The following is a 144,179-nucleotide window of genomic DNA, read 5'->3' on the forward strand; positions in this document are numbered from 1 at the left end:
AGTCTATTCATCAATGCTTGTGCGTTCACTGGACGAGCGCAGTTCTGGTTCCTGAACTTACCAACAGGATGGGACTGTGTTTTGTGTGAAACAAGCTGCTACCCACAGCTTTCTGCCACTCCTGCCAACACATGGCTGGCTGGGGCAATTAATGATGCACAAAACCATTTGAGATTCTCCTGTCTCCAGATGGGTTTGGGCCAGAATTTAAGAGTATTGCTTAAACATGGCTGCAGCCTTATGAGTAGGATGCTGTTATAGTTGTCAAAGCTGAGTTCCAAAGAGTGGACAAAACTTAACTTTTCTGTTTCAAAAGAGTAGAATGAGCTTTCTTCAGCATTTTACCCGTGGTGTCTGATGGGGATGGGGTCGAGTGGACTTGACATTTCCATTTACATCTCTGCAACAGCAATTCTCATACACCTTTTTTTGTCCCTCTTTATAGGATTGCTAACATCGAGTAACTGTTGAGTCTTTCAATTACTGTGTCTCTCTCTGACTCCTCCCTCCCCCTTGCCCTGACCCCGCCCCCTCACCCTACCTCTCCCTTTCCCACTCCCACTCTACCACCCCTCTCTCTGTCATCCTTCCTCTCCCTCACCCTTCCTCTCTCATTCACCCTCCCCGCCCCCTCTCTCAGCCTCCCCCTCTCTCATTCTCCTTGCCTTTAGCCTCTCCCACTCCCTCACCATCTCTCTCACATTCACCTTCACCCTCTCTCTCATGTTCACCCTCCGTCTCACCCTCTCCCTCGCTCGCTCTCTCTCCCTCCCCCTCGGTGCACCTTTAGTTTTAAATTATAACCCCTCAGGATTTTAGATGTTTCTATTCGGTCCACTCTGATTGTTGGGAACTCCAAAGTTCAGACCTAGACCCCCTCAGTTTTCCTCATAAGGCAATCCCTTAATTTCCGGTACTAGTCTAGTAAACCGCAGAGCATCGGGTATAGTGACCAGTACTGTGCACTGTCCTCTGGATGTGGTGTTACCAGTGCCCTGTATAACTAGCAATAACCTCCCCAATCTGACCTTCAATTCCCCTTACAGCTGTGGCTGAATCTTAACCATCTGGGCTTCATGCACTTGGGACATCCAGATCCCACTGCATCTGAGTCTGCGACCTCTCACCAATTCAATCATATGCTTTTTCTACTCTTTTAGTCAAAATGGACAGTTCTACATTTTCCCCACATGATACTCCATTTCCCAGATCTTTGCTCACTCATTTGACCTCTCTCTTGTCCTTTGCAGACTCCTCCTTTCTTCGCGACTCTTCCTTCTGATCTGTCCTCATCAGCTAACTCAGCAATTCCATCTTTCATAGCTTCATGTGAATCATTTCCATCAAGTGCAAAGAGTCGTAGCATCAGCATTAATCCTGATGGTACACCGTTTGCCATGTCCTTCTCCACAGTAAACACTGATGCAAAAGGCTTGTTTAGCATCTTCCCCCATCTCCTGCGGCTCCACACAAAGACCGCCTTGCTAATCTTTGAGGGGCCCTATTCTCTCCCTCGTTATCCTTTTGTCCTTAACGTAGTTGCAAAAACCCTTTGGATTCTCCTTAACCCTATTTGCCAGAGCTCTCTTGTCCCCGTTTTTGCCCTCCTGATTTCCCTCTTAAGTATACTCCTACTGCCTTTATACTCCTTGAAGGATTCATTCGATCTATCCTGTTTCGACTTGGTATATGCTTCTTTCTTTTTCTTAACCAAACCCTCTATTTCTTTCGTCATCCAGCATTCCCTATACCTACCAGCCTTTCTTTTCTCCCTAACGGGAATATACTGTCTCTGGACCCTTGCTATCTCATCCCATTTTCCAGCTGTCCCTTTACCTGCGAACATCTGCCCCCAATCAGCTTTTGAAAGTTCTTGTTTAATACCGTCAAAATTGGCCTTCCTGCAATTTAAACTTTAGCTTCTAGATCTGGTCTATTCTTTTCCATTACTATTTTAAAACTAAAAGGATTCCTTTGGATTCATTTGAAGTAAGCTGTAAAGGCTATTATTGGGACTCAAGATGAATTACTCATTGTAAATGTTGCTTAGTCATTTATCTGCTCAAACCTGAACACAGGTAACTCTCACTATCTGAAAGTAGAGCGTTCCTATGAAACCTTCCGTAAGCCAAAATGGAATAAAGCGCAGCAGCGTTCATTTATATGGGAAAAAATTCACTTTTTTTGGTAAAAGCAAAAAGCCTCTTTGGATTTCTTTCAGTTAACGAAAACAAATTCTAATGCAGGTCTTTCATTAAAGCGAAGTGGGGTAAAGACGTGTGTGCAAGTCCCGCTGTATAAGCACAGACTGCTTCAGTATCTGAGCAGCTGGGAATGACCCAGCATTGGGTCATCAGTAAATATCCCCATTCTAAACCTTTGATGGAAGGAAGGGGATGGGTAAAGCAGCTGAACATGAGGGGACTTCGAAGGCCTGCTCTTGTTCCAATTACAGGATCACTTTAGATATTTGGGGAGCTTAGGGAAGCTGATTAAAATATCTAAAATGTTGCCTTGTATTTAACATCGGGAAATGACAAATGACACTGGAAAATTAAAGCCGATCTGAACCCTGAACCTAATGTCACTCCTTTATTCAGAGGAAGGGAGGCAGAAATCAGGAAGACACAGGCTAGTTAGCTTAACATCTGTCAGAGGGAAAACGTCAGAAACTATTATTAAAGACACTGTAACAGGACACTTGGATAAGTTAGAGGTCATCAGGCAGAACTAACACAATATTCTGTCAAAGACAAATCATGTTTAACTAAATTTGTTTTTGGAGTTCTTTGAAAAGTAATTCCGAGATCATGAGGAGCCAGCAAATTTTAGATTTCCGGAATGCATTTGATAATGAGTCATATCAAATGTTAATGTGGAGAATAAAAGATCATGATGTTCTGGAGGGGGGGAGAGGTTGGGTATGGTCTGGATGGCTGACTAACAGGAAGTAGAATATACCTCTACCATCAGGGAGAAGGTACAGAAGCCTGAACATACGTATCAGCCGGTTTCGAAACAGTTTCTACCCCACTGTTGTTAAAACACTGAATGGACTCTCAAAATCTTAACATTTGCCTGTACCTGTGTTTTTGTTTTTGCTGCTGTTTACCTACTATTTACTATCTATGCTACTTAACTCTGTGATCTGCCTGTATTGCTCACAAGACAAAACTTTTCACTGTGCCTCAGTACACATGACAATAAATTCAATTCACTTTGGTTCAGCTAATCACATCAGCCCTAAGGGGAAGACGTTCAACTACTTTGATTAGAATGTGCTGTGTGTAAGTTGAAGCTGTTTTGATGTACAACTCTTGCAGATCAGAGGAGAATTGAGAAATGTTATCACTCAGAAGGGTGGTGGTAGTCTAGAATTCCCTGCCTGAAAGAGTGTTCTAGTTAGAAATTCTCATCACTGTGATGTAAATGTTGGAGGATTTAGTGAGAGGTTGACCAGGATGGATGGTGGGGAGGGGGCTGGATGGCTGAAAGCCATGGTTCTGGAGTGGGGTTGGTCAGAGCACTCCACTTTCTGAAGCAGATGTCAGTGCGCAAAGAGCTCCATTCAGAGTCGGCAAGGATGTGGTTGAGTGGAACAGTACCCAAATCAACTGTCCAGCTCACTAACCCACAGTGCCGGAAAGGCAGATCAAACTTCACTTATCAGCATAATGCTGGCAGCTACACACCTCGGACCACAACACAGAGCTGCAAAGCATCAAAATGTGATACAAGTCTGCTGATTAAAAATAACCTATGAATGCAGTCAGCTAGGACCAACCCAACAGGGGTGTACCACAACCATTCGTATCCAAACAAGATCACAAGGTCCTGATGCTTGGCTCAACTGTGATATTGATTATCCAAACAAAATATTCCCCGCCCATGTCACTCAGATAATTGAGGTTCCGCATGTCCCAAAATGCTTTACAGACAATAGACTTTTTATTGTTTTGATGTCATTATTCAAAGAGAGTTTCAGCTAAACAGTCTGCTAATGTGCACAATAGCTATTCTCATGCCAGACAAATTATTTCAGTCAATGGTTTTTTTCCATCCAGGTGCAGAATGGGATGTTGGTAAGTCTGGATGTAGTCTCCAGTAGAAACAAAATGCCTTTAACTGTATATCTTCACATCCACTGAAATAATCTATAAAACTACTCACTTGTCAGGTCGGCAGCTCATCACCACTACCTTCTCAAAGGTGACTGGGAATGAGAACAGAACAAAAGGGGCCAGGACAAGGCAGTTTAGCCCTTTAGGCTTGCTCCATCATTCAACCAGATCGTGGTTAGTCTTTAACATCAATTTCCTTCACTATTCCCATATCCGCTGAGCGGCTCTCAGCCTGATCTCCTAATGGCTCCTGTCAGCCCTCAGCTTGGTCTCTCGGCTCCTGTAGGGTCCCAGGCCTGGTCTCTTGGTGACTCCTGTAGGGTCCCAGGCCTGGTGTCTCAGTAACTCCTGTAGGGTCCTGGGCCTGGTCTCTGTGACTCCTGTATGGTCCCGGGCTTGGTCTCTCTGAGGCTCCTGTCAGGTCCCAGGCCTGGTCTCTCGGCTCCTGTCGGGTCCTGGGCCTGGTCTCTCGGTGACTCCTGTAGGGTCCCGGGCCTGGTGTCTCAGTAACTCCTGTAGGGTCCTGGGCCTGGTCTCTCGGTGGCTCCTGTTGGCTCTCAGTGGGTGTCATGGCTCAGTCTGTGAGTGGATCCTGTCCAGGCATGTTCTCGAGGAACCGGGGAGAAAGGAGAGGAGCATTACATAAATGTAGATTGTTTCATAAAGCAATTGCAGCTCCGAGGATACCAGTCTGTCTTGTCTGTAGCTCTGTGAATCTTTTTAGAGAATAATCCAATTCCCTTTTGAAAGAGACAACGAATTTGTCTCTGCCACACTCTCTGACAGTACATTCTGGATCTGAACCATTCAGTAACAAAAAACATTTCCCTCTTTTTTTTTCCACTGGTTCTACGTTCGTCACCTTAATAGTCCTCTGACTCCCTTTTACCAATGGGTATAGTTTCTATTTATTTTCATCAGTTTGAACATCTCTATCGAATTGTCACTGAATGTATTCCCCAAGAAGACCTGCTCCAGCTTCTCCATGTAGTTGAAGCTCTTCCTTTCATCCTTCCTGCTGCTCCTCCCATGCTCACATCTAATTTGCAGTAGAGAGGATTCCTACAGGTTACAGCATTGAGAGAAATCACCTTATTGCACCACACAGCCAGCATTCCATATTCATATTCTACCTTTTGGATATTGAGCATTGATGTTTAGTTGTGCATTATGTTTGAAGATTAATTGTTAAAAGATTTCCAGGGTAAAGGGCAATATTGCTGAATAATGGAATGAAGTTTACTTTGTCCCACTTATCACTAGGCAATCTCCTCTCCCAGAGTATTATCACTGGACTGTTCATCCCGAGAGCCAGGGAAGGTTCTGAGGAGCCAGGTTCTGACCCTGCCATGGCAGATGGTGGAATTTGAATTCAATAAACATCTGGAATTAAGAATCTACTGATGACCATGAAGCTTGTCGATTGTTGGAAATACCCAGCTGCGTCACTAATGTCCTTCCCGGAAGGAAACTGCCATCCTTACCCAGTCTGGCTTCTGTATAACTCCAGACCCACGGCAATGGGGTGGATTGGCTTTTAACTGCCCTCTGGGCAATGAGAGATGGGCAATTAATGCTGGCCAGTGATGCCTTTATCCTGTGAATATTTTTTTAAACCCAGTCCCACAATATGAAGAAAAAAAATCTCACCTAATTTGACAACACTTATTTGAGAGTCGTGTTACAACATGTGAAAGAAATAAATCCATTCACCTGGGTTTTATTGTTTCAGTTGGGTTCACTGCCCAGAGCTTGATGGAGTTTCTCTTTTCAGATGCAGCTTTTTTTTGCTTTTGTGGAAGAACTGACTAACCCGCCTGCCTGTTAAAAGGCTGCAAACAGGAGTAGCCAGTACTCTCCCGCTGCACCGAGTTATCTCATCTCAGCCACTTGCAGTTAGATGGGTAGCATGGTGGCTCAGGGCTGAGGACTGCTACCTCACAGCGCTAGGGACACCGGTTCGATCCCAGCCTCGGGTGACTGTCTGTGTGGAGTTTGCATATTCTCCCAGTGTCTGTGTGGGTTTCCTCCGGCTGCTCCAGTTTCCTCCCACAGTCCAAAGATATGCAGGTCAGGTGGATTGGCCATGCTAAGTTGCCCATAGTGTTAGGTGCATTAGTCAGGGGTAAATGTAGAGTAAAAGGGTAGGGGAGCGGGTCTGGGTGGGTTACTCTTCGGATGCTATGATAACTATTCTCATGACTTACAGACAGGGCAACTAACCAAAGTCCCAACCTGTGATTGATGAAGAAGTGAGATTAGGCTGACCTGAACATTGCTGAATCCTAACCCTCCATCACTTTCATTTAGTTCAAACACAATTCCTTCTCCTCACAAGCTGACCAACCACGAGGGTATTTTCCGAAGTTTCTCTCCACCAGCCCTGTGACTCTGAAGCTCATTCATGCAGCAAGAGGGAACATTGGTCAGGATACTGGGGAGAACTTCCTTGCTTTTCTTTAAGGTAGAGCTGTTGGATATTTAATGTCACCTTTAAGGGATATTAGATCAGTTTAATGTTTTGTCCGAAACAAGACACCCCAAAATTGCAGTCCATCCCAATCTGGAATGCACAGTCAAGACCCTAGTCATGGGTGTGAACTCTGGGACTCCGTAAAGCAGGGGAGTTCCTGCTTTTGGGTTATTTGAGCTGTGTCTGTGAACATCAGCCTCTCTCTCACTGAACAGAGATGTTGATTCTTGAATACAGTGCCTCCAAATCTGTTGGTGGATCAGAGACCTGGCCAAGTGCCTGAATGATGCCATCCCCTATCATCACTCAGAATGTAAGCATGTTTGGAACCAAACAACTCTTTGTGAGAAACAGAAATAGGAATAGACCCTATAAGTCTGCTCCACCATTCAATATTATCATGGCTGATCATCTAACTTAGCACCTGCTCCCACATTCTCCCTATTAATCCTTCTGCCCTAAGATCTCTATCTAATTCCTGCATGAAAACATTCTGCGGCAGAGAATCCCACTCTCTGGGTAAAGAAATTTCTCCTCATCTCAATCCTAAATGGCCTACCCCTTATCCTTACGCTGTGATGCCTGATTCTGGACTCCCTTGTCACCGGGAAGATCCTGTCTGGTCCTGTACGTCTTTATAGGTTTCTATGAGATCCTCCCTCATTCTAACCTCCAGTGAATATAATCCTAACCAATTGAGTCTCTTCATACATGAAGAACACAAGAATCAGGAGCAGGAGTAAGCCATCTGGCCCTTCCTTTGAGCCTGCTCCACCCATTCAGTAAGATGATGGCTGATCTGCTCGTGGCCTCAGCTCCACTTAGCCACCCTCTCACCATAACCCTTAATACCTTCATTGTTCAAAACATTATCTATCTCAGCTTTAAAAGCATTTAATAAGGAAGTCTCAGTCACTTCCCTAGGTAGGGAATTCCACTGATTCAGAACCCTCTGGGTGAAGAAGTTCCTTTTCAGTTCAGTCCTAAATCTGCTCCTCCTAAACTTCAGGCTATGTCCCAGTTTTAGCCCGCAGTGGAAGCATCCTCTCTACTTCTATCTTATCTATTCCCTTTATAATTTTATATGTTTCTATAAGATCCCCCCCTTATTCTTCTGAATTCCAATGAATATAATCCCAGTCTACACAGTCTCTCCTCAAAAGCCAACTCCGGAATCAACCCAGTGAACCTCATCTGCACCCTTTCTAGTGCCAGTACATCCTTTCTCAAGAAAGGAGACCAAAACTGCTGCATGCAACATAACCTCCCTGCTTTTAAACTCAATCCCTGTAACAATGAAGGACAAAATTCCATTTGCCGCCTTAATTACCTGCTGCACCTGCAGACCAACCTTCGGAGAATGTACAAGGACACCCAGGTCCCTCTGCGATGCAGCATGCTGCAATTTCATAGCATTCATGTTATACTCCTTTTTACTGTTATTCCTACCAAAATGGATGAATTCACATTTATTAACCTTGTACTCCATCTGCCAGATCTTTGCCCACTTATTTTTCAAAGTTTCACAGTCCTCTGCACATTTTGCTCTGCCACTCATCTTAGTGTCGACCACAAACTCTGGCACGCTACACGTGGTTCCCAACTTCAAATCAGCTATATAAATTGTGAATAATTGCAAACCCAACACTGATCCCTAAGGCACACCACTAGTCGCCAACCAGAAACGCACTCCCTTATCCCCACTCTTTGCTTCCAGTTAGTCAACCAATCCTCTCTCTATGCTAATACATTACCTATAATGCCTTGCATCCTTATCTTATGCAGTAACTTTTTGTGTGGCATCTTGTCAAATGCCTTTTGGAAATCTAGGTACACCACATCCGCTGGATCCCCATTCTCCACCATGCTCATAATGTCTTCATAGAATTCCAGTAGATTAGTTAAGCATGACCTGCCCTTCATGAACCCATGCTGCATCTGCTCAACAGGACAACATATCCAGATGTCTTACTATTTCTTCCTTGATAATAGATTCAAACATTTTTCCATTATAGAAGTTAAGCTAACTGGTCCATAATTTCCCTTCTTTTGCCTACTCCCTGTTTTGAATAGTAGCATCACATTGGAAAACAGCAAATCTGCTGGAACTGCCCCAGAGTCCAGTGAATTTTGGAAAATTACAAGTGCATTTGCTATTTCTCCCAACACCTCCTTTAGTATCCTGGGATGCATTTCATCTCAGTCAGGAGATTTGTTTACCTTTAGCTCTATTAGTTTGCCCAACACTAGCTCTTCTATAATAATGATTGTTTCCAGGTCCTCACCTACCTTTGTCTCTTTGTCAATCACTGGCATGTTATACATGTCCTCCACTGTGAAGACCAACACAAAATACCTGTTCAATGCCTCGGCCATTTCCTCAGATCCCATTACTAAATCCCCCTTCTCATCCTCTAAAGGACCAATGTTTACTTTCACCACTCTTTTTCATTTTATATAATTATAGAAACCTTTGTTATCTATCTTTAGATTCTGAGCTAGTTTATTCTCGTAATCTATCTTACTTTTCTTTCTAGCTCTTTTTGTGGCTTTCTGCTGACCTTTAGTTTTCCCAACCTTCTAGCTTCCCACTGGTCTTTGCCACTTTGTATGTCTTCTCTTCCAATTTGATAGCCTCCCTTATTTCCTTAGATACCCGTGGCAGACTATCCCTTTTCCTACAGTCCTTTTTCAAGTGTATATATTTTTGCTGAGCACTTTGAAAAATTGCTTTGAAATCCTCCACTGTTCATCAACCGTGACACCATAAAGCTCTTTGCTTCCAGTTTACTCCCTGTCATCCTGTTGTTTAAGCACATGACCCAGGTATTGGATTTTATCTTCACACTCTCCATCTGTATTCGACATCCAACCATACTGTGGTCACTCCTTCCAAGAGGATCCCTAACTATGATATCATTAATTATTCCGGTCTCATTATACAGGACCCGATCTAGGAGAGCTCGCTCCCTTGTCGGTTCCATTACATTGTTTTCTTGAACACTATCACAGATACATTCAATGAACTCCTCCTCAAGACTACCCTGACCGACCTGATTCAAACATAACACGCGTAGCTTAAAATCCCCCATGATAATTGATGTACCATTTTTACAGGCATTAGTTATTTTGTCGCTTATTGCCTGCCCCAATGTGATATTATTATTTGGTGGCCTATAGACTGCACCTATCAGTGACATTTTCTTCTTAGAATTTCTCATTTCCACCCAAATGGACTCAACTTTATTCTCCATAGAACCTACATCACCTCTGACCACCACCCTGATGTTGTCCTTAAATATCAGAGCTACACCACCTCCCCTACTCCCCATCTGAATGGTCTGATACCCCTGGACATTTAACTCCCAGTCATGACCATCCTGCAACAATTTCTCTGTAATAGTTATCAAATCATATTCATTCGCCATGATTTATGCTGTTAACTCATCTACCTTTTGAATGCAACAAACATTCAGGTAAAGTACCTTTATGCTAGTTTTTATATCTTCTTTATGAATTCTAACATCTCCATTAATAATATCTCCTGAGTTATCCTTCCTTATAACTTCTCTTTATAATCTGCCTTGAGTTAAACCCTCCTGCACACATACTAATCTGTTTTCCTTTCTATTTACCATCATACTTCCTTCTCGCCCATTTATTAGTTTATTAGTGACACCCTGTTTATCCTTTTTGCTGGAACATTGGTCCCAGAGTGGTTTAGGTGGAGACTGTCCCATTGGTACAGATCCCCCAGTTCCCAAACTGATGCCAACACCCCATGAAATGGAACCCTTCTTTCCTGCCATCCTCGGAGTCAGTTTGCTGCACACTCACTCTCTCTAGTCAGAATGTCCTTTCTCACATAAGGAGACCAAAACTACACACAATCCTCCAGGTGTGGTCTCACCCAAGGCCTCATTCAACTGCAGCATAACTTCCACGCTCCCAGACTGGAATTCTCTCACTATGAAGGCCAACGTGTCATTTACTTTCTTCACCGCCCGACGCACCTGAAATGCTTACTTTCAGTGACTGGTGTATAAGGTCAGTCTGGTCTCAATGCACCTCCCCCTTTTCCAATCGGTCTTCCTGCTATGAAATACGTTATTAATTTAGATATACCACTAGTATCAAGATAATATTCTGAATCAATGTAAGGATTGCAAAGATGGAGATGGAACATTCATTTAAATATAAGTTATGTTTATTGTTGCATGTATTACAGCAGAGTTACAGGTTAAAAACAAAATGAGTACTGTTTCCAATGTGTGTAATTTCAAAGCTCTGTAAAACAGAAAATAAATTTCACTCTTTGTCAATGCTCCAACAGCTTCATGATTTGAAGAATTCTATCATTTTTTTTCCCAATTATATTCATGACATCACCAGCTGATTAACCTTTGATGATATCAGAACTCCACACAATTAAGAAGCTTTTTCCAAGCAAATAACATGCATTATCAAAACACATACAGACCTCCCAACTCTTCCCAGATCCTTATAACCTTTTCTTACTGAAACTGTTCTTTACTTGAATCTCTCGTTTAGATTTTTACCAAAAATACCCTCATGTTTATCTGGTCAGATATTTCTTGATGTAAAGTCAATCCATCTGATGATGCAACAGTCAGATCACAGGTTTGGCTTGGTCTCAGGAAGATGATTCACAAATGTGTGCCTCCTCTCCCCTCCTGCCCCCCCTCCCCCCCCCCCCCCCCCCCCCCCCCCCAATAAAAGATATGAAAGAGTTGACATGTCTGCAGGGAAATAGGTAAAGCAATCTTTTGTAGGAGAGTACAACTTGGAGAAGTAAACCATGCATGAACTGTGTGCTTTGAACCCATTAAACAGGTCAATAAATTGACTTCTAGTATAATAATCACTTCATCCCCAGCCTACCTCAGCTACTTACATTTATATAGCACCTTGAATGTGGACACATATCCCAAGGCACTTTGCAGGAGCAAGGAAAGTGAATGCTGAGCTAAAGGAGCAGTTACTGTATTACGAAGATGGGAGTTATTCTAGATCTTCCAATTGTCGACCTAGGGTGAGTTAGAGAGCGGTTTTGTTTTTTTTACAATCAGGGTAGGGGGAACTAGACCTTGTCCATACTGGCGAGTACAAGTCAGCAATCTCATCATTGAGATTTGGCTGTGAAAATTGCAAGGTAATGGCAGAGAGCACCTTGGGGGATAGAAACAGTGGAACAGTGTGGAGAAAATAAAATCAATTCAATAAAGGCCTGACCTCAGAATGCTCTGAAACACTTCACAACCAAAGAAGTGCTGATGAAGTGCAAACAGTTGCCACACTGTAGGGACTCTGTTCTGTTCTACTGTTGTAATGTCAGAAGTCTAGCAGTTAAAACAGCAATGTGATAACAGTCAGATCATCAGATATTGGTTGAAGGAGCAAATATTGACCTGGATACCAGGCACACTTTAGCTCCTCTCCAAAACAGAACCATGAGATTGTTTTACTCCATGTTTACAGTGGACAATTAACAGCTGACCTGATGACAGACTGAACCTTGGTTTAAGCTCTGTCAATGCAGCACTCCCTGTATTCAGCATAAAGCACTGTGAGCAGGGCCTGGGTCCACCAGCCTCTGAATCTGGGCAAGACTGATAGCTTGGGCCTTTTTGGAGTGTGCTGTGTAGGGGAATGAGAAAGCCAAGGGAGGTGTGCAGATCCCTGGGGAGAAAAATGGAATGAATGTAATCAAAGTGAGAGTTCAGGGAGATGATTCAAATGAAAAGAGAAAACACTGGAGAAACACAGTAGGTCTAGCAGCATCTGCGGAGAGTGAGACAAGAGTCAATGTTGAGTCCAATGTCACTTCTTCAGATATTAACTGTTTCACTCCCCACAGATGCTGCCAGCCAGATTGTTTCTCCAGTATTTTCTCTTATTACTTCAGATTTCCAGCATCTGCAGTAATTTGCTTTAATTTGAGAAGATTCCAACCTTCTGTTCACAAGGCTGAACTAATCAAAGCAGTATTATTAAATGGGCATGAAAGGTGTATGTGACAGAGAGAAATGGGAGATTGATGAATTTGTTGTCTAGCTTACAGCTGGACCTCCTAATATTGAAAAAAGCAAACTGATTACATAAAGTTTCCCAATGACATAAGATATGGTACAAACTCATGCAAATCATATACTGCCAGGTATGCTATACTGAGATAGCAATTCTAAATTTGGACCTTTATATCTGACCTTAGATTAGGAAGGGTAGTGGTCGTGTCAGGATCCTGTTGTAGTCTGATGACATTCAGGTTTAGAGGCAATGGCCTCCCCAAGATCCTACAGCTTGTCAACATACACTTGTCTGCTCAAGAACAGCCACTTGGACAAGGGAACATGAGGGAAAGTGGGGAGAAACTGCCTGTTCCTGTGACACCTTTGCAATCCCCTGGCCCCTCTGCAATGCCCCAGCACAAAGCAGAACCTTCAGTAGCGAGTCTGAGAAAACAGGGAAAAGAAACAAAAACGGACAAGGCAGTTATCCACAGGATGTGCCACGTTGAGAACAGAACGTTCACCAGTCCAGCCTATTTAACCAAGTGTTCAGTCTTCACTGGAACTGAACTCCTCAAAGTCAGACAGGCCAACTACTTCGGGAAGCATGTAGGCACGGCGGCAAGCACGCTCAGAACGTTTTCGGGGAGTCTGACCCCCCCAGTCCTCCACCACCTGTCTTGGGAGGGTCAGGACACAGCAGGACATCCCAGAATTGGCACACTCAATATCTGGAGCTTGCTCCCAGCAGTGTTCTGTCACGTTGTATATGTGGACGTAGTCAGTGCGTGTGTAACGGTCGTGTGACCTCCCGCCCAGAATGTAGATTCTGTCATCCAAGACAGCCACGCCTGGTTCCCCATGACCAAAGGGCATTTCGGAAACTGTTGACCACTGGTCTCGCTCAGGGCTGTAACAGGAAACCTTTACAAACACAACAGGAAGAAAAGCATTGAAAGGGTGGTAGCAGTGTGAATAAGCAGGGCACAAACTAATAGGGTAACACTTTATCAACCACTACACAAGATACAAATGCAATTTCAAAGCAGCAATGATGCCTGGTTTCTGAGAATGGCTGGTGGTTTCAGGCAGGCTAATTGCCACAACAAAACCCAAGGCGAGTCCTGTCACAATTCACCAACAAGAACTTGAATTGATGTGGTGCCTTTAATACAGTCAAATGCCAAGAGGCACTTCACAGGCATGTTAGCAAATAAAATTTGTGGAGTATTAGGAGAAGTAGTAGAAAGGTAGGTTTTGAGGTGAGCAAGGATGTAGAGTAATGGACAAATGTAGTGAGGGAATTTGTGTTCAAGTCCCTGTGCAGTTAAAAATGGAACTGCCAATAGGTGCAGCAGTTAAAATGAAGAAGGTCCAAGAGGGCAGCAATAGGGGCCTTTCGTCATCTGTGACTTCCAGCGGAGTGCTGAGGCGTCACCATTTTGAACCTCTCTCTGCTAACGGTGTCAGATTCACATGGTGAGTGCCAGTCCTTCTCATCTATAGCATCAAGCTGATGAGGTGATGAGGAGGTTGAAACCCAAAAGCAGCAGCTCACTCAAAGCTTACCTGCATGACATCCTGCCTATACCCATTGGCATTGTTGCTGCCACCGAGGAGGTACAGCTGGCCTTGGACTGCAGCCATTCCATGCCAAGCCCTTTCCACAGGGGCACTGGCCTTCATTTCCCACTGGTTTGCCTCTGGATCGTAGCAGTGCAGCTCCTTCAAGTAACTTCTTCCACTTCTTCCACAGGCTATGTATATCTTGCCTGCATGCACTGCTCCTGCGTGTGCATACACCTAATCGAGTCCCAGAGGAATATCAAATCATTATGCAAGATTATTGATCCTTCAACAGTTTAGCACAAGAGCACTCAGAATACCAATCTCACAAGAAAAAGGAACAATGCATCACTAAACAGTACTTGCTGCAGCATCCCATCCTGTCCTGGTTTTTCTCTCCTCTGAACCAACATAACTCCTTCAAGGACTAACACCCCTTTGCCAGTTCTCTGACTAAATTCCCGGGTAACAAGTTGCCAACTGATTTGTTGTCCTCCCAAGTGTTAACCTTTACGATATATTGCAAGGTGATACCCTCCTTTGCAAAGTTAATAAAAGCAATTCCCTGAACTAAACAAAAGCATTTTTTTTTAAAATGCTAAAATAATTTGACTCCGGTAAGTCACATATTGCACTAACCGCTTCCATTTTTGAGTATTTATAGTATCTGTAAATAAATTCATTAGTTTTATCCTGAACAACAGGTGAGGGGAATCAGTGTTAACAGCAAAAGGGCCATTAGATTGCCATGAGTTGACTATTCGCAATGGACAGCTCCCATGTTTAAATGTGTATAGTACTGCAAATGTTTGACCGTTGAACATAATATGATCAAATAACACCGCTGAACATCAGCATCAAACCAGACATCTTACGTTCTAGTAACATGCCTAGCTCTGAGCCAGAACTCTCACCTGCTCCAGAAATGTGTCATTACACATCACATCTAATTGAATCAAATAACTAAAATTATTCATCTATCTTGTGTTGGACCAAAGGCTCTGTTTCCATGCTGTATATCTCTATAGCCCACCTGATTAACTGCCACGGCTCTGTGTATCATTCTGGAACTTCATGCAGGATCAAGCCCTTTCATAACCCACAAAAACTCTATCAGAGATTTCAGGAAAAAACTATGAAATCTTGGACTTTTTTGTTTGAATTTGAAAGTTTATGAATTTTGTTTAGTTTGGATATTACAGCACAGCTTCTTACTGTGTCTTTCCATTTTACTGTAACTGTTTTGTTAGTAAATAAATCCTTCATTAATGTTAACCTGAACAGGTGGTTAGCACTGCTGCCTCACAGCGCCAGAGACCCGGGTTCAATTCCCGCCTCAGGCGACTGACTGTGTGGAGTTTGCACATTCTCCCCGTGTCTGCGTGGGTTTCCTCCGGGTGCTCCGGTTTCCTCCCACAGTCCAAAAATGTGCAGGTCAGATGAATTGGCCAGGCTAAAATTGCCTGTAGTGTTAGGTGAAGGGATAAATGTAGGAGAATGGATCTGGGTGGGTAGTGGGCCAAATATGACAGTAATCATACTTCATAGGGGAATGTGGCATCATCCCATGCTGAATTTAGGGAGAGAAGATGGTATTGTGGTAATGTACCTGACCTGGTAATCTAAAGGTGCAGGCTATTTATCTGGGGATGGGAATTTAAATCACAACACTAAAGGAATTTGAATGAATCAATCTGGAAACATAAAAACGTTCATCTCAGTACACTAATTGTTGTACAAACCTGTTTTGTTCATGAATATCGTTTAAGGAAAGAAATCTGTCAGCTTTACCTGGTCTGGCTTCAATATCATTCCAGATCCACAGTAACACAGAGTCTTAAAACGTCCTTTGAAATGGCTAAGAAATTCAATTAGTTCAAGGATGGACAACCACTGCTTGCCTTTTCAGCAGCGCTCCGATCTCATGAACCCTTTGGCACGGCGTATCCGTTCACAGGGGACTCGGTATGATTATGCAAAATGGGCTCTTGGTGATGGCTAACCTATCACAAGATGAACTAAATGGAAGTGTGAAAATTACCAAGCTACAAATACAGTGGTTATGCCCAGGTGACTCTTTGTTCATCTTTGGCTTTCCTTATATTATGAAAAGTCAAAATGATCCACAGCTCTGTCACCTCAGTGCGTCAGGTCCATTCTAAGAGTTGAAATGGGAAGTGGAGTTTCTTAGGTAAAAACAATGACTACAGATGCTGAAGCCAGACGCCAACTCGAGGACACCTCTTCCTACCACCCCTTCCAACCTCATAGTCTGGGAACCCCGCACTGCCCGGTTCTACCTCCTTCCCAAGATCCACAAGCCTGACCACCCTGGCCGACCCATTGTCTCAGCATGCTCCTGCCCCACTGAACTCATCTCTACCTACCTCGACACTGTCCTATCCCCTTTGTCCAGAAACTCCCCACATACGTTCGAGACACCACCCACGCCCTCCAACTCTTCCAAGACTTCCGTTTCCCCGGCCCCCAACGCCTCATCTTCACCATGGATATCCAATCCCTCTACACCTCCATCCGCCATGACCAGGGCCTCCAAGCCCTCCATTTTTTCCTCTCCAGACGTCCCCAACAGTACCCTTCCACCAACACTCTCATTCGTTTGGCCGAACTGGTCCTCACCCGGAACAATTTCTCCTTCGAATCCTCCCACATCCTCCAGACCAAAGGGGTAGCCATGGGCACACGTATGGGCCCCAGCTATGCCTGTCTCTTTGTTGGCTACGTAGAGCAGTTGATCTTCCGTAATTACACCGGCACCACTCCCCACCTCTTCCTCCGCTACATTGATGACTGCATTGGCGCCACCTCGTGCTCCCGCGAGGAGGTTGAGCAATTCATCAACTTCACCAACACATTTCACCCTGACCTTAAATTTACCTGGACCATCTCTGACACCTCCCTCCCCTTCCTGGACCTCTCCATCTCCATTAATGACGACTGACTTGACACCGACATTTTTTACAAACCCACCGACTCCCACAACTACCTGGATTACACCTCTTCCCACCCTACCTCCTGCAAAAATGCCATCCCGTATTCCCAATTTCTCCGCCTCCGCCGTATCTGCTCCCAGGAGGACCAGTTCCACCATAGGACACACCAGATGGCCTCCTTCTTTAGAGACCGCAATTTCCCTTCCCACGTGGTTAAAGATGCCCTCCAACGCATCTCGTCTACATCCCGCACCTCCGCCCTCAGACCGCACCCCTCCAACCATAACAAGGATAGAACGCCCCTGGTGCTCACCTTCCACCCTACAAACCTTCGCATAAACCAAATCATCCGCCAACATTTCCGCCACCTCCAAACAGACCCCACCACCAGGGATATATTTCCCTCCCCACCCCTTTTCGCCTTTCGCAAAGACTGTTCCCTCTGTGACTACCTGGTCAGGTCAACACCCCCCAACAACCCACCCTCCCATTCTGGCACTTTCCCCTGCCACCGCAGGAATTGCAAAACCTGCGCCCACACCTCCTCCCTCACCTCCATCCAAGGCCCTAAAGGAGCCTTCCACATCCATCAAAGTTTTACTTGCACATCCACTAATATCATTTATTGTATCCGTTGCTCCCGATGTGGTCTCCTCTACATTGGGGAGACTGGATGCCTCCTCGTGGAGCGCTTTAGGGAACATCTCCGGGACACCCGCACCAATCAACCACACCGCCCCGTGGCCCAACATTTCAACTCCCCCTCCCACTCTGCCGAGGACATGGAGGTCCTGGGCCTCCTTCACTGCTGCTCCCTCACCACCAGACGCCTGGAAGAAGAACGCCTCATCTTCCACCTCGGAACACTTCAACCCCAGGGCATCAATGTGGACTTCAACAGTTGCCTCATTTCCCCTTCCTCCACCTCACCCTAGTTCCAAACTTCCAGTTCAGCACTGTCCCCGTGACTTGTCTGACCTGCCTATCTTCTTTTCCACCTATCCACTCCACCCTCTCCTCCTTGACCTATCACCTTCATCTCCTCCCCCACTCACCCATTGTACTCTATGCTACTCTCTCCCCACCCCCACCCTCCTCTAGCTTATCTCTCCACCCTTCAGGCTCTCTGCCTTTATTCCTGATGAAGGGCTTTTGCCCGAAACGTCGATTTTACTGCTCCTTGGATGCTGCCTGAACTGCTGTGCTTTTCCAGCACCACTAATCCAGGAAGTGGTGTTTCTTGTCAGGGGAACAAACAACAGATTCAGAGATCATGACACAGCAGGAACTGGCCACTCGGCTCACAGAATCTTTCAAAAAGCAGTCCAATTATTCCCACTCGTTCTGCATATCCATATGACTCTGCATTCCTACATGTATTTAATTTCCTTTTGAATATTACCATATAGCCACTACTCTGTCTAGCAATGCATTCCAAATCCTAGTCACTGCACACACCATTTTCACTTTTAATAATTTAACCTCAGGTTCTTTTAACAATTATGGTTCATCTCTAACTTCTTAAAATTGATCCAATGTACTTTGGAAACGGTTTACTTTCATGACTTTAAACATTTCTTTTCTTATAAGACCATAAGACATAGGAGTGGAAGTAAGGCCATTCGGCCCATTGAGTCCACTCTGCCATTCAATCATAACAGCGCTCCGTGGCAATGAATTCCACAGGCCCACTACTCTCTGGCTGAAGAAATGTCTCCTCATTTCTGTTCTAAATTGACCCCCTCTAATTCTAAAGCTGTGCCCACGGGTCCTAGTCTTCCCGCCTATAGGAAACAAATTCCCAGCGTCCACCCTTTCGAGGAGAAAGTGAGGACTGTAGATGCTGGAGATCAGAGCTGAAAATGTGGTGCTGGAAAAGCGCAGCAGGTCAGGCAGCATCCAAGGAGCAGGAGAATCGACGTTTCGGGCATCAGCCCTTCTTCAGGCTCATGCCCGAAACATTGATTCTCCTGCTCCTTGGATGATGCCTGACCTGCTGCGCTTTTCCAGCACCACATTTTCAGCTCCACCCTTTCTAAGCCATGCATCTCCTCTATGGAGAGCAATCCTAGCTTCTCCAGTCTTGTAGGATTCTGTTATTTTTCAATAATTAATCATTTTGACTTGTTTAAGCAAGTGAGGAATTACATTTTATTTTGTTGGATTACAGTTCATTGTAAAACCTGGTCTATAAGGAAAATAATTATATGGCTCAAATCAAAAGTAACGTTAAGATGTTATGGCTGGTTGTGATTAAAGCTAATGTAAGTTTAGGCTGACAACTAATCAGAACACTTGAGATGAAATGCTTTTACTCGGGACACAGCTGTATTTTAAGTTGGTTTTGTTTGGCAAGTTGAAGTACGTAACAGGCCTATGTATATTTGTTACTATGAGATGACACTACATCATCTTACACAGTTACAGGATTGATAAACCTATGGTATTAATCATCTAAAGAGGGATATGCTGCTACCAAAGGAATGAGCTTACAAATTGATTGCCAAGTCAAAGAGTGCAGCAAGGAACATTCAGAGGTGATGTCCTAACATTAAGAAACCAATCAGGAATTAGGCAGACACTATCTAACAATTCAAGGTTGATCATGAACTATGCATGCATTATAAGCCAATTTGACTTCAGGATGTCAAATTGATGTTGAAGGGGGGTGTAGTGACTAGCAGGGGTTAATTATTGCTGTTTCTTAGTGGTTCGGCGCACAAGAAAGGAAGCCTGAAGGCAGACAGAGAACTACAGTCACCAGAAGACAACAAGAGACTCAGGCCCAGTCAACCCATGTCACAAAATGGTATCCTGAAGTAGATTAACTGGAAACCATCATTTTTTAAATTAAGTACTATTTATCACTTGCTGTGATAAACTTCATAAATTCTGTAAAACATGTCTAAGTATGTTTATACAAAACATAACTATGGATAATGGGGATCTGAAACAAAAACAACATTGGTAGAAAAACCAGGTCAGGCAGCACCTGTGAGGAGAAAACAGTTAATGTTTTGAGTCCCATGCCTCTTCATCAGAATTGATAACAGCTGGGAGAAAGGGGCATTTACTGGGGAGGTGGGGTTAGCAGATCGATCCAGACAGAGCCAGCCAGCCAGAGAGAGATATATGAAAAGGATAGGCAGACAGGGGATAGCTGATAGCTTGTGCTGACCTTCATGGGAGTGCCGCAGCAAGCCTGAGATACAGATGCCTCTGTGGGAACAGGGGAGTATGTTCAAGTGAGTGGCAATTGGAAGCTCAGTGTCATTTTTACAGACGAATGTAGGTGTTCTGCAAAGTCTACATTTTGTCTCCCCAACGTAGAGGGAGCACATTATGAGCAGTGAATACAGTAGACTAGATTGAATGATGAAGTATAGGCAACCATCACCTTAGACAGGAAAGCAGAAACTGGTAAACAGGTAAGTGTTCCACTTTTTGTGGTCGCAGGGGAAGGTGCGAAGGGGCTGGGGGAATGTTTTGGGAGTGAGGGAGGAGTGGACCAGGGTGTCCAGAAGGGAATGGTCCCTGCAGAATATTGATAAGGAATATTAGGAAAATGTGTCTGGTGGTGACATCCCGCTAGGGGTGACGGAAATGGCAACGTCTGGTCCTTTGGAGGTGGATGCTGTTGGGGTGTTAAATGAAAACAAAGGGGACCCTATCGTGATTGTGGGGGGGGAAGAGAAAGGGTGAGGGCTGAAGTCCTGGAGATGGATTGGACAAGGTTAAAGGCCCCGTCGATCACAGTAGTGGGGAGGAAAAAAGTAGACATTTCTGAGGCTCCTCTTGTGGAAGGGAGCATCATCTAAACAGGTGTGACAAAGATGGAGATAACTGGGAGAAGGCGATGGGAGTCCTGACAGGAAGCCAGGTCTGAGAATGTATAGTCGAGATGACTGTGGGAGGCGGTGGGTTTGTAATGGATGTACAAATATATGTGGATCTGGAATGGGTTTTATAACCACTCAGGGCCAGTAAACTTTTAGACCGCTTTCTCAAACTCAGTCTAATAATTGTAATTTGCTCAGGTGTTACCTTTACAGATACAGTGAACCGACATGTTCTCTCCAACTGACTGTGATTCCTCATCCCTGGAACTATTTCAGTAAATCTCAAAGCATATCTGTGCATCCTAAAGTGTGGTGCAGTGCCCAAAACTGGTCAGTACTTCAACTGCAGCCAAGGAGGTTTTTAGACAGGTTTAACAGATCTTCCTGCCTTTTGTAGTCCCTGCTTCTATTTACAAAGCCAAGGATCCTACATGTTTCATTCACTTGTACATAAACATCTCTGCACCTCCCACAGTTTCATGCTTTGTTACAATTGTATGTTGAAAGGTATGATATAAAGATACTTGTTGTTCTACCATTTAGTTGATATTGTCTCTTATCCTTTCTACTAAGACATATTATCTCACACTTCTGTGTTGAAAGCACAAGTGATTCTTAGAATTCTCATCAAATATAAACAGCCCTGGAGGTCAGTCAGATGGAGAACTTTCAATCCACAGTACATAACCCTAATAACTGTTTGCTATACACCTCCTCCTGGCCTGCTCCTGCACATCCCCTCCCATCGGTGCTTGTGATGCCCTGCACTGCTGGGTGACCAGAAGAACAACAGTCTGTCCCACTTTACAAAGAATGGAGGGTGAATGGTGGACAGAAAGATAATGGTGATTTCACCTTGAACTGACCAGATGTGAAGCTGCAAACACTTGTCAGAGTGCAATGACACGTACCTCTTTTTCCAGTGGTGCCACGTATTCCCAACTATTTAAGCGGGGGTCATAACGCTCCACCACGTTTAACTCCTGGTGATAGTCTCGGCCTCCTATGGCGTACAGGTACTCGCCGACCACACACACACAATGGTCAGCATGTGGCTGCTGCAGTGACTGGATCCGAGTCCACCTATTGTGCCGTGGGTCATACCTTCAAACACGAGATAAAGTCATCAAATTCTCAGTGCACTAAATTCTCACCACAGTGGCCAACTCCTCACACTCCACTTCAACAACAGGAAAGCCACAAAGTAGCAGCCGACAACACCACCCCATCCCAAGGTAAACAGCACACTCCTTCAAAATCACTTGATTAATGCAGAAATCAACACGTAGCACAGAAATACTTGGAAAAGACACGTGAAGAACGACATCAAGGGAGAAATACATTTTTGAATTTGGTGCTGATGCTAAAAATACAAAAAAGGACACAATTCCTTTCCTGAAAACTCAACTAATGCTGGAGTATTAATATACTATACCATTATATAACACAAGGAAATTCCAATCGCCTGCTTCCTTATCTGGGAAGCCTCATCTTGCACAGTCTGGACAGGCACACAGAAGAATGAATGTTTCCCATTGGTTCAACGAAAGGAATATCATGACATTAGATTAAAATCAGCCACATATTTGAGCCACAATACAGCATGAGAGGGGTCACTGCACACAGACCCTGCTCCCCGTGATACAGGAGAGAGGGGAGTGGGGTCACTGTACACAGACCCTGCTCCCCGTGATACAGGAGAGAGGGGAGAGGGGTCACTGTACACAGACCCTGCTCCCCGTGATACAGGAGAGAGGGGAGAGGGGTCACTGTACACAGACCCTGCTCCCCGTGATACAGGAGAGAGGGGTCACTGTACACAGACCCTGATCCCCGTGATACAGGAGAGAGTGGAGAGGGGTCACTGTACACAGACCCTGCTCCCCGTGATACAGGAGAGAGGGGAGAGGGGTCACTGTACACAGACCCTGCTCCCCGTGATACAGGAGAGAGGGGAGAGGGGTCACTGTACACAGACCCTGCTCCCCGTGATACAGGAGAGAGGGGAGTGGGGTCACTGTACACAGACCCTGATCCCCGTGATACAGGAGAGAGGGGAGAGGGGTCACTGTACACAGACCCTGCTCCCCGTGATACAGGAGAGAGGGGAGAGGGGTCACTGTACACAGACCCTGCTCCCCGTGATACAGGAGAGAGGGGAGAGGGGTCACTGTACACAGACCCTGATCCCCGTGATACAGGAGAGAGGGGAGAGGGGTCACTGTACACAGACCCTGATCCCCGTGATACAGGAGAGAGGGGAGAGGGGTCACTGTACACAGACCCTGATCCCCGTGATACAGGAGAGAGGGGAGAGGGGTCACTGTACACAGACCCTGATCCCCGTGATACAGGAGAGAGGGGAGAGGGGTCACTGTACACAGACCCTGATCCCCGTGATACAGGAGAGAGGGGAGAGGGGTCACTGTACACAGACCCTGAACCCCGTGATACAGGAGAGAGGGGTCACTGTACACAGACCCTGATCCCCGTGATACAGGAGAGAGGGGTCACTGTACACAGACCCTGATCCCCGTGATACAGGAGAGAGGGGAGAGGGGTCACTGTACACAGACCCTGATCCCCGTGATACAGGAGAGAGGGGAGAGGGGTCACTGTACACAGACCCTGATCCCCGTGATACAGGAGAGAGGGGAGAGGGGTCACTGTACACAGACCCTGATCCCCGTGATACAGGAGAGAGGGGAGTGGGGTCACTGTACACAGACCCTGATCCCCGTGATACAGGAGAGAGGGGAGAGGGGTCACTGTACACAGACCCTGCTCCCCGTGATACAGGAGAGAGGGGAGAGGGGTCACTGTGCACAGACCCTGATCCCCGTGATACAGGAGAGAGGGGAGAGGGGTCACTGTACACAGACCCTGATCCCCGTGATACAGGAGAGAGGGGTCACTGTACACAGACCCTGATCCCCGTGATACAGGAGAGAGGGGAGAGGGGTCACTGTACACAGACCCTGATCCCCGTGATACAGGAGAGAGGGGAGAGGGGTCACTGTACACAGACCCTGATCCCCGTGATACAGGAGAGAGGGGAGAGGGGTCACCGTACACAGACCCTGCTCCCTGTGATACAGGAGAGAGGGGAGAGGGGTCACTGTACACAGACTCTGATCCCCGTGATACAGGAGAGAGGGGAGAGGGGTCACTGTACACAGACCCTGATCCCCGTGATACAGGAGAGAGGGGAGAGGGGTCACTGTACACAGACCCTGATCCCCGTGATACAGGAGAGAGGGGAGAGGGGTCACCGTACACAGACCCTGCTCCCCGTGATACAGGAGAGAGGGGTCACTGTACACAGACCCTGATCCCCGTGATACAGGAGAGAGGGGAGAGGGGTCACTGTACACAGACCCTGATCCCCGTGATACAGGAGAGAGGGGAGAGGGGTCACTGTACATAGACCCTGATCCCCGTGATACAGGAGAGAGGGGTCACTGTACACAGACCCTGCTCCCCGTGATACAGGAGAGAGGGGTCACTGTACACAGACCCTGCTCCCCGTGATACAGGAGAGAGGGGAGTGGGGTCACTGTACACAGACCCTGCTCCCCGTGATACAGGAGAGAGGGGAGAGGGGTCACCGTACACAGACCCTGCTCCCCGTGATACAGGAGAGAGGGGTCACTGTACACAGACCCTGCTCCCCGTGATACAGGAGAGAGGGGTCACTGTACACAGACCCTGCTCCCCGTGATACAGGAGAGAGGGGCGTGGGGTCACTGTACACAGACCCTGCTCCCCGTGATACAGGAGAGAGGGGAGAGGGGTCACTGTACACAGACCCTGATCCCCGTGATACAGGAGAGAGGGGAGTGGGGTCACTGTACACAGACCCTGATCCCCGTGATACAGGAGAGAGGGGAGAGGGGTCACTGTACACAGACCCTGATCCCCGTGATACAGGAGAGAGGGGAGCGGGGTCACCGTACACAGACCCTGATCCCCGTGATACAGGAGAGAGGGGAGAGGGGTCACTGTACACAGACCCTGATCCCCGTGATACAGGAGAGAGGGGAGAGGGTTCACTGTACACAGACCCTGCTCCCCGTGATACAGGAGAGAGGGGTCACTGTACACAGACCCTGATCCCCGTGATACAGGAGAGAGGGGAGTGGGGTCACTGTACACAGACCCTGATCCCCGTGATACAGGAGAGAGGGGAGTGGGGTCACTGTACACAGACCCTGATCCCCGTGATACAGGAGAGAGGGGAGAGGGGTCACTGTACACAGACCCTGATCCCTGTGATACAGGAGAGAGGGGAGAGGGGTCACTGTACACAGACCCTGATCCCCGTGATACAGGAGAGAGGGGAGTGGGGTCACTGTACACAGACCCTGATCCCCGTGATACAGGAGAGAGGGGAGAGGGGTCACCGTACACAGACCCTGATCCCCGTGATACAGGAGAGAGGGGAGTGGGGTCACTGTACACAGACCCTGCTCCCCGTGATACAGGAGAGAGGGGTCACTGTACACAGACCCTGCTCCCCGTGATACAGGAGAGAGGGGAGAGGGGTCACTGTACACAGACCCTGATCCCCGTGATACAGGAGAGAGGGGAGAGGGGTCACTGTACACAGACCCTGCTCCCCGTGATACAGGAGAGAGGGGTCACTGTACACAGACCCTGATCCCCGTGATACAGGAGAGAGGGGAGAGGGGTCACTGTACACAGACCCTGCTCCCCGTGATACAGGAGAGAGGGGAGAGGGGTCACTGTACACAGACCCTGATCCCCGTGATACAGGAGAGAGGGGAGAGGGGTCACTGTACACAGACCCTGATCCCCGTGATACAGGAGAGAGGGGAGAGGGGTCACTGTACACAGACCCTGATCCCCGTGATACAGGAGAAAGGGGTCACTGTACACAGACCCTGATCCCCGTGATACAGGAGAGAGGGGTCACTGTACACAGACCCTGATCCCCGTGATACAGGAGAGAGGGGAGAGGGGTCACTGTACACAGACCCTGCTCCCCGTGATACAGGAGAGAGGGGAGAGGGATCACTGTACACAGACCCTGATCCCCGTGATACAGGAGAGAGGGGTCACTGTACACAGACCCTGATCCCCGTGATACAGGAGAGAGGGGTCACTGTACACAGACCCTGCTCCCCGTGATACAGGAGAGAGGGGAGAGGGGTCACTGTACACAGACCCTGCTCCCCGTGCTACAGGAGAGAGGGGAGAGGGGTCACTGTACACAGACCCTGCTCCCCGTGATACAGGAGAGAGGGGTCACTGTACACAGACCCTGATCCCCGTTATACAGGAGAGAGGGGAGAGGGGTCACTGTACACAGACCCTGATCCCCGTGATACAGGAGAGAGGGGTCACTGTACACAGACCCTGATCCCCGTGATACAGGAGAGAGTGGAGAGGGGTCACTGTACATAGACCCTGATCCCCGTGATACAGGAGAGAGGGGTCACCGTACACAGACCCTGCTCCCCGTGATACAGGAGAGAGGGGAGAGGGGTCACTGTACACAGACCCTGATCCCCGTGATACAGGAGAGAGGGGAGAGGGGTCACTGTACACAGACCCTGATCCCCGTGATACAGGAGAGAGGGGAGAGGGGTCACTGTACACAGACCCTGATCCCCGTGATACCGGAGAGAGGGGAGAGGGGTCACTGTACACAGACCCTGATCCCCGTGATACAGGAGAGAGGGGTCACTGTACACAGACCCTGATCCCCGTGATACAGGAGAGAGGGGTCACTGTACACAGACCCTGATCCCCGTGATACAGGAGAGAGGGGAGAGGGGTCACTGTACACAGACCCTGCTCCCCGTGATACAGGAGAGAGGGGAGAGGGGTCACTGTACACAGACCCTGATCCCCGTGATACAGGAGAGAGGGGAGAGGGGTCACTGTACAAAGACCCTGATCCCCGTGATACAGGAGAGAGGGGAGAGGGGTGACTGTACACAGACCCTGATCCCCGTGATACAGGAGAGAGGGGTCACTGTACACAGACCCTGCTCCCCGTGATACAGGAGAGAGGGGTAACTGTACACAGACCCTGATCCCCGTGATACAGGAGAGAGGGGTAACTGTACACAGACCCTGATCCCCGTGATACAGGAGAGAGGGGAGAGGGGTCACTGTACACAGACCCTGCTCCCCGTGATACAGGAGAGAGGGGAGAGGGGTCACTGTACACAGACCCTGCTCCCCGTGATACAGGAGAGAGGGGAGAGGGGTCACTGTACACAGACCCTGATCCCCGTGATACAGGAGAGAGGGGTAACTGTACACAGACCCTGATCCCCGTGATACAGGAGAGAGGGGTCACTGTACACAGACCCTGATCCCCGTGATACAGGAGAGAGGGGTCACTGTACACAGACCCTGCTCCCCGTGATACAGGAGAGAGGGGAGAGGGGTCACTGTACACAGACCCTGATCCCCGTGATACAGGAGAGAGGGGTAACTGTACACAGACCCTGATCCCCGTGATACAGGAGAGAGGGGAGAGGGGTCACTGTACACAGACCCTGCTCCCCGTGATACAGGAGAGAGGGGAGAGGGGTCACTGTACACAGACCCTGATCCCCGTGATACAGGAGAGAGGGGTCACTGTACACAGACCCTGCTCCCCGTGATACAGGAGAGAGGGGAGAGGGGTCACTGTACACAGACCCTGATCCCCGTGATACAGGAGAGAGGGGAGAGGGGTCACTGTACACAGACCCTACTCCCCGTGATACAGGAGAGAGGGGTCACTGTACACAGACCCTGATCCCCGTGATACAGGAGAGAGGGGTCACTGTACACAGACCCTGATCCCCGTGATACAGGAGAGAGGGGTCACTGTACACAGACCCTGCTCCCCGTGATACAGGAGAGAGGGGAGTGGGGTCACTGTACACAGACCCTGATCCCCGTGATACAGGAGAGAGGGGAGAGGGGTCACTGTACACAGACCCTGATCCCCGTGATACAGGAGAGAGGGGTCACTGTACACAGACCCTGCTCCCCGTGATACAGGAGAGAGGGGTCACTGTACACATACCCTGATCCCCGTGATACAGGAGAGAGGGGAGAGGGGTCACTGTACACAGACCCTGATCCCCGTGATACAGGAGAGAGGGGTCACTGTACACAGACCCTGCTCCCTGTGATACAGGAGAGAGGGGAGAGCGGTCACTGTACACAGACCCTGATCCCCGTGATACAGGAGAGAGGGGTCACCGTACACAGACCCTGATCCCCGTGATACAGGAGAGAGGGGAGAGGGGTCACTGTACACAGACCCTGATCCCCGTGATACAGGAGAGAGGGGAGAGGGGTCACTGTACACAGACTCTGATCCCCGTGATACAGGAGAGAGGGGTCACTGTACACAGACCCTGATCCCCGTGATACAGGAGAGAGGGGAGAGCGGTCACTGTACACAGACCCTGATCCCCGTGATACAGGAGAGAGGGGTCACTGTACACAGACCCTGATCCCCGTGATACAGGAGAGAGGGGAGAGGGGTCACTGTACACAGACCCTGATCCCCGTGATACAGGAGAGAGGGGTCACTGTACACAGACCCTGATCCCCGTGATACAGGAGAGAGGGGAGAGGGGTCACTGTACACAGACCCTGCTCCCCGTGATACAGGAGAGAGGGGAGAAGGGTCACTGTACACAGACCCTGCTCCCCGTGATACAGGAGAGAGGGGAGAGGGGTCACTGTACACAGACCCTGCTCCCCGTGATACAGGAGAGAGGGGAGTGGGGTCACTGTACACAGACCCTGATCCCCGTGATACAGGAGAGAGGGGAGAGGGGTCACTGTACACAGACCCTGCTCCCAGTGATACAGGAGAGAGGGGAGAGGGGTCACTGTACACAGACCCTGATCCCCGTGATACAGGAGAGAGGGGAGAGGGGTCACTGTACACAGACCCTGCTCCCCATGATACAGGAGAGAGGGGAGAGGGGTCACTGTACACAGACCCTGCTCCCCGTCATACAGGAGAGAGGGGAGAGGGGTCACTGTACACAGACCCTGCTCCCCGTGATACAGGAGAGAGGGGAGTGGGGTCACTGTACACAGACCCTGCTCCCCGTGATACAGGAGAGAGGGGAGAGGGGTCACTGTACACAGACCCTGCTCCCCGTGATACAGGAGAGAGGGGAGAGGGGTCACTGTACACAGACCCTGATCCCCGTGATACAGGAGAGAGGAGAGAGGGGTCACTGTACACAGACCCTGATCCCCGTGATACAGGAGAGAGGGGAGAGGGGTCACTGTACACAGACCCTGATCCCCGTGATACAGGAGAGAGGAGAGAGGGGTCACTGTACACAGACCCTGATCCCCGTGATACAGGAGAGAGGGGAGAGGGGTCACTGTACACAGACCCTGATCCCCGTGATACAGGAGAGAGGGGAGAGGGGTCACTGTACACAGACCCTGCTCCCCGTGATACAGGAGAGAGGGGAGAGGGGTCACTGTACACAGACCCTGATCCCCGTGATACAGGAGAGAGGGGAGAGGGGTCACTGTACACAGACCCTGATCCCCGTGATACAGGAGAGAGGGGTCACTGTACACAGACCCTGATCCCCGTGATACAGGAGAGAGGAAGTAGGCTCTTTTCTTCCTCTTTATTTTTTGGAGTGTTTCTTACATTTCCAAATAAGCCAACAAATAGCAGATGAGGATAACTGATGGAGATAGTTACAAAAATAAGAATAGATTTATGCAAGTACAGTTATGTCTGTTGTCTCTGGACCTGGAAGTTGGTGGGGATAAGGCTAGATTGATGCCCCTCACCAATGTCCTCCAGTCTGTCCAGGTTATAAGTTGGGAGGTAACGTTCTGAAGCAGTGAACCTTCACATTTAACCTGAGGTAATGACACTGATTAGTTTCACCAGCCCCTTCCCTGAGTGTGTCTTTTCTGAGGAGGGGAGTGGAATTCGAGGAAGTAAGCGCACAGAGGTTACTAACCTTCCTTGTGACACATGGTCTTGGAGCAGAAGGAGACCATGCAGTCCATTTAATATGGTCATGCTGATCTGTCAAATTTCTGTCTTTTACTTTCCCACATCGTCCCGGTAACCTTTAATTGCCGTGCCTCACAAGAATCTATGTATGTCGGCCTTAAAAATATTCAATAACACCCCACCTCCACTAGCTGCTGAGGCAGAGAGTGTCAAAGTCACACGTCTCCCAGGGAACGAAAATCGACATTATTATTGCCACAGAATGGTGAGTAATTATATTTTATAGGCTTAATTCTTTTATCCCTCAGTTTATCCTGTGAAATATAAACTGAGAAAGGTAAAAATGGCATACCTCCAGCAGCTCACCTCTGCTCTGTACCCGGATGTGTTGTTGTCTCCACCCACCAGATAAGCAAAGTTATTTAAAACAGCGATGCCCTGGTTTGACATCTTTGGCATCTGTGCCTGAGTCAGAGTTCGCCATTCCTGGGTCAATGGGTTCAGAAACTTAACCTCATCGCTCAAGTCTTCGTCCTGGGAGGAGTACATGCCTCCAAATCCTACCACACAATGGAACTCTGACCTCAGTTGTGTCTGAGGGGTCTGCAGTACAGGCTGCAGGATTTCGTTCTGATGGTAAGCCAGGGCATCTGCCAAGACCTCCTTGAGGGGACAGGGACTCAGCCGGTTGTACAGTTTCTGGAAGGTGTGCTGCTCAATCAGTGCAAAACGGACCATCTCCAGGAGCTTTGGTGGGTCATGCAGAGAGACCTGGTCCTTGTCAATCTCCTCCTGGCTGTAGTGGTAAAGTAAAGCAGCCTCATAGACCTCATTCTCGGAGTTGGCATGCAGCTTATCACTGCTCAGCAGGCTCTGCACCTTGGCTAGGGGCAGCCGGCGATAGGTCACAGTCTTGCTGATGTTCAGAAAGTTCTGGAGGATGTACAAATCAATCTTGTTGCTCAGCTGGGTCAGACTATAATGCTCAGCCAGCCTGTACAGCTCAATAATGTTATCATCATCGATCCAAGACACGAGGAAGTCACAGCAGAAATCGATTACTTCGGGAATCTGAAACAAAGAGAGCATCAGCACTCAGTCCTGTGTGAAAACCCATCCCAGGAGCCTCTTCACAACTGTGGGGAGATGGTGGCGCAATGCTAATATCACTGGACTAAGAACTGAGGCCCAGGCAAGCCCTACAGGGACGCATTTTCAAACCCCACCACAGAGCTTATGGAAGCTAAAACTAAGTAATAAAATCGGAAACTGAAAACTAATCTCAGAAATGGTGACCTCATGACTACCATAAACTGTTACAAAATCTCATCTAGCTCACTAGTGCGTTTAAAGGAAGGAAATCTGCCATCCTTACTTGGTTGTGACTCCAGACTCACTGCAATGTGATTGACTCTTAACTGGAATAGAGGTCTATAGCACAGAAAAAGACCATCAAGTCTGCGCTGGTCATAAACAACTACCTAACTATTCTCACCCCATTTTCCAGCACTTGGCCCATATCCTGGTATGCCTCAGCGTCACCAGTGCACATCTAAATACGTCTTCAATGCTAAGAGGCTTTCCACCTCCTCCACCCTTCCAGGCAGTGAGTTCCTGATTCCCACCACCCTCTGGGTGAAAAGGTCTTTCCTCTGCTCAAAACCTCCTGCCAGACCTTCAAACTATGCCCTCTCGTTATTGATCCCTCCACCAAGGGGAAAGGTTCCTTTGTGTCTACCCTCTATACTACTCTATAACTTTATACATGGAGGGCAGATCTTACGAAGAAAGGTTGAGGGAGCTAGGGCTTTTCTCATTGGCGTGAGGAAGGATGAGAGGTGACTTGTTAGAGGAGTACAAGATGATGGGAGATACCCAGAGAGAATGGATTGACAGAGACTTTTTCCCAGGATGGAAACGTCCATCAAGAGGGGCATAATTTTAAGGTGATTGGAGGAAGGTTTAGGGGTGATGTCAGAGGTAGGTTCTTTACTCTGAGAAAAGTGTGGAAATGATAATAGAGTGAGATACATTAGGGACATTTAAGCCACACTTCGATCAGCACATAGATGATCGTAAAATGAGGGGTTTGCAGGTTAGGTTGATCTTAGAGTAGGATAAAAGGTCGGCACAACATTGAGGGCCGAAGGGCCTGCACTGTACTGTACTGGTCTATGTTCATTCTCTTCTGCTCTAAGGAAAACCACCCCGGTCTGTTCAATCTCTCTCCATAACTAAAACTCTCCAGCCCAAGCAACATCCTGACTAATCTCCTCTGTACCTTCTTCAGTTCTGTCACATCCTTCCCAAACTGTGGATTCCAGAACTGCATACAATACTCTTGCTGTGACCTAACCAAAGTTGAATAGAGTCATAGAGATGTACAGCATGGAAACAGCTTCGGCCCAACCCATCCATGCCAACCAGATATCCCAACCCAATCTAGTCCCACCTGCCAGCACCCAGCCCATATCCCTCCAAACCCTTCCTATTCATTTACCCATCCAAATGCCTCTTAAATGTTGTAATTGTACCAGCCTCCACCACATCCTCTGGCAGCTCATTCCATACACGTACCACCCTCTGTGTGAAAATGTTGCCCCTTAGGTCTCTTTTATATCTTTCCCCTCTCACCCTAAACCTATGCCCTCTAGTTCTGGACTCCCCGACCCCAGGGAAAAGACTTTGTCTATTTATCCTATCCATGCCCCTCATAATTTTGTAAACCTCTATAAGGTCACCCCTCAGCCTCCGACGATCCAGGGAAAACAGCCCCAGCCTGTTCAGCCACTCCATGTAGCTCAGATCCTCCAACCCTGGCAACATCCTTGTAAATCTTTTCTGAACCCTTTTAAGTTTCACAACATCTTTCTGATAGGAAGGAGACCAGAATTGCATGCAATATTCCAACGGTGGCCTAACCAATGTCCTGTACAGCCACAACATGCCCTCCCAACTCCTGTACGCAATACTCCGACCAATAAAGGAAAGCATACCAAACGCCTTCTTCACTATCCTATCTACCTGCGACTCCACTTTCAAGGAGCTATGAACCTGCACTCCAAGGTCTCTTTGTTCAGCAACACCCCCTAGGACCTTACCATTAAGTGTATATGTCCTGTTAAGATTTGCTTTCCGAAAATGCAGCACCTCACATTTATCTGAATTAAGCTTTATCTGCCACTTCTCAGCCCATTGGCCCATCTGGTCCAGATCCTGTTGTAATCTGAGGTAACCCTCTTCGCTGTCCACTCCACCTCCAATTTTGGTATCATCTGCAAACTTACTAACTGTACCTCTTATGCTCACATCCAAATCATTTATGTAAATGACAAAAAGTAGAGGACCCAGCACCAATCCTTGTGGCACTCCACTGGTCACAAGTCTCCCAATCTGAAAAACAACCCTTCACCACCACCCTCTGTCTTCTACCTTTGAGCCAGTTCTGTATCCAAATGGCTAGTTCTCCCTGTATTCCATGAGATCTAACCTTGCTAATCAGTCTCCCATGGGGAACCTTGTCGAACACCTTACTGAAGTCCATATAGATCACATCTACTGCTCTGCCCTCATCAATCCTCTTTGTTACTTCTTCAAAAATCTCAATCAAGTTTGTGAGACATGATTTCCCACACACAAAGCCATGTTGACTATCCCTAATCAGTCCTTGCCTTTCCAAACACATGTACATCCTGTCCTTCAGGATTCCCTCCAACAACTTGCCGACCACTGAGGTCAGGCTCACCAGTCTATAGTTCCCTGGCTTGTCTTTACCGCCCTTCTTAAACAGTGGCACCACGTTTGCCAGCCTCCAGTCTTCCGGCACCTCACCTATGACTATCGATGATACAAATATACCTCAAAAAAAAGGGAGCAGCTCCTACAGCCAGAAATGTTTCCCTTCCTCCATCTTGGATTACCCAGAATCCTCTAGTTCTGGCATAACCTCCCTGCTCTTAAACATCTTCTGAAAGGTTCTGGCAATGTTCTCCCCTCTGAAATGGCCTGGCCAGCCACACAGTGAAAAGGAGAGCTGGGCTTTGCCAGTGATGCTCACATCCCATGACATAAGATAGTCTTTTGAGAACCCAGAAGTAATCACAGTCTGAATAGAATTGTGATTTGAGCTCATGAAAACATACACATGCAGTGAACAGTCCCCAACTCACACCTTGTACAGCAACAGAACAACGGCAAGTTAAAAGTGAGCTACGGGTGTGCTTCCTGAAAGCCAATTCACCAACAGAGGGCCATTAGGCTGGGATCAGATTATCAGAACCTGCTCATTACACTCGGATGGTCTTTATAGCTTTGAGGGAGTCGAACAATGGAACAGCACAACAACTCTGCCTGTGAATTAATTCCTACAATAACTCGGTTTGTGTGTATTTCATGCTAAGGAAATTATTAGACATGTTCAAAAACGGCAGGGTTAAAAAGCCACGGGAGGAGGAATGATTGAGTGGCTCTTTCAAAAAGCTGGCACAAGCAGGATGTACCAAAATGCTTGTTTTGCTGTATCATTCTATGCCTTTCCCTCATTAGTTTCTGGCTCACTCTCACTAGTACCTTAACCAGATGACTATCCTTCACATTAGGAGCACAGCAGTGAGCACTGGTAAACTCAAATGGGTCTTGAGCTGGCATTCACACTCATTCTTTCTGGCAGGTGTCACTGGATAGGGATTAGGTATATGACCCTTTACCAGAGATTCACCACTCCTACTCCAGGGATATTAATGCCAACTGTAAGACACAGACCGAGATCAATAGGATTCTTGACCAGGTCCAATTGATCTCCAAGTGGAGTGCATTAGCAGGCAACAATTCACTGAATCATTGTAAAACTGCAGTTATCAACACTCTCATAAATAAACAGCAAGAGAAAGTACATTTGTTTATGGAACACAGGAAACATAGCAACCAGTTTGCACATATTAACTTTAATGTGATAGTAACCAAATAAAAGGTTGTAATTCCAGACCCACTAGGGTCTTGGGGTGGCATGGTGGCTCAGTGGTTAGCACTACTGCCTCATAACACCAGGGACCCAGGTTCGATTCCAGCCTCAGGCGACTCTCTGTGTGGAGTTTGCACATTCTCCCTGTGGCTGCGTAGGTTTCCTCCGGGTGCTCTAGTTTCCTCCCACAATCCAAAGATGTGCAGGTCAGGTGAATTGGCCAAGCTAAATTACCCATAGTGTTAGGTGCATTCGTCAAAGGGAAATGGGTCTGGGTGGGTTACTCTTCGGAGGGTCGGTGTGGGCTTGTTGAGCCAAAGGGCCTGTTCCCATACTGTAGGGAATCTAATCTAATCTAATCTCCAAGATGCGCCACCATCACAATAGGTAGTGCTCAGGCTCCTGAGCCTGTCCACTCCAGGAGCCTGCCATCCTTCTCCTTGTCTCCTTTCTCATTGTTTTTCTTTATTTGTTTCGTGCCTCTCCTGAGGTGGTGGGGAAGCCAGAGCAGTGTCAGCAAGTCGTTGGCTGTGGCAGTGATTCCTGACTGTGTGGTATGCCTGAAGCATGGCCTCTTGGTGACGTCGTTGTTGCTGTTCCCCGAGCAGAAGCCCTGGAGCTGCATTTGGAGACCCGTTCTACAGAAGATTAACTTTACTGAAGGAACTTCTTTTTGTAAATCAAAATGGCAGAGGATTCACTGTATCTTTCTAGATATATGCAGAAGTAAATAAATACATTTTAGTCATGTGGGTTCAGGAAAAACATTGGCTAGGCCAAGAGATAACTAACCTTGCTCTTCTACAAAACTGTACCTTGGAATTTTTTAAGCCTATCAGACAGCATTTGGGGCTAAGGTTTAACGATATATTTGAAAAGACAGCTCCTCCAAAATGCAAAAATTTCTCTTTACATGATATTACATAATCAGTCAAGATTATTGTGCTGAAATTCTGGATTGGGATTAAAACCCACAATATTCTGACTCACAGCTGAGGCTCAAGGCTGAACAAGACATGACACAGAAACACAGGAGAACAGGAGCAGGCCATTCGATCCTTCCAGCCTGTTCTGCCACTCAGTATGACCATGGCTGAACATCAATCTAATCTCCACCCTCTCCACCATATCCCTGTAGCTACAAGAGCTACATCTAACTCCCTCTTCAAAACACAACGTTTTGGCCTGAATTACTTTCTGTGATAGTGAATTCCACAGATCCTCCATTGTGGGTGAAGACATTTCTCTTCATTTCAGTCGTAAAGGTTTTCCTCCTTATCCTTTAAGCTATGACCCCGAGTTCTGGACTCCCCCGCCATCAGGAGCATCCTTCCTGTATCTAACCTGTCTGGTCCTGTTAGAATTGTATAGGTTTCTGTGATATCCCCTCATTCTTCTGAACTCCACTGAATACAATCCGACCTGACTCAATCTCTCCCCAGCCATCAGGAATCATTCTGGTAAAGCTTCACTGGACTCCTTCTATAACAAGAACGTCCTTTCTCAAACAGGAGACCAAAACTGCACACAAAACTCCAGGTGTGGCCTCACCATTGCTCTGTATACTTAAAGGAAGACATTCCTGTTTCTTACTCGACTCCTCTCATTATGAAGTATTCGTTCGTTGCTCGAATCCTCTCATTATGAAGGCCAACGTATAGTTTGCCTCGATCCTGCCTGCTGCACCTGCGTGCTTACTGCTAGCTGTATGTGCATGAAGACACCTAGGTCTCACTGAACATCCCCTCTCTCAATTTACAAGCAGCCACTTAATATTCTGCCTTGCTATTGGTTACCAAAGTGGATAACTTCACACTCACCCACATTATACTGCATGTGGTACCTAATAGTCAGAAACCAAGTATGACAATAAAAACCTAATTCAATTCATTTGCCCGCTCTCTCAGCCTGTCCAAACCAAGCAGCAACATCTCTGCATCCTCCTAACAGCTCACCCTTCCTACCCTGCTTTGTGCCATTACAAACTCTGAGATATTACATTTCGTTCCCTCATCTAAATCATTAATGTATGTTGTGAATAGCTGGGGCCCCAGCACTGAGCCCTGCGGTGCCCACTAGTCACTGTCTGTCATCAGAAAAAGACCCATTTATCCCTCCCTTTGCTTCTTGTCCGCTCACCAAATTTCTATCCACCTCGATAAACTACCCCCAATCCCATAATGTTGCACATCAATCTCTTACGTGGGACTTTGTCGAAAGCCTTTTGAAAGTTCAAATAAACCATGTCCACTGGCTCCCCCTGATCAATTCTGCTACTGGATTGAATTGAATTGGATTTTACTGTCATGTCTACTCAAGTACAGAAATACAGGAAAAGAGTGAAAAGTGCACAAAGTCACCATTCTCAAGCACTATTTTAGGTATAAAAACCCCAATTTTTTTTAAAAAGCCAACTTATATGTAAAATAGTTACATCCTTGAAGAATTGCAGTAGATTTGTCAAGCATGATTTTCCTTTTGCTAATCCATACCAACTTTGTCTGATTCTATCACTTTTTTTAAGTGGTCTGTTATGAAATCCTTGATATTGAATTCGAGCATCTTCCCCACTACCGACATTAGACTCAGTGGTCTCTAATTCCCGGTTTTCTCTCTCTACCTGCCTTTTTTAAATAGTGGGGTTACATTAGATACCTTCCTATCAGTAGGAACTGTCCTGGAGCCTAAGGAATCTTGGAAGATGACCACCAATGTGACCACTATTTTTAGGGCCACTTCCTTAAGTACTCTAGATATAAAATAGGTTAGCAGACCCGGGGGATTTATCAGCCTTCAATCCTATTTATCTAGGATTTTTCCAACACCACTAAGTCTGATTTGTTTCAGTTCCTGTTTCTCACTAAACCCTGTGTTCCCCGTCACTCTGGTACATTATTCGTGTCTTCCTTTGTGAAGACAGAAGCAAAGTGTGAATTTACTTTGTCAGCTATTTCTTTGTTCCCATTAGAAATTCCCCTGTTTCTGACTATTAGGTACCACATTAGTTTTCATCAATCTTTTTTCTGTTTCATACCTATAGAAACCTTTTACAGTTAGTTCTATGTTCTCTGCAGGCTTACTCTATTTTCCAATTTTACTCTATTTTATAAAATCCTTTTTTTCCTTTCTTAACTAATCCCTTGGTCTACCTTGGCTGACTTCTAAACAGTTCCTAATCCTCAGGTTTAATAGAGTCATAGAGCCAGACAGCATGGAAACACCCTTTGGCCCAATTTGTCCATGCCAACCAGGTTTCCTAAACTGAACGAGTCTTATTTGCCCGCGTTTGGCCCGTATCCCTCGAAACTTTTCCTATTTATGTACCTGTCCAAATGTCTTTGCAATGCTGCAATTGTACCTGGATCTTTCACTTGCTCTGGTAACTCATTCCATACATGCACTGCCCTCTGTGCGATCAAGTTGGCCCTCAGACCCTTTTTAAATCTTTCTTCTCTCACTTAAACCTATGCCCTCTAGTTTTGGACTCCCCGACCCGGAGATAAGACTTTTGCTATTCACCTTCTCTATGTCCCTCATGATTTCATAAACCCCTCAGCTTTTCTCTGCATCTAATACAATCTCTCACTTCCCTCGTTAAGTCATGGTACGGCACCGTGCTTTTTGCACTCTTGTGCCTGACAGCAATAAACAATTTTTGGAGTGCACCCATTCGTTCTTTTAATGTTTGCCATTGCTTAATCACTGTCCTTCCTTCCAGTAACATTTCCTAATCCATCACAGGCAACCTGCACCTCACAGCATCATAGTTCCTCTTAATAAGGTTCAGGATCCACAGAATCAACTACCTCATTCTCCATCTTGATGAAGAATTCTATCATAATATGGTCACTCATCCCCAAGGGGTCTCTCACAACTACATTACCAACTATTCCTTTCTCACTGCAACACACCCAGTCTAGGCTGGCCTGTTCTTGATCTGGAAAATCATCCCATTTGCTGAATACATTAGTTAAAGAAATGCACCCCCAATGAATTGGGGTCAAAGTCCCACTCCAGACACTTCAGCACATAACTGAGCAATACATTTCAGTCATTCCTTTCTCTGAAGTCATTCATAGTATGTGGGTTTTGTTGGCGAGCCCAGGGTTAGTTGTGCAATCCTCACTGCCTTTGAGAATTTGCTAGTGAAGGCACCTTTTTGCAGGGGCTAATCACACCCACAGTGCTGTTAGCTGAGGGAGCTGCACTACATCCAACCAGCAATAATAAAAGGACAATGATATTATTCCAAGCCAGAATGGGGCAAGTATTGAGAGGCAAACTTAAAAGTTGTGTTCCCACACGCTTGCTGAACTTGTACTTCTAGACGGTGAAGATGAAAGTTGCTGTCGGAGGAGCCTAGGCAAGCAGCATCTTGTAGCTGGTACATCCTGCTGCCACCATATGGCAGTAGTGAAGGGACTGAAGGTGAAGGTGGTGTTGGAGTGAAAATTAATCAGGCTACTTTATTCTGGACTGGAAAGGGGGGGGATGCCATGTCAATATGTCTTTGGAACTGCAATCATCCAGATAAGTACAAATTATTCCACCATACTCGTTAACTATTCTTTGTAAATCATGCACAGACTTTGAGGAGTAAGTAGGCAAGTTCCTTGCTGCAGGATTGCTAGCGTTTGGCCTGCTTCTATAAACACATTGTTTGTTTGTGTGGTCCAGTTACGTTTCTGGTCAATGGGGGGGTAATGCCCCACCCCCCCAGGATGACGATGGTGAGGGATTCAGCAGTGGTAATGTTATCAAATGTAAGGAGAGAAGATTAGACTCTCTATTTTTGCTGTTTATCATTGCCTGACATTTTTGTAAGACAAATATTACTTGCCAATCCAATTATCAGGCCAAGTCTGAATGTTGAACAGATCCTGCTGACATTGATAGAAACTGCTTCTGTAACGGAAGAGTACCAGATGCTACTGAGACAAAATCAAAACCATCTGTGGACAGAAAGCAGGGTTAACGTTTCAGGTCCAGTGACCATTCTTCAGAAGTGTCTGTACTGTCAGACCTGCTAAGGCCTTCCCAGCAATTTCTGCTTTTGTTCTTGATTTCCTGCATCTGCAGTTCTTTGTGTTTTTTTCTTTAAATGCTACTGACCATTGTGCAAACATCAGCAAACACTTCTATTTCTCATCCTATGATGAGGGAAAGTCACTGATGAAGTAACTGGTTGATCCTAGGACACTATCCAAGGGCACTCGCCTAAGGAACTCCTGCAGCGATGTGCTTTGCTTGTAATGACTAGCCTCCAACAACTGCAACCATCTTCTTTTGTGCTGGCTATATCTCCAACAAGTGGAGATGTTTGCCCCGATCCCACTGACTTTAATCTTCTAAAGTTCCTTGATGTGACAATTAATCAAACACTGCCTTTATATCCCATCTCACATCTGAAATTCAGCTTTTTTGTCTATGGTTGTAATGAAGATCAGAACTATACGATCCTGGCAGAATCCAAACTGAGCATCAATGTGCAGATTAGCAGGTTACTATTGCACAAATATTGCTTGATAGCACTGTTTACAAGCCCTTCCAACTTTTTGCTCAAATAGAGAGTACACAGCTGTGGCAGTTAAGTGGCTGGACTGAATGTGTCCTGCTCTTTGTGGATAGGACATACCTAGACAAACATCCACATTGGTGGCTAGGTGCCAGTGTTGTAGCTACGCTGGAATAGCGTGGCTAGAGGTATGCCTAGGCCAGGACTAAACGTTGTGAGTATATTGGGCCTATATACCCTTTGTTATATCCAGTGTCTTCAGCCTTTTCATGATATTGCAATGAGTGAGTCAAAATGGCTGAATACTGGCATCCATGTTGTCGGAGATTTGAGGACGACGCTGAGATGGATCATCCATTCTGCATCCCTGGCTGAAAATGGTTGTAAATGCTTCAGTCTGATCTGTTGTAAGGACATGTTGGGCTTCCCCATTATGGAGGATGGGGATATTTGAAGATGTTCTTCCTATGGGTGTGAAGTACATGCCATCTTTCTGATGTGACACTGAACCATGTTCTCTCTTTTGCCCCGGCCAATTTTTATTCCTCAAGCAATATCAGATTATCTGGTCATTATAATATCCTTATTCCTAGGAACTTTTGAATTTGGCTACCATGTTTTCCATATTACAACAATGACCAAACTTCAAATTCCTTCATTAGCTGTAAAGCACATCAGAATATCCTGTGGCCATGAAAGATGCTATATAAATGTAAGTCAATCTTTTAGCCCTGATGTGACAGTTCAAACATAGTGGCGGGTTTCAATTATAAGGAAAGGCTGGATAGACTGGGACTGCTTTCATTTTTCATTGGAGCATAGGAGGTTGAGGGGTGACCTTATAGAGGTTTATAAAATCACGAGGGGCATGGAGAAGATGGTGAATAGCAGGTGTCTTTTCGTTAGGATGGGGGATTTCAAGACTAGGGGACACATTTGTAAGGCATGAGGAGAACAACTTAAAAAAGATATGAGGAGCAACTTTTTCACAGAGAGTGGTTTGAGTATGGAATGAAGTTCTAGAGGAAGTGGTATATGTGAGTACAGTTACCATGTTTAAAAGACATTTGGATAAGTACACAAATAAGAAGTGTTTGGAGGGATATGGGCCAAACACAGGTAGGTGAGTCTAGTTCAGTTTGGGATTATGATCGGCCTGGACTGGTTGGACTGAATGGTCAGTTTCCATGCTTTATGACTCTATAACAAAGAAATAGAAACACATTACATCTTGGTATAACAGTATAATACCTTTCTAGCATCGAATCTATTTTAAAATAACTTTACTTAATTTAGACACAAAATCTAACATTGATAAATCATTGTGTTTTGTCTTTGCATTACTGAAAGAACGAGAGGTGATCTCACTCCAACCCACAAAATACTTAAAGGATAGACAGGGTAACTACCTGATAAGATACTTCCCCAGTTGGGGAGTCTAGAACCTGGGGCACCATTTAAAAATAAGGGGATGCCACTTAGGCTGGAGATGATGAGAATTCTGTTTACTCAGAGTGCTGTGAAACTTTGGAATTTTCTATTCAAGGCGGCTGTGGAAGTTCAATCTTTGAGAGTACTTAAAATCGAAGTTGATAAATTTGTAATTACCAGTGGGACAGTTGGGAACAGTGTGAGTAAAAGGCAGTGAAGTGTTTGGTCAGTGAATGGTGGGGCATGCTCATGGCCTACTTCTGATCCAATTTAACACTGAATTACATCTTTAACTACAATGATTCACAAAACTGTCACAAGAAAAAGTGATATGAACCAGAAAAGGAGATATTAGGATAGGAGTATTAGGCCTTAAAGGAGAATTAAGAGGTTTAGGGTGGGAATTTCAGAGCTCAGAATTCAGGTAGCTGAAAGTAGAATGACCAACAGTGGGGCGAAGGAAGGCTAACAGGTTGTTGGGTCGGAGAAGACTACAAAGACATGGAGAAATCTGAACACAAAAGTGTTTGAACTGGACTATTGGTAGCTTGGAACCCATTGTAGGACAGTAAGTAGAAAGATGACAGGTGAATGGAACTGGGAGTGAATTAGGCAACAAAAGTTTAGCTGAGTGCAGTTTTAAAGGGGATGGAAGATGGCAGGCAGTCTAGGAGAATATTGGAATAATTAATTCAGAGTAACAAAGTGATGGATGAATATTTCAGCAATAGCTGGGCTGAGGTCCAGGTGGAGACAAGCAATGTTACAGCAAAAATAAACTTTGTGATGCAGCAGGTGTGGGGTTGAAGCTTAGCTCAGTCAGATTGCAGTACCCCTTTCAGTAACCTGATGTGTACATCCAATGCCTTCTACTGAGAACTGGTTGGTTCCAGTGAATGACAAGAAGAGTTAATATTCCTGGTTATCTGATTAGTCCATGCTGCACCACTATCATGCCCTATGTGAAACATACAGAGTTTACATCAAAGATTTGACAAAGTTAAAATAACTACTCTGAGTGTTACTAAAGTAACAGTATGCTAATGATCAACTTATACAAGTTCTGAGCTGACCAGTCCTGATCCCTAGAAAGCTCTGCTCAGCAGATGACACCTTCAAGGAGATGCTCTTTAATGTTTTCCAGAAGAAACAGCACAGGAAACCAACTAGCCATTTCAATTATACACACACCTGAGGTGCTCATAATGTCAAAGGCTGACATCTACAGCTTGGTCCTGTAAATTGTTTCACTATAAAGTTCAATTAATCCAGTAATTCAAACTCAGATGCCGCATTATTTTTGTACCTAAATGCTCTGTGAACTGTGGATGCTCTTTCAGTGCATTTTTGTATTTACAAAGTGGCTTCATACCATCTAGTGGCAGAAGCTGAATATTGCAAAAAAAAATGTAACATCTAGCTACAGGTTAAATTGTTGCTGGCAATTGACTGGAACAAGATGATAAAAAGATTTAAAGTTCAATCACAGCACTTGGCCATTTGACCCACTGAAGCCTCTGAGACAAGAATTCTCCCATCTAAATCATCCCTCTAGAATGTTAACTCTTTCTTCATATCTCATTCACCTGTACCCTAACCCTACAATGAAGCTCGTCATTTCTGTACCCTTATCCATTCATTGTAACTGCCTAATACTGTATTGCTTTATTTGGGAATTAATTTTTCATGGGATGTGGGCATCACTGAAAAGATCACCACTTATTGCTTGTTCCTAACAGCACTTGAGAAAATGCTGATGAGACCATCTTCCTAAAGCACTACAGTTTGTGTGGTGTCGGGACACCCACAGCGCTGTGAAGGTGAGAATTTTGATCCAGTGACAGTGAAGGAATGGTGATGTAGTTCCAAGTCAGGATGTTATGTGAGTTGGATGGGGAGTTGCAGGTGGTGGTGTGGCCGTGCTTCTGCTGTCCTCTTCCTTCTGAGTGGGGTCATGGGTTTGGAAGGTGGCGTCAAAGGATTACAGCGAGTCCCTGCAGTGCGTCTGTAGATGGTACACACTGATGCCACTATGCAGTGATGATGGTGGGAATGAGTGTTTGAAATGGTGAATGTAGGTGGCACAGTGTCTCAGTGGTTAGCACAGCTGCCTATAGCACCAGGGACCCAGGTTCGCTTCCACCCTCAGGCATCCGTTTGTGCGGAGTTTGCACGTTTTCACCATGTCAGCATGGGTTTCCTCCAGGTACTCCAGTTTCCATAGTGTCCAGGGATGTGCTGGTTAGACACACTAGCCATGGAAAATGCAGGGTTACAGGGATAGTGTAATGGGTTGGGTCAGGGTGCTATCTCATACAGAAACAAATGGTATGGTTTAATCTGAGGGTAAGGGGAGAGGTTGAGAAGGCGGAGTGGGAATTGAACTCACACTGGGTGGGTTATTTTAGATCTCCAGCATTCACAGTTCTTTACTTTATCAGTTTTTGAATTGCCTGGTGCTACTTCTAGTATCTGCTAAGGTTGGTCCAATGATTTGGTAACACTAGTGTGGGAGACTACAGATTGTGATGGACTACAGTGCTGCTGCAGATAGCCTATAAAACCTCATGCTTGTACATTTGTATGCTGCCAGCTCTGTTCTGAACCTATCCCAATTTACAAAGTAGTGTCCCACAACAAACTGAAGAGCACCTCCAATGTGAAGAGAGGATTTCACCAACATATCTCTAACAGGTGGACTGGGGAGGATGGGGTTAAGCAGGCTTTTCCTACCTATTGCAGGCTCAATCTGGTAGGTACATCCTTTAAAGTTTGACAACCTCGGTCATTAGGGGTACTACCAAGCCATTTTTGGTGATTAACATTAAGTCTCCAGCCAGTGTACATTCTTTGTCCTTGCTACCTTCAGTATTTGTTGCAAGTAACATTCAAATGGGGGACTGCTGATTCATCAAAGAGAGATAGGGTAGATGGTTGGTGATAATCAGCAGGTTTCCCTGTCCATATTTCACTTGGTGTCATCGAATTCATGAGGTGTAGATCAATGTTGAAGACTCCCTCATTCACTAGCTGAAGACTGCAGGCCACTGTGCTAACACCTTTGGCTGGTCTGTCCCATCAATGAGAAAGGATATGTCATGAGGCTATTGGAAGAGTCTAGGACATTGTCTAAAAGGTATGACTCATCTGTATCAATATGGCATGGAACTGCCTGATCAATCTACAGCTCTCTCAATATCTGTCCAAGCCCCAGTTTTCGTGAAATAGTTTTGGTAGGGTCAACTGTTAGGTGTAGGAGAATGGGTCTGGGTGGGTTGCTCTTTGGAGGGTCGGTGTGGACTTGTTAGGCCAAAGGGCCTGCTTCCACACTGTAAGTAATCTAATCTAAAAAAAAAACTGGGAGGGTATGGCTTTATTGTGTCTGGCACCTAGAAAATGCAGAGTGGTCTGTTCACTTTTATGCTTATTATTCTCTTGTTGTGGTTTAATACATCTGTGTGGTTTGTTAAGTCATTTGATTTGTGAAAACCTGGGGAGTAAGGCAAGGCAGACGAGCAGCCCAATATGATAGCTGCAAATCTGAACCTTAAGAATGTGCATGGACAGAGGCAAATGACAACATGTTGGTAGGTAGTTTTAGATCAGCACCCACAGGCAAATAATAACCTTTGTTGTTGGTACCTCAAGGATTCAATTCACTTACTTCAGCTCTTCAGAGGAGATATTTAAACTTGGAAGGAATGTATGGCAAAAGGTAGTTCCAGGATGTAGGTTTGCTGGCTGAGCTAGATGATTCATTTCCAGACATTTCGTCACCCTACAGATAACATCTTCAGTGGGCCTCCAGGTGAAGCACTGCTGATAATTCCTGCTATTTGTATGTTTGGGTTTCTTATATTTAGAAAGCAGGATTTATCAGCAGTGCTTTGCCCAGAGGCCCACTGAAGATGTTTCCTAGTAGGTGACGAAATGTCTGGAAATGAACCTTCCAGCTCAGCGAGCAAACCTACATCCAAGAACCTCAACCTGAGCCTCAAATCTTCTCAAAACTCACTAAGGTAATTCCGTGATAGCTTGAAATCCAGAAATGGTTCCAGTTATTCTCTTTACATTTGGTAACAGGAACTGCTGCTTTGTGTTAACTGTAAAGATTCACCCACTACATGAGTCCATCATTACAGATTCCAGATGGATAGAATCATATTCAGTTCCTGAATGCTAGTCTCCCAAGTCAATATTGGAGTTTTAATTCATATGCTCAGGCCTATGCTTCGACATTATAGCTCAATTACCTGCAGCTGACAAGCAGCCACCAGCACGTCCTGTACATTATTCAGGTTCAGCTCCATCTCAGAAGTGTAGATGAAGTCCAAGATTTTGCACATAGCCATATAGGTTATATCATGTAAAAATATCTCCTTCTCCTGCATCTCCCGCAGCCCACCAGCAAACATCCCCCTGTGAACAGGACAGATACTGATCAGTCTTCAGACAGTAAAATTAAGGTGCAGACCAAGTTTATAGAAGCACTTCTCCACTACCTGGAGAAAAAAAATAATTGTCTTCACCGACATGTTATAGACAATTTTCCAAAAAAAATGGATTGGTCATTCCCAGGGAAATCACTGTGCATGGCAGCCTTCCCAGGAATGAGTCAAGCAACAGTGATTACGGGAAGTGTCATTCAATGTTCAACAACATGAATTTTGACTAAATCATCAGTCTCAAAGTTAAATCAGAGCTGTCTGACCCAGGAAACTCTGGATAGATACAAGGGACAATCCAGTAGTATCCCAACTCATTCATCCAAGAAGAATCAGTCCATCACAGCATCCGCAACCTCCCATCACAGCATCCACAACTTCCTGTCAAGTCATATAGCAACTTTCATCACATCATCCGGACCTTCAGTCATGGAGTGCAGGGCCTCAGCCGCGCTGCCCAGGGCCTCACACATAACATACATTCCATAAAGATCTCAGAGAAAGATGTACCAGATATTAGAGCGGGAGAAAGTGAGGACTGCAGATACTGGAGATGAAAGAGTGTGGTGATGGAAAAGCACAGCCAGTCAGGCAGCATCCAAGAAGCAGGAGTCGACGTTTCAAGCATCAGCTCTTCGTCAGGAATTCTGATGAACAACTTATGTTGGAAACATCGACTCTCCTGCTCCTCAGATGCTGCCTGACTGGCTGTGCTTTTCCAGCACCAGACTCTTCAACCTAGATGTTAGAGTGTAAACTTAAAACTTCCAGCTCATTAAATGCCCTAACAGTTTTGTCTGATCGAACAAAGACAGTATGGAGACCACTGTCTGTGTTACTTTGGGAAAATCTCTTTACTGTGAGCAAGTGTGATGTCTTTGGTTCGAAGAGAAAGATTGCATTTCTATCATGACGTGGAGGTGCCAGTGTTGGACTGGGGTGGACAAAGTTAAAAATCACACAACACCAGGTAAGAGTCCAACAGGTTTACAATGGAAGCACTAGCTTTCAGAGTGCTGGTGGTCATGTCCTCAACCACCTGATGAAGGAGCAGTGCTCAGAAAGCTAGTGCTTCCAAATAAACCTGTCAGATAATAACCTGGTGTTGTGTGATTTTTGAACATTTCTATCATGGCAGTCATGATCTCAGGATTCTTTACAGAACCCAAAGGTTTTTAAGCCAATTAAACACATCTGAAGAGTAGTCACTGTTGTAACGTAAGAAATGCAGTGTAGCCAAATTGTGCACAGCAATATTTCATAAACTGGAATGTGGAATAGACCAAATGATCTATTTTTGTGATGATAATTGAGAAGTAAATTTTGGACAGGATACCAGAGATAACTTTTCTGCTCACCTTTGAAATAGTGCCACTGCATCTTTTACAACCACCCAGAACACAAAATATTTGTTCTTGTGCCGAGGACTGTTCTGGAGATTTTCTCAAGGGTTTCTTTTGGTTTTTACAGATTCTTTTTTTCATTCTTACTCACGCATTTATTGGATTGTCACAGAGTACAATACCTTCTGTAATCATGCTGATGTTTTGGGTAATTGGACTCAGAAGGAGAATTAGAAGAATTTATCAATATCTCCAATAATTACTAAACATAAGGCTGCAACACACAAGGAAAGCATTAATTTATATTGGCACAGGACAACATGCACAAGTTAGCAACAGTTTTTGTTTCAACTAACTGTCACACATTTCTACATATAAAAAGCCAACACACTAAGCACACTTTTCACAGACAGGTGAAATCATAGCCAATTTGTTTCCAACACATATGCACAAAGCCTGAAAATTTTAACCACCACATTTCCCTGTATGGCAGCTCCTGAAAATATGTAGCCTTAAATGAGAGATTCAACAATGCTTTGCATGGAATTAACTACCTCACTGCTTTCAGGTTTTCCTGACCCCTAATTAACTGAGCATTCCTTTGTTGACAGGCTTAAAACTGTTCACCCCTTTTGTAACCCCCAACTCCTCCCATTGCAACTTCCCTCTCCTCACCCATCTTGGAGCCTCCCCATCTCCCCACATCATTCCTCAGCCTATCCTTTGCCCCACCCTCTTGCAACTACTTTCCTCAACCATCTTGCAACTTCTCTCATTCCACAGCTTATAGCCTCACCTTCTCCCTCATCCCCCTTTCAACCTTTTTCCCTTCACCATGCCTTGCAGTCTCTTTGCTTATCCCTACTACCCCAAGCATCCTCTTTCTTTGCCTGACCCCCATGCAGACTCGTTGTTCCATCCACCCCTTTGCAGCCTCTATCTTCCGCCCAAACCGCTTACAGCCTTTTTCTCCTCCACAGCCATTATCCTAGTGCCATATCGACCGAACTCCAGATACATGCACCTGCCTTCCTTCACCTTCCAGCTTTTGCATTCTTGGTGAAAGAGCTTCCTGTCCTCAAACACCCCCAGCATCAGATCACCCAGGCTCTGGGCACCGCTGTCATCAGCATGGACTGCATGATGGTGGTGGCTCAGTGGTTAGCACTGCTGCCTCACAGCGCCAGGGACCCGGGTTCGATTCCAGCCTTGGGCGATTATCTGTGTGGAGTTTGCACATTCTCCCCGTGTCTGTGTGGGTTTCTTCTGGGTGTTCTGGTTTCCTCCCACAGTCCAAAGATGTGCAGCTTAGGTAAATTGCCCGTAGTGTCCAGGGATGTGTAGGTTAGGTGTAGTAGTCAGGGGTAAATGTAGAGTAAAAGGGTATGGGAATGGATCTGGCTAGGTTACTCTTCAGAGGGTTGGTGTGGAGTAGTTGTGTCTAATGATTCTGTAGGGATTCTATGATTCTGTGATAACCCACTGCTCAATCTCAGATGTCCTGGTCTCCGCATATCCTGGCAAAATTATTTTGCAGTGGTTCACTCGCTCAATCTCCTTCCTTTCTTTTTTTGCTTGCTGCTCCTCCAAAACAGGTTGTTCCCCTCCCACACTTATTACTCATTGTCTTATAGCTAACCTGGCAGCTCCTCAGAGATTCTGGCCATTCTACTTAGGGGAATCACCTTCCTCTGACTGGTCATCCAGTAATGTTGGGGATCTTGTGGGGTGAGTTTGTCTGTCACCCATGTATTTTGAGCCCTTGCGTCTACCCGATAGGGCAGAAGGTGCCTTGGTTTAATGTCCCATCCCAAAAGAATGGCCATTTCCAACAGCACAGCACCTCCTCAGTACTGTCCTGGGTTATGTGATCTTGTAAATGAGGTTCGGACATCAACCCAAAACTCAGGGGATGTAAGTATAGGGCCAACCATCCTATCTTCAGAGGCATGATGTTACGCCATACAGAAATACAGAAGATGCTTGTTTATAAGATAAAATATTTGGGACATCTGTCAGAACAAAATAACAATGCATATCATTAAAATAGCATTGCAAGTTGATGAGAGATGGTATCCTGCACATACAAGATGAAACTGATTAAAAGTTTTATGATCTGGCAAAACTTCCATTATAGGAGTCAAACTGAAGGTGGCAAGAGCATCACAAATCACACAGCTTGTGGCAGAACAAGCAGCAGCACAGACGACAGTGTAGATAAAAGTTTACAGTCAAACTATGGCTGAGGTGTAGTCAGGATGACATTCAGTTGATGTTCACATGATTTTAGACAAAGACTTTAAATCAAGTATCACCAGTCAAGACACACAGAGAATAAATGAATGGGAAACAATGTTTTTTCTTACCACACTATGATTTGACAGAACAATAAGTATAAAATTGCACAACCACAAATACAATTCTAAACATATACACATATTTTGTGCCTGAAATATACAGAGACACACTCAAGTACATGCATATATAAATCGCAAAATACATTCACTCACCCCAATACATGCATAAACATAAACATGCACAAGCCCTTAAAACTGTGTGTAAACTTATCCAAAGGCATATATATACAGCAGCTATCAGACACCAGCCACCGCCAAATACATACTCCCAAAATTAGACAAATACACCATCAAACCATAAGATATAGGAACAGAATTCAGCCATTCGGCCCATTGAGTCTGCTCCACCATGCAATCATGGCTGTTATGTTTCTCAACCTCATTCTCTTGCCTTCTCTCAAAAGTATTAGACTTGGCTTCTGTTGTTATGAACCCAAGGACATTGCCACTTCCCCACCCAGACACAACACACAAACACACACATACACATATGTGCATGACCTCCAGGCGACAAACAAAGTACATATTCAGCTGAACAAGCACACAGTCCCAAACATATACAAATACCCCTCACACTCACATGCTTTCACACAACACCCCAAAACACATCCAACAAACATATACAATCCCAAACATACAATCGCAATCTCAAAAGTACACGTACTCCCTAAAATACATGATACTCCCAAGCATCGAAGCACACAACCTCAAAACGCACACAAACCCAAAATGCACACATGCACTCCCAAATACATCGAAATATTCCCACATAACCCTCACGACAAAGCATTCCCCTTACAACACACATCAACATATCTCTGCCAACACACGAGATAAGTACAATACCTAAAATAGTCACATGATGCTGCCAGGAGTATGCGGTGAGCCTCAATGGACTTCCCCTCTACAATTAGGGTGACATCAAATAAACTTGCACTGTTCCGAAGTGCAACTAGTCCATCCAGCAGAGACTGGGAATGCGCTGAGCTGTGATAAGTCTGGCTGACTTTTTTCTGACTTTGCTGTTTGTCCTTGTGCTCTTCTGCCATGGTCATGCGAATGCTGCCAATGTTGCCCAGATTTCAGCAAAGTGTTTTGCCAATAGGCAGTTTTCCCACAAGGACTCTTCTGAAAAATATTGAAAATTTTCCAAAGTTATTCAGCAAGCAAGAGACTAGGTTTGTTTTGTTGGAATGTCACAAATAAAATTCTGCATGAATTAGTTGATCATAGCTAGGAAGATTGGTTAGCCTTGGGATAGCAAGGATGGAGAATAAGCACTAAGCAGAGTTCCCACAGCTAGCCTTTATTGTTTGACCCTGCTGGAAAAGAGCACTTGTAGCCATTCATTAAAGACTTTATTAAATATGCTCTAAAATTTATTTCTGTGATCAGATACAATCGGCTCACACATGTCGTATAACTGCATGAGTGAGCTTTTGCGAAACATTACCACAAGAGAAGAAGGGAGAAATTCAGGGCACAAAGGAAAGAAAAAGGGTATAATGATGAGATCAGTGAAAGTTAGGGAGTAATTCCATTCCCTTGTCAATGATTCGATTTCCCTCTCGCTATCTTCATGGGCTAACCCAGGCATTTTGAAACTTAGACTTGAGTATAGAGGCACAATTTCAAAATCTGTCTATTGCACAAAACTTGGAAACACTGTGGGGAAAACTCATGTAGAACTTCAAAAGAAGGTAGATATGCTGATGGGTTGGGTGGGCAAGTAACGGATGAAATTTCATGCGGAGAAGTTATCTTATTTTGACAGGCAAAATGGAGAAGACACATCTTAAAAAAAATCAAGGGTACAATTCAAAACTGGTACAGGAGCAGAGAGACCGGAGGATGTTAGTAGTGGTGTACTGCAAGGATCTGTTTTGGAGCCACTGCTGTTTGTCATTTTAAAACTGACCTGGATGAGGGCGTAGAAGGATGGGTTAATAACTTTGCAGATGACACTAAAGTCAGTGGAGTTGTGGATAGTATGGAAGGATGTTGCATTCTACAGAGGGACACAGATAAGCTGCAGAGCTGGGCTGAGAAGTGGCAAATGGAGTTTAATGCAGAAAAGTGAGAGGTGATTCACTTTGGAAGGAGTAACAGGAATACAGAGTATTAGGCTAATAGTAAGATTCTTGGTAATGTGGATGAGCAGAGAGATCTCTGTGTCCACGTGCATAGATCCCCAAAGGGTGCCACCCAAGTTGATAGAGGAGATTTACCAGGATGTTGCCTGGTATGGAGAGAAGATCAAAGGAGAAAAGACTGAGGAACTTGAGGCTGTTTTCGTTAGAAAGAAAGTTAAGAGGTGGTTTAATACAGACATACAAGATGATCAGAGGATTAGACAGGGTGGACATTGAGACCCTTTTTCCTCAGATGGTGATGGCTAGCACGAGGGGACATAGCTTTTAATTGAGGGGTGATAGATATAGGACAGACGTCAGAGGTAGTTTCTTTACTCAGAGAGTAGTAAGCGCATGGAAAGCCCTGCTTGCACCAGGAGTAGACTTAAGGCCATTTAAATAGTCATTGGATAAATATATGGCTGATAATGGAATTGTGTACGTTAGTGGGCTTCAGATTGGTTTCACAGGTCAGTGCAACATCGAAGGCTGAAAGGCGTGTACTGCGCTGTCATGTTCTATGTATCCCCCCTCTAAGGACCCCTTCTCCCGCCTCCAACCTGCCTCTTACACTTGGTCACTACCCGCCAGCCTTGTACCCACCACAGACCCCTTCAGTGCTGACTGCCAACGTGACATCAGCTGCCTCAATTTTCCACCTGCCTCTCCAACTCCAACCTCACCCGCCCCAAATGTGCAGCACTCCACTCACTCCGCAACACCATCAAACCCAAAGGCAGGAGAATGGACCTCGATGTTGCAAAGACCAAATGCCAACTCTCTGACACCATGTCCTACCTCCCTCTTGCCTGCGACCCCACCACGACCCATCAGGCCAAAATCGAACTCACTGTCTGTGCCCTCACTACTTCTGGTGATCTCCCCTCCACTACCTCCAAACTCATAGTCCCCCAGCCTAGATTCTGCCTGGTTCTACCTGGTCTCCAAGATCCCCAACTACCCTGGCCAATCTATTGTCTTGGCATGCTCCTGTCCCACTGAACTCATTTCATCCTACCTCGACTCTATCCTCTTCCCCCTTGGTTCAGGCACTTCCCACCAACACATGCGATACCAACCATTTCCTCAATCTTTTCAGGAACTTCCAGTATGAAGATAGACCCCAGTACTTTATCTTCACAGTGGACGTGCAGTCCTTATACACGTCAATACCCAACAAGGATGGCCTCCAGCCCCTCCGCTTCTTCCTCTCCAATAGCCCCCTCCAGTCCCCCTCCACCAATACCCTGCTCTGCCTTGTCGATCTGGTCATCACCCTCAATAGTCTTTCTTTTAACTTCGCCCATTTCCTCCAAATCAAGGGAGTGGCCATGGGCACCCGGGTGGGCCCCAGATATGCCTACCTCTTTATTAGCTACATCGAACAGTCCCTCTTCAGTACCTACACAGGCACTGTACCCCAAATCTTCTGCCGTTACATCGATAATTGCATCGGTGCAGCGTCCTGCATCCAGGCTGAACTGGAAGCATTCATCGACTTCACCCATAACTTCTACCCACCCTCAAATTCACTTGGTCCATCTCAGACACCTCCCTCCCCTTTCTTGACCTCTCCATTTCCATCTGTGGTGACAGTCTCCAGATGGACATTTACTACAAACCTACAGACCGCCATAACTACCTGGACTACACCTTCTCCCACTCTGTATCCTGCAAGAACTCAATCCTGTTCTCCCAACTGCTCCATCTCGGCTGCATCTGCTCAATCAGGGAAACATTCCACTCCCAAGCATTCTAGAAGTCCACCTATTTCAAACAACATGCTTTTCCCCCCTCTGCCATCCTGACAGCCCTCAGCGCACCACCTCCATTCCCCGTTCCACTGCTCTAAATCAGCACCATTCCAAACACAATAACGACAGAGTCTCCCTTGTCCTTAGCTACCACCCCACCATCTCCACATCCAATGGATCATCCTTAAACACTTCCGCCAACTCCAACTAGAGCCCACCACTAAGAACATCTTCCCCTCCCCACCCTCTGTGCCTTCCACAAGAACCATTCCTTTCAACAGTCCTTGGTTTGCTCCACTCTCCCCACCGATCCCTCCGAACCCCCAGGTCCCTTCCCTTGCAACCGGAAAAGATGCAAAACCTGCCGAGTACACCATCCACCTCACCTCCATCCAGGGCCCCACACTGTCCTTCCAGGTGAGGCAGAGGTTCACCTGCTTTTCTTCCAACTGAGTTTACTGCATCAGGTGCACCCAATGTGGTCTTCTCTACATCGGGAGACTGAACACAAACTTAGAGAACGGCTCACCGAGCATCTCAGCCGGGCCCGCAGGGGCCGACCAGACTCCCAGTCACCGCCCATTTCAATTCCCTTTCCGACATGACCATCCTTGGCCACCTCCATTGCCACAACGAACCAAACCACAAATTAGAGGAACAATATCTCATCTTCCGCCTGGGCAGCCTACAGCCTGGAGGACCCAACACTCAGATCTCCAATTTCAAATAACCTCCTTCCCCATCCCCCTGACTCCCTTCCCAGCTCCCCCCTCTCCCCTCCACCAACTGGATTCATTCCTCCCACTGACCAACCAAGTGGCACCCTTTACCTGTCTTCACCTATCCCCACCTCACCACCCTGCCCCCACCAGCCCCTTTATCTGCAGCTCCCCCCATACTCACCCCCAGTCCTGAAGAAGGGTTGCACCCAAAACATTGACTTCTCCACCTCCTGATGCTGCCTGGCTTGCTGTGTTCTTCCAACCTCCTGCTTGTCTATCACATGTACAATAAGCTGAATTCTGATTTTGATTCTTATAATTACAAAGAACCCTGGTTGATGTTAAATTTGCCCAACCTTACTAATACTCCCAAATTACTTTGATTACAAGAAAAGAGAGGAGGCATATGACAGATATAAATATCTGGGTTTGAGTGAATCCTTTGAGGAGTCATAGGGCAATAGGGGTATACTCAAGAGGGAAACAGGAGGACAAAAAGGGACATGGGATATCTTTGGCAAATAGGGTTAGGAAGAATCCAAAGAGATTCTACAAATACATTAAGGGCAAAAAATAACTAGGGTGAGAGTCGGGCCCCTTAAAAATCAACAAGGTCATTTGTGTGTGGAACAGCATGGGCAAAATACTAAACGAGTATTTCACGTCACTATTTACTGTGGAGAAGAATATGGAGGTGAGAGAACTTGGAGAAATAAATAATGATATCTTGAAAAAGTGGTGCTGGGCGTCTTAAAATGCATAAAGGCAGATAAATCCCCAGGATCTGATCAAGTATATCCCAGAATTTGGAGGGAAGGTAGGGAAGTGATTGCTCTTTGCTGAGATATTTACATCATCAATAGCCACAAGTGAGGTCCCAGAAGACTGGGAGGGTGGCTAATGTAGTGTCATTATTTAAGAAGGTAGAAAGTAAAAGCAGGGAACTATAGACCGGTGAGTGTGACGTCAGTGGTGGGTAAGTTGTTGGAGGGAATTCTGAGGACAGGATGTACATGTATTTGGAAAGGCAAGGACTGATTAGGGACATTCAACATTGTTTTGTGTGTTGGAAGTCATGTCTCACTAATCTAATTTAGTATTTTTGAAGAAGTGACAAAGAAGAAAAGATTCACAAGGATGTCGCCAGGATTGAGCTATAAGAAGAGGTTGAATAGGCTGGGGCTATTTTCCCTGGAGCGTCAGAGACCGAGGGGTGACCTTATAGAAGTTTATAAAACCATGAGGGGCCTAGATAGGATAAATAGACAAAGTCTTTCCTCTGGGGTGGGGGAGTCCAGAAATAGAGGGCATGAGTTTAGGGTGAGAGGGGAAAGATATGAAAGAGACTGAAGAGGCAAATTTTTCATTCAGAAGGTGGTACGTATATGGAATGAGCTGCCAGAGGAAGTGGTGGAGGCCAGTACAATTGCAACATTTAAGAGTCATCTGGATGGCTATATAAATAGGAAGGGTTTCGAGGGATATGAGCCAGGTGCTGACAGGTGGGACTTGGGTTGGGATACCTGGTCAGCATGGACAAGTTGGACCAAAGGGTCTGTTTCTGTGCTGTACATCTCTATTACTCTATGACGCTATAAGACTGATGAAGGCAGAGAGGTGGACATTGTCTATGTAGACTTCAGTAAGGGATTTGACAAGATTCCGCATGATGGACTGGTTAGCAAGGTTAGATCACATGGGATACAGGGAGAGCTAGCCACCTGGATACAGAACTGGCTCGCGGGTAGAAGACAGAGGGTGGTGGGGGGGTTATTTTTCAGAATGGAGGCCTGTGACCAGTGGAGTGCCATAAGGATCAGTGCTGGGTCCACTATTTTTCATTAGTTATATAAATGATTTGGGTGTGAATATAGGGGGAATGGTTAGTAAGTTTGCAGATGACACAAAAATTGGACAGTGAAGAAGGTTAGCTCAAAGTACAGCAGGACCTATCAGATGGGCGAATGAGTCAAGGAGTGGCAATTGGATTTTTGTTTCGATAAACGTGAGGTGTTGCATTTTGGTAGGGCAAATCATACACTTAGTGGTCAGGTCTGGGGAGTTGCCAAATGAGATCTTGGAATGCAGGTTCATAGTTCCTTGAAAGTGGAGTGACAGGTAGTCAGGATAGTGAAGAAGGCATGTGGTATGCTTGCCTTTATTGGTCAGTATCGAGGAGGAAGTGAGGACTGCAGATGCTGGAGATCAGAGCTGAAAATGTGTTGCTGGAAAAGCGCAGCAGGTCAGGCAGCATCCAAGGAGCAGGAGAATCGACGTTTCGGGCATGAGCCCTTCTTCAGGAATTCCTGAAGAAGGGCTCATGCCCGAAACGTCGATTCTCCTGATCTTTGGATGCTGCCTGACCTGCTGCGCTTTTCCAGCAACACATTTTCAGCTCTTCATTGGTCAGTGCATTGAGTGAAGTTGGGCTATCATGCTGTGACTGTACAGGACATTGGCTAGGCCACATTTGGAATACTGCACTCTATTCTGGTTGCCTTGCAAAAGGAAAAATGTTGTTCAACTTGAAAGGGTGCCCAAAAGATTTACAATGATGTTGCCAGGGTTGGAGGGTTTGAGCTCTTGGGAGAGACTGAATATGCTAGGGCTATATTCCCTGAAACGTCAGAGGCTGAAGGGTGACCTCACAGAAATTTATAAAATCATGAGGGGCATGGAGAAGGGAGAATAGCCAAGGTCTTTTCCCCAGGATAGGGAAGTCCAAAACTGGAGGGCTTGGGTTTAAGGTGAGAGGGGAAAGATATAAAAGAGACCCGGGGGCAACGTTTTCACGCAGAGGATGGTGCATGTATGGACTGAACTGCCAGAAATGGTAGAGGCTGGTACAGTTACAACATTTAAAAGGCATCTGGATGGGTACATGAATAGGAAGGGTTTAGAGGGATATGGGCCAAATGCTGGCAGGTGGGACTAGATTAATTTAGGATATCTGGTCAGCATGGACCAGGGGACTGGATAAGCATTTGAAGGGGAAAAGCATGGGGATAAAGCAGTGTTTGGGACTAATTAACTCTCTCAAAGATCTAGGACAAAAACACAACGGATCAATTGGTCTCCCTGTGCTATCTCATACAAAATTAACATTCAAAAACTATAAACTGCAAAAAGGTGCTGAGATATGCAGACTGAAGATAGAAGGACAAGCACTTACTTCTATCCAGTGGGTACAATGATTCTGGAAATGCACTATTGTTGTGAATTTCACTTTACAATACAGTGCAACACAACCGTCACCCTCAGAGTACAGGAAGAACCATGCAGAAACAAATTTATCTGTAGAAAAGTTCCGAACAGTCCGAATGACAGTTTCACTTTCACTCTCCTTTCATACGTATTAAACAAAATAATGCCATTGGATTGATAATAGTTTTAAATTGGACCGAAGAGTCTGTTTCTGTGCTGCACAACTCGACACTTTACTGCACCATGTGATTCAGCACAACACCTTGGAATACACTGAGTCGTCACCATCGGTCAGCTGTAACTTTGGATCGTACTTAACCATACCCTGGATGTTAAAGATACTTCCTTTAAAATGTAATATCTACTACAGTTTTCGTATGAGGTTTCACTTCATCATGAGGTCTAACTATACTAGTGAAAAATCCATTGACACAGGAAACTACACTCCAGCAAACAATTTTTAAATCACTATCCTGTCTTTTCTTCAGACTATTAACTCCTCATGAATTTTATGGCCCCAGTCACCTGCTGCCTTTCCTCCCCTACCTTACCAAACCTGTATGAGCCCGCTCGACCATGAGGGGACACCATAGAAAGTACAGGAACACATGATCATAAGATCAGTCAAAGCCCAAGATTCACAAGGTTGCTTCTGAAACTGAGACTTCACAAGTTACTAAGTGAAACTGGAGTTCTGAGGAAGGGTCACCCAACCCATAACGTTAAATCTGATTTCTTTCCACAGATGCTGCCAGGTCTGCTGAGCTTTTCCAGCAATTTCTACTTTTGTTTCTGATTTACAGCTTCTGCGATTCTTTTGGTTCTTATTTAATAAGTTACTAAGCGAGTTGTTATGATCTGGAATTTAATGCCTAAAGGGATAGTGAAAGCAGGTTCAATAGTAACTTTCAAAAAAGGACTGGATAAGCACTTGAAGGGGAAAAGCATGGGGATAAAGCAGTGTTTGGGACTCTCACAAAGTTCTGGAGCGAAAACACAATGGATCAGTTGGTCTCCCTGTGATATTTCATTCAAAATTAACATTCAAAAACTATAAACTGCAAAAAAGGTGCTGAGATATGCAGACTGAAGATAGAAGGACAAGTACTTACTTCTATCCAGTGGGTACAATGATTCTGGAAATGCACTATTGTTGTGAATTTCACTTTACAATACAGTGCAACACAACCGTCACCCTCAGAGTACAGGAAGAACCATGCAGAAACAAATTTATCTGTAGAAAAGTTCCGAACAGTCCGAATTGTAATGAGCTCCAAATCACAGTTTCACTTTCACTCTCCTTTCATACGTATTAAACAAAATAATGCCATTGGATTGATAATGGTTTTAGATTTCAAGAGTCAGTGGCCAATCTTTGCAAATCACACTTAAAAGGGGAGGTTGCCTAACTTCAACAAAATAATTTTAAACTGAAATATGTATATAAACTCTCTTCACAGGTTATTGCAAAGTTGTTGTGGTTCTGTTCGCCGAGCTGGGAATTTGTCTTGCAAACGTTTCGTCCCCTGTCTAGGTGACATCCTCGGTGCTTGGGAGCCTCCTGTGAAGCGCTTCTGTGCTGTTTCCTCCGGCATTTATAGTGGCCTGTCTCTGCCGCTTCCGGTTGTCAGTTCCAGCTGTCCACTGTAGTGGCCGGTATATTGGGTCCAGGTCGATGTGTTTGTTGATAGAGTCTGTGGATGAGTGCCATGCCTCTAGGAATTCCCTGGCTGTTCTCTGTTTGGCTTGCCCTATAATGGCAGTGTTGTCCCAGTCGAATTCATGTTGCTTGTCGTCTGTGTGTGTGGCTACTAAGGATAGCTGGTCGTGTCGTTTCGTGGCTAGTTGGTGTTCGTGTATACGGATCGTTAACTGTCTTCCTGTTTGTCCGATGTAGTGTTTTGTGCAGTCCTTGCATGGGATTTTGTATACTACATTAGTTTTGCTCATGTTGGGTATCGGGTCCTTCGTTCTGGTGAGTTGTTGTCTGAGCGTGGCTGTTGGTTTGTGTGCTGTTATGAGACCTAGTGGTCACAGTAGTCTGGCTGTCAGTTCAGAAATGCTCCTGATGTATGGTAGTGTGGCTAGTCCTTTGGGTTGCGGCATGTCCTCATTCCGTTGTCTCTCCCTTAGGCATCTGTTGATGAAATTGCGAGGGTATCCGTTTTTGGCGAATACTTTGTATAGGTGTCCCTCTTCCTCTTTTTGTAGTTCTGGTGTGCTGCAGTGTGTTGTGGCCCTTTTGAATAGTGTCCTGATGCAACTTCGTTTGTGTGTGTTGGGGTGGTTGCTTTCATAGTTTAGGACTTGGTCTGTGTGTGTGGCTTTCATGTAAACCTTTGTGGTAAATTCTCCGTTCGGTGTTCTCTGTACCATCACGTCTAGGAATGGGAGTTGGTTGTCCTTTTCTTCCTCTCTAGTGAATCGGATTCCTGTGAGTGTGACGTTGATGATCTGGTGTGTGTTCTGACAACCGGAAGCGGCAGAGACAGGCCACTATAAATGCCGGAGGAAACAGCACAGAAGCGCTTCACAGGAGGCTCCCAAGCACTGAGGATGTCACCTAGACAGGGGACGAAACGTTTGCAAGACAAATTCCCAGCTCGGCGAACAGAACCACAACAACGAGCACCCGAGCTACAAATCTTCTACCAAACTTTGTTATTGGAAAGTATTAAGTCTAAATGAAATTTTTCAATCTATTACTGCCTAATGTTGGATTAGCTTAACTCAACAACTATTACAGTAGAAACAAAACATAGCCTTAGTGGAGTGTTAGATATTTGCCTCAAAGTTAGAGGCAAAGTTGCATAAATTCAACCCCAGAGAGTTGAGTACATAGATAGTACTGTATACTGCTAGAGGTTTGAGTTGTCAGATTAAAATTTGAACCAAGGTCCCATCAACCTTCTTAGCTATAGGTAAAAGATCCTACAGCCCAATGTGTAGAAGATCTGGCAGTCCTCCCTGGTATCCTGCTCAATATCTATCTGTTTTCCAACATCACCCAAACAGATCATCCAGGTATGCAAACAGCTGCTGCATTCTGACAGAATAACAATTACTAGACTTTAAAAGTATTTTACTAGCTGGGATGTGTTGTGGGATATCTTGCATTTATGAAACTTCCCTTATTAATGTAGATTTTTCCTTCAGCCAGGCTGTCTGAGAGCAATTGGAAAATCAGTTAAAGTGAAACAAATAAAATAGGTGCATTCAGTATTACTATAACTCTAACCCTCTTAGCAAACCTTCTTGGTGCCTCCATTTGAAGAGGGGATTATGTTGGAAATAACATACCAATAGATGTCAGCTGGCTCTGTACTCAAACGTTCCTCTAATACTAGATGCAAATTCAGGACAGAATACCCAATAAACCGTAGCACTCCTGCTTCTACAGTTTTCATTTATCAGCTTGGGTTGAAGAACAAAGAGAGGACACGAGCAGCCTTTAGCAAATAGAATAAAGGAGAACCCTAAAGCTTTCTATAGGTATGTGAGGAATAAAAGGATGGTCAGGGTAGCAATAGGGCCAATCAAAGACAGAAGTGGGAAGTTGAGTGTGGACCCTGTGGAAATCGGAGATATGCTAAACAAACATCTCTCATCGGTTTTCACTCATGAGAATATTGTAGAGGAGAAGAATGAGGTAAAAGATATTAGACTAGGAAGGATCGAGGTTAGTTACAAATGGGTGTTATCAATTCTAGAAGGTGTGAAAGTAGACAAGTCCCCTGGGCCGGATGGGATTTATCCAAGAATTCCCTGGGAAGGTAGGGAAGAGATAGCAGAGCCTTTGGCTTTGATATTTGAGTCGTCATTGTCTACAGGTTTGGTACCAGAGGACTAGAGGATTGCAAATGTTGTGCCCTTGTTCAAAAAGGGCAGTAGAGATGACCCAGGTAATTATAGACCAGTCAGCCTTACTTCTGTTGTAGGAAAGGTTTTGGAAAGGATTATAAGAGATAAGATTTATAATCATCTAGCAAGCAACAATTTGATTTCAGATAGTCAACATGGTTTTGTCAAGGGCAGGTCGTGTCTCACAAACTTGAGTTTTTTGAGAAGATGACCAAGCATGTAGATGAGGGTAGGGCAGTTGATGTGATATACATGGACTTCAGTAAAACCTTTGATAAGGTTCCACATGATAGGCTGTTGGAGAAAATACAGAGGCATGGAATTGAGGGTGATTTAGCAGTTTGGATTAGAAACTGGCTTTCTGAAAGAAGGCAGCGAGTGTTGGTTGATGGAAAATATTCAACCTGGAGTCCGGTAACTAGTGGTGTGCCACAAGGATCTGTTTTGGGTCCACTGCTGTTTGTCATTTTTATAAATGACTTAGAGGCAGGCATAGGTGGATGGATTAGTAAATTTACAGATGACACTAAAGTCGGTGGAGTAGTGGACAGCATGGAAGAATGTCACAGGTTGCAGGGGGACTTGGATAAACTGCAGAATTGGGCTGAGAAGTGGCAAATGGAGTTCAAAGCAGCTAAATGTGAGGTGATGCACTTTGGCAAGAATAATAGGAAGGCAGAGTACTGGGTCAATGGAAAGATTCTTGGTAGTGTCGATGTGCAGAGGGATCTTGGAGTCCATGTACATAGATCCCTGAAAGTTGCCATCCAGGTGGATAGTGCTGTTAAGAAGGCATACGGTGTGTTAGGTTTCATTTGTAGAGGGATTGAGTTCCATAACCGCAATATCATGCTGCAACTATACAAAACACTGGTGCGGCCACACTTGGAATATTGTGTACAGTTCTGGTCGCCATATTTCGGGAAGGATGTGGAAGCATTGGAAAAGGTGCAGAGGAGATTTACCAGGATGTTGCTGGTCTGGAGGGAAGGTCTTATGAGGAAAGGCTGAGAGACTTGGGTCTGTTCTCATTGGAAAGAAGAAGGCTAAGACGGGATTTGATAGAGACATACAAGATGATCAGAGGATTAGATAGGGTAGACAGTGAAAGTCTTTTTCCTAGGATGTTGACGTCAGCTTGTACGAGGGGGCATAACTCCAAATTGAGGGGTGATAGATTTAAGACAGATGTCAGAGGCAGGTTCTTTACACAGAGAGTGGTAAGGGCGTGGAATGCACTACCTGCTAATGTAGTCAACTCAGCCACATTAGGGAGATTTAAACAATCCTTAGATAAGCACATGGATGATTTTGGGATAGTGTAGGGGGACGAGCTGAGAATAGTTCACAGGTCGGCGCAACATCGAGGGCCGAAGGGCATGTTCTGTGCTGTATTGTTCTATGTTCTATGTTACTTCAGCACTTGAACAGGACAAAAGGATATGCCAGCCTTTTGCATTTGGGGTGATGTTATTTGATGAAAGTGAAAGCACAGTGGTATTTTGAACAAAGACTCTTAGTTTTAAAAAACCTATCACCTTTGCCAAATTAGAAGACGATGACAATAGCCCAGTTGAAAATGTAGGTGTTGAAAAATTGAGCAGTATAGTGGTTAACAAAGAAGAGGTGCGAAAAAGGCTGGCAGCATTCCAGGTGGAGAAGGGGCCAGGGCTGAATGGGGTGCATCCTATATTGCTGAGAGGTAGAGAAGCAATTGTGAAGCTTTGACATAAACTTTCGGGGCCTCTCTGAACACATGTCTACCCTATCTAATCCTCTGATCATCTTGTATGTCTCTATCAAATCCCGTCTTAGCCTTCTTCTTTCCAATGAGAACAGACCCAAATCTCTCAGCCTTTCCTCATAAGACCTTCCCTCCAGACCAGCAACATCCTGGTAAATCTCCTCTGCACCTTTTCCAATGCTTCCACATCCTTCCCGAAATATGGCGACCAGAACTGTACACAATATTCCAAGGAACTGGAGAATTGCAACGTGACACTATTGAAGAAAGGGGTAAAGGTTAACCCAGGAAACTACAGTCCTGTCAGCTTGACATCAATAATAGGAAAACTGATGGAAGCCATAATATAGAATAAGGTAACTATACCCTTAGAGAAAATAAGTTAATACTAGACAGTTCACATGGCTTTGTCAAGGGCAGGTCAGGTCTGGTCTGACAAATTTAATTGAGTTACTTGATGAGGTAAGGAGTACAAAGTTAAAAATCACACAACAGCAGACTAGAGTCAACAGGTTTATTTGGAAGCACTAGCTTTCAGAGCGCTGCTCCTTCATCAGGTGGTTGTGGTGAGGGAACACAGGCAATGGATGAGGGTATTGATATAGGTGCTGTATATTTGGAATCTCAGAAAACAATTTATACAGTACCAAATGGCAGGTTGGTTTGCAAATTAGAAATGTTTGAGATTGATTGGTCCTTGGCAGTATGGATTAGAAGTTGGCTAAGATAGGAAACAGCGGGTAAGTATAGATTGGCATTTCTCAGACTGGAGATGAGTTGAAAGTAATATTCCCCAGAGATCAGTGTCAGGACCTTTGCCTTTTCTTATAAACAATTTGGAGATGTGCATTGAGGGCAAAATCTCTAAATTTGCAGATGTCATTCAGTTAGGGAAAATAGGGAATTATGAGAATAACACTGAGCAATTTTAGAGAGACACTGACATATTGGTCAAATGGGCAGATGAAATTTAATGTAGAGAAATGGGAGGTAATGCATTTTAACTGAATAAACACAGATGACAATACAGGCTCAATGGTACAACTTATGGAAGAGTACAGGAGCAGAGGAATCTCAGAGTAAATCTACACGATTCTCTGAACGTAGACAGGCAAGTTGAAACAACCATTAAAGCTTATAGGATCCTTGGGTTTATATATAGAAACATAGATTATAAAAGCGAGGAAGTGATGCTACACCTGTACAAATCATTAGTCAGACGACATTTGAGTAAGGTGTTCTATTCTGGACACTTTATTTAAAGGAAGCCTTGGATAAAGGATATTTGCTAGATCAATACCAGTAATGAGAGATTTTAGATACTAAGAAAGATTAGAGAAATTGAGCGAATTCTTCTTGGAGCAGAGATTAAGAGGTGACCTCATTGAGGTGTTCAAAATTATGAACAATTTTGACAGGATAAAGAAGGACATTCTGTTTCTAATAGTTGGTGTGTCAGTAACTAGAGGTCACAATTTCAAGACTGTCAGCAAGAGAGATCAGATTGAGATGAGAATTTTCAGTTGTTTGGTTTTTGGAATGTGCTGCGTGGGAGACTGGTGGGAGGTGGATCCCATGGGTTTGAAAAGTGAGCTGGATGTATATTTGAAAGTGATGAATTAAGAGGGCTATGGAGATGGGAATGGAAAATGGAACTAGCTGAGTAGCTCTTTCCGAAGCTTGTAAGACACGATGGGTCAAATGGCCTCCTTCTGTACTGAAATTCTACAGTTCTATGAACAAAATTTCACCAGAAATATACATTACTTGTAACTGACCTCTCAAACTTTAAACTGATTATCCATGTGATTTTAAGATTAGGATAAATAGTGCTGAGGCTCCTTGCCTACCCCCAGGTCTCCAAAGCACCAAAACTCCCTTTCTACCACAGCGCTAAACCCAATTGTACACTGGCGTCATTTTAATTGAGAAGAAATTTGGCTTTGGGAGTCTTCGATCTGACAAAGCTCACTTCTGCCACATTATCTAAATGACCACTACTGGAGAACTGGAGTCAACCCCTGCTTTATTTTAACAAGTTAGCCCGATGCTATGTCATTGTGAGCAGATACAGATGAGGATGTTTGAGAATCTTCTGCCCTGAGAGGCTGTGGATAGATACTGGGATAATGGAAGCTTTAGTGACAGCAATGGATAGACTCCTTTAAGAAAGAATATAAAGAAATGTTGAATGAAGGTGAATATATGGAGCTCAGGTGCAGATCGGCCATGATTGAACTAAGTGGAATAGCAGCTCTGAAGGGTTCGCCTGTTCCTAATCTTTTGAGGATATGAATTACACTGTCTGAAAGTGGAGTGGGCAGCATATTCAGCTAGATATATGTTTGGACTAGATATATGTTTGGAAGAAACAGGATTGGAATACATGGAATAAGCTTTTCAAAACACCTGCAAGAGCATGAAAGGTATATGCCCCATCTACCCACTGTACTGTATAATCGAGGGAAACAAATTTGTTGAAAACTTAAGTCCCCCTTATTTGACCATGAAATAATGAGAATGGAAGATCCAACACCAAAGAGTAGCCATCACTCCCTATGTATAGGACTCCTGTTACACGTTTTTAACACCAAAATAATCTTCAAGGTGCAGCCCTCAGATATTAGGCTGAGCATAGGAAAATATCTCTTTCAGACTAACTTTAGAAATGTTGTTGGTGGAAGTCTTTCAAAACCATTATCTCTACAAAAAGAATCATTGCATCTTAAAAAGCATCTCAACATTGTGAGCAGAGCACCTTTGTTGAATTATAGCAGGAGAGTTCAGGTGGAGGTTAAATGAAAATTGGCTCCCCAGGAGAAGTAAACTAGATTTTAAGTCTGAACTATGTTGAGGCATGTTGAGACTGTAAGAGATTGCCACAGGGAAGAAAAGTCTAATACACGTGGGGAAGAGACGTCTACAGCTATCAATACAATAACAAAGTATGCACTAAGTTGGACAAAGAAAGACTGGTACTAAAAATTTACAGTAATTTCCAAAATTTAGTATTCAACTATGATTGTTTCTCTTTGCAATTTTGGAGAAACATCACTACATTCACTAGAGTCATTGAGTCATAGAGATGTACAGTACAGAAACAGACCCTTCGGCCCAACCTGTCCATGCCAACCAGATATCCCAACCCAATCTAGTCCCATCTGCCAGCACGTGGCCCATATCCCTACAAACCCTTCCTATTCATTTACCCATCCAAATGTCTCTTAAATGTTGTAATTGTACCAGCCTCCACCACATCCTCTGGCAGCTTATTCCATACACGTACCACCCTCTGCGTGAAAAAGTTGCCCCTTAGGTCCCTTTTATATCTTTCCCCTCTCACCCTAAACCTATGCCCTCTAGTTCTGGACTCCCCGACCCCAGAGAAAAGACTTTGTCTATTTATCATTTCCATGCTCCTCATAATTTTATAAACCTCTATAAGGTCACCCCTCAGCCTCGGACACTCCAGGGAAAACAGCCCCAGCTTGCTCAGCCTCTCCCTGTAGCTCAGATCCTCCAACCCTGGAAACATCCTTGTAAATCTTTTCTGAACCCTTTTAAGTTTCACAACATCTTTCTGATAGGAAGGAGAGCAGAATTGCACGCAATATTCCAACAGTGGCTTAACCAATGTCCTGTAGAGCCGCAACATGACCTCCCAACTCCTGTATTCAATACTCTGACCAATAAAGGAAAGCATACCAAATGCCTTCTTCACTATCCTATCTACCTGCGACTCCTCTTTCAAGGAGCTATGAAACTGCACTCCAAGGTCTCTTTGTTCAACAACACTCCCTATGACCTTACCATTAAGTGTATAAGTCCTGCTAAGATTTGCTTTCCCAAAATGCAGCACCTCACATTTATCTAAATTAAACTCCATCTGCCACTTCTCAGCCCATTGGCCCATCTGGTCCAGATCCTGTTGTAATCTGAGGTAACCCTCTTCGCTGTCCACTCCACCTCCAATTTTGGTGTCATCTGCAAACTTACTAACTGTACCTCTTATGCTCGCACCAAATCATTTATGTAAATTACAAAAAGTAGAGGACCCACCACCGATCCTTGTGGTACTTCACTGGTCACAGGCCTCCAGTCTGAAAAACAACCCTCCACCACCATCCTCTGTCTTCTACCTTTCAGCCAGTTCTGTATCCAAATGGCTAGTTCTCCCTGTATTCTGTGAAGATCTAACCTTGCTAATCAGTCTCCCATGGGGAACACATCTACTGCTCTGCCCTCATCAATCCTCTTTGTTACTTCTTCAAAAAACTCAATCAAGTTTGTGAGACACAATTTCCCACGCACAAAGCCATGTTGACTATCCCTAATCAGTCCTTGCCTTTCCAAATACATGTACATCCCGTCCCTCAGGATTCCCTCCAACAACTTGCCCACCACCAACGTCAGGCTCACTGGTCTGTAGTTCTCTGGCTTGTCTTTACTGCCCTTCTTAAACAGTGGCACCACATTTGCCAACCTCCAGTCTTCCGGCACCTCACCTGTGACTATCGATGATACAAATATCTCAGCAAGAGGCCCAGCAATCACTTCTCTAGCTTCCCACAGAGTTCTCGGGTACATCTAATCAGGTCCTGGGGATTTATCCACTTTTAACCATTTCAAGACATCCAGCACTTCCTCCTCTGTAATCTGGACATTTTGCAAGATGTCACCATCTATTTCCCTACAGTCCATATCTTCCATATCCTTTTCAACAGTAAATACTGATGCAAAATATTCATTTAGTACCTTCCCCATTTTCTGTGGCTCCACACAAAGGCTGCCTTGCTGATCTTTGAGGGGCCCTATTCTCTCCCTAGTTACCCTTTTGTCCTTAATATATTTGTAAAAACCCTTTGGATTCTCCTTAATTCTATTTGCCAAAGCTATCTCATGTCCCCGTTTTGCCCTCCTGATTTCCCTCTTAAGTATACTCCTACTTTCTTTATACTCTTCTAAGGATTCACTCGATCTATCCTGTCTATACCCGACATATGCTTCCTTCTTTTTCTTAACCCAAACCCTTACTTTCTTTACTCATCCAGCATTCCCTATACCTACCAGCCTTCCCTTTCACCCTGACAGGAATATACTTTCTCTGGATTCTTGTTATCTCATTTCTGAAGGCTTCCCATTTTCCAGCTGTCCCTTTACCTGCGAACATCTGCCTCTAATCAGCTTTCAAAAGCTCTTGCCTAATACTACACAGAGAAATTCTTCCACTATTTCACCCAAACCAAGCACCAGCCAAAACAGTCAACATGCACCAAGCATTAACTTTCCAGTAGCAATTTTCAAGCTTATATATGTGATAATGAAAATGTGCATCTTATAATTTTGAGTTCCAGGTGTCAAGAGTGTGACTGCATTGAGTCAGTCAATGTGCACTCTTCTGCTCAAAGATCTTGTAATAGCAACATCCTGCATTTATGTAGCCCCTTTAAAATAGAAATATATCCAAAGCACTTTGCAGAGACATAATCAAAGGAAAAAAGCCAAAAGCTACTAAGTGGGGTGACTAATAGGCTGGCTAAGAAGTGGATTTTAAGCAGAAGGAAGGAGTTGAGAGCCAGAAGTTTTTATGGAGGAAACTCTGGAGCGTGAGTTCAGGTATTTCAGGGCACAAGCTTCAACAATACGTTAATAAAACAGGTTCCTCATTATATTTGTATTTAATGAAATAATTTGCATTAATTGAGCACCTTTCTCAATAACTGTACTGTGTTGGTTTACATACTCATACAATGCCCTTGAAATGGTACTGAACTAACAACCTTTTGACTCAGAGACAAGTGTACTGCCACTGAGTCACACTTCTGAAATTTAGGATCAAAAGGCTTGAGAGTTCCTCAATGCCTTTCAGATTGACATTAAACAGATTGGAACTGGACCTACCCAACTACAACATCTGACAAAGCGTATCCACTCGAACCATGAATTCCCTTCTCTTTCTCAGATGCTGACAGATCTTCCAAGTACTCCCAGCACCTTGTATTTACTTTGACAGTCACTGTTCTCGTATCAAGTCTCTGCAAGCACAATTTTCAGTGGCACTCAATGAGAAAGAGACATTAAATATTTCAGCAAGTATAAATGCCCACTACGGTGTCCATCGAGTAGTAGTTTTAAATGTTTTGTCTTTGTTGAAAAATCATCAAGTTCAGAAGAACATCCTTGAGATAACGTATTCCAGAACTGGTCTTTTCTCACTTATACATGTTACTTAAGATACACAACCATGATTGATGCATGAGTATGGGTCAGAGAATCTCCCAAAGGCTGAAGCTTCTACCATCCAGGATCCATACACCTGGGTCTTTGATGGTGGAGAGTTGAGATACCATTGTTCACTAGTCACGATCAAAGCTACGGAAAAAAAAACACCAGCCATATAAGAAAATGCAGTTGGATATAGAGCACAATTCAGCCCACTTAATCTGTCTCAGTGTTTATACTGCACACCAACCCTGGTCTCCCAATTCCGGCTGCCTTTTCCCTCAATACCTTTGACTCATGCAAAATGCTGATCTTGCTTTCTGTGCATCTTCTTTGCAGCCATAAGTTTGTATTTCTTACTCTGTTCAATCACCCTATGAACCTTTGTATGTTATTATCCGCCTGTATTGCACACAAAACAAAACTCTTCACTGGACTGAGGTACACATGACAATAATAATTCAAATCTCCCCTTAAATGTATCAATGCTAATTGTTCCAAGTGCTTCAAGCAATCATGAGTCCATGTTTTCATCACTCTCTGTGTATAGAATTCTCTCTGATATAAGCACATTGACCTAAAATGTTGATTCAATTTCTCTCTTCACAGATACTGTCAGAATTAATGAGTAACCCAATTAAATTAGAACTGAGTCAATGATGATCTAACAATTTCAGGCCATTTTTAGCATAATGATCTAACAATAGACAAATGGGACTTGGGGCTGGAATTTCAAGGCCTTTAAAAATGATAGTGGAACCTGATTACTGGATTCCTGCTTCCAACCAATGCAGGATATGAGTACAGGTGGCACAGTGGCTTAGTGGTTTGCACTGCAGCCTCACAGCAGCAGGGATCCAGGTTTGATTCCAGCCTCGGGCGACTGTGTGGAGTTTGCACATTCTCCCCGTGTCTGCGTGGGTTTCCTCTGGTTTCCTCCCACAGTTCAAAGATGTGCAGCTTGGGTGAACTGGCCCTGCTAAATTGCCCATAGTGTTCAGGGAAGTGTAGGTTAGATGCATTAGTCAGGGGAAATGTAAAGTAATAGGATAGAGGAAGGTGTTCTTGGGGGGGGGGGGGGGGGGGAGGTGTTACTCTTCACAGGATCGGTGTGGATGTGTTGGGTCAAAAGGCTGCTTCCACACTGTCGAGGTTCTATGATTGAGGTAAACATCTTTCATATTGCACTCCCACCTCCCACCATCCATTGTAGTGATGGGCATTTCAAACACTGCACCAATCCTGTGCAGAAGACTTGGTTTATGGCACCACAGAAAAGTCTTGGATCATGGGAAAACCTTGGTTCCCCATTCATGCCCTCCAAAAACAATACAGCCATTCAACATTTCTTTTGAATCACAATGTCTCTCCTACTTAATTATTCATTGTATCAACGTCAAAATGCTACTGTCCACTTTTATTTTTGTGTCACCAAACGCATACTTATTCAAAAAGATCTTCAAAGAAAGATCAGGTTCTAAATAGATGATTTAAACAAACCCACTGCTCAACTCTATAGTTATGTAAACATTGCTGGTTGAACTAATTTGATGAGTCAATCTTGAATCTTAGTGAATCATTCAAAATGAGGACATCTGCAAAAACATTCTTTAGTAACTACTTCAGGGATATAGTTGCTAGATTGCTACATTATGAATGCTTGGCATGAATGACTGAGCCATTAAGCTCAACAGGCAATGTTTAGATAACTGCAGAGAACTGTAATAGCTTTGTCTAAGTGGATTAATTTACCTCGTAAAAAGTTATTATTTCTTGGTGTGCTTTATTCAATGCTTGTGTGTATTTGTGTTTACTGACACAATGAACAAGTGTGAAGTAGCTTGACACCACTGTTACTAATAATGTCTGTGATGGGACTGACTTTTTTATCGAAGTTATAAGGCTTTATTTCAGTAGTAGGTTTTCAAAGCTTAGAGTGATGGTTTCCTAGGCATTTTTTTTTAAATGTCAGACTTGCCAATGACTCATTGATTCATTACTTGTGGATACTGGAAGAGTGAGTATGCATAATACATGATGTGGGGCATGGAGTTATGTCAAATGAGCCTGGGAGGCTTGGGGACATGGAGTTAGCATCTGAGATATGAGGGCTGAATTGGGACTCCATCCTGCTCCAATTTCTCAAATCAACAGGATGGTCTTCCTCATTGGAGACACATTTGTGGAGTCAGGAACCTGCCTACCTTTCACTACCAATCTCCTTCACAAAAACTTGACCATGGGGAGCTGATCAATGCACAAGTTGGATGGTAGGGACAGATTAAGTGAGCAGATACCTGGATGGTAGGGACAGATTAAGTGAGCAGATACCTGGAACATCGAGGTGACACTGAAAATAGTTGAAAGATTGAGATGCTGACAGAATCACAGAGCTATGGAACAAATCACCTGACCATAGTTTATAGAAAGCTGATTCACTGTGTAACTTCAAAGTTGGAGAAACTGAATCAGTTCCTGTTTGTGGAGGGAATTACATCACAGAAGAGAGAGGGAGATACGAACAAATATAAGTCATAGTCAATGTGTTTCTTGGATTAGTTTCAATCACTAGATGAATACTGGAAAGAAATATATCACTTTTTTTAAACTAAGGCTTGCGTAATAGTTTTTCAGCTCTCCAACAACTCTTCCATGTCTTGACTAATGTATGACTGTATAATGTTGTGATACTATGATTATTGTACATGGTCCAGTTGTCATCCAGATGTTTTGTTTATGCATATTGATGAGTCTATCTGACAATTCAACAGATGGTGGAGGATTCCCATCGGCATACATATGGAAGTTGAATCTAGTGCCTGTTACAGGCAACATGGGAAGGGTTCAGAAAGATTATGCGAATAACAAGGCTACATCCTGATGAAGGGCTTTTGCCCGAAACGTCGATTTTCCTGCTCCTTGGATGCTGCCTGACCTGCTGTGCTTTTCCAGCACCACTCTAACCTAGGCTCTACATATGAATCAGAGCAAGCAATGAGAATTGCAAAACTTAAGGAACATGAGGAACAATGGGAATTGAAGGGATTTTGGAATGGGGGTGGTTGGGAATGAGAAGAGTAATTATAAGAGATGGATTGAAGGAACCAGGAAGGGGTAAATGAATTAGTGGAGATTAGGGAGGAGGAAGAGGGCGAGGTAAAATTTAAATATTTGAGTAGGTCTCAGGGAAGACAATGCAACATCTGAAATCAGTGACAAGGCCTCGTGTGGTAGTGTCCTTCCCTGTGGACCAGGAGGCCCGAGTTCAAGTCCCAACTGACCCCAGGGGGAGTGGGTGCCAGCATCCCTGAACAGATAGACTGGGAAAATAAGATAAAATTTGTGACATTTTTGTTCCCTGCGTGTGTCTACTGGAATAATAATAACTGCAGGAAGGGGGGGGGGGGTACACAAATAAACAACAAGAAGATATCGGGGCGGGGCGGGGAGGAGAGCCAGCTGGTAGGGAGAGGGGCTGGGAATCTGTTGGTGAGGAGTTAATGAGTAACGCCTACCTTGTTGAGGGAGGGTCGGTGCTGGCTGCGGTTGGATGTTCTCAGGTTGGCCCCGGGCCTCCCTGGCTCCCTCCAGGCCCGCCAGCCCGGCCGGCCGCCATTTTGTCTCTCTCCGTCCTCCCCCCCCCCCTCCCCCTCACCTCCACCCCCAGCTCGCTCACAAAATGGCGGCCGGCCGTGACGCAGGCGGTGGGCTGAGCGCGCCTGGAGATGTGTGTGTGTGTGGGGGAGGGAAAACAGTCAACATCAGTGAGGGACGGGCCGAATGGCCTGCTGTCAACATCTCTCTCTCTCTCTCTGACTCCTCCCGCCCCAGATATTTGATCCCGCGTTTCCAGTCGGAGGAGTTACCAAGGGGGTTGTCAGGCTCCTTGACCTTTTCTGTTCCAATGGTCTGCGGGGGGGGTGAATAAAACATGCGGGGGGCCTACTCGCCCACCCCTGCCTTGTGAGTCAGCCTGTGGGCTGCACAGGAAGGCTTGCATTTCCCTAGCGCCCGTCGCCTCTCTCTCTCTGCAGACGGCCATGTTGGAAGGACCAGGTAAAAACAATGACTGCAGATGCTGGAAACCAGATTCTGGATTAGTGGTGCTGGAAGAGCACAGCAGGTCAGGCAGCATCCGAGGAGCTTCGAAATCGACGTTTCGGGCAAAAGCCCTTCATCAGGAATTGCCCGCAGGCAGCAGCTCACCGTCGTGTTCTGTGTTGGAACGTAGTCGGACAGACCCGCAAGAGTGTTTAATGCCTCGTCCTCTTTCCCCCCCGCCCCCAGGCTGTGGAAGTTGAACCCAGAACGCTAACCAACAAGGGAAGGACAGATGAGTCCGTAGAGATGTACAGCAGGGAAACAGACCCTTCAGGCCCAACCCGTCCATGCTGACCCAGATATCCCCCAATCCAATCTAGACCCACCTGCCAGCACCCGGCCCATATCCCTCAAAACCCATCCTATTCATATACCCATCCAGATGCTGTAATTGTATCAGCCTCCGCCACATCCTCTGGCAGCACATTCCATACACGTACCACCCTCTGTGTGGAAAAAGTTGCCCCTTGGGTCCCTTTTATATCTTTCCCTTCTCACCCTAAACCTATGCCCTCGAGTTCTCAACACCCCCCCCCCCCCCCCCCCCGCCAATCCACGTAAAAAATCTTGTCTAATTTCCCTATGCACGGCCCACGGATTTTATAAACCTCCATAAGATCCATCCTTCAGCCTCCTACACTCCAGGGAAAACAGCCCCAGCCTATTATTCACTGAGACATGGTTAGCGTAAACTCAGCCCAGCCTCCCCGACAATATAACTATGCACCCAGATTTGCAATATATTGCATACCCTCCCAACTTAAAAATATTCTTTCAAGTTTTAAAGACTATACATGCATAAATTCCCAGAATGCACTATAACTGAGCAGGGCAGAGAAGACTGAGAGGGGACATAGAGTCTAAGAGTCATAGAGAAGTACAGCACAGAAGCAGATCCTTCGGTTCAACTCATCCATGCTGACCAGATATCCTAAACTAATCTACTCCTATTTGCCTGCATTGGCCTGTATCCATCTAAACCCTATGATGCCTTTTAAATGCTGCAAATGTATTACCCTTTACCACTTCCCCTGGCAGCTCATTCCATATACACACCACGCTCTGCATGAAAAAGTTATCCCTTGGGTCCCTTTCATATCTTTCGCCTCTCACCCTAAACCTATGCCCTCTAGTTCTGGGCTCAACCACCCCAGGGAAAAGATTTTGGTTATTCTATCCATGTCCCTCATGATTTTATAAACCTCTATAAGGTCACCCCTCAGTCTCTGAGGCTCCAGGGAAAACAGTCCCAGTCTATTCAGCCTCTCCCTATAGCTCAAATTCACCAACATCCTTGTAAATCTTTTCTGAACCCTTTCAAGTTTCACAACATCCTTCCGATAGGAAGGAGACCAGAATTGCCAGCAATATTCCAACAGTGGCCTAACCAATGTCCTGTACAGTTGCAACATGACCTCCCAACTCCTGTACTCAGTGCTCTGACGAAGAAAGGAAAACATACCAAATGCCTTCTAAACTGTCATACCTACCTGTGACTACTTTCAAGGAGCTATGAACCTGCACTCCAAGGTCTCTTTGTTCAACAACACTCTCTAGGACCTTACCATTAAGGACCTTCCTGCTTTGATTTGTTTTTCCAAACACCTTGCATTTATCTGAATTAAACTCCATCTGCCACTCCTCAGCCCATTGGCCCATCTGATTTGAATAGATCAGATTCCCTACAGTATGGAATCAGGCCCTTCGGCCCAACATGTCCACACCGACCGTCCGAAGAGCAACCCATTCAGACCTATTTCCCTCTGACTAATGCACCTAGCACTATGGGTAATTTAGCATGGCCAATTCACCTGACCTGATGGCACAGTGGCACAGTGGTTAGCACTGCTGCCTCACAGCACCAGAGACCCGGGTTCAATTCCCGCCTCAGGTGACTAACTGTGTGGAGTTTGCACGTTCTCCCCGTGTCTGTGTGGGTTTCCTCCGGGTGCTCCAGTTTCCTCCCACAGTCCAAAGATGTGCAGGTCAGGTGAATTGGCCATGCTAAATTGCCTGTAGTGTTAGGTTAGGGGTAAATGTAGGGGTATGGGCGGGGCGGTGTGGACTTGTTGGGCCAAAGGGCCTGTTTCCACACTGTAGGTAATCTAAAAAAACAATGAACATCTTTGGACTGTGGGAGGAAACCGGAGCACCCGGAGGAAACCCACGCTGACACGGGAGGAATGTGCAATCTCCACTCAGACAGTTGCCGGAGGTGGGATCTGATCAAAATCACATTGTACTCTGAGGTAATCTTCTTCGCTGTTCACTGCACTTCCAATTTTGGAGTCATCTGCAAATTTACTAACTGTACCTCCTAAGTACTAATTCAAATTATTTATATAAATGATAAAAAGTAGTAGACCCAGCACCAATCCTTGTGGCACTCCACTGGTCACAGGCCTCCAATCTGAAAAGCATCCCTCCACCACCACCCTCTGTCTTCTACCTTCAAGCCAGTTCGGTATCCAAATTGCTATGATTGAAATGTATGAAATTATACGGGGCATTGACAGGCTGTACAGGAAGCAATGATTCCTCTTGATGGTGGGAACATTAACCAGGAGGCATAGATTTACATTAAGGGTTAAAGGATTAGAGGAGATGTGAGGAAAAACCTTTTCTCTTAGTGGTGGGAATCTAGAATTCACTATCTGTGAAGGTGGTAGGGACTGAAACCTCTTGTGACACCTAAGAAGTATCTCGATGTCCACTTATAATGCCAAGGCATGCAAGTCTATGAGCCAAGTGCTGGCAAATAGAATTAGAATACTTAGACCGTAAGATATAGGAGCAGAAATTAGGCCATTCAGCCCATTGAGTCTACTCCACCATTCAAACATAGCTGACAAATTTATCAATCCCATTGACCTGCTTTCTCCCTTGATAACCCTTGATACTCAAGAACATATCTCTCTCAGTCTTAAATATACTCAATGACCTGGCCTCCTCAGCCTTCTGTAGCAATGAATTCCATAGATTCACCACTCTCTGGCTGAAGAGGTTTCTCCTTATCTCCATTCAAAAAGGCTGTGCCCTTAGGTCCTAGTCTGTCCTACCAATAGAAACATCTTCCCAACATCCACTCTGTCCAGGCCATTCAGTATTCTGTATGTTTCAATTAGAACCCCCTCATCCTTCTAAACTCCATCAAGTATAAACCCAGAATCCTCAAACGTTCCTCATATGTTAAGTTTTTCATTCCTGGGACCATTCTCACGAACCTCCTCTGAACACACTTCAGGGTCAGTACATCCTTCCTGTAACTCTGCACAATACTCCAAATGTGGTCTGACTAGAATCTGAAAGAGCCTCAGAAGTACATTCCTGCTTTTACATTCAAGTTTTCTCAAAATAAATGGCACCATTGCATTTGCTTTCCTAACTTGTGACTCAACCTGCGAGTTTACCTTGAGAGAATCCTGGACTTGAACTCCCAAGTTTCTTTGCACTTCAGACTTCTGAATTTTCTCCCCATTTAGAAAATAGTCCATGTCTCTATTCTTCTACCAAAGTGCATGACCTCACATTTTCCCACGCAGTAATCCATCTGCCACTTCTCTGCCCACTCTCCTAACCTGTCCAAATCCATGCGGAACACCACGTCACCAGCTGCCATCCTGAGAAGGACCCTTTTATCCCCACTCTGTGCTTTCTGTCAGACAGCCAAGCTTCTATCCATGCTAGTACCTTGCCTCTGACACCATGAGCCCTTATCTTACTCAATAGTCTACAGTGTGGCACCTTGTTAAAGGCCTTCTTGAAGTCCAGATAGATAACATCCATTGACTCTCCTTTGTCTAACCTGCTCGTTACTTCCTCAAAGAATTCTAACAGATTTGTCAGGCATGACCTCCCCTTGATGAAACCATGCTGACTTTGTCCTATTTTATCATACACTTCCGAGTATTCAGAAATCTCATCCTTCACAATGGATTCCACGATCTTCCCCAGGACTGAGGTTAGGCTAATTGGTCTTTAATTTTCCACCTTTTGCCTTACTCCTTTTTTAAACAGGGGTGTCACATTAGCAATTTTTCAGTCCTCTGGGATGCTTCCTGATTCTAGCGATTCCTGACAGATCACCACTAATGCCTCCAATGTCTGTTCAGTTAGAACTCTGGGGTGAAGTCCATCTGGTCCAGATGATTTATCCACCTTCAGACCATTCAGTTTTTCTAGCACTTACTGCTTGGTGATGGCCACCTTACTCAGCTCTGTCCCCTCAATCTCTTGAACTTTTGGCACATTACACGTGTCTTCCACCGTGAAGTCTGACATGAAGTAATTATTCAGTGTCTCAGCCATTTCCTTGCTCCCCACTACTATCTCTCCAGCATCATTTTCCAGCAGCTTAATGTTCACTTTTGCTCCTCTTTTGCCCATATAAAAGAAACTCTTACAGTTTTCTTTTATATTACTGGCTAGCTTACCCTCCTATTTAATCTTCTCCCTCCTTATCTCTTTTTTTCTTGCCCGCTGTTGGTCTATATAGTACTTTGTTCTTGAAAATGCAGACAAAATGGGCCAAAGAGCATTTTTCTGTTGCTGTAGACCTCTTTACTGTAAACTAACAATACCTGAAAATTTAACAGGTGGGTTGCATGGTTGTTTTTATTGTACTCACAACCAAAACATATGTATCTGTTACTGCTTGTAGCACATGAGGTGTATTTCCTATGTTTGGTGCTGGCATATGGTTGTCTGGGATCACAGGGGGTATCCAAGCAGTTCTTTTCAGATTCGGTTAAATATAAGTTAAGAGAAGTTAAGACAACGGCAAATTGCTTAAGTATGGTGTTTATTGAGTAATAATAATGAATGATAATGATAATGAGAATAATAAATGGAAAAGAAAGGAGAAAAAGCAACAAGTCTCACTCCCTTCTGCCTGTCGGAGAGCCCTTGATCTCTGGTCTGAAAGCTTAGAATTGCTCTTGGCACCATTTGCAATCCTGGTCCAAGGTGAAGGTCTGTACTCTGACCGAAACTCTCTCTCTCTCTCATATACCATGTAACAAACAGATACCAAAAGACAAAACTACTGGCTGGTATAGATATTCCACAGAAAAACAAGCTACAGCTGCCATCTTCAGCTGGTAAAGGAATTTTATTCAAGGACGTGCAGTTTGTGGAATTCCGTCAGCAATTGCAGCCCTTCAGTCCATCCTTTAATTGTCTCATGCGGCTGTCAAATATTATTAACTTGCAGCCCTTTGGCTCATCCTGTACAATGGTGCGGATGTGAGACTGATATAGCAATTGATCCATTTCAAACAGATATCCAAAAATTATCTAGTCCCATTTACCAGCATTTGGTCCATACCCCTCTGAACCCTTTCTATTCATGTATCCATCCAGATGCCTCTTAAACGTGGAAACTGCACCTGCCTCCACACCTCCTCTGGCAGCTCATTCCACCCATGCACCACCCTCTAAGTGCCCTTTCAAATCTTCCTCCTCTCGTCTTAAACCGATGCCCTCTATTTTTGGATTCTGCTGCACTGGGAAAAAGACCTTGGCTATTCACCCAATCTGTGCCCCTCATGATTTTATAAACTTATATATGGTCACCCCTCAGCCTGCAATGCGCCAGGGAAAACCCCAGCCTGTTCAGCCTCTCTCTATAGCTCAAACCCTCCAACCCTGTCAACGTCCTTGTAATTCTTTTCTGAACCCATTCAAGTTTCACAACATCCTTCCGATAGCAGGGAAACCAGAATCATACACAGTATTCCAAAAATGGCCTAACCAATGTCCTGTACAGCTGCAACATGACCTCCCAACTCACATATTCAATGTCCTGACCAATAAAGGCAAGCATACCAAACATCTTTGTCATCATCCTGTGACTCCACTTTCAAGGAACTGAACCTGCACCCCAAAGTCTCTTTTTTGGCAACGTTCTCCAAGACATTATCATTAAATGTATAAGTCCTGTCCTGATTTGCCTTACCAAAGTGCAGAACCTCACATTTATTTAAATTAAACTCTTATCTGCCACTCCTTGGCCCTTTGGACCATCAAATCAAGGTCCCGCAGTACTCTGAGATAACATTCTTCGCTGCTGCTATAACACAAACAATTTTAGTGACATCTGCAACTTACTAACCACAACTCCTATATTCACATCCAAACCATGTATATAAAAGGCAAAAAGAGGTGGACCCAGATGTGCGAACAGAACACTTGGAAAGCATTAATGGGATGAGACAAAGTCAACTGGCATATGACAGGAAAAATGTGGTTAACTAATCTGTTGTTTGATGAGAATGTAATGAGTAGAATAGATAGGAAGGTAATAAATAACCAGTGGGTGTGATGATTTGGGATTTCAAGAAGGTTCTATTAAGCAGCAATGGGCAATATTAAAGCACATGGACTTGGAACTAATATATTAATGTATTAGTTCCAAGTTCATGTTCCATATAATATGTGGGGTGGCACAGTGGCTCAGTGGTTAGCATGGCTGCCTCATAGCGCCAGAGACCCAGGTTCAATTCCAGCCTCGGGTGGAGTTTGCACATTCTCCCTGTGTCTGCGTGGGTTTCTCCCGCAATCTAAAGATGTGCAGGTTAGGTGAATTGGCCATGTTAAATTGCCTGTAGTGTTCAGGGATATGTAGGTTAGGTGCATTAGTTAAGGGAAATGTACAGTAATAGGGAATAGGTCTAGGTGGGTTCCTCTTCAGAGGGTCAGTGTGGACTTGTTGGGCCATATGACCTGGTTCCACACTGTAGGGATTCTATGATTATTAGCATGATTTAGAATTGGTTGACAGACAGGATTAATTCCAGATGGCAGAAAGTGACTAGTAGTATATCAAAGGGATCAGTGCTTCAGCCTGACAATATGTACAAATGAGGGAACCAAATGCAATATTCCCAAATTTGTTGACGCAAAAGTAGGTGGGATTGCAAGTTGTGAGGAGGATGCAAGGAGGTTTCTGGGTGATCTAGACAAGTTGAGTTAACATGGCAGATATAGCCTAATGGGTAAATGTGAAATACAGAAAGGCAGAGTGCTAATGTATTGGGAAATGTGAGTGCAGAATGGGATCTGGATATCCGAGTACACCAGTCAATGAAATTTAACAGTCAAGTACAACAAGCAATCAGGAAGACCAATGGTATATTGGTCTTCATTAAAAGAGGATTTGACTTCAGAAGTAGAGATGTCTTATTGCAATTGTACAGGGTCTTAGTAAAACCACACCTAAAGTATTGCTTGCCATTTTGGTCTCCCTTCCAAAGAGAGGGAGTGCAGCAGAGGTTCATTTGACTCATACTGAGGATGGCAGGACTGTTATATAAGGAGAGATTGGTTCAACTGAGCCTGTATTCACTAGATTTTAGGAGGATGAGAGGGGAATCTAATTGAAACATACAGAATACTGAATGGCCTGGACAGAGTAGATGTTGGGAAGATGTTTCCATTGGTAGGAGAGACTAGGACCTAAGGGCACAGCCTTAGAATAAAGTGAAGACCTTTTAGAATGGAGATAAGGAGAAATGTCTTCAGCCAGAGAGTGGCGAATCTATGGAATTCATTGCCACAGAAGGCTGTGGAGCTGAAAATGTGTTGCTGGAAAAGTGCAGCAGGTCAGGCAGCATCCAAGGAGCAGGAGAATCGACGTTTCGGGCATGAGCCCTTCTTCAGGAGGAGCTCTTCATCCAAGCCCTCCTTGGATGCTCCCTGACCTGCTGCGCTTTTCCAGCAACACATTTTCAGCTCTGATCTCCAGTGTCTGCAGTTCTCACTTTCTTCTCCACAGAAGGCTGTGGAGGCCAGGTCACTGAGTATATCTAAGACTGAGATAGCTAGGTTCTTGAGTATCAAGGGGATCAAGAGTTATGGGAAGAAAGCGGGAAGATGGTGTTGAGAAACTTACCAGCCAAGATTGAATGGCGGGGCAGACTCGATGGGCTGAATGGCTTAATTTCTGCTCCAATATCTTATGGACTGGGATGAGTGGATCATTTCTTATTCTGACATACAACTTTTCACCAATTCTTCAGTATCTCCACCTACCTTTTGATACCAAAAAAACGTTTTGGCTACTGCTTTCATATGGATTTTCTCTTTGTGTTTTGATGAAATTGTTCTTGAACAAGCTCTTTCTAAATCTTGGTGAAATAATGACTCTTAAATCCTTAAAGTTATAGCCTTGATATGCAGTCGGTTTATTACTGTGTGTGGAATGCTTCAGCACATTGTTAACAATACTGAATACCACAGTCGTCACATCACTGACTTGACTCAGTAATTCCTCTGGCAAATTTGTATGCAATGTAATTCACAGGGAATCTTCATCGTCAATCACTTGCTAATAAGTATGGTCGCTACCATGTCATTGGTTCTGCAGATTTAACGATGTTTACTATCATGACGACTGATATTTTTCATGCCGTCTTCCGTGCTCAAAGAAAATTTTAATGCTTTCTTAGCACTTCCTCATGACCTGTGTACTTTGATTGATGGCATCTGTAAATAACTCAGCCCACAGGGTGTGTAAGGTTTTTGTGAAGATCTGTAGCTCGGGTCGTGGTTAGAGTTGTTGGTCAGTTCACTGAGCTAGTTGATTTTTTTTTTGCAAACGTTTCGTCCCTTACTGGGTGACATGTTCAGTGTTGTGTAGCCTCTGGATAAAGTGCTGTTGCTGTGATCTGTACAGAATTTATGCGGTTTTGTCTGTCATGGCGGGTGGTTCAATTTCCGGTTTCGTACTGTAGTAGTCTGTAGATGGGATGTATTTCAATATGTTTGTTTATGACACCAGTGGATAAATAGCAGGCCTTCCCAGTATTGTAATGTTGCCCTAGTTGAATTGGTGTCCTTCATTGTCAGTATGTATTGACATGAGGCTGTGTTGTTTTGTTACAAGCTGATGCTCATGTATTCTGGTGGCACATTTCCTGCCCGTTTGTCCTGTGTAATGTTTCTTGCATTTGTTGCATGGTATCTTGTATGTTACATTCGTCCTTCATGTTGTGGGTATGGGGTCTTTTGTCTTGGACAGTAGCTGGTGAAGTGTGACTGTTGGTTTGTGTGCTGTCCTTATTCCCAGAAGACTGTAGTCTGTTCTGAGACATTTCTAATATAGAGTAGGGTGGGGCACACAGTGTCTTCTTGGTGTTGTTTGTCTGCTAGGCATCGGTGGATGAAGCTGTTAGGGTACCCATTATTAGCAAAATATTTGTGTAGGTATTCCTCTTTTTTGCAGAGCCGGGACAGGCAAAATAAAGACAAGTTTGGGAATTCCTGGAGGTCTGCTATTTATCCATTGGCAGCATAAACAAACATGTCAAAATAGACCCCATCTACAGACCACTACAGTACAAAACTGGAAATGACAGAACTGTATAAATTCTGGGCAGATCACAACAACAGCACTTTATCCGGAGGCTACACAGCCCTGAAGATGTTTACCAGTAGGGGGATGAAACATTTGCAAAAAAAAACCCGGCTTAGCAAACTGACCAACAACTCTAACTCAGACCTTTTTAAAGTATCTACTTTAGCTAATTCTTTCTCATAGAGTCATACAGCACGGAAACAGACCTTTCAGTCCAACATTGCTCCCTCCTACTATTACCAATATAATTAACGACAACTTGACCTAACAGTGGAATCCTGTAACTGGAATGGCTCATCAAATTCATAGCTGTTTTGATCAAGAGAATGTGACTAAGTAAATTCTTGTATACTTCTCCACAGATAACAAACACATTGCAGTTGTATCAATTCTGAAATTAAGTTGTAAATGTATGACTTCTATTTAGACAGTGTTGTTGGTATTCTATCATCAACCCTATCGCTCTCGGCTTCGATAAGCTTACTCAGCTGCTTGAGTACAACTCTTGGTCCTCCTGCTTGTTAACATCAATTTCTATTTTCATCCAGTGTATATTCGAGAATCTCCTTACTTCAGTATTTGCTTTCGATCTCCCACAAGTTTAAACTAAAGTACTGCTGGAATCTGAAGCTTTGCCATGATCTGAAGCCATCACTAGTTCCTCTATCCCCACTTGCTATCTGGATATGATTGACCTTCCCACAGGCTTTCCCATCCTGACTGGAAATGGACACGTTAATGGTCAGTGACTACCATATCAATAGTAACACTGACATTTCTGATCCTCACTTTGAGAACCTGGCTGCCACATAGAACATAGAACATAGAACAATACAGCGCAGTACAGGCCCTTCGGCCCTCGATGTTGCGCCGATCAAAGCCCACCTAACCTACACTAACCCACTATCCTCCATATACCTATCCAATGCCCGCTTAAATACCCATAAAGAGGGAGAGTCCACTACTGCTACTGGCAGGGCATTCCATGATCTTACGACTCGCTGAGTGAAGAACCTACCCCTAACATCAGTCCTATATCTACCCCCCCTTAATTTAAAGCTATGCCCCCTTGTAATAGCTGACTCCATACGCGGAAAAAGGTTCTCACTGTCAACCCTATCTAACCCCCTAATCATCTTGTACACCTCTATCAAATCACCCCTAAACCTTCTTTTCTCCAAAGAAAACAACCCCAAGTGCCTCAGCCTTTCCTCATAGGATCTTCCTACCATACCAGGCAACATCCTGGTAAACTTCCTCTGCACACGTTCCAGTGCCTCCACATCCTTCCTATAGTATGGCGACCAAAACTGCACACAATATTCCAGAAGCGGCCGCACCAGAGTCTTATACAACTGCAGCATGACCTCAGGACTCCGGAACTCAATTCCTCTACCAATAAAAGCCAGTACGCCATATGCCTTCTTCACTGCACTATTTACCTGGGTGGCAACTTTCAGAGATCTGTGTACATGGACACCAAGATCCCTCTGCTCTTCCACACTACCAAGTAGTCTACCATTAGCCCAGTAATCCATCTTTTTATTACTCTTACCAAAGTGAATCACTTCACACTTAGCTACATTGAACTCCATTTGCCACCTTTCTGCCCAGCTCTGCAGCTTCTCTATATCCCGCTGTAACCTGCCATATCCTTCCTCACTGTCTACAACTCCTCCGACTTTCGTATCATCCGCAAACTTGCTCACCCAACCTTCTAACCCTTCCTCCAGGTCACATGTGACCTGAAACTTGGTGAAATCTACCAGCTCAAAAAAAAGGCTCCTTTCCATTCCTTTTCTGCGATCCAGGGAAGGGCCTCCTTCCATATTGGCTTATTGTTTCGGGGTGGCATGGTGCCTCCGTGGTTAGCACTGCTGCCTCACAGTGCCAGGGACCCGAGTTCAATTCAACCCTCAGGTGACTGTGTTGAGTTTGCACATTCTCCCTTTGTCTGCGTGGGTTTCCTCCCACAGTCCAAAGATGTGCAGGGTGGGTGGATTGGCCATGATAAATTTGCCATAATGTTCAGGGATGTGTAGGTGGAATACACAGGGATAGGCTTTGGAGGGGGAGGTGGGATGCCCTTCAGAGGGTCAGAGTGGACTTGATGGGCCTGTTTCCTGTAGAGAATCCCTGTAGGGATCCAGTGATTCTAGTCCCTTTACCCAAGGTTATGTTCTTTAGGCCTCCAACGAATGTGTCTCTCAGGTTAACTTTTCAGTTTGCAGCATACACATAGTGACAAGAATTCCTTTGTTTCGAGGATGTAATCAGCAACAGTCTTATTCAACACTGCATCCTTTCAGGGACTATGTAATCCTGTTCTTAGTCATGCTAAAATATGAGTCCAGCATACGTAAATGAACTGGGGTCTTGTGGAAAACATTAATTAGATACCATCTCAATTCCTATTATGATCAAGAGAATATTTGACTCTATTTTCATTTTTTATTTTATTCACTGTCAGCCAAATGTTTAATCTTTGTTCTTAATTATAACAGTCTATTTTGTTAGAGCTGCAATGTTTTCAGCTACTGAAATGTACGGCATTGACTCATGTACCTGAATATAACGTGAACATGTGCAATCTTTCAAGTCACTCAAACATCTTCAAAGTCGGCTTTAGGTGTTTCAAAAATGTGTCATGATATCCTCCAGTCCTTAATTTCTCAAATAAAGTTAACATATAAGAAAGTTTAATCGTAGCGTTGTCACTATTTTTCTGATTTCTAATGAACTGAGAAAAGTTTTCTTTTGATTTGGGATATGGGCTAATATTTATTGTCCATCCCTAACTGTCTTCTTGAGAAGGTGGTAGTGAGCTGCCTTCTTGAACTGATGCAGTCCATGTGATGTAAGTACATCTGGTGTGCTGTTGGGAGTGCGTTTCAGGACTTTGACTCGGCGGTAGTGAAGAAATACTTCCAAGCCAGGATGGTATGTGGCTTGGTGGGGAACCTGTCGGGTTGGCGTTCCCATCCAACTCCTACCCTTGTCCTTCTTGTTGGTAGAGCTTGGGAGGTGCTGTTGAAGGAGCCTCGGTGAGTTCCTGCAGGGTATCTTGGAGATAGTACATTCTGCTACCGTAGTGTAGAGGGAATAAATGTTTAAAGTCATCAACGGAGGGACAGTCAACTGGGCTGCTTCAACTTGATGGATGAGTTTCCTGACTGTAGTTAGAGCTCACTCATCTGGACAGTGGAGAATGTTCCATCAGACTCCTGCAACAATATCGTGATTGCGAATATTGACCTCCAACAACCACAACCATTGCCGCTGTGGCTTCAGTTTTGCTAAACTTTTTGATGTCACACTTGACAAAATCCTACCTGGCTTGATGTCAAGGGCAGACACTCGCACCTCACCTCTGGAGTTTAGCTTGTTTGTCCATATATAAATCAAGGTTACTGATGTCAGGAGCTGAGTGGCCCTGGCAGGACCCAAACTCTGAGCGTTAGTGAGCAGGTTTTTGCTGAGCAAATGCCTCTTGATAGTATTATTGATGACCACTCGCATCTCTTTACGGATGAGTGAGAGTTAACTGCTGGTGTAATTGGCTGGATTGGATTTGTGGAAAAAAATGTACCAGGGAAACTTTCCATAGTGCTGGATATGAGCCATCATTGTAACTATACCGGAACAGCTTGGCTAGGGCACAGCTAGTTCTGGATAGTTCTCCATTGGAATGTTGTCAGGGCTCATCGGCTTTCCAGTATCAATGCCACAAAGATAATTGGGGTTAACCTCTGAAAACAGCCTGAACTCGATCTGACCCTAGAATCTCTGTGTTCTCTTTATGTGAGTGACAGTTTTCTCTCAGCCGTTTTCTCCTGAAGAAGTTGCCTCCATTAATTGGCTATCCCTTTCTCGTTCATGGATTACCTTCCATATTTCTACAAATCAGAGTACTTTGTTGAAACCAGCATTGATTGCTGCAAAATGGACTCCAATGTCTCCATGCTAGTGCAAAGCACATTAGATACTAAGCAATCGACTTCAGCTGATTGGCCCTCATCATATTTATATTGCGATCCTTATTCATTGGTATCTACAGATAGATTACAGAGCATTGTTATATAGAACTCCCTCTCTAACCCAAGGATTCCTCTAATCGTGGGATAGGAGCTGGTTTCAATGACTCCAAATTCATTTCTTTACCTCTCAATCATTTTAACAATGAATTAATGTCAAGATCAAAGTTGACTGCATTATTGGAATTGTTTAATGTTAAGCACTGTTGTGTCACATTCAATAACACAGCTGGTGGTACAAGACATATTTGAACAAACATGTATGTGTCAACACACAAGACCTCAGTCCGGAGTTAATTTACAGAAAGGTCATGACAGTCCCATTTTTCCCGATCTGCCACTTTTCTATAGGGTAAAATCGAATCAGGATCCTGTAAAGAAATAATTCAAAGGTTATTAAGCAGCAAATTATAGTTATGAAACACTTAATTATATCAATTAGGATTCTTATTGCCCAATGCCTAGCGCAACAACATGGGATATATAGGAAGTTCACATAAACATTCCCATTCACTGTGATTTCCCAAGCTTTTAAAAACAGGTCTGACATGCATTTTTAGGACTTATGAACAAACAGCTCTTTCAAAACCTCCAAATATACAATCTCCAAGCCATCCAATAAAGCAAACTTAGAATAGTTAATTGACCTATGTCATTGGAGTTAATATGGATGGATAAAGATAAATTAACAATGTAACTTCTCCACTCATAAATTCACAAGTTTCAGTCAAGTATCGCAGATGCAAAAACTGATCATACTTAGATTTTGAACTTGGTCTGTCAGTTAGCTAATTCCTGGTGCAGTAACAGTTGAGTTGCTATAAATGACCAAATTTTTCTTTTCAGTTTGCTCCTTTAGACCCTAGCGTATGCATCCATGGGACTGCTCCCTTTCCTAGGTATGCTACTCAGTCCCTGCTATCTTTACTGAGCAGTTCTGCTTTGTGACAACAGCAAATGTCAGCAGATGAACGAACTGTTGAGGTCATTATATCCAAATTCAATCACCGCACCCACAGCCTTAAGCTTAATCCCACAGCCACCACATTGTCTCCATCAGTTAACTCAAGGACAAGGGATTCAATTCACACAGAATAAGGTATTTGTACTGTGACACGAATGTTAGAGATGAGTTCTAACTTTATTGATCATAAAGAATCAATTATCTCATTGTCGTAGGAGCTGGCTATGTACAAAATGGCTGCAATATTCTTCATCAGTCACTGCACTTCAAGTGTACTGAGTGAGAGTGAAACATTTTATGATGCTGCAGGGATGTGAAAAGGTTATAAAAATGTAAACTCTTAATGTGGGCCAATGGTGTTCGGCAAATGGATGGATTGCTGTAAGAATGATGCGTTCAACAATATTTGCAATTTTTGCTAAATGTTATTTGCTACAGCAAAGTAACTCAGTGTTTTCTATTTGTAATTGTCTAATTTTAGGCCATGACACCAGACTCCTTTGTGCTAGATAGCTCATTGAAATTCCTATTGCATGCAGTATATGTAGGTCCTTTGTTCCAAAAAATGTCCCACAACAAAAAAAAAGTCATCCAACAGTATCAGTGCTTCAGACTAAAACATTTTAAGCCTTGATTACTGTGTGACATGCATTCAGGAATATGGTATTGAAAGTGAAAAGAAACAAGTGCACTGCATTTGGATAGATGGCAAAACCAAAATCTCCAATTAAATCAGAATTTTCAGTGTCAAAAAGAATATTGCCATGAATACTTGAATAAGTCCCAACCTGCAGACAGCTTTCATTTCAACTGCTACAGATACACACTAGTGACTTTTCAAGCAGCACCGCCTTTCTATATGTAGAAGACTAACCCAAGCAAATATATCCTGGTTACAGTGCATGAGTGGAATGAAACCCTGGCTGGAGACAAAAAAGTGAATCCTGCGAATGTAGCTAGCTTGATACTGAAGCTATTTGAAATATTTCTGGGAAATATAGCAGAGCAATATAGTCAGTTTCCATTTTCTTGGTCAATGGGTGATCTAATTGGAGATAATTAAGATTATTAAAGAGAGACAAGCAGTCAAAACTTTAGAGTTAAGATACATATCAGTGATGATCTAACTGATTGGAGGAACAGGTTATGGAGTTGAATGGCCAACCATAGTTGATCCAATTTTCGATGTGTATACTTGATTCAAATTGGTGCGTTATGGCATCAATGTGAAAATATATTGATAGAATAGAGCATGGAGATTCTGAGAAATCAACTTTTAAATAAAAGGAAATATCTTTGTACGGTTTCAGTGGAATATCGAGTATTTTTTCAAACATTCTTGGGGACTTGGCCAATGTTCTTTTCAACTAGGTTATAATTTCAAACTGAGTCTGTACCACAACTTGTCCCCATTCTTTTGTCTTGAACAATTACCTCTCGTCAAAAATCACTTCAGTTCTTGTAAGTTTATAATCCATCGTCTCTCCTGTCTCCTCCCTTCCTGTTACACAGCCATGTACCTTTCCTTTCACATTTAGAATGTTCTGACAAAGGGTCATTGAACCTGAAAGGTGAACTCTGTTTTTCTCTATACAGATACTGCCAGACCTGCTGAGTCTCTCCAGCACTTTGTTTTTCTTTGCATTTATTTAGTGCCTTTCACAACCTCAAATAATATTTGAATATCTTGAAGTACTTCTGAAGTGTACTGTTGTGGGAACCATCACAAACGGTTTACACAGCAAGCTCCCACAAATAACGATACAATCATAACCAGATGATCTGTTTAGGGATCGTGGTTGGTAGATAAGTGTTGCATTGATTGCCTGGAATAATCATTTTTCTTTAAAATAATGCCATGAGATCTTTTTCATTCACTGAAGAAGGCAGATGGAGTGTCGTGGTGCGTCACATTTGCTGTTTGTGGGGGGTTGACAAGCACATGTTTTCTGCATTATAACAGTGACTACAGTTTAAAAGGACTTCTTTGGCTGCAATGTGGTTTGGACCCTGAGGATGTGACAGGCCCTGTGAAAATGCAAAATTGAACAACACTGCACTCCCTCAAGTGTCAGCAAAAATAACGTGTTCAAATCTCCAGGATGAGATTTGAATCCACAACCCGGTGACACAGAGATGTGGGAGGGCTATCACCAGGAGCACAGATGTGATCTCTATCACAAGGCTCTGAATCCTCACACTTACCTGTCTGGGGCTAGACCCAACTCTTTTGTGAGGAACTCAAATAACTTGGCACTGTGTTGCTTGTTCTGCTCAGCTGTGCCCACCACACCGATGGAAGACACAACCAGTTGGGCACAAGGGGCTGTGCTGCCTCCAATGGCCATTAGCAGGCCTGGTTTCACGGTCACATTAATTCTCTGTAAAAAGAAAAACTTTGTTTCAGGAATAATATTTCTGAACTACTCGCCACCCCGCTTTCCTTCTGCCTCCCATTTGTTCGTTAATATTATTAACAGGTGTCAGATACATCTCCCTCTCCTTTACATCTGCTCTCATTATCTCTGTTTTTGCAAAGTTCTGCCCCATCTCCAATCCTCTTTCCTTTCTAAATTTGCCTCCTCTTTTGAGTGCCCACCTGTCCAGGCAGTCTATGTTTGAATCCCTCCGATCGGTTTTGCAACCCTGCTGCACTACAGAAATGGCTCTTAGCTTAGTCACAATTGACATCCTATGTGAGAAAGACAAACCATTCCTTCACCCCCTTCTCATGATACTTACCTTTTGAGGCAGTAGACACTTTGCTCCTTCTCTCAAACCTCTCCAACATTGTCCAGCTAAGTGCGACTGCACGAGCATAGCTCCACTGTTTTCTAATTATAACCAGCCTGGCTTTTCCTCCCTTTCCCACAGATTGTCTTTAACTTCTCCCAAGGATCAATCCTTGGGCCCCTCCTGTTTCCCATCTATATACTGCCCCTTGGCATTATCTTCCAAAAACATGGGACCAGTTTCCTAATGTATGCGGAAGATAGGCAGTTCTACCCCAGCAACATCTCTTCTGACCCTTCAATCCCAAAGTTGTCAGGCTACTTATCCAATGTACAGAATATAATCAAGAACTGAGGATGCTGGCGATCTGAAAAACACACAAAAACAAAGACATTGCTGGAGAAACTCGGCAGGTCTGGGACCATCTGTAGAGAGAAACTGGAGTTCCTTAGAATTCCCTTCCCAAATCTCTGTATCTCTTTGCATTCTTTCAAACCCTCTTTTTTGATCCAGGTTTTGCCCACCTATCCTAATATCCTGTTTTTGTCATATTTTGTTTTATAATATTTTCCCAAACAGCTGTTAAAGTTGAACCACAAATTGTTGTTTCAATTGAGGAGAGAGTTGGGAAGGCAGAAGAATTCCAGAATTTCCAAGCTTGCCTGTCAGGATAGGTGGGGGCAATGGGTGATTCTGTGGTATATGGCACTATGACACACAGCAAAATGTAAACACTGAGATCATTTTGAGAAGTGCAAATTAATACATTTCATCTCTTTCTAGAGACACAAAATCTCCAATGCAGGTTAAGCTGGTGGCAAGCAGGACATGTACAAAGTTGAAAGGCCAGGTTTTTGTCCAGCAGGTTTATTTGAAAGTATTAGCTTTCGGAGCACTGCTCCTTTGTCAGGTAGCTACCTGGTGAAGGAGCAGGGCTCTGAAAGTTAGTACTTTCAAATAAACCTGTTGGACCATAGCCTGGTGTTGTGTGATTTTTAACTTTGTCCATCCCAGGCACCTCCACATCAAAGTTGAAAGGGACATTGTTGATATGGTTTGAGATCAGTTCAGCCCCACCTTTGGGTGCATTACAAAGCAGACATAGACAACGTTACCCCAGTTAGCTTCACTGGAATGATTACACAGATGGCAAAGATTGTTACAAGTGACAATACATGATTCTTAAAACTTTCACCAGAACAACAGGGGCTCTGAGGAGATTTGAAAAAGGTTTCTAATGCAGTTTGCTGAAACAGGGATTGACTTACATTGGCTCTTTGTTTCTCCATGCCTCCAAACTAAAAGACTGAACCCTCGCATTTAAATCCCATATGTTCTATGTTTTCATCTCTCTCTCTCTCCTTCAGCTCGGTAATTCTGTGAAAACTATTCTTAGAATTCTGGCCACTACAGTCATCCCTGTCTCTTTACCCAATGCTGATAACTGTACCTTCAGTCACATAGTTCCCCGACCTAAACTTCCACCAATGTCACATGCTTGCCTCCTTTAAGGTACAGTACTATGTAAATCCAACTCTCTGTCAAGCACTGGATCATCCAGTGAGTTGGTGTGTGTCACAGCTCTCTCTTTCTGTGAACTACCTGGAGACCTGTTATATAAGAACGAGGAGCAGGAGGAGGCCAGTCAGCCTCTGGGACATGATTCACCATTTAATATGATCATGGCTGATTTCATCTTGGCCTCAAGTCCACATTCCTGCTTATTCCCCATAAACCTGTTACCCAGTATTAATTAACAATCTGTCCCTTTCCTTAAATTTACTGTGTGCCAGACATCCACCGCACTCTGGAGTAGTGACTTCAACAGATTCACAGCCCTTTGGGAGAGGTAATTCTTCCTCATCTCTGTTTTAAATCTGCCAACCTTTAAACCTAAAACTATGACCACTCATTCTCGGATACCCTACAAGGGGAAACATCTGGTTTGCATCTAGTTTGTCAATCCCCTTTAGCATCTTACACACCTCATTTGGTTGGATGACTGATGTAGAGTGATACTAACAGCATGGGTTCAATTCCCACACTCACCAAGGTTACCATGAAGGACCGTCTTTCTCAAACGCAGGTTGGTGACTCTCAGGTTAAGTCACCAGTTGTTTCTCTCTGAGAGAGCAGCCGTACGGTCCAATGGGATTATCATGACTTTATATCTCAATTAGATGTGGAGTTGTAATGCCCATCAGCCATGGTTAAATGGCGGAGTGGACTCGATGGACCGAATGGCCTTACTTCCACTCCTATGTCTTATGGTCTTATAGATCTCATCTTTCTAAACTTTGGTGAGTATAGATCGAAATGGCTCAGTCTGTCCTCATAAGGCAAGCCTTTCATCTCTGGAATTAATCTAATGAACTTTCTCTGAACTGTCTCCAATACAATTATATCCTTCTTCAATTAAAGGGACCAATCTGCATTCCTCCAGTACTACTAACCCTAACAAAGAGTTATGGATTAGTGGTGCTGGAAGAGCACAGCAATTCCGGCAGCATCCAAGGAGCTTCGAAATCGACGTTTCGGGCAAAAGCCCTTCATCAGGAAACAAAGAGTTATGTCAATTGTTTTAAGTTCCTCCTTTTCTGAAGGCTCTGCATTACCTGTTACTGCTGGGATGGTTTCGGTGTTCTCCGAAAACTGAGGAAATAGTTTTGAAAACTGAGGAAATAGATTGATTTACTACCTCTGACATTTCTGGGTATTTTCTTCCCACAGTCCAAAGTTGTGCAGGTTAGGTGGATTGGCCATTCTAAATTACCCACTGTGTCCAGGAATGTGCCCGCTAGGCGGGTTAGCTATAGGAAATGCAGGGTTATAGGGGTAGGGGGTTGAGTCTAGATGGGGTGGTCCTCAGAGGGTCAGTGTGGACTCGATGGACCGAATGGTCTGCTCCCACACCTCCGGGGATTCTATGATTAGCATCAGAGATCCTGGCTTTAATGTTAAAGATGCTACAAACACGGTGCCAATCAAATTCAAACACAAATTCTACAGAGCTCTTGCTTCAGCCTGACACTGTTTTAAGGAATCACTGTAAAGTTAACGCCAGAGGGAGTCACAGAAACGGTGTGAACTGCGAAGTGGTAGTTTCATTGAGACAGTGCAGCTTCCCCCAGTCAGTCCCTCTGTGAGAGCAGAGTCTCGGCGTTTCCCTTGGAACTGGGTGAACTTGCCTCTTTGGGTTTGTCCAGGATACTGGCGGCCGCACAGCACAGCTTGCTGAGCAGTTGGTCGGAGAACTGGCTTGCTGGTAGGTTACTCTCCAGCTCGAGGAAGGGCATTTTCACACAAGCAGACAAACGGATACAGCCAAACCCTGGAAATCCACAGAGGAATAGGCGGAGCTAGCTTTGTGGCCCAGTTCTGATGCAAGGTCACATAGCTTAAACTTTGAACTCTTACTCTCCCATAGAGCTGCTCAGTATTTTCTGTTTTTTTTCTAGCAGGCGTTCCAGTGGCTGTAAAGTATCCTTTTCACCTCACTTTTATCCCCGACATTAGCTCTATGCAAAATATTTATGTGACTGTACCAGAGTCATATTAAAATACAGACAAATCAGTCCCCTTCAGTGCTGTCGTTGATTCCATTTACAATTCTAACAAAAGTGTTATGATAAAGGAGGAGGCCATGATTTCACAGCTTAATTCCAATCCTCTGCCTTTTCCCCATATGCTTGCCCATTTTCCATTTAAATAATCTCCGAATACCCTATTCAATGCCTGAATTAAACTGCCTTCACCACACTTCCCAAGCCACTCGTGTGAAAACGTTTTATTTTCCCTCACATCATATTTGCTTCTTTTGCAAATCACTTTAAATCTGTGCCCTCCTGTTCTTGGTCCTTTGACAAGCAGAAGCAGTTTCTTCCTACCTACTCTATCCAAGTCCCCTCATGCTCCTCTGTCCAAGGAGAACAATCCCAACCACTCCAGTCTATCCTCACAACTGAAGTTTCTCATTCCTGGAAATGATCCTTCCTGTAGTATAGCACCCACAGGAACTCCAGTTGAGGTAAGTAATCTAATCTGATCATATCACCAAAAGCAAAGGTCCCAAAACTGGCACAAAGTGGCATAGAGTTATTCAGCACAGAAACAGATCCTTGGACCCAATTCCATACCAACCAGATATCTTAAACTGATCTGATCTATTTGCCAGCATTTTTTGAGATTTTATTGTCCCAGCTACTCAAACACAGAGTACAATGAAAAGTATATAATGTTACCACACATGGTGCCATCTTAGGTAGAAAGGTACAAGAAACTTAGGCATAAAGTAGTAAAAGAAATAAAGTTAAAAAACAGTAAGTATTACCTTCAGAGAACAAGTAGAAAAACAAAGAAACAAGGTAATAGTTAACACCAAAGTCCTTCCTAATATAAAATAGATAAACAAAGGAACAAAGCCAAAGGATTGCATCTTTGATGAGTCATCTATACACTCTAGGATACCTCAGCCTACCTGTTCACAATGCTGCCATTACAATACTGAGGCACCTCCTTCACCACTCACTCTTCATGTATAGGGCCACTTTGCCATCACTGCTGCTGCTGAAGCGACCACCTCCCCTGTTGCATGCCCGGAGCATGCCCGGGCAGGAGCCATGTGCACGCCAAGATACCGCTGAGCCGAGACACCACCATGCCAGGCCAAGAGGCCGTCACGCCAAACCTAGAGGCTGGGCTGAGAAACTGGGACAGGCTGGGCTGTGCAGGGAGAAAGGCTGCGCTGAGGCTGGCAGTGAAGAAAAGAAACACCAAGAGAGAAAACAAAAGACAGAAACAAGAAGGAAATGGACGAGCTCCAGCTGAGGCGTCCTACTCCATCACCGTATTGTTGGAGTTGATCCATATCCCTCTAAACCTCTATTCATATACCCATCCAGATGCCTTTTAAATGTTGTAATCGTACCAGCCTCCACCACTTCCTCTGGCAGCTCATTCCATACACGCACAACCCTCTGAATGAAAAAGGTTGCCTAATAGGTTCCTTTTAAATCCTTGCCCTCTCACCTTTAACCTATGCCTTCTAGTTTTGGACCCCCCTACCCTGAGATAAAGGTCTTTACTGTGTGCACTATCCATGTGCCTCATGATTTTATAAACCTCAGCCTCTGATGCACCAGGGAAAACAGTCCCAGCTTGTTCAGCCTCTCCCTGTAGCTCATATCCTCCAATCCCAGCAACATCCTTCTAAGTCTTTTCTGACCTCTTTCGGGTTTCACAACATCTTTCCTCGAGCAGGAGATCAGAATTGCACACAGTACTGTATTCCAAAAATATTCTATACACCCATAACAAAACATCCCAACTCCTATACTCAATGCAATGACCAATGAATGCAAGTGTGACAAATGCCTCCTTCACTGCCCTGTTTACTTGCGACTCCACTTTCAAGGAATTATACATGTCCACCCCTAGGTCTCTTTGTTTGGCAATACTCTCCAGAACTTTCCATTAACTGTATTAAGTCCCAGCAAGTTTTGAGAAGATTTGTCACTCAAGTTGAGGTTCTGGATGTAGGTTTGCTCACTGAGCTGGAAGTTTCATTTTCAGACATTTCGTCACTATTCTAGGTAACATCTTCAGTGAGCCTCCGGACGAAGCACTGCTGGTGTTTCCTGCTTTCTATTTATATGTTTGGGTTTCCTTGGGATGGTGATGTCATTTCCTAGGGTGACATCATTTCCTATGGTGATGTCATTTCCCAATCTTTTTCTCAGCGAGTGGTAAATGGGATCCATGTCAATGTGTTTGTTGGAGTTTCGGTTGGAATGCCATGCTTCTAGGAATTCTTGTGCATGTCTCTGTTTGGCTTGTCCTAGGATGGATGTGTTGTCCCAGTTAAAGTGGTGTCCTTCCTTATTTCTATGTGAGGATACTAGTGAGAGAGGGTCATGTCATTTGTGGCTAGTTGATGTTCATGTATCCTGGTGGCTCGTTTTCTTTGTCCAATGTGGTGTTTGTTACAGTCCTTGCATGGTATTTTGTAAATGACATTAGTTTTGCTTGTTGTCTGTATAGGATCTTTCAGGTTCATTAGCTGCTGTTTTAGTGTATTGGAGGCTTTGTGGGCTCCCATGATGCCAAGGGGTCTGAGTATCATGTATTAAGTCCTGCCCTGGTTTGCTTTACCAAAATGCAACACCTCACATTTGTCTAAATGAAAGTCCATTTCACGCTCATCATCCCATTGGCCGACCTGGGTCAAGTTCCCATTGTACGCTGAGATAATCTTTTTCACTGTCCACTACACCACCAATTATGGTGTCATCTGCAAACTTACCAACCATACGTCTTATATTCATATCCAAATCATTTATATCAATATTGGAAAGCAGTGGGTCCCACCGCTGATCCTTGTGGCACACCACGGGTCACAGGCCTCCAATCTGAAAAGCAATCCTCCACCATCTGTCTCCTAAATTCTAGCCAGTTTTGTATCCAATTGGCTCGCTCTCCCTGGATTCCATGTGACCTAACCTTGCTAACCCCAATCTACCATGTGGAACCTTGTCAGGTGCCTTGCTGAAGTCCATATAGGCAATGCCTACTGCTCTGCCTTCATCAATCTTGTTTGTCACTTCTTCAAAAAACTCAATTAAGTTAGTGAGGTGCAATTTCTCACACAGAAAGCCATGATGACTATCCCATAATTAGTTCTTGCCTTTCCAATTGCATGTAAATCCTGTCTCTCAGAATCCTTTCCAACAACTTACCCACCACTGACATCAGGCTCACCAGTCTTGTTTTTCCTTGCCATCTTTCTTAAATAATGGAGTGAAGACTATTGGTAGGATTCTAAGCAAGGTCTGAGATTGGCTGGTGGATAACCGGACCTTGGGGATGATTGCAATCGTCACTTAAGTGTCTGTTGCCAATTCTGCCATCCAGTTAAGGATGGTGACCCACTTCTGTGAGCTCAAACTGAGGCTGACAAATCAATAGCCTCAGTACCGCCTCCTACTGCAGGTGGCTGCCATAGCATCTGGGAGAAGGAGAGAGAACCTCCTTGTTGAGGCATCTTCAATGCGTAAGTCGGAATTTGTTTTGATATCTGTGGAGCAAGCTGTAATTGGCGGGGTGAGGGGTCACGTACCCTACAGGGCAATGTTGGAGCCAATAGGTGTCGCGGTGAGCAGGAAGAAGCCCTTCCACGGGTGCGGGATTCCCACTCCCAGAAACAAAAAGCCCATTGCCTTAGGGTGGCACGGTGGCACAGTGGTTAGCACTGCTGCCTCACAGCGCCAGAGACCCGGGTTCAATTCCCACCTCAGGTGACAGACTGTGTGGAGTTTGCACATTCTCCCCGTGTCTACATGGGTTTCCTCCGGGTGCTCCGGTTTCCTCCCACAGTCCAAAGATGTGCAGATCAGGTGAATTGGCCATGCTAAATTGCCCGTAGTGTTAGGTATGGGGTAAATGTAGGGGTATGGGTGGGTTGCACGTCAGCGGGGTGGTGTGGACATGTTGGGCTGAAGGGCCTGTTTCCACACTGTAAGTAATCTAATCTAAATGCCACCCCGTCCTACATTGATAAACCTTTGGAAGGCTGACTCAATAGAGAGACTGGGCTGAGGCTTGTTGAGATGGCAGTGAAATGCCTCTGGCCCATGAGCAACCTCACAGCGTCTGTTTGCCATCCTGGGAATATTGGAAAGATGTTGAATTTCACTTCCAATGTTTCTCAGTGCTATTTCACAAGCCTTCCCTCCTCAGTTCATTTTCAGACTTCCAGAAATCAGCCCCTTTGCGCTGGACTCTTTAATTGGCTGCTCAGTATGACCTCTTGGTTTTTTCTCTTCATGTTCAGTGATTCTGGTTGTGATTTATGGTCCCTGATCAGAAAGCAATTTGCTTCAGAGCATTTCTTCCAACTCCTTCCATCTACTCAGTTCCCTCCAACCCGATTCACCAACTTTGATTGGGTGATTCGAGATTGTTCAAGGTGCATTTAGGCACTTTCTCCTCGATATTCTCTGAACGTTCCTACTCTCTAGGTTAGTTGGATTGGCCAATCTAAATTGCCTATGGAGTTGAGGGATGTGTAGGCTAGGTGGATTGGCCAATCTAAATTACCCATGGAGTTGAGGGATGTGTAGGCTAGGTGGATTGGCCAATCTAAATTGCCCATGGAGTTGAGGGATGTGTAGGCTAGGGGAATTGGCCAATCTAAATTACCCATGGAGTTGAGGGATGTGCAGGTTAGTTGGATTGGCCAATCTAAATTGCCCATGGAGTTGAGGGATATGTAGGTTAGGTGCATTAACCATGGGAATAAAGCAGGGTTATAGGGTCTGGGTGGGATTCTCTTTGGAGGGTTGGTGAGGACTTGTTAGGCTGATGGGCCTAGTTCCATGCTGTTGGGATTCTTTGGGAATTCTATTCTGAACATTGCTGGCTCTGCTATAAGCTAAACGCAATCTATGTACAGCAAGTCAGTTCAACCTGAGCCCTTGATGCATCATTCCCACCCGTAAACCTGCTTGTTTAATCTCCACATTTTGCCTCTATATGACTCACTGCTTTAAGTGGTTTTCAAAATATTTTCTTTTGATATTTTCACCCTGCATTGACCTACATTCCCAGGATTTTGTTTCGGAAAGAGCTGAGAAGATCTTCAAAATCACTTTTGCAGAAGTGGGGGAAATCATCGAATCATTCCAGGGCAGCGAGAGGCCATTCACCCCATCAGATCTGCACTGATCCTCTGAACAAGATTCCTCCCAGTGCCCCCATCTCTCAGAATCTGGTTCTCCTAGCTGTCCAGTTTCTCTGTATGTGAATCGAATGGTGCCTCATCACTTTCTGTGACGTTCAGCGTCTGTACGTCTCTAATCCGTGAGCAAGCACCGAAGAGTTTGGTTGCCAAAGTGTAAACTTCCTGTTTCGCCATGACTATCGATAACCTTATCTGGACCATTCCATTCTTTCTACACTTCCCATTTCCAATATACCATGTTCCTTGGGTTAAAATGTATATTTGATGACTGTATACAATGCCTTAAGAGAATTTTCTTTGAAACGTCACCTTTAATGTCCTTTTTCCTGCATGCAGGACATTCAAGTGCTCAGAAAAACTGGAGTAGATTATTGTCCTTTCCCAAACTGGGCATTAATCCCCCCATTACTGAAGGGATTTTTGGATTTCTCCCAAAAGGAATTGGCATGCTAGATTTTATGAAGTATCTCAACCTTATGATTTCTTTCACACAATCGATAACCAAGGAGACTTAGTCATGTTCATTACCAGAGTTCATAGTTTCACACATATCCATAAAATTAATTATTTTTAAATTCTATTCTACATCCCCCCCCCAAAAAAAAACCTTTCAGTGAGGCATTTAGCCAGTGCCCACAGCCAGGTCCCTGTCCAAAATAAAATTGAGAAACACAGATCAACTCTCTGTGGAGAGAGAAACAATTAATGTTTCAAATCCAGTGACTGCTTCAGAACTGCAGGAGGTTGAAATATGATGTTTTTATGCTGTTGACAAAGGTGGAGGAGGAGTGAGTGGAATGGATGGTGTTGTTCCCCAAGCGAAGGACAAAGGGAATGTTAATGGATGTAAAGGAGCAATTAAAACATGGAATAGATGATAACGATAGATGAGAAGCACAGAATATAGGTCAGCTCTTTTGGAAATAAACCCATGCCAACAGGATATAGAGTCATATAGCATAGAAACAGACCCTTTAGTCCAACTAGTCCACACCAACCATGTTCCCAGACTAAACTAGTCCCATTTGCCTGCATTTGGCCCATATCCCTTCAAACCTTTCTTAATCATGCATTAATTCAAATGTTTTTTAAACATTGTAACTGAACCTGCATCCACTACTTCCTCTGGCAGTTCATTCCACACATGAAATACCCTTTGTGTAGAAGAAAATTGCCTCTCATGTCCTTTCTAAATCTTTCTTCTCTCACCTTAAAAATATGCCCCCTCGTTTTGAACTCCACCACCTCAGGGAAATGACCTTTGTTATTCACATTATCTATCGCATTTAATAATTTTATAAACCTCAAAAAGGTCACCCCTCAACTGCCTAGGCTCTAGTGAAAAGAAATCCCCACCTGTTTGTATACCTCCAACCCTGTATTCCCGGCAACATTCTGGTAAAACATTCCTGAACCATCTCTAGTTTAATAATATCCTTCCTATAGCCAGGCGACCAGAATTACATGCAGTACTCCAGAAGAGTTGAGGCCTGAAGGTTGTGAAATATCTAAATGGAAAACAAGGTGCTGTTTCTCAAACTTATGTGGTGCTTTGCTGGAACACTGCAGCTGGCCAAGGATGGAAACACTCGTCTGAGAGCATAATCGTTCATTTAAATGGCAAATAATGGAAGGTTGGGGTCAGTCTTAGAGATGGAGCAGAAGTTTGGTGTGTTTGGTACTTTCAATGTAGAGGACATGCCTTTAAGAGTAGCAAACACACAACACTGGATTGAAGTCTCATTCAAGTCTACAGCTGACTGTCCTTATCTATTTCTCCATTACTTTGTCCCCATTTCTCTTTTCTCCCGACTATAATATTATTTAATATCAATATTATTGTTGACTGACTAAATCTAGGAGCCAAGTCTATAAAGTGCAAGATGAAATTGTCTTTCTCCACATCTAATAACTCAAGTCCATTGCTACAACTTTATCACCTGGTGTTGGGTGATTTTCAACTTTATCAAATTAGTTTGTTGATAGGAAACTCACTGTGGGTCATGATAGTGTCTCCCTAAACTAAAACAAAGAATGGTGTAAATCTAAATCAAAGACAGAAATTGCTGGACAAGCTGATAGTAGCTAGGAAAAGGTAGCGTAGTGGTAGTGTCCCTACCTCTGGAAGGAGAAAGTGAGGACTGCAGATGCTGGAGATCAGAGCTGAAAAATGTTTTGCTGGAAAAGCGCAGCAGGTCAGGCAGCATCCAAGGAGCAGGAGAATCGACGTTTCGGACATGAGCCTCGGACTCAGCACCACCTCCTTGACCTGCAATCTTCTTCCTGACCTCTCCGCCCCCACCCCCTCTCTGGCCTATCACCCTCACCTTAACCTCCTTCCACCTGTCGCATTCCCAATGCCCCTCCCCCAAGTCCCTCCTCCCTACCTTTTATCTTAGCCTGCTTGGCACACCCTCTCTCCTCATTCCTGAAGAAGGGCTTATGCCCGAAACGTCGATTCTCCCGATCCTTGGATGCTACCTGACCTGCTGCGCTTTTCCAGCAACACATTTTTCAGCTCCCTCCCTCTGGACCAGAGGCCAAGATTCAAGTCCCACTTGCTCCAGAAATGTGTCTGAACAGGTTGAATATATTTTCAAACATCACTTACATAAGTAATGTGAATGAAAAGTCATTGACCTGAAACATTTCATTGAATTCAGAGTTTACCCACTGGGGCCGAAAGCAGACTTCCTTCCACAGCCAGTGGGACCTGGAGTCAGATCGGGTGGACAGTGAGAGCCTTTTCCCTCAGATGGTGATGGCGAACATGAGGGATCATAGCTTTAAATTGAGGGGTGATAAATATAGGACAGATGTCAGGGGTAGTTTCTTTATTCCGAGGGTAGTACAGATGTGGGTCACCCTGCCTGCAATAGTAGTAGACTCGCCAACTTTAAGGACATTTAAATGGTCATTGGATAAACAAATGGATGAAAATGGAATAGTGTAGGATAGATGGACTTCAGATTGGTTTCACAGGGTGGTGCAACATGGAGGGCTGAAGGGCCTGTACTGCGCTGGAATGTTCCATGTTCTCTTGTCTATAATTACTTCAGTAGGAGCCACTTGCTGGAAAAAGGATCCTCACAGCAGGGTAAGTGGGATCTATGGGGATTTGGGGCCAACCAGGTACCCCAAGAAAGGGGAATAGTCGGGGGTAAGGGCAGGCAGTGCTGTCGATGTGGGGAGGAGGTGGTCCTTACTGCCAGGAACCTCCCCTATCGCACCAGGGTGGCATCGTTGATGTTGGGGACCACTGCAGGAGGTTGAGATGGAGAATCCACTTGGCACTTTTGGCTGAGGATTGCTGTAAATGGTTCAGTCTTATCTTACACTGATGTATTGGGCTCTTCCATCATTGAGGATAAGGATATTTGTGGAGCCTCTTCCTCCACTGAGTTGTTTAACTCTTCACCACCATTACCAACCAAACGTGGCAAGACCGCAGAGTTTAGATCTGATCTGCTGGCTGTGGGATTGCTTAACTCTGTCTATCACTTGCTGCTTATGTGCAAGTAGTCCTGGTTGGTAGCTTCACAAGGTTGACACCTCATTTTTAGGTATGCCTGGTGCTAATCCTGGTTTCCCCTCCTGCACTCTCCATTGATCCAGGGTCGATCCCCTGGCTTGATGGTAATGGGTGAGTGGGGGATATACCAGGCCACGAGGTTACAGATTGTGCTGGAGTACAATTCTGCTGCTGTTGATGGCCCACAGTGCCTCAGGGATGCTCAATCAGTTCCAAATCTGACAGTGTCACACAACACACTGGAGGTTATTCTCAATGTGAAGGCAGGACTTTGTCCCCACAAGAACTGTGCGGTGGTCACTCTTACCAATACTGTCATGGACAGATGCAGCTGCAACCAGCAGAATGGTGAGGGTGAGGGCAAGAATGTATTTCCCCCTTGCTGGTTCCTCACCACCGACCCCAAACCCAGTCTAGCAGCTATATTCTTTCGGACCTGACCAGCTTGATCAATAGTGTTATTGCTAGCCACTCTTAGCTGGATATTTGTAGAGCCTTCTCCTCCAATGAGTTGTTTAATTTTGCACCACCGTTCAGGACTGCAGATCTTTAATCTGATACATTGGTTGTGGGATCACTTGCTGCTTATGCTGTTCAACGTGCAAGTACTCCTGGTTGGTAGCTTCACCAGGTTGACACCTCATTTGTAAGTATGGGTGGTGCTGCTCCTGGCTTGCCCTCCTGAACTCTCCATTGTGCCAACTTAGCAACTGATAGAACGTAACACAACACTGCCTTCTCACCCCCTCAAAGTCTGTGATAGGAACGTCATGAAACAGGCTGCAGGAAGGAACATTCGATCAGGTACCCAAAAGCTTGGTTAAATAAGGGGGTTTTAAGGAGCACCTTAAAGGAAGTGAGGCACAAAATTGGAGAGGTGTAGGAAGGGAATTCCAAACATTGGGGCCTATTTTGTTCCAGTTTATTAATTAAATGAATTTAAGTTTGTCCAGTCACATGACTAGTCCAGTAATAGTCCAGGCTAGGTGAATTGGCCATACTAAATTGCCCATAGTATTCAGGGATGTGTAGGCTAGGTGCAATAGTCAGGGGAAATGTAGAGGAATAGGGGTAGGGGGATGGGTCTGGGTGGGATACTCTTCGGAGGGTCGGTGTGGACTTGTTGGGCCAAAGGGCTTGTTTCCACACTGTAGGGATTCTGTGATAAACAACTGGAACAGGGTCATGTGAGGGTAGATCAATTAAAATCAATGATGCACATGAGAACTGAACTAGAGGAGCTCAAATATCTCAGCACAGGGTTCGCGATCCAACATTAATAGGCTGTTTGCCTCATTCAAGGGGCACACAGATATCAGTAATGAGTCTTTGTTAAAGTCAAGTTACATTCTCTCACTGAATTATAGTTACAGGAGACATCAGTTACTGTTTAATTTGAGTAATTCTTTAAGCAGAGAGCTGCCGTTGGGTCGTCCATCTGGTTTGGAGCAGATTCCTGGCACTGGGAATTTCACTCGCAGTTCTGCACAGTTTAGAACATGCATGGAAACAATAAATGATCAGATGATGTGTTTTTAAGTAATGTGATTACTTTTCCTCATCCTGTGTGTGCTATTGGTTCTGGCAAGTCACAGGGAGTTTTGTTGTTTTTCACGTTGGAGCAACTATGTACGTGCTGTGTGTTTGTGGGAACTGGGGGGAGGGATTGGTTTGACATCAGACAAAGACTGAGCTGCTGATTCCTTGAGTCTTGTTATTCTGCAAAGTCTCGAAGGAGCAGCATGGGCCTGGAGCTGTACTTGGATCTGCACTCACAGCCCTGCCGAGCTGTCTACATTTTCGCCAAGAAGAATAACATTGCGTTTGAGTTTAAGCAGGTCGATCTGTTTGCAGGTAGGACAGAGAGCTCACTCTGACCTCAGTCATCTCTGCTAGATTGTAGGAAATCTGTTTTCATTCCTCTCTCCTGCCACTCTGCAGCTCTGCTGATCAGGGTGAAGGACTGTGGATGTAGTAAATCTCAAACTCAGTTCTGAACAGGAGCTGCACTGGAGCCAAAAATGTTCATTCTGGTTCTATCGGAATTGGCCAGACCTGCTGCGTTTCTCCAGCACTCTCTCTTTCTCCCCCTAATATTTCTCTCAAGTTTGCCTCCCTCTCCTTTTCTTTCCCTCTGTCACGCCTTCCTCACCACCTCTCTGATCTCTCCCTGACCAGTCTCCCCCCTCCCCTCACCCTCCACCCCCCTCCTCTCCCTCCCCCTCCCCCTCCTCCTCCCACTCCCTTCCCCCCCAATCCCCAATCAGGCTGTCCCATGGATAGGTGAGGTGTCACCATGGAGCATGTGAAACTGCCTGATACCATCTGCTCCTGTTTCCGGTGGTCTTGTGTTGTCTGCAGGTCAGCAGTACAGTGAGGACTTTGGCAAAGTGAATCCCCTCAGACTGGTGCCAGCGCTCAAGGATGGAGACTTCACCATGGGAGAGAGGTGAGGGCATGCTTCTATGTTCAAAACAAACGCTGCTCTGACCCTGAGACAGAGAGCGACCCTGAGACAGAGAGTGATCCTGAGACAGAGAGTGACCCTGAGACAGAGAGTGATCCTGAGACAGAGTGACCCTGAGACAGAGTGTGACCCTGAGACAGAGAGTGACCCTGAGACAGAGTGACTCTGAGACAGAGAGTGATCCTGTGACAGAGAGTGTCCCTGAGACAGAGAGTGACCCTGAGACAGAGAGTGACCCTGAGACAGAGAGTGACTCTGAGACAGAGTGACCCCGAGACAGAGAGTGTCCCTGAGACATTGTTCCTGAGACAGAGTGTCCCTGACACAGTGTCCCAGAGACAGTGTGTGACCCTGAGACAGAGTGACCCTGAGACAGTGTCCCTGACACACAGAGTGACATTGGGACAGAGAGTGTCCCTCAGACAGAGAGTAACCCTGAGACAGAGTGACCCTGATACACAGAGTGACCCTGAAACAGAGAGTGACCCTGAGACAGAGTGTGACCCTGAGACAGAGAGTGACCCAGAGACAGAGAGTGACCCTGACACACACAGTGACCCTGAGACACACAGTGACCCTGAGACAGTGTGACCCCGAGACATTGTCCCTGAGACAGAGAATGACCCTGACACAGAGAGTGTCCCTGACACAGAGTGACCCCGAGACATTGTCCCTGACACAGAGAGTGTCCCTGAGACAGAGTGTGACCCTGAGACAGAGAGTGACCCTGAGACAGAGTGACCCTGAGACAGAGTGACCCTGAGACAGAGAGTGACCCTGAGACAGAGAGTGACTCTGAGACAGAGTGACCCCGAGACAGAGAGTGTCCCTGAGACATTGTTCCTGAGACAGAGTGACCCTGAGACACAGTGACCCTGAGACAGAGAGTGATCCTGAGACAGAGAGTGACCCTGAGACAGAGTGTGACCCTGAGACAGAGAGTGACCCTGAGACAGAGTGATCCTGAGACAGAGTGACCCATAGACAGAGAGTGTCCCTGAGACAGAGTGTGACCCTGAGACAGAGAGTGACCCTGAGACAGGGTGACCCTGAGACAGAGTGACCCTGAGACAGAGAGTGTCCCTGAGACAGAGAGTGACCCTGAGACAGAGAGTGACCCTGAGACAGAGTGACCCATAGACAGAGAGTGTCCCTGAGACAGAGAGTGTCCCTGAGACAGAGAGTGATCCTGAGACAGAGTGTGACCCTGAGACAGAGAGTGTCCCTGAGACAGAGAGTGATCCTGACACAGAGAGTGACCCTGAGACAGAGAGTGACCCTGAGACAGTATATCCCTGAGACAGAGTGACCCTGAGACAGAGAGTGACCCAGAGACACAATGACCCTAACATAGTGTCCCTGACAGAGAGTGACCCCAAGACAGAGAGTGACCCTGATACACAGAGTGTCCCTGAGACAGAGAGTGACCTTAGACAGAGTGACCCTGACACACAGAGGGACCCTGAGACAGTATATCCCTGAGACAGAGAATGACCCAGCGACACAGTGACCCTGACATACAGTGTCCCTGACAGAGAGTGACCCCGGGACAGAGTGTCCCTGAGACAGACAGTGACTCTGAGACAGAGTGACCCTGAAACAGAGAGTGACTCTGAGACAGTGATCCTGAGACAGTGTATCTCTGAGACAGAGAGTGACCCAAAGACACAGTGGCCCTGACACAGAGTGACCCTGAGACAGAGAGTGTCCCTGACACACAGAGTGACTCTGAGACAGTGTCCCTGAGACAGTGTATCCCTGAGTCACAGTGACCCTGACAGGGAGTGACCCAAAGACACAGTGACCCTGACACAGAGTGACCCTGAGACAGAGAGTGTCCCTGACACACAGAGTGACCCTGAGACAGTGTCCCTGAGACAGTGTATCCCTGAGACACAGTGACCCTGACAGGGAGTGACCCTGAGACACAGTGACTCTGACACACAGAGAGTGACCCTGACACACAGAGAGTGACCCTGACACAGAGAGTGTCCCTGAGACAGTATCCCTGAGACAGTATCCCTGAGACACAGAGTGACCCTGAGACGCAGAGTGACCCTGAGACAGAGTGACCCCGAGACAGAGAGTGACCCTGAGACATTGTCCCTGAGACAGCGAGTGACCCTGAGATAGAGTGACCCTGAGACATTGTCCCTGAGACAGAGTGTCCCTGACACAGAGAGTGACCCTGAGACAGAGTGTCCCTGACACAGTGTCCCAGAGACAGTGTGTGACCCTGAGACAGAATGACCCTGAGATAGATGTCCCTGAGACAGAATGACCCTGAGATAGATGTCCCAGAGACAGAGTGTGACCCTGAGACAGACTGACCCTGACACACAGAGTGACCCTGAGACAGAGAGTGACCCTGAGAAAGAGACTGTCCCTGAGACAGAGTGACCCTGAGACAGAGTGATCCTGAGACAGAGTGACCCTGAGACAGAGAGTGACCCTGAGACAGAGTGTCCCTGAGACAGAGTGACCCTGAGACACTGTATCTCTGAGACAGAGAGTGACCCATAGACAGTGACCCTGACACACAGAGTGACCCTGAGACAGTGTCCTTGAGACAGTGTATCCTTGAGACAGAGTGACCCATAGACAGAGTGTGTCCCTGAGACAGAGAGTGACCCTGAGACAGAGAGTGACCCTGAGACAGAGTGACCCATAGACAGAGTGTGTCCCTGAGACAGAGTGGGTCCCTGACACACAGAGTGACCCTGAGACACAGAGTGACCCTGAGACAGAGATTGTCCCTGACACAGAGTGACCCTGACACACAAAGTGACCCTGAGACAGTGTCCTTGAGACAGTGTATCCCTGAGACAGAGTGCCCCGAGACAGAGTGACCCATAGACAGAGTGGGTCCCTGAGACAAAGAGTGTCCCTGACACACAAAGTGACCCTGAGACAGAGAGTGACCCTGAGACAGAGTGACCCTGACACAGTGTGACCCTGAGACACAGTGACCGTGACACACAGTGACCCTGACACAGAGTGACCCTGAGACACAAAGAGTGACCCAGAGACAGAGAGTGACCCTGACACAGAGACCCTGAGACACAGAGAGTGACGCTGGGACAGGGAGTGACACTGACAGAGAGTGATGATAACGGACTGTCTCTCTGATTCTCTCCTGAAGTGTGGCGATTCTCAAATACCTGGCGTGTAAATACAAGACGCCCAACCACTGGTACCCGTCTGATCTCCAGAGACGTGCCCGAGTGGATGAGTATCTGGCCTGGCAGCACATGACCATTCGATATCAGGGAAGCAGGATTTATGTGTTCAGGGTAACATCACCAATCTCTTATAGGGAACACACAGGGTGTTTACTGGGGATTATAGGGGGATGGTTAATGGGGTTGATGGGGAGTGTTTATTGGGGAGGACAGGGATGGTTATTGGGGATTACAGGGGGTGTTTATTGGGGATTACAGGGGGATGGTTATTGGGGATTACAGGGGGATGGTTATTGGGGATTACGGGGGGATGGTTAATGGGAATTACAGAGGGGTGTTTATTGGGGATTACGGGGGGATGTTTATTGAGGATGACAGGGGGATTGTTATTGGGGATTCCAGGGGGATGGCTATTGGGGATCACAGGGGGTTGTTTATTGGGGATTACAGGGGGATGTTTATTCGGATCACAAGGGGTTGTTTATTGTGGATTACAGGGGGATGTTAATTGGGATTATAGGGGAATGGTTATTGGGGATTATCGGGGGATGGTTATTGGGGATTACAGGGGGATGTTTATTGTGGATCACAAGGGGTTGTTTATTGGGATCACAGGGGGATAGTTATTGGGGATTACAGGGGATGGTTATTGGGGATTACAGGCGAATGTTTATTGGTGATTGCAGGGGGTATTTATTGGGGATTACAGCGGGTTGGTTATTGGGGATTACAGGGGGGTGTTTATTGGGGATTACAGGGGATGGTTATTGAGGATTACAGGGGATGGTTATTGGGGATTACAGGGGGATGGTTATTGGGGATTACAGGTGAATGTTTATTGGGGATTACAGGGGAATGTTTATTGGGGATTGCAGGGGGTGTTTATTGGGGATTGCAGGGGGTGTTTATTGGGGACTGCAGGGGGATGGTTATTGGTGATTGCAGGGCGATGTTTATTTAGGATTGCAGGGGGATGGTTATTGGGGATTACAAGGGGATGGTTATTGGGGATTGCAGGGGGATGGTTATTGGGGATTACAAGGGGATGGCTATTGGGGATTACAGGGTGATGGTTATTGGGGATTACCGGGTGATGGTTATTGGGGATTACAGGGTGATGGTTATTGGGGATTACAGGGGGATGTTAATTGGGGACTGCAGGGGGATGGTTATTGGTGATTGCAGGGGGATGTTTATTTAGGATTGCAGGGGGATGGTTATTGGGGATTACAGGGTGATGGTTATTGGGGATTACAGAGTGATGGTTATTGGGGATTACAGGGGGTGTTTATTGGGGATTACAGGGGATGGTTATTGGGGATTACAGGGGGATGCTTATTGGGGACTGCATGGGGATGGTTATTGGGGATTGCAGGAGGATGTTTATTTGGGATTGCAGGGGGAGTGTTTATTGGGCATTACAGGGGGGTGGTTATTGGGGATTACAGGGCGATGGTTAATGGGAATTACAGTGGGAGTATTTATTGGGGATTACAGTGGGAGTGTTTATTGGGGATTAGAGGGGGATGGTTATTGGGGATCACCGGGTGATGGTTATTGTGGATTACAGGGGGATGTTTATTGTCGATTACAGGGGGATGGTTATAGGGGATTACAGGGCGATGGTTATTTGGGATTACAGGCGGATAGTTATTGGGGATTACAGGGGGATGTTTATTGGGGATTACAGGGGGATGTTTATTTGGGATTACAGGGGATGTGTATTGGGGATTCCAGGGGGATGGTTATTGGGGATCAAAGGGGGTTGTTTATTGGGCATTACAGGGGGATGTTTATTGAGGTTTACAGGGGAATGTTTATTGGGATTGCAGGGGGTTGGTTAATGGGGATTACAGGGGGATGTTTATTGGGGATTACAGCAGGATTGTTATTGGGGATTGCAGGGGGATGTTTATTTGGGATTACAGGGGGATGGGTATTAGGGATTGCAGGAGGGTGTTCATTGGGGTTTCCAGGGGAATGGTTATTGGGAATTACAGGGGGGGTGTTTATTGGGGATTACGGGGGGATGGTTATTAGGGATTACAGGGGGATGGTTATTGGTGATTCTGTGGGGGTGCTTATTGGGGATAACAGGGGAATGGTTATTTGAGATTACAGGGGAGTGTTTATTGGGGATAACAGGGGGATGGTTATTTGAGATTACAGGGGAGTGTTTATTGGGAATCACAGGGGGATGTTTATTGGGGATTCCAGGGGGATGGTCATTGGGGATTACATGGGGATTACGCAGGGATGGTTCTTGGGGATTACAGGGGGAAGTATATTGGTGATTACAGGGGGTGATTATTGGGGATTACAGGGCCATGGTTATTTGGGATTACAGGGGGGGTGTTTATTGGGGATAACAGGGGGATGTTTATTGGGGATTCCAGGGGGATGGTCATTGGCGATTACAGGGGGATGGTTATTAGGGATTACAGGGGGATGTTTATTGGGGATTACAGGGGGGTGTTTATTGGGGATACAGGGGGATGGTTATTGGTGATAACAGGGGGAAGGTTATTGGGGATTACAGGGGGATGGTTATTGGAGATTGCAGGGGGATGGTTATTGGGGATCACAAGGGCTTTCTTATTGGGGATTACAGGGGTATAGTTATTGGGGATTACAGGGGGATGTTTATTGAAGATTACAGGGGGATGGTTATTGGGGATTCCAGGGGGATGGATATTGGGGATCACAGGGGGTTGTTTATTGTGGATTACAGGGGGATGTTAATAGGGATTATAGGAGAATGGTTATTGTGGATTCCAGGGGGATGGTTATTGGGGATTATCGGGGGATAGTTATTGGGGATTACAGGGGGATGGTTATTGGGGAACACAAGGGATTGTTTATTGGGGATGACAGGGGGTATGTTTATTGGGGATTACAGAGGTATGTTTATTGTGGATTTCATGGGGATGGTTATTGGGGATTACAGGGGAGAGTTATTGGGTATTACAGGGGGATATATAATGGGGATTACCAGGTGATGTTTATTGGGGATTACAGGGGGATGTTTATTGAGGATTACAGGGGGATGGTTATTGGGGATTACAGGGGGATGTTAAATGGAATTACAGGGGAATGGTTATTGGGGATTCCAGGGGGATGGTTATTGGGGATTACAGGGGGATGTTTATTGTGGATTACAGGGGGATATTAATTGGGATTACAGGGGGTGTTTATTGGGGATTACAGGGGGATGGTTATTAGAATTACAGGGGAATGATTATTGGGGATTCCAGGGGGATGGTTATTGGGGATTACAGGGGGATGTTTATTGTGGATTACAGGGGGATATTAATTGGGATTACAGGGGGTGTTTATTGGGGATTACAGGGGGTGTTTATTGGGGATTACAGGGGGATGGTTATTAGAATTACAGGGGAATGATTATTGGGGATTCCAGGGGGATGGATACTGGGGATTACAGGGGGATGATTATTGGGGATTACAGGGGGTGGTTTTTGGGGAATACAGGGGGATGGTTATTGGGGATTACAGGAGGTGTTTATTGGGGATTACAGGGGGATGATTATTGGGGATTACAGGGTGATGGTTATTAGGGATTACAGGGGAATGGTTATTGGGGATTACAGGGGGTGTTTATTGGGCATTACAGGGGGATGGTCATTGGGGATTACAGGGGGTTGGTTATTGGGGATTACAGGGGGTGTTTATTGGGGATTACAGGGGGATGGTTATTAGAATTACAGGGGAATGATTATTGGGGATTCCAGGGGGATGGTTACTGGGGATTACAGGGGGATGATTATTGGGGATTACAGGGGGTGGTTATTGGGGAATACAGGGGGATGGTTATTGGGGATTACAGGGGGTGTTTATTGGGGATTACAGGGGGATGGTTATTGGGGATTACAGGGTGATGGTTATTGGGGATTACAGGGGAATGGTTATTGGGGATTACAGGGGGTGTTTATTGGGCATTACAGGGGGATGGTCATTGGGGATTACAGGGGGTTGGTTATTGGGGATTACAGGGGGTGTTTATTGGGGATTACAGGGGGATGTTTATTGGGGATTACAGGGGATGTTTATTGGGTATTACAGAGGGATGGTTATTGGGGATTACAGGGGGATGTTAAATGGAATTACAGGGGAATGGTTATTGGGGATTCCAGGGGGATGGTTATTGGGGATTACAGGGGGATATTTATTGTGGATTACAGGGGGATATTAATTGGGATTACAGGGGGTGTTTATTGGGGATTACAGGGGGATGGTTATTAGAATTACAGGGGAATGATTATTGGGGATTCCAGGGGGATGGTTATTGGGGATTACAGGGGGATGTTTATTGTGGATTACAGGGGGATATTAATTGGGATTACAGAGGGTGTTTATTGGGGATTACAGGGGGTGTTTATTGGGCATTACAGGGGGATGGTCATTGGGGATTACAGGGGGTTGGTTATTGGGGATTACAGGGGGTGTTTATTGGGGATTACAGGGGGATGGTTATTAGAATTACAGGGGAATGATTATTGGGGATTCCAGGGGGATGGTTACTGGGGATTACAGGGGGATGATTATTGGGGATTACAGGGGGTGGTTATTGGGGAATACAGGGGGATGGTTATTGGGGATTACAGGGGGTGTTTATTGGGGATTACAGGGGGATGGTTATTGGCGATTACAGGGTGATGGTTATTGGGGATTACAGGGGAATGGTTATTGGGGATTACAGGGGGTGTTTATTGGGCATTACAGGGGGATGGTTATTAGAATTACAGGGGAATGATTATTGGGGATTCCAGGGGGATGGTTATTGAGGATTACAGGGGGATGTTTATTGAGGATTACAGGGGGATGGTTATTGGGGATTACAGGGGGATGTTAAATGAAATTACAGGGGAATGGTTATTGGGGATTCCAGGGGGATGGTTATTGGGGATTACAGGGGGATGTTTATTGTGGATTACAGGGGGATATTAATTGGGATTACAGGAGGTGTTTATTGGGGATTACAGGGGGATGGTTATTAGAATTACAGGGGAATGATTATTGGGGATTCCAGGGGGATGGTTATTGGGGATTACAGGGGGATGTTTATTGTGGATTACAGGGGGATATTAATTGGGATTACAGGGGGTGTTTATTGGGGATTACAGGGGGATGGTTATTAGAATTACAGGGGAATGATTATTGGGGATTCCAGGGGGATGGTTATTTGGGATTACAGGGGGATGGTTATTGGGGATTACAGGGGGTGGTTATTGGGGATTACAGGGGGATGGTAATTGGGGATTACAGGGGGTGTTTATTGGGGATTACAGGGGGATGGTTATTGGGGATTACAGAGTGATGGTTATTGGGGATTACAGGGGAATGGTTATTGGGGATTACAGGGGGTGTTTATTGGGCATTACAGGGGGATGGTCATTGGGGATTACAGGGGGATGGTTATTGGGGATTACAGGGGGTGTTTATTGGGGATTACAGGGGGATGTATATTGGGGATTACGGGGGATGGTTATTGGGGATTACAGGGGGTGTTTATTGGGGATTACAGGGGGATGTTTATTGGGGAATCCAGGGGATGATTATTGGGTATTACAGAGGGTGTCTATTGGGGATTACAAGTGGATGTTTATTGGGGATTACAGGGGGATAGTTATTGCGGATTATAGGGGAGTGTGTATTGGGGATTACAGGGGGAGGTTTATGGGGATTACAGGCGTATAGTTATTGGGATTACATGGGGATGTTTATTGGGGATTACACGGGGATGGTTATTGGGGATTACAGGGGGAAGTATATTGGGGATTACAGGGGGATGATTATTGGGGATTACAGGGCGATGGTTATTGGGGATTGCAGGGGGATGGTTATTGGGGATTGCGGGGGGATGATTATTTGGGATTACAGGGCGATGGGTATTTGGGATTACTGGGGGGTGTTTATTGGGGATTACAGGGGGCTGGTTATTGGGGATTAAAGGGGGACGTTTATTGGGGATTACAGGGGGATGGTTATTGGGGATTACGGGGGGATGGTTAATGGGGATTACAGAGGTGTGTTTATTGGGGATTACAGGGGGGTGTTTATTGTGGATTACAGGGGGATGGTCATTGGGGATTACAGGGGGATGGTTATTAGGGATTACAGGGGGATGGTTGTTGGGGATTACAGGGGGGTGATTATTGGGGATTACAGGGGGATGGTTATTGTGGATCACAAGGGCTTTTTTATTGGGGATTACAGGGGTATAGTTATTGGGGATTTCAGGGGGATGTTTAATGGGAATTACATGGGGATGTTTATTGAGGATTACAGGGGGATGGTTATTGGGGATTCCAGGTGGGTGGCTATTGGGGATCACAGGGGGATGTTAATTGGGATTATAGGTGAATGGTTATTGGGGATTCCAGGGGGATGGTTATTGGGGATTATCGGGGGATAGTTATTGGGGATTACAGGGTGATGGTTATTGGGGAACACAAGGGATTTTTTTGGGGGGGATGACCGGGGATAGGTTTTTGAGGATTACAGGGGGCTAGTTATTGGGGATTACAGGGGGATGTATAATGGGGATTACAGGGGGATGTTTATTGAGGATTACAGGGGGATGGTCATTGGGGATTCCAGGGAGATGGCTATTGGGGATGACAGGGGGTTGTTTATTGGGGATTACAGGGTGATGTTAATTGGAATTATAGGGGAATGGTATTGGGGATTCCAGGGGGATGGTTATTGGGGATCACAGGGGGTTGTTAATTGTGGATTACAGGGGGATGTTAATTGGGATTACAGTGGTTGTTTATTGGGGATTACAGGGTGATGGTTATTGGGGATTACAGGGGGATGGTTATTGGGGATTACAGGGGGATGGTTATTGGGGATTACAGGGGTGTTTATTGGGGATTACAGGGGTATGGTTATTGGGGATGACAGGGGGATGGTTATTGGGAATTACAGGGTGATGGTTATTGGGGATTACAGGGGGATGGTTATTGGGGATTACCGGGGTGTTTATTGGGGATTACAGGGGGATGTTTATTGGGGATTACAAGGGGATGGTTATTGGGGATTACAGGGGTGTGTGTATTGGGGATTACAGGGGGAAGTTTATAGGGATTACAGGGGTATAGGTATTGGGATTACATGGGGATATTTATTGGGGATTACACGGGGATGGTTCTTGGGGATTACAGGGGGATGATTATTGGGGATTACAGGGCGATGGTTATTGGGGATTGCAGGGGGATGGTTATTGAGGATTGCAGGGGGATATTTATTTGGGATTACAGGAGGATGGTTATTGGGGAATACAGGGGGATGTTTATTGGGGATCACGGGGGTGGGTGTTTATTGCGGGATTACAGGGGGAGTGTGTATTGCAGATTACAGGGGGAGTATTTATTGGGGATAACAGGGGGAGTGTTTATTGGGGATTATGGGGGATGGTTATTGGGGATTACAGGTCGATGGTTATTTGGGATTACAGGGGAATGGTTATTGGGAATTACAGGGGGATGTTCTTTGGGGATCACAGGGAGATGGTTATTGGGGATTACAGAGGGATGTTTATTGGGATTGCAGGGGAATGGTTAATGGGGATTACAGGGGGGATGTTTATTGGAGATTACAACGGTATGGTTATTGGGGATTGCACGGGGATGTTTATTTGGGATTACAGGGGGATAGTATTGGGGATTACAGGGGGATATTAATTGGGGATTACAGTGAGTTTTTTTGTGGATTACAGGGAGATTGTTATTGTGGATTCCAGGGGGATAGTTATTGGGGATTCCAGGTGGATGGTTATTGGGGATTACAGGGGGTTGTTTATTAGGGATCACAGGGGGATGGTTATTGGCGATTACAGGGGGTTGTGTATTGTGGATTACTGGGGGATGTTTATTGGGATTGCAGGGGGGTGGTTATTGTGGATTGCAGGGGGCTGTTTATTGGGATTACAGGGGCATGGTTATTGGGTTTATAGGGGGATGGTTATTGGGGATTACAGGGGAGTGTCTATTGGGGATTACAGGGGGATGTTTATTGGGGATTGCAGGGGGATGTTTATTGGGGATTACAGGGGGATGTTTATTGCGGATTACAGGGGGAGTGTTTATTGGGGATTATAGGGAGATGTTTATTGAGGATTACAGGGGCATGGTTATTGGGGATTACAGGGGGATGGTTTTTGGGGATCACAGGGAGATGGTTATTGGGGATTAGAGGGGGTGATTATTGGGGATTGCTGATGGATGGTTATTGGGGATCCCGGCGGGTTGTTTATTTGGGATTACAGCTGGATGTTTATTGTGGATTACAGAGTGATATTTATTGGGATTGCAGGGGAATGGTTATTGGGGATTACAGGGGGATGGTTATTGGGGATTACAGGGGGTGTTTATTGGGGATTACAGGGGGATGTTTATTGGGGATTACGGGGGATGGTTATTGGGGATTACAGGGGGTGTTTATTGGGGATTACAGGCGGATGGTTATTGGGGATTACAGGGGGATGTTTATTGGGGATTACAGGGGGATGGTTATTGGGGGTTACAGGGGAGTGTGTATTGGGGATTACAGGGGGAAGTTTATGGGGATTACAGGGGTATAGTTATTGGGAATACATGGGGATGTTTATTGGGGATTACATGGGGATGGTTATTGGGGATTACAGGGGGAAGTATATTGGGGATTACAGGGGGATGATTATTGGGGATTACAGGGCGATGGTTATTGGGGATTACAGGGGGAAGTATATTGGGGATTACAGGCGGATGATTATTGGGGATTACAGGGCGATGGTTATTGGGGATTGCAGGGGGATGGTTATTGGAGATTACAGGGGTGTGTTCATTGGGGGATTACAGGGGGTAGGTTATTCTGGATTACAGGGGGAGTATTTATTGAGGATTACAGGGGGAGTTTTTCTTGGGGATTATGGGGGATGGTTATTAGGGATTACAGGGGGATGGTTATTGGTGATTCCATGGGGGGTCTTATTGGGGATTACAGGGGAATGGTTATTTGAGATTACAGGGGAGTGTTTATTGGAGATAACAGGGGGATGGTATTTGAGATTACAGGGGAGTGTTTATTGGGGATTACAGGGGGATTTTTATTGGGGATTCCAGGGGGATGGTCATTGGGGATTACATGGGGATGTTTATTGGGGATTACACCGGGATGGTTCTTGGGGATTACAGGGGGAAGTATATTGGGGATTACAGGGGGTGATTATTGGGGATTACACGGCGATGGTTATTTGGGATTACAGGGGGATGGGTATTGGGGATTACAGGGGGATGGTTATTGGGGATTACAGGGGGTGTTTATTGTGGATTACAGGGGGATGGTTATTGGGGATTACAGGGGGGTGGTTATTGGGGATTACAGGGGGATGGTCATTGGGGATTACAGGGGGTTGTTTTTTGTGGATTACAGGGGGATGATAATTGGGATAACAGTGGGTGTTTATTGGGGATTACAGGGGGATGATAATTGGGATTACAGTGGGTGTTTATTGGGGATTACAGGGGGATGGTTATTGGGGATTACAGGGGGTGTTTATTGGGGATTACAGGGGGATGGTTATTGGGGATTACCGGGGGTGTTTATTGGGGATGACAGGGGAATGTTTATTGGGGATTACAGGGGGCTGGTTATTGGGGATTGCAGGTGATATTTATTTGGGATTACAGGAGGATGGTTATTTGGGAATACAGGGGGATGTTTATTGGGGATTACAGGGGGGTGTTTATTGCGGGATTACAGGGAGCAGGTTACTGTGGATTACAGGGGGCGTATTTATTGGGGATTACAGGGGGAGTGCTTATTGGGGATTATGGGGGATGGTTAATGGGGATTACAGGTCGATGGTTATTTGGGATTACAGGGGGTTGGTTATTGGGGTTACAGGGGGATGTTCTTTGGGGATCACAGGGAGATGGTTATCGGGGATTACAGCTGGATGTTTATTGTGGATTACAGAGGGATGTTTATTGGGATTGCAGGGGAATGGTTAATGGGGATTACGGTGGGGATGTTAATTGGAGATTACAACGGTATGGTTATTGGGGATTGCAGGGGGATGTTTATTTGGGATTACAGGGGGATAGTATTGGGGATTACAGGGGGATATTAATTGGGGATTACAGTGAGTTTTTTTGTGGATTACAGGGAGATTGTTATTGTGGATTCCAGGGGGATAGTTATTGGGGATCCAGGTGGATGGTTATTGGGGATCACAGGGGGTTGTTTATTAGGGATCACAGGGGGATGATTATTGGCGATTACAGGGGGATGTGTATTGTGGATTACTGGGGGATGTTTATTGGGATTGCAGGGGGATGGTTATTGGGGATTACAGGGGGATGGTTATTGGGGATTGCGGGGGTGTTTATTGAGATTACAGGGGGATGGTTATTGGGGCTTATAGGGGGATGGTTGGGGAATACAGGGTGATGGTTATTGGGGATTACAGGGTGATGTTTGTTGGGGATTACGGGGGAGTGTTTATTGTGGACTACAGGGGGATGTTTATTGGGGATTGCAGGGGGATGTTTATTGGGGATTACAGGGGGAGTGTTTATTGGGGATTATAGGGGGAGTGTTTATTGGGGATTATAGGGGGATGGTTATTGGGGATTGCAGGGGGATGGTTATTGGGGATTGCAGGGGGATGCTTATTGAGGATTACAGGGGCGTGGTTTTTGGGAATTACAGGGGGATGGTTTTTGGGGATTCCAGGGGATGGTTATTGGGGATTACTGGGGGGTGATTATTGGGGATTGCAGGGGGATGGTTATTGGGGATCACTGGGGGTTGTTTATTTGGGATTACAGCTGGATGTTTATTGTGGATTACAGAGTAATATTTATTGGGATTGCAGGGGAATAGTTAATGGGGATTACAGGGGGATGTTTATTGGAGATTACAGGGGGTTTATTATTGGGGATTACAGGGGGATGTTTATTGGGGATTTCAGGGGGATTGTTATTGGGGATTACAGGGGGATGTTAATTGGGGATTACAGGGAGTTTTTTTGTGGATTACAGTGGGATTGTTTTTGGGGATTCCAGGGGGATAGTTATTGGGGATTCCAGGTTGATGTTTATTTGGGATTACAGGGGGATGGTTATTGGGGATTACAGGGGGATGTTTATTGGGGATTACAGGAGGATGTTTATTGGGGGTTACTGGGGGATGGTTATTGTGGATCACAGGGGGATACGTTTTGGTGATTACAGGTTATTATATATTGGGGATTACAGGGGAATATTTATTGGGGATTTCAGGGTGATGGACGTTTCGGGCATAAGCCCTTCTTCAGGTTTTTGGGGATTACAGGGGGATGTTTATTGTGGATTACAGGGGGATGGTTATTGGGGATTACAGGGAGATGTTTATTGGGGATTACAGGGGGATGGTTATTGGGGATCACACGGGGTTGTTAATTGAGGATTACAGGGGGATGGTTGTTGGGGATTACACGGGGTTGTTTATTGAGCATTACAGTGGGATGGTTATTGGGGATTGCAGGGGGATAGTTATTGGGGATTCCAGGGGGATGGTTATTGGGGATTACAGGGGGATGTTTATTGGGGATTATAGGGGGATGGTTATTCGGGATTACAGGGGGATGTTTACTCGGGATTACGGGGGGGATGGTTATTGGGATTACAGGGGGTTGTTTATTGGGGATTACAAGGGGATGTTTTTTGGGGATTACAGGGTGATGGTTATTGGGGATTATCGGATGATGGGTATTGGGGATTACAGGGAGATGTTTATTTGGGATTACGGGGTGTGTTTATTGGGGATTACGGGGTGTGTTTATTGGGGATTACAGGGGGATGGTGTTTGGGGGATTACAAGGGGATGGTTATTGGGGATTACGGGGGATGGTTATTGGGGATTACAGGGGGATAGCTATTGGGGATTGCAGTGGGATGGTTATTGGGGATTACAGGGGGATGGTTATTGGGGATTACAGGGGGATGATGTTTGGGGATTACAGGGGGATGTTTTTGGGGGATTACAGGAGGATGGGTATTGGGGATTATGGGGGCTGGTTTTTGGGGATTACAGGGGGATGTTTTTTTGTGACAGTGCTTGCCTTTTATTTTGTTCATCGCTCAAACAGGCAATTTGTATTTGGGGTGATAGAAAAGCACTGGCTTCTTGCAAAGTGGCATCTGCGCACTGAAAACAACCAGAGGGATAGGGGGAAATGTTCGATTTACAATACCCTTATCGAACTCTGTAATTTAAAATAGCGCTACCAGTTTGTCAAATGGAGAGTTACATTTAGTATTTACATTCTCAAGGAGCCTGGCAACATGTAAGTGAGTTTGAAACTTCCCCGAACACAACTGCAGTGTTTGAGTTCAGCCCCTGCTCTGCCCATGATCCTCAGGGCAGTGGTTGACCTCCTGTGAGTGAACCTTGACCTGGTGACCTCTCCTCATGTGTTTGCCCCCCCCCAGGGCCTGTTGCCGGTTTTAACTGGGCAGCCAGTGCCCAAGGAGAGAATGGACGAGGCCGTCCAGGATCTGCAAACAGCCATCCAGAGCTTTGAGGACACCTTCCTGCAGGACAGACCGTACATCGCAGGACAGGAAGTATCCCTGGCTGACCTCGTCGCTCTCGTCGCTCTGATGCAGGTGAGAGAATTGGAACTGGGTTCGATCACACTTCCAACTGATCAGGTGATTCCACCGACAGACCAATTCGATTGGATAGACGCAGATCGTTTTCCGAGAAATGGAATTATAAACACGTCCCACACATCATTCCCCTCCTTCCTCATTGGTTTCAGCTGCCATTGAACATAGTGGGGAGATAATGGCATGATCACTGGCCTGTTAATCCAGAGACCCAAGTGATGTTGTGGGGACCTCGGTTCAAATCCCACCGTGGCAGATGGTGGAATTTGAAGTCAAACCTGGAATTAAGACTTTAACAATGATCGTGATTGGATGGTCAGGAAGAGCCCATCTGGGTTTACTATTGGGCGACACCGGTGGCTCAGTGGTTAGCACTACTGCCTCACGGCACCAGGGTCCCAGGTTCGATCCCAGCCTCGGGCGTCTGTCTGTGTGGAGTTTGCACGTTCTCCCCATGTCTGTGTGGGTTTCCTCCCACAATCCAAAGATGTGGAGGTCAGGGTGAATTGGCCACGCTAAATTGCCCATCGTGTTAGGTACATTAGTCAGAGGGTAATGGGACTGGGTGGGTTACTGTTCAGAGGGTCGGTGTGAACTAGTTGGGCTGAAGGGCCTGTTTCCACACTGTAGGGAATCTAATCATATTCCGTTGGTAGTAAGAGTTAGACATGTGTGTGCTCAGTGATTGTTCACTCCCCCTTTGACCTGGAAGTCCCAAAGCACAGATCTCCTATTCCCCCCCCCCCCCCCCCCCCCCCACCCCCCGGTCCTGGTATCTGACCACTCTCCATTAGGACCTCCCACCGGCCTTCCCTTTTCCCATTCCCTGCACAATCCACTCCCTGTTTTCCAAGATCCTTTCTTTTTTGGTTGGTAAGTTGTTTTATATCACAGCACCAGAGGAACACTCCTGTCTCTCGATTCTCACACTCCCTTACACTCTCGGTCTGACAATCCCACCATCACCAATAAACACAGCCCCTCATCCACAAGGAATGTTTATGTTGTCCCAGTCACCTTTAGAATGAGGATTCAGGTTTGTTGGCACGGAGCCTGAGGTACAGGGATATGGAGTACACTGAAAGGTTTACAATCTCACCATTCCCTGTGCCCCTTCAGGGAAAAATGTACCTCGGTACAAAACCAAAGGTATGGAGTCGATAAACAAGGAAATAAAGTTCCAGGGTCAACCCGACAGTCCCTTCCTCAGAGCGAAGCCAAGCCGAGCACATACTCCCCACGAGGGGTTCGGGGTCCTCCACCCTCAACAACCTGCTCCCACCCCTCACCTTCCATCCACACGGCACTGAGCTCGCTCTCTCCCTCACCCTCTCCCTCTCTCCCTCGCTCTCTCCCTCTCCCCCTCTCCCTCTCCCCCTCTCCATCTCCCCCTCACTCTACCCCTCTCTCCCTCGCTCTCCCCCTCTCTCCCTCGCTCTCTCCCTCGCTCTCTCCCCCTCTCTCCCTCTCCCCCTCGCGCTCTCCCTCTCCCCCTCGCACTCTCCCTCTCCCCCTCGCACTCTCCCTCTCCTCCTCACTCTCTCCCTCTCCCCCTCGCTCTCTCCCTCTCTCCCTCGCTCTCTCCCTCTCTCCCTCGCGCTCTCCCTCTCCCCCTCGCTCTCTCCCTCTCCCCCTCGCTCTCTCCCTCTCCTCCTCGCTCTCTCCCTCTCCTCCTCACTCTCTCCCTCTCCCCCTCGCGCTCTCCCTCTCCCCCTCGCTCTCTCCCTCTCCCCCTCGCTCTCTCCCTCTCCCCCTCGCTCTCTCCCTCTCCCCCTCGCTCTCTCCCTCTCCCCCTCGCGCTCTCCCTCTCCCCCTCGCTCTCTCCCTCTCCCCCTCACTCTCTCCCTCTCCCCCTCGCTCTCTCCCTCTCCCCCTCGCTCTCTCCCTCTCCTCCTCACTCTCTCCCTCTCCCCCTCGCGCTCTCCCTCTCCCCCTCGCGCTCTCCCTCTCCCCCTTGCTCTCTCCCTCTCCCCCTCGCGCTCTCCCTCTCCCCCTCGCGCTCTCCCTCTCCCCCTCGCTCTCTCCCTCTCCCCCTCGCGCTCTCCCTCTCCCCCTCGCGCTCTCCCTCTCCCCCTCGCTCTCTCCCTCTGCCCCTAGCTCTCTCCCTCCTCCTCCTCTCACTCCCTCTTCCCCTCGCTCTCTCCCTGTCCCCCCCCCTCGCGCTCTCCCTCTCCTCCTCACTCTCTCCCTCTCCCCCTCGCGCTCTCCCTCTCCCCCTCGCTCTCTCCCTCTCCCCCTCGCTCTCTCCCTCTCCCCCTCGCTCTCTCCCTCTCCCCCTCGCTCTCTCCCTCTCCCCCTCGCGCTCTCCCTCTCCCCCTCGCTCTCTCCCTCTCCCCCTCACTCTCTCCCTCTCCCCCTCGCTCTCTCCCTCTCCCCCTCGCTCTCTCCCTCTCCTCCTCACTCTCTCCCTCTCCCCCTCGCGCTCTCCCTCTCCCCCTCGCGCTCTCCCTCTCCCCCTTGCTCTCTCCCTCTCCCCCTCGTGCTCTCCCTCTCCCCCTCGCGCTCTCCCTCTCCCCCTCGCTCTCTCCCTCTCCCCCTCGCGCTCTCCCTCTCCCCCTCGCGCTCTCCCTCTCCCCCTCGCTCTCTCCCTCTGCCCCTAGCTCTCTCCCTCCTCCTCCTCTCACTCCCTCTTCCCCTCGCTCTCTCCCTGTCCCCCCCCCTCGCGCTCTCCCTCTCCCCCTCGCTCTCTCCCTCTCCGCCTCGCCCTCTCCCTCTTCCCCTCACCCACTCCCTCTCCCTCCCCCTCGCTCTGTCTCTGTCTCCCCCTCTTCCTCTCCCTCTCCCTCTCCCTCCACCTCACTCTCTCCCTCTCCCTCCCCCTCCCCCTCTCCCTCCCTCTCTCCCTCCCCCTCCTCCTCTCCCTCCACCTCACTCTCACTCTCTCCCTCTCCCCCTCCCCTCCCCCTCTCCCCTCACTCTCTCCCTCCCCCTCTCCCCCTCACTCTCTCCCTCACCCTCCCCCTCACTCTCTCCCTCTCCCTCTCCCTCTCCCCCTCTCTCTCTCTCCCCCTCCCCCTCTCCCTCTCCCCTCGCTCTGTCTCTGTCTCTGTCTCCCCCTCCCCTTCTCCCTCTCCCCTCGCTCTGTCTCTGTCTCCCCCCGTGCTGCCCCCAGTGTTGTCTCCTTCCCCCTTGCCCAGTCGTTATGGGCACTGTTTGGGCAATTGCCCTGGGGATAGCATTCAGGTCATTCCAGTTAATTTAAATTTGAGTGTACATTGTACAGCCTGCAGCTGCTGGGTCAGTTGGACACTGTGTGTGTGTGAAGCTGTAGTCTGTCTGAATTCTGCAACACCTTTATTTCAGTCTTTCAGCACAGTCATTTTGGACCAAGGTTAAACATCACACAACCCCAGGGTGTAGTCCAACAGGTTTATTTGGAAATACTAACTTTTGGAGCTCGTGCTGCCAATGAAACCGGTTGGACTCTGACCTGGTGCTGTGAGATTTGTAACTTTGTCCACCCCACCCCAACCCAACACTAGCCCCTCCACATCATTTTTGAACAAGGCTTGCCTCAATTTCCCATCATGCCCCATTCCTCATACGTCCATTATATTTAGCTGTCTGTCTGGCTACAGTTGAGTTCGCTCTGTGTATATGGTCGGTGGTGTGGGGGGGGGAGCTTGAGCGCTCTGACAAGACAGGACTCCCATCTTAAACTCGATGGAGTTCATTGCGTCATCGGCCCATCGGTCAGACGGACATTGAAAGTGACGCCAAGAGGTACCGCCATTCCCCACACATACATCATCGGACTGAGTGGAGCTTTAGCCTCCAGCATTAACCCTTTCAGAATCACCACACACACACACACACACACACAAGAGGCACCTCAGAATGTCATGCAGGAAGTCGGAGATTGGGAGTGGGTGAAGAGGATTTCAAAGCGAAGATGTTGGTTGGACTGGAGAATCAGTGAGCAGGGGTGTGGTGACAGGAGTGAGAGGGGATGATGGGGGAAGGGGACTTACTGGCCTAGCTCAAATGGGGCTAGAATGTGGGAGTCTCACCAGACTGCGCTCTTCATTGGAGGAGTTCAGAGATAGGAGTGAGGGCTTCTGCAGTGGATCAGCCCAAACTGGAGATGATGGTGGAATGATGAGGTGGGAGATCCCAGTATCAGATGCTGACATAGAGGTTGTGATCAGACTAGCTTCATCTCAGAGTGTTGTAGGGAGAGGCACAGGGTCAGGAGTTCAAAACTGAAAACAATGGATTCAGAATTCCCAATACGTAATCGGATGAGGATATTGATCATCGCGAGACAGACTGATGATTTACCAACAAGGGAGGGATCGAGGGAGTTGGGTATTGGCATTAGTGTATGGCACGGTGCCAAGGGAAAGTGGGTCGGTGAGAAATCAGACAGCAGCAAGGTCTCACTCTCACCCACTCACTCCCTTGTCTCTTACTCTTCTCCCCTCCTCTCTCTCTCTCACTCTCTCTCCCTCTCTCTCTCTCCGGCCCTCTCTCTCCCTCCGGCCCTCTCTCTCCCTCCCCTCTCTCCCCCTCTCTCTCTCTATCCCTCTCCATCTCTCACTCCCCCTCTCTCTTCCTCTCTCTCTCCCTCTCATTCTCTCTTTCTCTCTTTCTCACCCTCCATCTCTACCTCCCTCTCTCTCTCCCTTCCCCCCTCACTCTCTCCCCCTCTCTCTCCCTCTCTCTCACTCCCTCTCTCTCTCTCTTTCTCTCACGCAAACACACACACACCCTCTCTGTCTCATCCTCTCTCTCCCTATCTCTCCCTTTCGCCCTCTCTCTCTTTCTCTCTCCCCCTCTCTCTCACTCTCTCTACTCCCTCTCTCTCTCTTTCTCTCTCTCACCTTCTATCCCTCTCTCCCTCTCACACTCTCTTTCTCACCCTCTCTCCCTCTCTCTCCCTTTCCCCCTCTCTTTCTCTCTTCCTCTGTCTCCCCCTCTTTCTCCCCCCTCTCTCTCTCTCACCCTCCCTCTCCCTTCCTCTCTCTCACACACCCTCCCTCCCTCTCTCCCTCTCCCTCTCTCTGTCTCACCCCCCTCTCACCCTCCCTCCCTCTCCCTTCCTCTCTCTCTCACACACCCTCCATCCCTCTCTCCCTCTCCCTCGCTCACTCTCCCTCTCCCTCTCCCTGTCTCACCCCCCTCTCTCTCTCACCCTCCCTTCCTCTCTCTCTCACTCTCTCTCTCACACACCCTTCCTCCCTCTCTCCTCTCCCTCTCCCTCTCTCCCTCTCTCTCTCACACACCCTCCCTCCCTCTCTCCCTCTCCCTCTCCCTGTCTCACCCCCCTCTCTCTCTCACCTTCCCTCCCTCTCCCTTCCTCTCTCTCACTCCCTCTCTCACACACCCTCCCTCCCTCTCTCCCTCCCTCTCTCACCCTCCCTCTCTCCCTCTCTCACACACCCTCCCTCCCTCTCCCTTCCTCTCCCTCCCTCTCTCACACACCCTCCCTCCCTCTCCCTTCCTCTCCCTCTCACTCTCTCTCTCACACACCCTCCCTCCCTCTCTCACACACCCTCCCTCCCTCCCTCTCTCACCCTCCCCCCCTCCCTCTCTCTCTCCCTGTTTTATTATCTTCCCCTTCTCCCTGCAGCCTGTGGGAACAGGACTCGACCCCCTGGAAGGTCGCCCGAAGCTCATGGAGTGGGGTGAGCGAGTCAAGCGTGAGGTGGGCAAGGAGCTGTTCGATGAGGCCCACGAGAAGCTGATGAAGGAGAAGGAATTGTTAAAACGTATTGACCCAAAATCTCCTCTGACGCAGCAGCTTGCAAAGAAACTGCAGAAAGTCTACAAATGAAGGGCTGGGCTGGTGAGACCTGGTGCTGGAGATGCCTGTTAATGTCTACCTTGTCATGGTCACCTTCACCATCTCCAACCTTCAAATAAACCACCGGAAATGACGAGAATCTTCTCTCTCGTGGTTTGCTGATTTCTGTGCCCTTTATTTGGACTATTTTGCCTTTCTCTGGGGTCATGGATCCCTCTGCCATGCTGGGGTTTGAACTGAAACATTTGCCAGTTGGTGGGGTGAGGGGGGGGGGTTGTGGGGTGAGGGGTTTTGTGGAACAGGTGATACCAGTGTTAGAAATGGGGTAAAGTTTTGTTTTTGTAGATATAGAAAAAGCAGACAGAAAAGGGGTACAGCAAGAGAACTATTAACCCTTTCAGTGTATAATTGTGGTTAATTAAATACTAACTTTGGTGTGTAATTACTATAACAAAACGTTCTTTTTGTAAAATGATGCTTTCAGCAAAAAGCTGGTAACCGAAATGTTTGAGCTACACAAAATGATACAAGTGAATGAAATGTCCGAGGATGGAATGTACCAGCAGAATTGATACAAAATGTTAAACCAGATCTTGACAAAATAAATGTATGTGTCAGCATTTACAGAGAGGAAGGTTGCCAACCTGGGGAAGGGGGAAGTAATAAGGGTAGTGGTCTGGTACAGTAAGGGAGATTGGGTAATTAGGAGTCTGGAGAGATGACCTCACTCAGCTCAAAGGGTATAACTGTACACTAACCTAAGTTCCAATTTGCTCATTTGCTTCTGCAACTGAAGCCCTTACTTGCAAGTTCGTAATAAATTGTCTTGTTTCCAGTTTTGGTGGTCTCACCTAAATTTTATTGAATTTTATTTCTAATATTGGGGAACAGTCTATTGGGGCACTGCTTGTCAGGGTTTGGTTATCGGGGGTCTGATTGTGGGGGTTCTGGTTTCTGGGGGACTGATTGTGGGAGGGCTGATTGTGAGGGGATTGGTTGCCGGGGGTGGGGGGGGTGATTATGAAGGAATTAGTTGTCAGGGGGTGATTGTGAGAGACTTGGTTATCGGGGGGGGTGGTGATTGTGAAGAGATTGGTTGTCAGGGGCTGAGTGTGAGGGGATTAGTTGCTGTCGGGCCGATTGTGAGGGGATTGGTTGCCGGGGGGCTGAGTGTGAGGGGATTGGTTGCGTGGGGGGGCTGAGTGTGAGGGGATTGGTTGCGTGGGGGGGCTGAGTGTGAGGGGATTGGTTGCCGTCGGGCTGATTGTGAGGGGATTGGTTGCCATTGGGCCAATTGTGAGGGGATTGGTGCCGGGGGACTGAGTGTGAAGGGATTGGTTGCGTTGGGGGGCTGAGTGTGAGGGGATTGGTTGCCGGGGGGCTGAGTGTGAGGGGATTGGTTGCCGGGGGCTGATTGTGAGGGGATTGGTTGCCGGGGGCTGATTGTGAGGGGATTGGTTGCCTGGGGGCTGAGTGTGAGGGGATTGGTTGCCTGGGGGCTGAGTGTGAGGGGATTGGTTGCCGGAGGGCTGGGTGTGAGGGGATTGGTTGCCTGGGGGCTGATTGTGAGGGGATTGGTTGCCTGGGGGCTGATTGTGAGGGGATTGGTTGCCTGGGGGCTGAGTGTGAGGGGATTGGTTGCCGGAGGCACTGATTGTTGATGTAATGCTTCACCTCCCCTTAACCCTCAATCATCAATGTCAACCCCACCCAGTGTCATCGAGCTGTAGGACGTGGATGATGGATGAGAGCATGTCCTCCAGACCATGGTCAGCTCATTGATGGAGGGAGATGAGAGCATGGGTCTCACCACCCCCCCCACCCCCCCCCACCCACCGAACATCAGCAAGGAGCAGAGCCTTTACCAACCCGGCCTGGCATTGTGCAGCAACCCCAACCCCAATCGTCACGATCCATGGGGAGGATCCACTGGAGCATTCCCACTGAAACTGGCTGTGCTAAATCCTGCAAATCCACTGGGAAGAGAGACAGACGGACACCAGCGCCCATGAACAGGCCAACATCAACACACTGATCCTATTCCCCAGACCACACTCAGCCGACAGCCCACCCTGATTCCAAACTGCCCTCTGGAATGACCAACTATGGGATTTACGGAATGGGCAACAAGACAGAGGGACAGCCAAGGTTAGTCAGGAATTCCGAGAGGAAAACCAGCTGGCTCCGAACGGACTGATCATGGGACTTCCAACCCCTTGGTCCAATATTACCGAAAGAACTCCCATAATCCCACAACTGGGATGAACCCGTTTGGGGTATGTCCTCTCATTCTCCAGTGTATGACTGGGATGAACCCCTTCATACCCAGCGTGGAACTGGGAAGGTCGCATCCCCCGTTATTCCTCGGCATGTGACTGGGATAAATCCCTTCCTTTCCAGTATTGAACAGGGAAGGTCGCATCCCCCGTTATTCCCCAGCGTGTTTCTGGGATGAACCCCTTCCTTCCCAGCATGGAACTGGGAAAGTCGCATCCCCCGTTATTCCCCAGCGTGTGACTGGGATGAACCCCTTCCTTCCCAGTATTAAGCTGGGAAAGTCGCATCCCCCGTTATTCCCCAGCGTGTGACTGGGACGAAACCCTTCCTTCCCAGAATGGAACTGGGAAAGTCGCATCCCCCGTTATTCCCCAGCGTGTGACTGGGATGAACCCATTCCTGCCCAGCATGCAACTGGGAACGTCGCATCCCCCGTTGTTCCCCAGCGTGTTTCTGGGATGAACCCCTTCCTTCCCAGCATGCAACTGGCAAGGTCGCTTCCCCCGTTATTCCCCAGCGTGTGACTGGGATGAACCCCTTCCTTCCCAGCATTGAACTGGGAACGTCGCATCCCCCGTTATTCCCCAGTATGTGACTGGGACGAAACCCTTCCCAGTATTGAACTGGGACGGTCCCATCCCCGCTTATTCCCCAGTGTGTGACTGGGATGAAGCCCTTCCTTCCCAGTTTTCAAATGGGAAAGTCACATCCCCCGTTATTCCCCAGCGTGTGACTGGGATGAACCCCTTCCTTCCCAGTATTGAACTGGGAACGTCACATCCCCCGTTATTCCCCAGCGTGTGACTGGGATGAACCCCTTCCTTCCCAGTATTGAACTGGGAAGATCGTATCCCCGGTTATTCCCCAGAATGTGACTGGGATGAACCCCTTCCTTCCCAGTATTCAACTGGGAAAGTCGCATCCCCCGTTATTCCCCAGCATGTGACTGGGACGAAACCCTTCCTTCCCAGTATTGAACTGGGACGGTCGCATCCCCCGTTATTCACCAGCGAATTTCTGGGATGAACCCCTTCCTGCCCAGCATGCAACTGGCAAGGTCGCATCCTCCGTTATTCCCCAGCGTGTGACTGGAATGAACCCCTTCCTTCCCAGTATTGAACTGGGAACGTCGCATCCCCCGTTGTTCCCCAGCGTGTTTCTGGGATGAACCCCTTCGTTCCCAGCATGCAACTGGCAAGGTCGCATCCCCCGTTATTCCCCAGTATGTGACTGGGACGAAACCCTTCCCAGTATTGAACTGGGACGGTCCCATCCCCCCTTATTCCCCAGTGTGTGACTGGGATGAAGCCCTTCCTTCCCAGTTTTGAACTGGGAACGTCGCATCCCCCATTGTTCCCCAGCGTGTGACTGGGATGAACCCCTTCCTTCCCAGCATGGAACTGGGAAAATCGCACCCCCGTTATTCCCCAGCGTGTGACTGGGATGAACCCTTTCCTTCCCAGCATGCAACTGGCAAGGTCGCATCCCCCGTTATTCCCCAGCGTGTGACTGGGATGAACCCCTTCCTTCCCAGCATGCAACTGGGAATGTCGCATACCCCGTTATTCCCCAGCGTGCGACTGGGATGAACCCCTTCCTTCCCAGTATTGAACTGGGAACGTCGCATCCCTCGTTATTCCCCAGCGTATGACTGGGATGAACCCCTTCCTTCCCAGTATTGAACTGGGAAGATCGTATCCCCCGTTATTCCCCAGCGTGTGACTGGGATAAACACCTTCCTTCCCAGCATGCAACTGGCAAGGTCGCATCCCCCGTTATTCCCCAGCGTGTGACTGGGATGAACCCCTTCCTTCCCAGCGTGGAACTGGCAAGGTCGCATCCCACGTTATTCCCCAGCGTGTGACTGGGATGAACCCCTTCCTTCCCAGTATTCAACTGGGAAAGTCGCATCCCACGTTATTCCCCAGCGTGTGACTGGGATGAACCCCTTCCTTCCCAGTATTGAACTGGGAAAGTCGCATCCCCCGTTATTCACCAGCGAGTTTCTGGGATGAACCCCTTCCTGCCCAGCATGCAACTGGCAAGGTCGCATCCTCCGTTATTCCCCAGCGTGTGACTGGAATGAACCCCTTCCTTCCCAGTATTGAACTGGGAACGTCGCATCCCCCGTTGTTCCCCAGCGTGTTTCTGGGATGAACCCCTTCGTTCCCAGCATGCAACTGGCAAGGTCGCATCCCCCGTTATTCCCCAGTATGTGACTGGGACGAAACCCTTCCCAGTATTGAACTGGGACGGTCCCATCCCCCCTTATTCCCCAGTGTGTGACTGGGATGAAGCCCTTCCTTCCCAGTTTTGAACTGGGAACGTCGCATCCCCCATTGTTCCCCAGCGTGTGACTGGGATGAACCCCTTCCTTCCCAGCATGGAACTGGGAAAATCGCACCCCCGTTATTCCCCAGCGTGTGACTGGGATGAACCCTTTCCTTCCCAGCATGCAACTGGCAAGGTCGCATCCCCCGTTATTCCCCAGCGTGTGACTGGGATGAACCCCTTCCTTCCCAGCATGCAACTGGGAATGTCGCATCCCCCGTTATTCCCCAGCGTGCGACTGGGATGAACCCCTTCCTTCCCAGTATTGAACTGGGAACGTCGCATCCCCCGTTGTTCCCCAGCGTGTTTCTGGGATGAACCCCTTCGTTCCCAGCATGCAACTGGCAAGGTCGCATCCCCCGTTATTCCCCAGTATGTGACTGGGACGAAACCCTTCCCAGTATTGAACTGGGACGGTCCCATCCCCCCTTATTCCCCAGTGTGTGACTGGGATGAACCCCTTCCTTCCCAGTTTTGAACTGGGAACATCGCATCCCCCATTGTTCCCCAGCGTGTGACTGGGATGAACCCCTTCCTTCCCAGCATGGAACTGGGAAAATCGCACCCCCGTTATTCCCCAGCGTGTGACTGGGATGAACCCTTTCCTTCCCAGCATGCAACTGGCAAGGTCGCATCCCCCGTTATTCCCCAGCGTGTGACTGGGATGAACCCCTTCCTTCCCAGCATGCAACTGGGAATGTCGCATCCCCCGTTATTCCCCAGCGTGCGACTGGGATGAACCCCTTCCTTCCCAGTATTGAACTGGGAACGTCGCATCCCTCGTTATTCCCCAGCGTATGACTGGGATGAACCCCTTCCTTCCCAGTATTGAACTGGGAAGATCGTATCCCCCGTTATTCCCCAGCGTGTGACTGGGATAAACACCTTCCTTCCCAGCATGCAACTGGCAAGGTCGCATCCCCCGTTATTCCCCAGCGTGTGACTGGGATGAACCCCTTCCTTCCCAGCGTGGAACTGGCAAGGTCGCATCCCACGTTATTCCCCAGAGTGTGACTGGGATGAACACCTTCCTTCCCAGTATTCAACTGGGAAAGTCGCATCCCACGTTATTCCCCAGCGTGTGACTGGGATGAACCCCTTCCTTCCCAGTATTGAACTGGGAATGTCGCATCCCCCGTTATTCCCCAGCGTGTGACTGGGATGAAACCCTTCCTTCCCAGCGTAGAACTGGCAAGGTCGCATCCCACGTTATTCTCCAGCGTGTGACTGGGATGAACCCCTTCCTTCCCAGTATTGAGCTGGGAAAGTCGCATCCCCCGTTATTCCCCAGCGTGTGACTGGGATGAACCCCTTCCTTCCCAGTATTGAACTGGGAATGTCGCATCCCCCGTTATTCCCCAGCGTGTGACTGGGATGAAACCGTTCCTTCCCAGTATTCAACTGGGAAAGTCGCATCCCCCGTTATTCCCCAGCGTGTGACTGGGATGAAACCCTTCCTTCCCAGCGTAGAACTGGCAAGGTCGCATCCCACGTTATTCTCCAGCGTGTGACTGGGATGAACCCCTTCCTTCCCAGTATTGAGCTGGGAAAGTCGCATCCCCCGTTATTCCCCAGCGTGTGACTGGGATGAACCCCTTCCTTCCCAGTATTGAACTGGGAATGTCGCATCCCCCGTTATTCCCCAGCGTGTGACTGGGATGAAACCGTTCCTTCCCAGTATTCAACTGGGAAAGTCGCATCCCCCGTTATTCACCAGCGTGTGACTGGGATGAACCCCTTCCTTCCCAGCATGGAACTGGGAAGGTCGCATCCCCCGTTATTCCCCAGCGTGTTTCTGGGATGAACCCCTTCCTTCCCAGCATGCAACTGGGAAGGTCGTATCCCCCGTTATTCCCCAGCGTGCGACTGGGATGAACCCCTTCCTTCCCAGAATGGAACTGGGAAAGTCGCATCCCCCGTTTTTCCCCAGCGTGCGACTGGGATGAACCCCTTCCTTCCCAGCATGCAACCGGCAAGGTCGCATACCCCGTTATTCCCCAGCGTGTTTCTGGGATGAACCCCTTCCTTCCCAGCATGCAACTGGGAACGTCGAATCCCCCATTATTCCCCAGCGTGTGACTGGGATGAACCCCTTCCTTCCCAGTATTGAACTGGAAAGGTCGCATCCCCCGGTATTCCCCAGCGTGTGACTGGGATGAACCCCTTCTTCCCAGCATGCAACTGGCATGATCGCATCCCCCGTTGTTCCCCAGCGTGTTTCTGGGATGAACCCCTTCCTTCCCAGCATGCAACTGGCAAGGTCGCATCCCCCGTTATTCCCCAGCGTGCGACTGGGATGAACCCCTTCCTTCCCAGTATTGAACTGGGAATGTCGCATCCCCCGTTATTCCCCAGCGTGTGACTGGGATGAACCCCTTCCTTCCCAGTATTGAACTGGGAAGGTCGCATCCCCCGTTATTCCCCAGCGTGTTTCTGGGATGAACCCCTTCCTTCCCAGCATGCAACTGGCAAGGTCGCATCCCCCGTTATTCCCCAGCGTGCGACTGGGATGAACCCCTTCCTTCCCAGTATTGAACTGGGAACGTCGCATCCCCCGTTGTTCCCCAGCGTATTTCTGGGATGAACCCCTTCCTTCCCAGCATGCAACTGGCAAGGTCGCATCCCCCGTTATTCCCCAGCGTGTGACTGGGATGAACCCCTTCCTTCCCAGCATGGAACTGGGAAAATCGCATCCCCCGTTATTCCCCAGTGTGTGACTGGGATGAACCCCTTCCTTCCCAGTATGCAACTGGGAAGGTCACATCCCCCGTTATTCCCCAGCGTGCGACTGGGATGAACCCCTTCCTTCCCAGTATTCAACTGGCAAGGTCGCATCCCCCGTTATTCCCCAGCGTGTGACTGGGATGAACCCCTTCCTTCCCAGCATGGAACTGGGAAAATCGCATCCCCCGTTATTCCCCAGTGTGTGACTGGGATGAACCCCTTCCTTCCCAGTATGCAACTGGGAAGGTCGCATCCCCCGTTATACCCCAGCGTGTTTCTGGGATGAACCCCTTCCTTCCCAGCATGCAACTGGCAAGGTCGCATCCCCCGTTATTCCCCAGCATGCGACTGGGATGAACCCCGTCCTTCCCAGTATTGAACTGGGAACGTCGCATCCCCCGTTGTTCCCCAGCGTGTGTCTGGGATGAACCCCTTCCTTCCCAGCATGCAACTGGCAAGGTCGCATCCCCCGTTATTCCCCAGAATGTGACTGGGATGAACCCCTTCCTTCCCAGCATGCAACTGGCAAGGTCGCATCCCCCGTTATTCCCCAGCGTGCGACTGGGATGTACCCCTTCCTTCCCAGTATTGAACTGGGAACGTCTCATCCCCCGTTATTCACCAGCGTATGACTGGGATGAACCCCTTCCTTCCCTGCATGGAACTGGGAAGATCGTATCCCCCGTTATTCCCCAGCGTGTGACTGGGATGAACCCCTTCCTTCCCAGCATGCAACTGGGAAGGTCGTATCCCCCGTTATTCCCCAGCGTGTGACTGGGATGAACCCCTTCCTTCCCAGAATGGAACTGGGAAAGTCGCATCCCCCGTTTTTCGCCAGCGTGCGACTGGGATGAACCCCTTCCTTCCCAGCATGCAACCGGCAAGGTCGCATACCCCGTTATTCCCCAGCGTGTTTCTGGGATGAACCCCTTCCTTCCCAGCATGCAACTGGCAAGGTCGCATCCCCCGTTATTCCCCAGCGTGCGACTGGGATGAACCCCTTCCTTCCCAGTATTGAACTGCGAACGTCGCATCCCCCGTTATTCCCCAGCGTGTTTCTGGGATGAACCCCTTCCTTCCCAGCATGCAACTGGGAAGGTCGCATCCCCCGTTATTCCCCAGCGTGTGACTGGGATGAACCCCTTCCTTCCCAGTATTGAACTGGAAAGGTCGCATCCCCCGTTATTCCCCAGCGTGTGACTGGGATGAACCCCTTCTTCCCAGCATGCAACTGGCATGATCGCATCCCCCGTTGATCCCCGGCGTGTTCCTGGGATGAACCCCTTCCTTCCCAGTATTGAACTGCGAACGTCGCATCCCCCGTTATTCCCCAGCGTGTTTCTGGGATGAACCCCTTCCTTCCCAGCATGCAACTGGCAAGGTCGCATCCCCCGTTATTCCCCAGCGTGCGACTGGGATGAACCCCTTCCTTCCCAGTATTGAACTGGGAACGTCGCATCCCCCGTTGTTCCCCAGCGTATTTCTGGGATGAACCCCTTCCTTCCCAGCATGCAACTGGCAAGGTCGCATCCCCCGTTATTCCCCAGCGTGTGACTGGGATGAACCCCTTCCTTCCCAGCATGGAACTGGGAAAATCGCATCCCCCGTTATTCCCCAGTGTGTGACTGGGATGAACCCCTTCCTTCCCAGTATGCAACTGGGAAGGTCACATCCCCCGTTATTCCCCAGCGTGCGACTGGGATGAACCCCTTCCTTCCCAGTATTCAACTGGCAAGGTCGCATCCCCCGTTATTCCCCAGCGTGTGACTGGGATGAACCCCTTCCTTCCCAGCATGGAACTGGGAAAATCGCATCCCCCGTTATTCCCCAGTGTGTGACTGGGATGAACCCCTTCCTTCCCAGTATGCAACTGGGAAGGTCGCATCCCCCGTTATACCCCAGCGTGTTTCTGGGATGAACCCCTTCCTTCCCAGCATGCAACTGGCAAGGTCGCATCCCCCGTTATTCCCCAGCATGCGACTGGGATGAACCCCGTCCTTCCCAGTATTGAACTGGGAACGTCGCATCCCCCGTTGTTCCCCAGCGTGTGTCTGGGATGAACCCCTTCCTTCCCAGCATGCAACTGGCAAGGTCGCATCCCCCGTTATTCCCCAGAATGTGACTGGGATGAACCCCTTCCTTCCCAGCATGCAACTGGCAAGGTCGCATCCCCCGTTATTCCCCAGCGTGCGACTGGGATGTACCCCTTCCTTCCCAGTATTGAACTGGGAACGTCTCATCCCCCGTTATTCACCAGCGTATGACTGGGATGAACCCCTTCCTTCCCTGCATGGAACTGGGAAGATCGTATCCCCCGTTATTCCCCAGCGTGTGACTGGGATGAACCCCTTCCTTCCCAGCATGCAACTGGGAAGGTCGTATCCCCCGTTATTCCCCAGCGTGTGACTGGGATGAACCCCTTCCTTCCCAGAATGGAACTGGGAAAGTCGCATCCCCCGTTTTTCGCCAGCGTGCGACTGGGATGAACCCCTTCCTTCCCAGCATGCAACCGGCAAGGTCGCATACCCCGTTATTCCCCAGCGTGTTTCTGGGATGAACCCCTTCCTTCCCAGCATGCAACTGGCAAGGTCGCATCCCCCGTTATTCCCCAGCGTGCGACTGGGATGAACCCCTTCCTTCCCAGTATTGAACTGCGAACGTCGCATCCCCCGTTATTCCCCAGCGTGTTTCTGGGATGAACCCCTTCCTTCCCAGCATGCAACTGGCAAGGTCGCATCCCCCGTTATTCCCCAGCGTGTGACTGGGATGAACCCCTTCCTTCCCAGTATTGAACTGGAAAGGTCGCATCCCCCGTTATTCCCCAGCGTGTGACTGGGATGAACCCCTTCTTCCCAGCATGCAACTGGCATGATCGCATCCCCCGTTGTTCCCCGGCGTGTTCCTGGGATGAACCCCTTCCTTCCCAGCATGCAACTGGCAAGGTCGCATCCCCCGTTATTCCCCAGCGTGCGACTGGGATGAACCCCTTCCTTCCCAGTATTGAACTGGGAAGGTCGCAACCCCCGTTATTCCCCAGCGTGTTTCTGGGATGAACCCCTTCCTTCCCAGCATGCAACTGGCAAGGTCGCATCCCCCGTTATTCCCCAGCGTGCGACTGGGATGAACCCCTTCCTTCCCAGTATTGAACTGGGAACGTCGCATCCCCCGCTGTTCCCCAGCGTGTTTCTGGGATGAATCCCTTCCTTCCCTGCATGCAACTGGCAATGTCGCATCCCCCGTTATTCCCCAGCGTGTGACTGGGATGAACCCCTTCCTTCCCAGTATGGAACTGGGAAAGTCACATCCCTCCTTTTTCCCCAGTGTGTGACTGGGATGAACCCCTTCCTTCCGAGTATGCAACTGGGAAGGTCGCATCCCCCGTTATACCCCAGCGTGTTTCTGGGATGAACCCCTTCCTTCCCAGCATGCAAATGGCAAGGTCGCATCCCCCGTTATTCCCCAGCGTGCGACTGGGATGAACCCCTTCCTTCCCAGCATGCAACCGGCAAGGTCGCATACCCCGTTATTCCCCAGCGTGTTTCTGGGATGAACCCCTTCCTTCCCAGCATGCAACTGGCAAGGTCGCATCCCCCGTTATTCCCCAGCGTGCGACTGGGATGAACCCCTTCCTTCCCAGTATTGAACTGCGAACGTCGCATCCCCCGTTATTCCCCAGCGTGTTTCTGGGATGAACCCCTTCCTTCCCAGCATGCAACTGGGAAGGTCGCATCCCCCGTTATTCCCCAGCGTGTGACTGGGATGAACCCCTTCCTTCCCAGTATTGAACTGGAAAGGTCGCATCCCCCGTTATTCCCCAGCGTGTGACTGGGATGAACCCCTTCTTCCCAGCATGCAACTGGCATGATCGCATCCCCCGTTGTTCCCCAGCGTGTTTCTGGGATGAACCCCTTCCTTCCCAGCATGCAACTGGCAAGGTCGCATCCCCCGTTATTCCCCAGCGTGCGACTGGGATGAACCCCTTCCTTCCCAGTATTGAACTGGGAATGTCGCATCCCCCGTTATTCTCCAGCGTGTGACTGGGATGAACCCCTTCCTTCCCAGTATTGAACTGGGAAGGTCGCAACCCCCGTTATTCCCCAGCGTGTTTCTGGGATGAACCCCTTCCTTCCCAGCATGCAACTGGCAAGGTCGCATCCCCCGTTATTCCCCAGCGTGCGACTGGGATGAACCCCTTCCTTCCCAGTATTGAACTGGGAACGTCGCATCCCCCGCTGTTCCCCAGCGTGTTTCTGGGATAAATCCCTTCCTTCCCTGCATGCAACTGGCAATGTCGCATCCCCCGTTATTCCCCAGCGTGTGACTGGGATGAACCCCTTCCTTCCCAGTATGGAACTGGGAAAGTCACATCCCTCCTTTTTCCCCAGTGTGTGACTGGGATGAACCCCTTCCTTCCCAGTATGCAACTGGGAAGGTCGCATCCCCCGTTATACCCCAGCGTGTTTCTGGGATGAACCCCTTCCTTCCCAGCATGCAAATGGCAAGGTCGCATCCCCCGTTATTCCCCAGCGTGCGACTGGGATGAACCCCTTCCTTCCCAGTATTGAACTGGGAACGTCGCATCCCCCGTTGTTCCCCAGCGTGTGTCTGGGATGAACCCCTTCCTTCCCAGCATGCAACTGGCAAGGTCGCATCCCCCGTTATTCCCCAGCGTGTGACTGGGATGAACCCCTTCCTTCCCAGAATGGAACTGGGAAAGTCGCATCCCCCGTTTTTCCCCAGCTTGCGACTGGGATGAACCCCTTCCTTCCCAGTATTAAACTGCGAACGTCGCATCCCCCGTTATTCCCCAGCGTGTTTCTGGGATGAACCCCTTCCTTCCCAGCATGCAACTGGGAAAGTCGCATCCCCCGTTATTCCCCAGCGTGTGACTGGGATGAACCCCTTCCTTCCCAGTATTGAACTGGAAAGGTCGCATCCCCCGTTATTCCCCAGCGTGTGACTGGGATGAACCCCTTCTTCCCAGCATGCAACTGGCAGGATCGCATCCCCCGTTGTTCCCCAGCGTGTTTCTGGGATGAACCCCTTCCTTCCCAGCATGCAACTGGCAAGGTCGCATCCCCCGTTATTCCCCAGCCTGCGACTGGGATGAACCCCTTCCTTCCCAGTATTGAACTGGGAATGTCGCATCCCCCGTTATTCTCCAGCGTGTGACTGGGATGAACCCCTTCCTTCCCAGTATTGAACTGGGAAGGTCGCAACCCCCGTTATTCCCCAGCGTGTTTCTGGGATGAACCCCTTCCTTCCCAGCATGCAACTGGCAAGGTCGCATCCCCCGTTATTCCCCAGCGTGCGACTGGGATGAACCCCTTCCTTCCCAGTATTGAACTGGGAACGTCTCATCCCCCGTTATTCCCCAGCGTGTTTCTGGGATGAACCCCTTCCTTCCCAGCATGCAACTGGCAAGGTCGCATCCCCCGTTATTCCCCAGCGTGCGACTGGGATGTACCCCTTCCTTCCCAGTATTGAACTGGGAACGTCTCATCCCTCGTTATTCCCCAGCGTGCGACTGGGATGAACCCCTTCCTTCCCAGTATTGAACTGGGAATGTCGCATCCCCCGTTATTCCCCAGCGTATGACTGGGATGAACCCCTTCCTTCCCAGTATTGAACTGCGAACGTCGCATCCCCCGTTATTCCCCAGCGTGTTTCTGGGATGAACCCCTTCCTTCCCAGAATGCAACTGGCAAGGTCGCATCCCCCGTTATTCCCCAGCGTGTGACTGGGATGAACCCCTTCCTTCCCAGTATTGAACTGGGAAGGTCGCATCCCCCGTTATTCCCCAGCGTATGACTGGGATGAACCCCTTCCTTCCCAGCATGCAACTGGCATGATCGCATCCCCCATTGTTCCCCAGCGTGTTTCTGGGATGAACCCCTTCCTTCCCAGAATGCAACTGGCAAGGTCGCATCCCCCGTTATTCCCCAGCGTGCGACTGGGATGAACCCCTTCCTTCCCAGTATTGAACTGGGAAGGTCGCATCCCCCGTTGTTCCCCAGCGTGTTTCTGGGATGAACCACTTCCTTCCCAGCATGCAACTGGCAAGGTCGCATCCCACGTTATTCCCCAGCGTGCGACTGGGATGAACCCCTTCCTTCCCAGTATTGAACTGGGAACGTCGCATCCCCCGTTGTTCCCCAGCGTGTGTCTGGGATGAACCCCTTCCTTCCCAGCATGCAACTGGCAAGGTCGCATCCCCCGTTATTCCCCAGCGTGTGACTGGGATGAACCCCTTCCTTCCCAGAATGGAACTGGGAAAGTCGCATCCCCCGTTTTTCCCCAGCGTGCGACTGGGATGAACCCCTTCCTTCCCAGTATTAAACTGCGAACGTCGCATCCCCCGTTATTCCCCAGCGTGTTTCTGGGATGAACCCCTTCCTTCCCAGCATGCAACTGGGAAAGTCGCATCCCCCGTTATTCCCCAGCGTGTGACTGGGATGAACCCCTTCCTTCCCAGTATTGAACTGGAAAGGTCGCATCCCCCGTTATTCCCCAGCGTGTGACTGGGATGAACCCCTTCTTCCCAGCATGCAACTGGCATGATCGCATCCCCCGTTGTTCCCCAGCGTGTTTCTGGGATGAACCCCTTCCTTCCCAGCATGCAACTGGCAAGGTCGCATCCCCCGTTATTCCCCAGCGTGCGACTGGGATGAACCCCTTCCTTCCCAGTATTGAACTGGGAAGGTCGCAACCCCCGTTATTCCCCAGCGTGTTTCTGGGATGAACCCCTTCCTTCCCAGTATTGAACTGGGAATGTCGCATCCCCCGTTATTCTCCAGCGTGTGACTGGGATGAACCCCTTCCTTCCCAGTATTGAACTGGGAAGGTCGCAACCCCCGTTATTCCCCAGCGTGTTTCTGGGATGAACCCCTTCCTTCCCAGCATGCAACTGGCAAGGTCGCATCCCCCGTTATTCCCCAGCGTGCGACTGGGATGAACCCCTTCCTTCCCAGTATTGAACTGGGAACGTCGCATCCCCCGTTGTTCCCCAGCGTGTTTCTGGGATGAACCCCTTCCTTCCCAGCATGCAACTGGCAAGGTCGCATCCCCCGTTATTCCCCAGCGTGTGACTGGGATGAACCCCTTCCTTCCCAGCATGGAACTGGGAAAGTCACATCCCCCGTTATTCCACAGTGTGTGACTGGGATGAACCCCTTCCTTCCCAGTATGCAACTGGGAAGGTCGCATCCCCCGTTATACCCCAGCGTGTTTCTGGGATGAACCCCTTCCTTCCCAGCATGCAACTGGCAAGGTCGCATCCCCCGTTATTCCCCAGCGTGCGACTGGGATGAACCCCTTCCTTCCCAGTATTGAACTGGGAACGTCGCATCCCCCGTTGTTCCCCAGCGTGTGTCTGGGATGAACCCCTTCCTTCCCAGCATGCAACTGGGAAGGTCGCATCCCCCGTTATTCCCCAGCGTGTGACTGGGATGAACCCCTTCCTTCCCAGCATGCAACTGGCAAGGTCGCATCCCCCGTTATTCCCCAGCGTGCGACTGGGATGTACCCCTTCCTTCCCAGTATTGAACTGGGAACGTCTCATCCCCCGTTATTCCCCAGCGTGTTTCTGGGATGAACCCCTTCCTTCCCAGCATGCAACTGGCAAGGTCGCATCCCCCGTTATTCCCCAGCGTGCGACTGGGATGTACCCCTTCCTTCCCAGTATTGAACTGGGAACGTCTCATCCCCCGTTATTCCCCAGCGTGCGACTGGGATGAACCCCTTCCTTCCCAGTATTGAACTGGGAATGTCGCATCCCCCGTTATTCTCCAGCGTGTGACTGGGATGAACCCCTTCCTTCCCAGTATTGAACTGGGAAGGTCGCAACCCCCGTTATTCCCCAGCGTGTTTCTGGGATGAACCCCTTCCTTCCCTGCATGCAACTGGCAAGGTCGCATCCCCCGTTATTCCCCAGCGTGTGACTGGGATGAGCCCCTTCCTTCCCAGTATGGAACTGGGAAAGTCACATCCCTCCTTTTTCCCCAGTGTGTGACTGGGATGAACCCCTTCCTTCCCAGTATGCAACTGGGAAGGTCGCATCCCCCGTTATACCCCAGCGTGTTTCTGGGATGAACCCCTTCCTTCCCAGCATGCAAATGGCAAGGTCGCATCCCCCGTTATTCCCCAGCGTGCGACTGGGATGAACCCCTTCCTTCCCAGTATTGAACTGGGAACGTCGCATCCCCCGTTGTTCCCCAGCGTGTGTCTGGGATGAACCCCTTCCTTCCCAGCATGCAACTGGCAAGGTCGCATCCCCCGTTATTCCCCAGCGTGTGACTGGGATGAACCCCTTCCTTCCCAGAATGGAACTGGGAAAGTCGCATCCCCCGTTTTTCCCCAGCGTGTGACTGGGATGAACCCCTTATTTCCCAGCATGCAATCGGCAAGGTCGCATACCCCGTTATTCCCCAGCGTGTTTCTGGGATGAACCCCTTCCTTCCCAGCATGCAATCGGCAAGGTCGCATACCCCGTTATTCCCCAGCGTGTTTCTGGGATGAACCCCTTCCTTCCCAGCATGCAACTGGGAAAGTCGCATCCCCCGTTATTCCCCAGCGTGTGACTGGGATGAACCCCTTCCTTCCCAGTATTGAACTGGAAAGGTCGCATCCCCCGTTATTCCCCAGCGTGTGACTGGGATGAACCCCTTCTTCCCAGCATGCAACTGGCATGATCGCATCCCCCGTTGTTCCCCAGCGTGTTTCTGGGATGAACCCCTTCCTTCCCAGCATGCAACTGGCAAGGTCGCATCCCCCGTTATTCCCCAGCCTGCGACTGGGATGAACCCCTTCCTTCCCAGTATTGAACTGGGAATGTCGCATCCCCCGTTATTCTCCAGCGTGTGACTGGGATGAACCCCTTCCTTCCCAGTATTGAACTGGGAAGGTCGCAACCCCCGTTATTCCCCAGCGTGTTTCTGGGATGAACCCCTTCCTTCCCAGCATGCAACTGGCAAGGTCGCATCCCCCGTTATTCCCCAGCGTGCGACTGGGATGAACCCCTTCCTTCCCAGTATTGAACTGAGAACGTCGCATCCCCCGTTGTTCCCCAGCGTGTTTCTGGGATGAACCCCTTCCTTCCCAGCATGCAACTGGCAAGGTCGCATCCCCCGTTATTCCCCAGCGTGTGACTGGGATGAACCCCTTCCTTCCCAGCATGGAACTGGGAAAGTCACATCCCCCGTTATTCCCCAGTGTGTGACTGGGATGAACCCCTTCCTTCCCAGTATGCAACTGGGAAGGTCGCATCCCCCGTTATACCCCAGCGTGTTTCTGGGATGAACCCCTTCCTTCCCAGCATGCAACTGGCAAGGTCGCATCCCCCGTTATTCCCCAGCGTGCGACTGGGATGAACCCCTTCCTTCCCAGTATTGAACTGGGAACGTCGCATCCCCCGTTGTTCCCCAGCGTGTGTCTGGGATGAACCCCTTCCTTCCCAGCATGCAACTGGGAAGGTCGCATCCCCCGTTATTCCCCAGCGTGTGACTGGGATGAACCCCTTCCTTCCCAGCATGCAACTGGCAAGGTCGCATCCCCCGTTATTCCCTAGCGTGCGACTGGGATGTACCCCTTCCTTCCCAGTATTGAACTGGGAACGTCTCATCCCCCGTTATTCACCAGCGTATGACTGGGATGAACCCCTTCCTTCCCAGCATGGAACTGGGAAGATCGT

At 47.0% G+C, this 144,179-nt stretch overlaps 3 protein-coding genes across 4 annotated transcripts; 1 reads left to right on the forward strand and 2 right to left on the reverse strand.

Annotated features, from left to right (window-relative positions):
• Window positions 1-11,323: 11,323 nt before the first annotated feature.
• On the reverse strand, window positions 11,324-73,284 carry klhl22 (kelch-like family member 22). Of its 2 annotated transcripts, none has more exons than XM_072587045.1 (8): window positions 73,168-73,284; window positions 69,332-69,802; window positions 50,860-51,138; window positions 46,122-46,287; window positions 30,315-31,033; window positions 21,894-22,086; window positions 14,193-14,426; window positions 11,324-13,547 (listed from the first exon to the last, which is right to left on the reverse strand). In XM_072587045.1, exons 3-8 carry the CDS (start codon window positions 51,066-51,068, stop codon window positions 13,173-13,175), a joined length of 1,896 nt encoding a protein of 631 aa, XP_072443146.1. In that variant the 5' UTR covers window positions 51,069-51,138; window positions 69,332-69,802; window positions 73,168-73,284; the 3' UTR covers window positions 11,324-13,172. The 2 variants fall into 2 exon arrangements, with proteins under 2 accessions (XP_072443146.1, XP_072443145.1); XM_072587044.1 differs by having other exon boundaries at window positions 50,860-51,141.
• A 14,031-nt stretch (window positions 73,285-87,315) lies between these two features.
• Window positions 87,316-94,200, reverse strand: ddt (D-dopachrome tautomerase). Its single transcript, XM_072587047.1, has 3 exons — window positions 94,028-94,200; window positions 90,312-90,487; window positions 87,316-87,513 (listed from the first exon to the last, which is right to left on the reverse strand). Exons 1-3 carry the CDS (start codon window positions 94,133-94,135, stop codon window positions 87,441-87,443), a joined length of 357 nt encoding a protein of 118 aa, XP_072443148.1. The 5' UTR covers window positions 94,136-94,200; the 3' UTR covers window positions 87,316-87,440.
• Window positions 94,201-104,603: 10,403 nt separating this feature from the next.
• On the forward strand, window positions 104,604-127,997 carry LOC140487791 (glutathione S-transferase theta-1-like). Its single transcript, XM_072587048.1, has 5 exons — window positions 104,604-104,962; window positions 105,470-105,557; window positions 108,718-108,868; window positions 121,234-121,410; window positions 126,986-127,997. Exons 1-5 carry the CDS (start codon window positions 104,851-104,853, stop codon window positions 127,187-127,189), a joined length of 732 nt encoding a protein of 243 aa, XP_072443149.1. The 5' UTR covers window positions 104,604-104,850; the 3' UTR covers window positions 127,190-127,997.
• The last annotated feature ends 16,182 nt before the right edge of the window (window positions 127,998-144,179 follow it).

This window comes from Chiloscyllium punctatum, chromosome 17 (assembly GCF_047496795.1).
Source record: "Chiloscyllium punctatum isolate Juve2018m chromosome 17, sChiPun1.3, whole genome shotgun sequence".
In the NCBI taxonomy this organism is placed as follows: Eukaryota; Metazoa; Chordata; class Chondrichthyes; order Orectolobiformes; family Hemiscylliidae; genus Chiloscyllium; species Chiloscyllium punctatum.

What these genes read in the sequence shown, in the direction of transcription:
- ddt (XM_072587047.1), bottom strand. Translation starts at nt 94,135, where the DNA reads ATGCCCTTCCTCGAGCTGGAGAGTAACCTACCAGCAAGCCAGTTCTCC. An exon ending in TCCTGGACAAACCCAAAGAG is followed by an intron (nt 90,488 to 94,027) that starts GCAAGTTCACCC and finishes TTCTTTTTACAG; the next exon opens with AGAATTAATGTGACCGTGAA. An exon ending in TTGGGTCTAGCCCCAGACAG is followed by an intron (nt 87,514 to 90,311) that starts GTAAGTGTGAGG and finishes ATTTCTTTACAG; the next exon opens with GATCCTGATTCGATTTTACC.
- klhl22 (XM_072587045.1), bottom strand. Translation starts at nt 51,068, where the DNA reads ATGACCATGGCAGAAGAGCACAAGGACAAACAGCAAAGTCAGAAAAAA. An exon ending in GCAGAGGTGAGCTGCTGGAG is followed by an intron (nt 22,087 to 30,314) that starts GTATGCCATTTT and finishes TCGTGTTTGAAG; the next exon opens with GTATGACCCACGGCACAATA. An exon ending in TGGCACCACTGGAAAAAGAG is followed by an intron (nt 14,427 to 21,893) that starts GTACGTGTCATT and finishes GGACTCGATTAG; the next exon opens with GTGTATGCACACGCAGGAGC.
- LOC140487791 (XM_072587048.1), top strand. Translation starts at nt 104,851, where the DNA reads ATGGGCCTGGAGCTGTACTTGGATCTGCACTCACAGCCCTGCCGAGCT. An exon ending in GCAGGATTTATGTGTTCAGG is followed by an intron (nt 108,869 to 121,233) that starts GTAACATCACCA and finishes GCCCCCCCCCAG; the next exon opens with GGCCTGTTGCCGGTTTTAAC. An exon ending in CTCTCGTCGCTCTGATGCAG is followed by an intron (nt 121,411 to 126,985) that starts GTGAGAGAATTG and finishes TTCTCCCTGCAG; the next exon opens with CCTGTGGGAACAGGACTCGA.